At 46.0% G+C, this 102190-nt stretch overlaps 4 protein-coding genes across 7 annotated transcripts; 2 read left to right on the top strand and 2 right to left on the bottom strand.

Annotated features, from left to right (window-relative positions):
* Positions 1-16410: 16410 nt before the first annotated feature.
* LOC119389601 (uncharacterized protein DKFZp434B061) lies at positions 16411-18064 on the bottom strand. The gene has a single exon (XM_037656947.2). It carries the CDS (start codon positions 17912-17914, stop codon positions 16487-16489), a length of 1428 nt encoding a protein of 475 aa, XP_037512875.1. The 5' UTR covers positions 17915-18064; the 3' UTR covers positions 16411-16486.
* Positions 18065-20471: 2407 nt separating this feature from the next.
* LOC119389602 (cleavage stimulation factor subunit 1-like) lies at positions 20472-43435 on the top strand. Its single transcript, XM_037656948.2, is given in 13 exon segments — positions 20472-20601; positions 21171-21248; positions 22418-22510; positions 22650-22690; positions 24083-24106; positions 24108-24206; positions 26026-26148; positions 28794-28869; positions 29906-29985; positions 35346-35501; positions 36506-36650; positions 39015-39095; positions 43183-43435. Coding segments are annotated over 13 exon segments (1191 nt in total). The 5' UTR covers positions 20472-20522; the 3' UTR covers positions 43299-43435.
* A 1736-nt stretch (positions 43436-45171) lies between these two features.
* LOC119389600 (transmembrane emp24 domain-containing protein 6) lies at positions 45172-62069 on the bottom strand. 4 transcript variants are annotated; one of them, XM_037656946.2, is made up of 4 exons: positions 61843-62069; positions 60785-60902; positions 59667-59812; positions 45172-48846 (listed from the first exon to the last, which is right to left on the bottom strand). In XM_037656946.2, exons 1-4 carry the CDS (start codon positions 62032-62034, stop codon positions 48613-48615), a joined length of 690 nt encoding a protein of 229 aa, XP_037512874.1. In that variant the 5' UTR covers positions 62035-62069; the 3' UTR covers positions 45172-48612. The 4 variants fall into 4 exon arrangements, with proteins under 4 accessions (XP_037512874.1, XP_049270446.1, XP_049270447.1 ...); XM_049414489.1 differs by lacking the exon at positions 59667-59812 and adding an exon at positions 50809-50954; XM_049414490.1 differs by lacking the exons at positions 59667-59812; positions 60785-60902 and adding exons at positions 50809-50954; positions 51932-52049 and having other exon boundaries at positions 61843-62068.
* Positions 62070-70249: 8180 nt separating this feature from the next.
* LOC119389599 (zinc finger protein 708) lies at positions 70250-84862 on the top strand. Its single transcript, XM_037656944.2, has 4 exons — positions 70250-70490; positions 78328-78579; positions 83231-83804; positions 84211-84862. The coding sequence occupies exons 1-4, from the start codon at positions 70314-70316 to the stop codon at positions 84816-84818; spliced, it is 1611 nt and encodes a 536-aa protein (XP_037512872.1). The 5' UTR covers positions 70250-70313; the 3' UTR covers positions 84819-84862.
* Positions 84863-102190: the final 17328 nt, after the last annotated feature.

Here is a 102190-nt window from a genome sequence, read left to right as displayed (position 1 = left end):
GTTAATGTTAAGGTCGATAGCTTGGCTGACAAGTTCAACGCTCTGGGCTCTAAGGTCACTGCGTTGGATGTTAACTTCTGTACACTGGACGCTAAGATCAACACGCTCGAAACCAAGTGCGCGTCTTTCGAGCCTAGCCATGGCGGGTCAGCCTAAAGAGTTCAGGATTTGGCAGTGGAACTGCTGGGGGTTCCACCGCAAGAGGGCGGTCCTTCAGCAGTTCATTCGTTCTCACTCTGAGAAGCCACACGTCATTTTGCTTCAGGAGACGCTTTCGGATTCGGTTGTTCTACCGGGTTACAAATCGCACGCTGTTTATGGAGACGGACGGAGAGGCATTTGCACGCTCGTCTCTAAGGGATGCACCTTCGTCACGCATGATCTTTCTATGGACACCAGTAAGGTGGAACACTCGCTCGTCGAAATTATTCCGGGGGGTCAGTTAAAGTGTAGCGTTTTCATCCTTCACATTTATGGTTCGCCAAGGGACTCGAGACATAGGTTCGCGACGCTTTTGAGTAGGGCTGCCGGCAGGGCTGGTGTCTCCCCGCTTGTGGTTGCTGGTGACTTCAACGCTCCTCATCAAGCGTGGGGTTATCTGCGGTCCTCCCGTAAAGGCGACGACTTTTGGCAAGTAACGGCTAACCTGAACCTCACCCTCGCCACGGACCCAGCCTTCCCAACCAGGATGGGTAACTCTTGCGCGAGGGACACCACGCCAGATCTTACCTTTGTTAAAAATGTTGAATCTGCTGCTTGGCACAACTTGCACGTGGATCTGGGGAGCGATCATAATATCCTAGCTACTCACATCATCGTAAAGGGTAAACCCCTAAAAGAATTTGTTGTCACGGATTGGGATCACTTCCGGAATATTAGAAAAGAACGGGCACAAGCTCAAGACTCACCCCCCAGCCTGGAACAATGGGCCGCACAGCTCAAGGGAGACGTGAATGAGGCGACAAAAAAGGTCCACACGGATTTGAAAACTGACAGGATGGACAGCCGCCTCGCGCACCTCCTAGAGGCCAAGAAATCGTTACTCAATAGGTGGAAGGCGCAGAGGCTGAACCGCAAGAAGACTGCAGAACTTAACCGTTCCATCGAGGACTACTGCCAGACCCTCGCCAGACAGCAGTGGGATTCTGTCGATGGCCAAATGCGAATATATAGGTGGCAAGTGGAATTTGCTTAAACATCTTTTGAACGAGTCGAATTCCAAGACCAATCAACGGCAAGCCATTGCTAAAGTTCTCCATGCGGCCAGACAGTCTGAATCTGAAGACGCCATACTGGACGGATTGGCTCGCAGATACCTACCTGTTGGCTCCTCGAGCTGTTCTGACTATCCGTCCTACACAGGGCTCCCTTGCCCTGAGCTCGGTGAGCCCTTTAACGCCAATGAGGTCTGGGAGGTTCTTCAAAACCTTAATGGAAGATCGGCTCCAGGGCAGGATGGCATCTCTAACAGAGCCCTCAGGAATCTGGAAGACGAATCCATCAAGTTCCTTACTGATGAAATAAATCGGATATGGGAGCAGGGTTCTGTTCCAGACTCCTGGAAAATGGCCTCGGTCGTCTTAATCCCCAAACCGGGGCGCCTTCTGGGTCTAGCCAATCTTAGGCCCATATCCCTCACGTCCTGCGTCGGCAAGGTGGCGGAACACGTCATTCACAACCGCATCTCTAAGTACATCGAGAAGAAGGGTCTTTTCCCCTACAACATGGTTGGGTTTCGTCCGTCCTTGTCGACGCAGGACATCTAATCAAACATCAGATCATAAACGTGAACACGAGAGACGTTAGGGGCATCCTAGGTCTTGATTTGGAAAAGGCATTTGATAACATCTCTCACGCGCACATCCTAAACTCCATTTCAGAGCTTGGGCTGGGAGAAACTTTTCACAGATACGTCAGCTCCTTTCTCGAATCCAGGAAGGCCACGCTCAATATCGGGGACCTCAAGTCCGCTCCCTTCGCACTGGGCCCCAAAGGCACGCCGCAAGGGGCGGTGATATCACCGCTCCTCTTTAACATTGCCACGTGAAAGTTGTCCAAACTACTATGTCAAGTCAAGGGCACCAGCCACACGCTTTACGCTGATGACATTACCATCTGGTGTCCCGGAGGCAGCGAAGGAGAGGTCGAGACTGCCCTCCAAGAAGCAATCGATCAGACGGAGCTCTTTCGCGCCGGCACAGGGCTGAGATGCTCTTCGAATAAATCGGAACTGCTTTTATACAGGCCCAACAGAAAGGGAGCTAAGCCGAAGGACTGGAAGCCTTTATCAGAGGTGGACATGGTACTTCACACTGGCATTGGCGCCCCCATTCCCAGGGTGCATGCTATTAGAGTGCTGGGCATGGTAATTGAGTCCAACGGGTACAATGGGCGGACCATTGCCAAGATTTCCACCAAGACCGAGAACATGATGAGGTTGATTAATAGGGTTTCGAACAGAAGGGGGGGGGGGACTCAGAGAGGACAATCTCCTGAGGCTCTTTCACGCATTCCTGATGACTCATATTACGTATGTTGCTGCCATGCACGCATGGTACGGATTCGAAAAGAAGAAGCTGGAAACGTTGATCAGGAAGAGCATAAAGAGGGTGCTGGGCATCCCCGAGCGGACCAGCACTGAACGGCTCATGCAGCTGGGTGTCCACAACACCCTAGAGGAGATCATTGAAGCCCAACAAACTGCACAGCTGGTGCGTCTGTCATCTACGCCGGCTGGTAGGCAGATTCTGTCCGTCCTAGGTATCAGTCCTGCGCTTGTAGAGGAGCGCCGTCTTCAGCTTCCGGATGAACAGCGTACTGCCATTCATGTTTCTCCCTTCCCACGGAACGTCCATCCACAGCACAACGTAGGCAGGCGCAGGGCGAGAGCCATCACGCTTCTTAAGAACATCAGGAACGATTCTAGTTCAGTGTGTTTTGTCGACGCCGCTCAGTACGGTCACTCAGCTAGGTTTTCTGTTGTCTCCGTCAATCACATGGGTTCTACTATAAATGCTGCATCGCTTAGGGACTCTACTCCCTCGAGAGCCGAGCAGGTGGCAATAGCCCTTGCCCTTTTGGACGACAATAGGTCGCAAATCTTCACCGACTCCAGGTCGGCGGTCAGGGCTTTTGCCTCGGGTTCAATCTCTGCCGAAGCATTCAAAATACTTGAAAATAGGACACTTTCCCCACATACCATTACTTGGTTTCCTGCACATCTCGAACCCCGACTGGACTCCCTCGCAAACCTCAACGACACTGCTCACTCCCGGGCGCGCGCACTAACCCTCCGCGGTGGGGTGGACGTAGGTCCGCAGGTTGACTGTGGGGTGTTTAAAACACTACCAGTTGAGTAGGCGGTCTTTTCCTCCTCCACACCGCAAGTTGTCTAGACCTCAGGCCATCACGTTTAGAATGCTACAGACTAGGTCTTATCCTAGTCTATCTTTCCTCAGCATCGTCTCTTCAGAGGCTTTCGAGTCTAGCTGCCCTGACTGCGGGGAGATCAGTAACGTTGAACATATGCTCTGGCGGTGCCCCTCGTTACGGGGCCTAAGTCGGCTCACAGAACAGGATTGGGACTCTCCCTTACGAAGTTCAGAGTTTTTACCACAACTACGGGCTGTCAGAGAGCCCATGATGCGGCGGTGAGGCTAGGCCTCCCCGTCCCCACGTGGGAGCGGCCCGCGGCGTTGCTCTAAGAGTAGCGTTTCTCAGGACCCAATAAAGTTCTATGTCTGTATGTCTGTTATGGAGGGGGGGGGGTGTCTCCAGTTTTGGTGTGTGTTTTCTTTTAACTCTTGATGTGCAGAGATGTCAATCACACTCGCTCGTTAGAAACGGTATAGTAGCAAATCATCATCACCATCATAACTTGAAATCCTTTCATGTTACGAAACTTCAAGAATTTGTATTCATTACAAAGTTAGTAGTTTGTGTGTACGGGCTGTCCTCTAAGGGACATCGGTTGGGACGAGAGGAGATGAATATAGTTCAATATTCACTGTTCAATACTGGCATGTCATATAGCACGTGAGCCTAATGTTGTGCTCAGGAACTAATATACATCCCCCCCCCCCCACGCCAAGATGGTGCCCACAATCCCCCAAATTATTCCAGGTCAACACATACCCCCTCCCCTCGTACAAACAGACACTCAACTAGAGCACTGCACGGGCCCGGGCCGGCCCGGACCGCGGGCCGGGTAAGGGATTGTTTGATAGGGCCCGGGCCGGGCTCGGGTCTGAGCCAGGCCCGTATTAGGCCCGGGTCTCGTACGTATCTGTATAATTGCGTGTGTACGTTGTTTGGCTTTGTTTTTGTTGTTTTTTGGAGTTTAACTTCTCGAAGCGACCCAGGCTATATGAGATGCCATCGTTGAGGGCTCCGGGTAATTTAAACCACCTGGAGTGCATTGGCGTGCACAGAAATTGCACAGTACAAGACGTCTACAATTTTGCTCCATCGGTATGCTACACGTAATTTCAAGAAACGCCTAATATAAGTTTCCACCATTATAGTGAGTGAAAGACTTTCTCGGGTACCGTGTAAGGAAAGCAACGGTAAACTGCCTAGATTAGTAGATATAAGATGTGCGCGTTTGTATTAGGGAAACATTTCGAGTATGAAGTTTGCAGGAGGCTTGCTACATTTACTCAACAGCCCTAGTTCGTATGTAATTGATGTAGACTCAAACGAAAAATGTCTGTCATGTTTTTTTTTTTTCCACTTTATGGAGGTATTATATTTTGTAGTCGTTCTTTGAAATGCAAAAACAAGCCTGCGTGGTTAGCACTGCGTGCGTACATGAAACAGCCATATATGACTCCAATTATATTTTATATGGCCCTGCAAATATTCCGCAAGAGTTTTACGGGCGTAATTAACCGAAAGTATACACAGTACCAGTGAAAGTCGTGACACTGAAAGAAGTTCCTCTCTAGAAATTATCTTGTGTGCGGCAGGTATCTTCACAATAACCGAAATTTGGACAGTGCCTCCTTTACGCTCAAGGCATAACTAGCTGAAACGGGCCGGGCCGGGCCGGGCCCAAGCCTTTCGGGCCCGGGCCGGGTACGGGCCACATTTAAGAACACCGGGCGGGGCTCGGGCGGGCCGGAGCATGGCGTTTTCGGGCCGGGCCGGGCCCGGGCCGGAAAAATGGGCCCGTGCAGTGCTCTACACTCAACCACAACCGCATCCAGGTAACATCCCCCAAAATTGAAATTCTGGATAAATCCCTGGTCGTGCTTGCTTGCACGTGTTTCAACCTTGCACTCTTCCTAGTTAGAACGCTTTAGACATAAAGGAAAGGTAAGGAGGTGAACCACAATAACTATCTGGTTAGCTACCCTATACAGGGGGTAGATGGAGTGGTTTAGAAAGATAGCTCTCTCTCTCTCTCTCTCTTTAGACAGAAGTCAGCATTAGACAAAACAATGAAGTGGCGGCGTGCGGATAGGTGTCTGTGGGAGGGGCCGTCAACCGCCGTGGCCGCGGGTGATGCGGCAGGCAGCAGCGCAACGACCCTCGCTCGCGCGGACGCAGGGGCGCGTGCGTCCGCCGTCCGCCGTTTGTCTCTCGCCCAGCAGCCGCGAAAAATAAAAGGGGCGGTCACCGCTGGACACCACCGCTGCCGCACCCTCAATCGCACGCATGAACCGTCGGTGTGGTGGCCCCGTCTCTTTCGGCCCCCGGCAGCGGAACCACACGTGCCGCACACGTTGTGCGTCGTCCGCCAGGGGGCGCGGTGACGCCTGCCCGACGCTGAAAATAAAAGGCCCAGCGGCGGCGCTTTGTGCGCTGTCGCGCGCTTAGTAAGCGCATCCTGCGGGCCGAAGGGCGTGCCTGCACAAAACACACACAGGAGATACGCTGCTGCACGCGCCGCAAGCGCGCTGCCAGATATGTAGGCGAGCTCAGCGGCAATGCCGCGCGTAGCAGACGACACGGAGCTCCGCACTCTGAACAGACGACACCCTGTGGTGGAGGTGCATGTGAACGGACGCGTGCAAAACCACGCCCTTCTTCCACGCGTGCGACTGACTTCCTCATCACTACAGCTTGCACTTGGGGTCGTTAGGATCGTCACAACACCAGGGGCAGCGCCATGCACCCCCCCCCCCCACCCCAGGTCGCCCCCCCCCCCCAACTACTTTTCGCTGCCCCCTTTATGCGCCCCCAACAGCAACCATAGAACAAAAAGGGTGTCTTTCCAATACTGTGCACTTTCTTCTGACAAAACACAACACAGAATTCGAACAAATTCAACTGAACGGTCACTGGATATCCGACTGCTGTGCTACCCCTTGCAAGTCCGTTGATGTCCAGGGATGTTCGAAGTTGTTTCGGATGTCCGACGGATATTGTGTTTTCACTGGGGAAGTTCCCCACCTACCTGTCCCACCTACCTGCGGCTGACGAGCGAGCTAATTGTGCAATATTTGATCTTCACGTGCACCTTTTTCAAAGTACGCCGATCTTGTGCGATCTTCATCGCACAAGATCGTCGTACTTTGATGTACCCCTAGTGATCCATTCAATCAATCATTTCACTCCCCGAACATTTCAATCATCTGCAGTGACAGCATTTGGGGGGGGGGGGGGGGGGAGGGCAGAGCAGTTTTGAGCTGAGCACGCACGCACTCTCATGCACTCACTGACTCAAGGCGTCACGGTCTGGCATAGTCTGTCGCTTCTTGGTTACCTTGGTTGCTCCATTGATCGTCCCTGAATTTTCTGACGCGGCACTCGTAGAAAATCTCGCAAACAGCAGGTTAAAACGAGGTTAAACAATCTGAAACTAGGACACGTCGCGCCATCTGTGGTCGAATGATGAACTTATATGCGCCGGCCACGGCCGGGCTAGACCGCACGCGCGCGCGTGCGGTCTAGCCCGGCCGTGCGCCGGCCTGGCGCGTATGCGAGTACCGTAGTTATCGGGCATTCAACATCAAAGATTGGTGTATAGATCGGCTCTTTTAACAGTGAAGATGTTTAAGCTAGCCGTAATTTGCGCGGCCTATCAGAAAACTATCATCATCATGAACGGCCATGTGCCACAGAAATTTGGCAAATCCCACTACTCACCACTGGTTCACGAAGAGAGAGAGAGAGATAAAGAAAGAAAGAAAGAAAGAAAGAAAGAAAGGGAGAAATAATGGGAATAAAGACATAAACAGATAGAAAAACAGAGAAAGATATAGAAAGGGAGAGAAACACAGAAAGAGAGAGAAATAAATAGAAAAAAAAACAAGAGAGAAATAAGGAGAAAGGAAGAGAAAAAAAAAGCAAAGATAAACAAAGGGTCCTTCTATGAAAGGTGCGAACGCTCGGTTCTGGAGTTTGGTCATCCGTGTCGTGACTAACGAAAGCCTAGCAGCAACATTGAAGCAACCAGATTAGACTTCAGAATCGTACAGTTTGCCTTGCGCGACTTAGTGCAAGCTTCGCCAATACTTTGCGTGTTATCCAAGGCCATAAATAGAAACACGAATTCATGTAATAGTATCATATTAACCATCCAAAATACCAGGAACACCTGTATCAACGCGGGAAGCCAGAAAAAGAGGAAACCGGGTGGCGACACCGCTTTGAAATTCCCGCACCATTTCGACGTGACGTCATAGATTTTGACGGCGGCTTCCAGGGCCCGTATAATCAATTATCGCTAAAAATCGATTACATCGTGTTGTGAACTGGAGAGAGACTTCGTGGGGCAACTTTCTAGAAGCTTTTTTTTTTGTCAACGCGAACAAAATACGAAAAGAAAAAACGCGTTAAAATTCGTGACGTCACTGTGACGTACCCCTGGTTGGTGTTACGGTGCGAAATAGAGAAAAATGAAACTCCGAGCTAAATTTTTTCTTCCAATACAGAATCCATTGTCGCGAAATTAACGATCGATATAGCTCTCAAAGAAATAGATCAGCGTAAACTGATTTCGTTAAACCCCACACAAAGCCGCATTGGTGGTTCAGTGGTTACGGCGATCCACTGCTGAACCGACAGACGCGGGTTCGACCCCGGCGGTCGCATTTCGATGGAGACAAAATTCCAAAGGCCCGTGTGCTGTGCGATGTCAATGTGGTCTAAATTATCTGTAGCCCTCCACTATAGAGCTTTTCACAGAAGGCTCCCTGGGCGCCACCATAATCCCCTTTATATAGGCATGACACCCCAAAAAATGCATTGCCGAGGCTTTGACGTCAGCCTATTTTATACTCCAGTGGCACAGTCCAGAAAGGAGGGGTTTCTTCCTTCTTGTCTCTCAGCCTGACTCACTTTGGCACGTTAAAGGGACACTAAAAAGAAAAACGATTTTTCTCGTATTAGTAAATTACAATTTCACAATACCGAAAGCACCACTCTTTAGCGAGAAAACGCGCGAAAAGAAACTACAGGTGGTGACGCCTCCTTGAAGCTCTCGCACCAGATCTCCGTGACGTCACAGACATTGACGGCGTCTGCTATAGAGACTACGTAACCGCTTATCGGTAAACATTGTTTACACTGTGTTCTGAGGGACACAAAGTCTTAACATAACAAGTTACAGAAAGTATTATGGAACCAACGTGGCCCAGAATACGTAAAAAGGCTTTAAAACTCGTGACGTCACTGACGTTGACGTGCTGAAGTTCTGGCGCGAAATTCAAAAATGAAACATCGACTTTCATGACCACCTTTAATAATTATCCTATATTGGCGAAATTAATAAGAATGGAATTCTAAAAGAATGACTTATCTTTCTAAACTGATTTAAAGTTTCGCTTTAGTGTCCCATTAAACTTAATAAACCCACCTTAAACTCCACGGCAGGCCCGTAGCCAGGAATTTTTTTCGAGGGGGGGGGGGGGCACTTGCTGAAAGCCTTGACTATTTGAGAAAAACGCCTATTTTCATTATTTATTTTCGGTAAAACACCGTGTATCATGAAAATTTCGGGGGGGGGGGGGCTGGCTACGGGCCTGCCCCACGGTTTTCGCGTGGTCAAAGTCGTCTGCGTATATACGACGGCGGACTGTGCAGCTGGGCGGCAAGCTGGTGAAACGTTGTGTGCGAAAAAAAGCGATACGAATAAAAGGGGCAGTTTCACTCACAATGGAGCTCATTTGAAAAACAGTCTCACCTGTGCACTTCCCCAAAAGCGCACGCTAGAGAGAGATCGTTTTTTCCTCGTTGCGAAGACTCCCGTCACCACTTAAACGCCGCTGTAATCGCCTAACCATCTCCTTTGTCCCCGCTTCCGACTCGGCTCCACACAATGTAATAGCGCGTCACTTGCGAGGCGCGCATGCATATATACATATTTGTCTCGTTTTCTCGTCTCTGTGCTTGCAGAGCATACGCGCGCTTGCGTTTGTTCACGTGGCGCATGCCTAAGTGGTTTACAAGTTATGCGTGACAATTCTAGCGTTTTCCTTCAGTGCGTATGTTGACACGCTAGGAGGATAACATGGGAATGCAATGGCGGGCACCAGCTCGCGTCACTGTAGCCGCTGCATTGGGACGGGAAACCAGGACTGGCAAAGAGACGCCAGGGGCGTAGCCAGAAAATTTTTAGGGGCGTAGCTCCTCTTAGTCTAACTGTTGGGGTCGAACTTCGTACGTTCGCCGAATACCTCCATATTGTTACCCGCCCCGCGGCCGGCGTGCCTGCGCCAACACGGAGGCGGTGGTACCGGATGGTGGAACGACGACTGTCTGCTGGTCACAAAGGACGCGAAGACCCACGTCTCCCGAAGGGGTCAATTATGGTGCCTTACGGGAGACTGTGGCCTAGCCGGGCTACAGGGACGGAAGGTACACTTGCGCCTTCGCTGTGACAGCCAAAGGCGACGGCAATGATGCACGGCCTATTGTATTGACGACCCGTCAACGCCTGAGGCCGAACATTCTGGAAACCGGGGTGTAATGGAGCTGAGCGGCGGCGGCTAACCGACGAGCGGGCGAGAGGCGGTGATTCCTGCGAGGAGGTGGCGAGAAGGAATCCGGGCCTGGTGTTCTCAGCGGCAGCCGACCGGGAGACAAGGAGAGAGTTACTCCTGCTTTCCGATTGGACTGTAGGAGTGTTTGAATGGGGAGACAGGGAATAAAAGCAGGGGTAGCAGGGGTGCAGTGACAGGACGTAGTGTTCTAGAAGTTTGTAGTGTGCTCACTGAGCGGCGGAGCGTGACGCACTTCATGTCGCCGCCGACAGGCGGCGCGGCTCCCAGCGTCACCTGAAACTTTCCGGCGGATTGCTGTGCGCGGGTAGCGCGCGTTGCTGTTTTGCGCGCAAGTCAAAGTTACGGTGCGCAATGCACGGAGCTTCTTTTGATGCAACTTTTCTGTGAGTTGTGAAATAAATTACTGTCGCTGTGACTGTTTTACGAAGGGTGGGCAATGTTTTAAGCGGCTATTGCATAGATGAATGCTCCTCCACGTAGCCGCTGCAGTAACAGATAGGGCGTGTAATTGGGGAGTTGAAGTTTTTTTTTTTTTTGTCCTGCTGATCGATACGATTTCAATGCCCTTTCGCCACTGTAATGTTCATAGCGACTTCACTGTCGCCTTTCGAACCCCACAACGCCTCAATTTTTTTTTATTTTTCTTTATTCGCATATGTGAGCTGAGGAGAATCTGTTGCTGGGCCTGTTGGTATACATACTTGAAGAAACGAAAAAATCAGCTTATGGACGCCTTACACAAGAAGAGAAGACACTCGCTGGAACTAGCAACAGGTTTAATGGAACCACATAACGGGATAGTCCAAGCGCGCATGCGTCGTACATAAAACACGTGTGATTCACAATAAGAGAGAATGACATCAGTAACCACATTTTTAAAAAATAAGCAATCTCTTTCTTTGATAATGACAGATACAGTAATTCATTCAATCACTTCCCGTTCGTATTAATTGCGTGGTTCCCTTACCAATAATTTGCGTGCCTTTCAGATCAGGAGAACAGCCGCACACCCGGCAATGAGCAGGCAGATTCGCTCCTCCTCCTGGCCTGATAGACGTCTGAACTGATTTTATTCACACAAACCCCTGCCTATGTATGCGCAAATGCTTGCCATGATTAACAATGCAAAAATGGTCACGACCAATAAACAGCCGACGACGACGTTGATCTAACAGGCACTGGAGCATCCCAAAAGGAGCCCAATCCCTACGGGTCTCCCGCTTCCTAATGACAGCTACTTCAGTCTCCCCTCTACATCTCCTTTTTCTACGAGTATGCATGGTTTTGCTGTCACCACCCTCCTGTTTTGTTTTTTGTTTTTTTTGCTTTTATTGTTACCGCACTTGACTACGCGGTCACTCCTAGCTTCTTTGGGTCCAGCTGTTTTTGTTGTCAAACGCTGCCCCAGCAATTTCTCTGCACGTACGCTGCATGCCCTATGTGCACGACCGCCGGAGGCTGTAGCGCGTCCCTCCCGTCCAGATGCAGCGGCGGACCGTCTTTGAGACAGTGGCAGTTTGCGGACAGACACAAATGCCGATCCTTCAGAAAAACAAGCATGTGCAGCAAAGCGGCACGCGCGGTGCCGATCGACAAAGGTCCTTCAAACGAATGAATGGCGTGAACATGCGCTGCAGGGGAATCAGCTTAAAAGAATAAAATGCTCGACCCCCTCCTCCCTCCGTTCTTTTTTTTTTTTTTGTGGTCTCTTTTATGAGTCATTGGGGTGGCCCTCTTACCGCCTTCAACTCCGCGTTTGTTGATCCCTCCGGAACTACATCGTAACGAGTGTAACCCCGACCAGGGGACGCGCTTCGCACCACTCAAGAGAAGTTTTCAGGAGAAACTGGCGGCAGCGCCCCTGGCGGGCGCCCAGGCTGTCGACGCGGAGAGGGCCATGTCGGCGCGGCGCAGGGATACGGCAGTGAGCCCACTGCCCCAGGACGGGAGAGAAGAGAAACGAATAAACGTCTCTATCCAGATGATGTCGGAGCGGTCGTTTCCTCAAGGTGCCAGCAGATGAAAAGTTCTCGTCTTCGGCTCCCTTGGCGGCAGCAGCAAATGTCGCGCAACCAGCGGGGCGAGTGGAACAAACAAGAAGGAACCTAACTCTAACCTTGTCACGTCTCCGTTGTCCTGCGTAAGCGGCAGTATCTCTGTCCGGCGTAAACGGCAGATGGCGCTGTCTCATAGAAGTACATACAAACTGCAGTTCAGGTACGATATTCTAGATGACGCTGTACACAATCTGTGTCGTCATCACCATTTCTCGTCTCATTTCCTAGATGGCGTTGGTCCAATAGAATTGTGTGCAATATGGCGCTTGTGTGAATCGACACTAGATGGCGCTAGAAGTACCGCTGCTCTCCGATTGGCTGCTGCGCGGGCTGCGCGAGGAGCGAGCGCCTCTCTCATTCTCCTGGATCGTCGCCGTACGTGTCGGATCGTTGGAGGAGCATGGACGATGCGCAGCGGCGGGCGCTCGCTTGGCGGCAGCCAGGCGGATCCCGCGACGATGCGCGCCAAGGACGCCGCTGCGAAACGGGCTCAACGAGAAGCCGATCTCGAGACCATAATTGCTTCAGGAGCTTCGCCCAAGCTCTTCATCATTCACCCGTGGATATGCTATAATTTTTTTTTTCGCGGGGAAGGGGCGGTCAATCATGGGCGTCGGCAGGGGTGTGCAAAATGAGCACTTTCCACTTCTTCTATACTTAATTATCACTACTCTTACACTATCAAAAACCTCCTCACCCCGCGACAATTAGGCCCCTCCCCAGTTCCAATTTCTGGGGAAACCTCTGACCTGGCTTCCTGGGGTTTACTGAAACATCGGCATTCCGACCTATCAAGAACACTGTGCCTCGATGTTTGTGGTCTGGAAACATCGCGGGCGCGCGACGTTGATACAAGAAAAGGCACACATAGATGGCACACATAGCGCTTATGGTTATGGGGCTAAAAAGACGCCACAAATGGCGCAAGTGCTTTTAGAGTGTATATCATACAGGCCTCCTCCCCCCCCCGGTCTTCCAGACACGAACCCACAATTTTCCGTATTTATGAACGGCAAATGGCTCATGCCGGCTAGTGTTGAAGAGTTAGTCTAAATTTTGGATACTGTTGGGTAACGTTGGCTGCCGACTATTATAAAAGCAACACTGTTTTCATTTCATCTCAAACCAATGACCAGGGGCGTAGCCAGAAATTTTTTTCGGGGGGGGGGGGGGGGGGTTCAACCATACTTTATGTATGTTCGTGCGTGCGTTTGTATGTGTATGTGTATATACGCAAGCAAAATTGAAAAATTTCGGGGGGGGGGTGAATCCCCCCCCTGGCTACGCCCCTGCCAATGACGAATGACTGAATTGTTGCTCTCTTCACACATATCCAAAAAACAACCTCAGACTGAATTTCTTTTCTTTTTCCGTAGTTTCTTATCCCAAATTTATTGTTTGCACGCCCAGTTGCATACGCGCATGGCACGCCTCTTACTTAGTTGTAACGCTAATGACGCGCACGAGAATAATTGCGGCTCGAGTGAAATATGAAAAAAAAAAAGGACTGAAAGACGGGCTCGTGCCAAACGACACGTTCCATATTCTGCAGTCGTTCCTTCTTTTTTTTTTGTAAATATTTCCAGAGCTGCCGCGAACGTTTGCATACTAACCAACCCCAAAGGGCAGTAGCAAAGAACGAGACAATGGGTTGAACGCATAAGAAGGACGGCAGCGCGGATTTGGATAAGAGATAAGCGCTGGCTCTCGCTTCAACGCAGAAGCGCGCAGCTCTTATGCTAAATGTGTCGAACCCCCCCCCCCCCCCCCCCCCCCCTCCCCCCCCCCCCGGACTCCCCTTACAGAGAAAAAGAAGGCGCCACCATAGGCGTGCGCAGGGTTCTCGAATGGATGGGGCCCAAGTTCGACCGCAGCCCCCCACCTCCCCTTCCCGTTGGTTGAGTGCAGTATCAGATGTCCTTCAAAAACGATGCGTATAACCATAACCCAGTGCATTGAAATGTGACGTGAAAGGTCCGACTGCTTAAAGGTACGGTGCAGAATTATTGCCCCCCCCCCCCCCTCATGCGCACGACCCTGGGAGCCACTGCAAGCTGGCAACAACACGCACGCGAAGCGTGCGTCGCGGAGAAGCCGACCTTGCCACCGCGGCTCTCAACTAAAGAACAATGGAAGGTCCACGAGGCGAGGATCTGCGCCGCTGGACAAGGACGGCTGGTCTATAGAAGCTCGCCAGTAAGCTGAGATGAGGGCGCACGGCCGCGTTCCCCTTGAACATGGTTTGCAAATTAACGTCGTGTAACAATTTACGAGACGAGCGCGAAAAGAAAAAAAAATGAAAAGAATTGCGGCATCGTCGTCGTCTCCGCCGCCACGTGTCGTTTCACTTGAGAGAATGAAACGGGAAAAAAAAATGCGCAGAGAAATTTTGTGCCCTGGGAACCACGTGTGCATGTACGCACGCGACAAATCATCGCGCGGTTTACCATGCGCGCGCGTGAATTATAATGCCGAGCGCGCGCTGACGTCAAAGGCGGACAAAGGCAGCGCGCAAGACTGCAGTGTCGTCGCTTAACTTTTCCTCATACTCTAAACTATAAAGGCGCGAGCGGTATAACGTAAAGGGATGTGTGAACAGCGGCAACGTCGGCAAAGAACTATGCGACGGATGCGCTTAAGTGCCGCCATCTTACCCGCCACGGTGGTCTATAGTGGTTACGGTGCTCGGCTGCTGACCCGATGGTCGCGGGATCGAATCTCGGCCGTGGCGGCGACCGCATTTCGATGAAGGCGAAATGCTCGAGGTCCGTGTACTTATATTTAGGTGCACCTTAAAGAACACCAGATGGTAAAACTTTCCGGAGCCCTCCACTGCAGCGTCCCTTATAAACATATCGTGGTTTTGGGGCGTAAAACCGAAATTTTAACACTGCTTTGGGCAGCGGAACTTAAGACGAAGGACGAAAGGAAGACACACAAGGAGATCCTTGTCTGTATTCCTTTCGTGCCTCGTTTTTAGTTCCGCTGCTGAAATCACTGTTAGCTATGAACGAACTATAGCTCCGGTGAATATACCGTTTTGACGAAATTTTAAATTTGGAATGTGTATATAATGCCCGTACACATACAAACACACGCTCGAACATACCTAAAGAGTAGATGAACTACATTAAGCCCCCCCCCCCCCTAAGAAAAAAAAGAAAAAGATTTCTCACTACATTCCTGAAGGGAACGACACGGACAAGCGCTGACTTTCAGTTGATGAAGCTCGTCAAGCAGTCCGTAGCCAGGAATTTTTTTCAGGGGGGGGGGGGGGCACTTGCTGAAAACCTTGACTATTTGAGAACAACACCCATTTTCATTATTTATTTTCGGTAAAAACACCTACTTCACCAAACTTTTGGGGAGCCCCCCCCCCCCTCCACCGCTGGCTACGGGCCTGTCGTCAGGTATCAGTAAACATGCATCTGTCTGTCACAGAAGGAACTCACTTCTAGAGGGCCGGAGCCAGATAGAGGAGGCGCTGCCGGAGCACGTGCAATGATGCCAGCAATTGAAAGTCCCGCTTCGCTTTTTTTTCCTGTGATAATCTTTTTTTTTTTCTTTTTTTCCGCGACATATGTACTTTTCGTGCGCGATAAAATATCATCATTTGAAAGTCATGTTTCACTTTTTGAGCGCACAAACGAACAAGGACGAAAAGCGACGTGGACACAGCGCTCTTCGTCCTTGTTCGTTTGTGCGCGCGAAAAGTGAAACATACCAGCATGCCCAAGCATACGCTCTCTGAAAGTCACCCATTGTTCTTGTCGCTCCCTTTGGTTTTGTCCCCTTCTGAAGAAGTCGGGCTCTTCTCTTATTACTATGCATAACCAACTAGTGCAAAGTTTGACATTACTCAGAGATTGCTACAGCGTACGCTGCGGTGCTCTGCAAGCTGACGTGGTGAAGCCGACACAGTGGCAAACCCCAGCCCATCCTACGTTTACCTAAATGTGGATACACATGCAGGAGGTGGATGTGTGGAAGTTTATGTCTCAAACATAGGTGTGCGCAAAGTTCTCCAAGTTTAACCCCCCCCCCCCCCTCGTTGGTCGTCGAGTCCAGAAGAAAACAAATGGATGCAAAAACTGAAATTGAAGCGATGACGTACTTCTGACAACGGCCTGCCGTTGGTCCCGGCCTACCGGGAGTAAAGTGCGAGGTAAACAGTTCTTTGAATGTAACATGAGGGGTCCTCCGCCGCCATTATTGTCAGAAAACATGCGTGGCGATAACCGTGCACATTAAAAAAATGACGTGAACGGTTCGACTGTATAAAGGTATGGGGCAGAATTGCACCCCCTCCCCCTCCTTTATATGAGAAAGGGGGTGGAGGGGGAGGGGGGCGGCGCGGCCAGCCTCTCTGCGCACGCCCGTGGTTCCAAATATTTCTGGTCCAACGTCTAAAAATCTACGCACCCCGAAATAAACTAATATTTATTCGCATTACAACACATCAAGCGTCATTGCAATGAATCATGATACAGACAGCTGCAGGTTTCCATAATTTCTAATGACTAGGAGCAATGATGCCATGTCCCTTGGCATGATGGTTACGCGGCGCGCGTTGCGTGCCATAATGTTCGAGCCCCCTAGGACGTGCAAGAGAACCGTTTCACTGGCTTCCTGAAGGGCTTCGAGCGCCAGACTCTGCATGTTCAGATCGCGACCGCCGTGGCGCTGCATCATCTCGCGAACCACTTTGGCGAAAGCCCGCCGCGGTATGAGATTTCGCGTTCCTGCCTGCAGCCGCTTGATTTCTCGGAGCACTCTGTTGACCACCGGTATTCTCGCCTTCTTTATCGCACCCTGCTGCGGCGCCAGTTGGTCCGATGGCCGAGAAGCGGACGCCTGTCCCAGTTGCTCCGAGGTCCCACCGACATACGCAGCGGGCTCTGCCTCAGTACCGTTGTCAATCCTGCCCGTCGAAGTGGACGCACTTTTATCAAGGGGTTCTTCGGGGCGAAAAGACGTGCTCGCTGCATATCGTGTCGATCGGCTTGCGGTAGACCGCTGCGGACTAGCTTCTGCCTGTCTTGCGCCGTTGTGCTCGTTGCCTGAAGGTTTCGCTTTGGGTGCACTTTTCTTGGCACTGTGAGCGACGCTCTGTCGCGAAGAGAACGTCAAGGCGATTCGCTGCGGACTAGCTTCTGCCTGTCTTGCGCCGTTGTGCTTGTTGCCTGAAGGTTTCGCTTTGGGCGCACTTTTCTGGGCACTGTAAGCGACGCGCTGTCGCGATGAGGACGTCGAAGGCCCCAGGGACCGACGCCATGGGCTGTCCTCACGAAGATAAGGCGCGGCCTGGAAGGACTGGCGTCCTGATGGACCTGGACTGTCCATGGGCCCGGAGTGCCGCGAACTGTCATCGCGAGTCCGGAAAGACTGGCCTCCCATTGATGCAGGACTAGAGACGCGACCGAGAGGCCTCGTACTGTGCTCACCACGAAGGTACGGACGACTCCAGAAAGAACCTTGCACCACTGGTCCTCGCGGATCGCCGGTGGGTGTGGCAGGTGAAGGTGGCGGTGGTTCGGGTGCTTGCCCGTGCTCGTGACGAGGCGTCTTTGGTGGCGGAGTTACTGACGACGAGCTCTCTTCTCTCCGTTGATTCACTTCCGCACTTTCGCGGCGCCGCAGGCTGGAGCTCGTGTCGTCGCCTTTGCTCGGCCTTCTTGTCTGTGATATTTGCCGGCGGCTCGATTCCGGCTCTGAAGGGACGCTACGCGTTACATCGGAGTCTTCGGCGCTCGTTTTCAATATGGTCGAACTGAGCGACGCTTCCGTGGTGGCCGACGATCTATTCGCGGCCCATTGAGCAAGGGTGTACCACTGGGCCTTCTTAGGTTGCCCAAATGAAGTCGAACTTCTGCTCGTTTGGTTGTCCGGAGGTCGCCGAGATGCCATTCCGAAACTGAGCAGTATCCTTTAGGCCAGTGTCGAAGTTTCGGGGGAACAAACAGCCGCCAAAACACTTTCCGCTTCGAACGCAGTGAAACGCCCGGTTTCACGCCTGTGGAGTGCGTAAAACTATGGCACGCTATGGCTACGAACACCAATAAAGTGAGGAAACGCTACTGATGCTACCCACACGCTCTCAGCGTTGGCGCGTGCGCCACGCCAGCCACGCGCGCGTCTGGAACATTGTTGACAGGCGGTGACCCGATCAACGCGTCGCAGCAACGGACGGAACCAGACGCAACGTCGTTTACGTGGTTTGCACGTCATATACATCTCGCAGGCAGAGGCCGTGACGCTTCCCGAAGGCCGCGCGATCTACGGTCACTGTCAGTTTTGTTTGATATAAGATATCACGAGAGCAGCCACTCGACACCACTGATCGACACTTCCCAGCTGCACGATGGAAGCGGACCGAATGTATGGCTTTCCATTTAAAATGTGTGGCTAGCTGCGTTCCTCATTACGTATACCGAGAAAATACCGAGAAATCCGTAAAAGCGCTGCGATCTTTTTTGTTTTTGTTCTTCCTAAATTTTTAAAAATCATTGCTAGATTTTCCAGTCACGAAATCGCGCCAAGGACTGAGTGAGAGGCGCATATGATTGGTTTTCTATGGATACGCTGGCATATGCATTAAAACCGAACTCCTACGCACAAATCACAGCGATGGCTCCTTCGGTACAGTTCAACAAAGAATGAGCTACAAAGCAGGCAAAAAAAAAAAAAAAATCTGCTCGCAAGCGATAACTGTTTCAATCGCAGTTTCAATCGCGGCATTTGTGCTATCAACAACTCACGTTGTAGAGTGGAAATCGCACTTCCGCCGTCGTCGCGGACCGTCTCGATGAGCGGTGCCCAACGACTGAAATAGGAAAGTACGTTTAGATTGCTGCGTGCACATGTGTTATTAAATGCATTCCAACTTTTTCCCAGTCAGAACTGCGCTCCAAACGCAGTTCCGTGGTGCAAGCTTTGTTACTCCCTCTTGCATAATTTTTCTTTTTTCACCAAATCTCTGACGTAAAGAAGCTTGAAATCAAAGAACATTATGAGTGCATAGCAGTCGCTACGTTTAACGCTCCCCTGTTACATACTGCGCTTAGCAGGTAGAAGTAATTTAAGACGCGACCGTCTCGCTGAACCGAAGCGACCGAAGCAGAAGATGGGCAGAGACTACACAGACATATCGCTACCGACGCCAGCGCCAATCTAGCGCTTTCTTTATTGCTAAACTTGACAACACTAATCTACAAACGTTAAGATATAGCTCTGAGTTTGTTTTATATTGACTCTAAAAATAATTATAGTGCTAAATATTTTGAAGTAAAACGAGATTATATTTGGCAGCCAGCGCCACGGTGACGAAAAAAGCAACCAACGACTGGTCCTGCACAGGCTAGGTGTTTTGAACGTGGTTTTGGCTGTTGCCGGCGTTACCGGCGTAGTGTGTGTAGCGTGGCTGTTCAATCGTCGTAGCCGCAGTTACATCGAATCGCACCTTTCGGCAAGTGTGTACTTGACACACTTTCGCCGTCGTGTTACGTTTCGTTGCTTCGAGCTTCACACGCTCAAGATGCTGAATAATACAGCCAGCATCAAGGACCGGGAGACGCTCTACAGACTCATTATTAGGCAAGCACCTTGTTTAACTTTGCGAGTTATCGCAAAAGCTTTTGCCGGAACATGTGCGGAACGCGCTATTGCTGTTGCTTTACCCTGATAACTGCAGAGTTGCGCGTGCAGTTTGCTCCCTGCACAAGTAGCGAGCTCACAGTTTGCCGAGACGTAGCCTACACGGACGCAATAAACGAAGAGACCACGTATTTTCATGACTCCGCCTGAAATACAGACGCTCTGAAAACGTACTGGAAATGTTAAAGTGTACGCGTGTGCTGGTATACAGGAGTAGTGAAGAGCACAGAAGCGAAACTCATTAGACTTGCTCTTAGCAGGTAATTCACCATAAAGAGGATCACCAAGGCGCTCAAATTTTATTAATCAGAACAATTTCAAGTCAACTGGTTCTGGTCCGACACGAAAGTTGCTGTCCCCATCGAAACCGTATCTACTGTGGTTTCAGCGTTAACGTAACATGTCAGCTCCAGTGCATGGTTAGATGTCCATATGTAACTAATTGTATGAATGTCACCATTAAACGGTTGCAAGTACTAACTATATTGCCTTGCGCACAGCTGAGGTTGTACCGGTGGCTTCATCACTTTTTTTTTTTTACAAATAAACGGAGTTGCGATTGCTAGCACACGAATAACATGTCTGCTTCACAGGTAAAGCAGCGCAAAAGGAACACGGACAAGTAGACACAGGATTACTGCTGTCCTGTGTAGTCCTGTATCAGCGCTAGTCCAGTGTCTACATGTCTCCGTTTCCTTTTGTGCTGTTTTACCTATGAATATGTACCGACTGGCTTGGCCTGCATTTCAGAAGCTATTAAGTTAAACGCCTGCTTCAATATTTATTTGCTTCTCTTTTTTTTATTGTCCACAGCCAGTTGTTCTACGATGGGCATCAGACACTGGCAGTCAGCCTGTCCAACATGGTGAAAGCGCACCCTGCGTGCCCCCCGTCCGACAGATTGCTGAACATAGTCAGTGCTGGCCTACGAGTTGAACAAGGTGCGCACCGTCTTCAACGATCGGGAAGGTCTCTTCGACGGGGCTAAACATTGTGAACCTGTTCTTGAGAGTGTCGTGCATGGTGGCAAACGAGTTCATTCCATTGTGTTCTAAAGGAAATAAGGACACAACCTTGCAGTACCATACCATATGGGCAAAGTAGTGTACTTTGACAAAAATTAAGGGGACAAGGAAGACACGACACTCGCTGCTACTTTCTTGTCCCTTTTGTCCTCGTCAGAGTGCACTACTTCACCTATATGGTATTATGATCAGTCACCAATTAGCCCAAACCCTATTGAACCTTGCAACATCATTTTGAGAGCTATTCCTGGACCAAATAGTGTGAAAATGTTTTGAAATGCATGACATTGCTCTGACGTGCTACTGCTGAGGCTTGGGTTTCATAGGGGATAATAAATTTAAGCCGTTTTTTTTCTCTACTGACAAGCATTCTTTTTTCTTTATCTGATTAAGCGATGCTGAAATGTTGAAACAGTACTTTAGCACTGTAAATGAATTTAGGGTTACTATTCTTCAATGCCGTGGATATTCTCTTCGTTTTACAGAGTCAAAGGGCAGCAAGGTCTCAAATGCAGACCAGCCCTACATGGGACCTGGAATTGACTTGGAGTACGAAACAGAAGGTACAGTTAACATTTTCACGATTATGCAGCTGTGAATCCTTGAGAATAAGCCTACAGTGTTGACTGCTTTGCTTACTAAACAAGTTAAGTTGCTCCAGGCAAAGCAGCAGCTAGATGAGTCATGGTTATCAGCAACGAAAACAAGTCATCATCATTATCTTGGCATGTTTTGGGTCCCTATGGAGGAAGTGGCACTTGAAACGTTTATTACATACAGCTTAACTTTGTGGTCTTTTACAGACCACAGGAAGCTTGTGTCCTTGGTCCTGTGCCTGATACTTTCATGCAATCGCGTAGTCCTCTCAGGTATTTTTGCTTATATTTCCTTCCCTAGGACACCTGTTCTGTAGTCCATAAGAGCAACTGTGGGGAATTTAGAGAAGGCAAGAGAAAGACGACTTGCTTTCCTCTCAAACTGGAGGGATTTAAGGGCCGTTTAATCTTGGTTGCAAATCAGCCACGTGAATAGGAAGAGGAGCCAGAAAGCCCACTTTTTGCTGGTGGCCACCTAATGAAGCCACGTTATTATCGACCGGCTTGAATAAGTTATGTGTTTTGTCATATTCATGCTGCTCTCATTTTCTCCTTGAATGCATGCCTAACATTTTCTACTCCTATCACTTGTTGCATGGTCTTGAGTTTGGTGCTTATGTAAGGGATATTTCATGTGCAGTGGTTGTTCCTGTATGGCAGTGGCTGCAGTCTTTATGCCATGTAGGCATCACACAAGACCATTGAGACGTAATGATCACTACAAGTGTAGTGTCAATGACACTGTTGCGTTCAACTCTATTTTTGCAGTGTGGCAGAGTAACATGAAGCATCTCAGAATTGAAAGTTGTAATTGATTATGGATTATCGATAGAGAGCACACAAACACTTTTAAACTATCAAGCCTGATCTGCGTGTGGTAGTTGTACCGATATTTGAAAGAGAAATCACATTCTTTGATCACACATATATTTTCTTCTTTGCTCCACTGTAATCAGTTTGGATTGTCATTTAATAAACAAAAAGACGGGTCGAAAATGTGACATCAGCACTCTTTTAAATGTCTTATGGACGTTTGTAGGGACAATGAAATGGAGTTGTCTTTGTTTGTTGTATATTTCCCTTTTTTTTGTCAACCGTATAGACACTGTTAGTGCAACAAGACATCCTTATTACAGCTGCCTCCCTCGCACCTGAGCCCGCGTTGTACGAAACCTGTTACGTCACATCCCACAAGGCGCAGTGCAGAGCGGGAACGTTCAGCCGTGATGGTATGTGATACTTTCTCTTTTTTTTCGTGATCATCTGTCGGTCCAGAGTCAAGCAACACCCTGCTGATAAACTACTTTCAAGAGCTGCTTTACCTTGGAGTATTTTGTAATCTATTTGTGGTCTCTTTTTCTCGTACAGGACAGCTCGTTGCAACCGGCTCGGCCGATGCTTCGATTAAGGTGAGCCTTGTTTACTTTCTTATTTTCAAAGGTTAGGCAAGAGAATGTGAGTACAAGAGCGATGAGAAAGTCACGCGTCGACGTTTCATATATACTAGTTATCTAATTACGAATCCTTAATTAACTGTTTAGCATTTTGTTGTTCAGAGTTTCGTTACTTCATTTTGTCAGTGTACTTGTTGTATTATTGTATTTTGTCTTTTACCTTATTTCGTCCTGCCACAGCCATGGGTACTCTTCTGTGTTTTTCAAAATTGGCCCTAACACACAAAAGTGCTGTGCATTCGATGTCATGAGACTAACAGAAAGAGTGCAGTTCTTTAGCTGTGAAATCCATAATGGAAAGTGTTGTTTTCGTTCTCTGCACCAACAAGCCTATTCTTCCAAAGAATGGCAAACGTAGTGCTTCACGAATAAGCTGTGTCTCAGCACTTGTTGTAGCGTTTCTCTTAAGGATCCACTAAAATGCCTCTCACCAGGTTTCTACATTGGAAACTCACACTGCTTTCAGCATAAAAAAAAACAATGGCATGTGAGTTCAGTGGATCCTGCAATGGTGAAACACTGCACTGCTGCCACATGGAAATCGACTGTGATGCAAAGTACCATACAGGCGCACAAGTTATTTCACTGAAGTCTCTAAGACACAACCTACCTTCATTGTTAAATAAATTGGGGAGGGAAAGATTTAGGTCTAAGTACTTTGACTCGCAAACAAATTCGAGAGTATTTTTGTAAACCTAAATGAACATATATTGCATAAATGAAAACTTTCTTACATTTCACATTATTTATTGCAATATCTATTTTGCACTCAGTGTTCCATTGTACAGTGCACCATCATATTGTGCATCATAGCATGTTTATTGTAGTGCTTTTCTTGAATACCAGTTATGCCAAAAATGGTATAAATGCCATTTTGTATTTGTATACCATTGTATCATGTATAACAATGTATTTTGACATTGTCTCTCACTAAATCTAATAGATTTCATTTTTGTTTATAAATGTTGTGTGTTTATGTGAAAAGACAAATGTTTTTTTTTACATGTTCCAGTTTTTTTAGTTGCATCTGAAGTAGCTTGTTATAATGGATTAATGTTGAATATATGTATGTATGCTGATTGTAGATTTACTGCTGCCATGTGAGGGCCTTCAGGTACGCTCAAGCTGTATAGCGCAGCTTTTTGCCTGAAGGACCCCCACAATTTTCTTGGAAAATAAAACATATCCGATTCTGATTGTAAGAGAAGAAAGAAACAGAAGAGAGGCTTGTTCACATAAACGTTTATGTGTGCTTCCAATGCATAACAAAACTTGTAATGGAGCTGAGAGGGTTTTTAAACCTTGCAAATCAGTCAATCCTTTACCGTTTCCATGCATCTCTGACAGATCCTCGACGTGGACCGTATGCTTCGCGAAGAGTGCCATGCCCCCCGAAGTGGCAGCACAGGAGTCGGCCCAGCAGAACATGGAGACGCACCCAGTCATTCGCACCCTCTATGACCACATTGAGGTGAGTCTGCCCGGTGCGAGAACTTCATCGCTTGATAGAATGGTAGCTTGGGCTAGTTGGTGATTCAGTATTGGCATGTTAACCCAGCGCTAACTGAATGAAGACAGAGGAGAGGACACAACAACGTGCCTGTGTTTTGTCCTCTCATCTGTCCTCGATCAATTTGTGCTGTGATAACATGTCGCACTTCATCACATTGCCTAAACATTTTGTTGCCATGAAAGTCACGCTGCAAACAGCTAAAGTCAGGATTTACATTAAGACTCCCTGCTAGCTGTGTCTGCTCGCTGGCCTTAAACATATTTATCAGTGAGTTTCGTACTCCTCGTCCCTTCCACATGCACACTTCTGTGTAAGGTGACATGTATACTGGGTTTTTAAATGCAAAAGTTTGCTTCTAAAACCAGATATTCAATAAGTATGATAACAACCAAAAGCATATCTTGAGCTACTACCTCCCTTATTGCTTTAGTGGTCGTGCGTAGTATACTAATAATATTAAGGTCACACGTTTATTTCTCGCAAGCTGTGAAGACTGCGAAAATGCTCGTGTAATATGCTTCGCATGCACATTTGAAAGACCTGCAGGAGGTGAAAATTCATATAGGGTTGTCTACTATGACATGTCGCATTGGGATTGGGGTGTTAAACAGAGCAAGTCAATCAGCAACTGCACTTTCTTGCTTTCTGTAGTTCACTTCAGTGAATGAATGTGGTAGAGAGTCTTATACAAACTGTGCCAATGAAAATGGCTTTCCAGGCTTATCACACTCCCTGCTTTTAATAGACAGCTTGTCAATCATGCATGTCTGGAACAGTATTCGTACCGACCACTTCGAGCTCTCATGAAGACCGTGGCAGTGTGCAGATCATAGCATTAGCCGCGTTTACATGAATGTGACAGTAGCGTTTCGCATTTCCTAGCACACCACGGTTGTACTTTGCGACAGCCTTTACGTGTGACACTGCTCTATCAGTCTGAGGCAAGCCGGAAGCCGTTACCAGCGGGTGCGTTTCATTATTTAGTGGAAGAGAGCACACGCCAGTATCCGTTGCTTTCAAGCAAAGCTTGCATTGCCTCACAAATCGGCGTTGTAGGTGTGAGCACAAAAAAAAAACAGCACCCGCAAGTGTACAGAAATGCAGGTGTCCACAAATAAAGCCGTCGAAGGTGCACCGGTCACATGCATATTTGTGTGCATCAGTTTCCAATACTTGATGCTTTCTCGATCATGGGCTTGTCGGTGATCAGCCATTTCAGATATGGCAGTCTGATCTCTTGTCGAGGTGACTGTCATTTCACGTTGCCACATTTCACTGTTGCCTGGATATGAACGCATGACCGTTGTTGCCTGTAGCAACTGAAGTGTCCCGCTGCTAAACAAATGGATGAAAGTTCAATTCCCAGCACGGGGGAAGGAAACAGTTGGGAGGGAGCATTGCACAATGTGATAAAAAAGAAAGAAAGAAAAGTTGTACGTCAGGCATGTACATGCAAGACTTCGTTTGTTCCCATTTTCCCAATAAGGCAAGGACTCCTGAATTTTTTTCACTCTCACCTCTCTAACCTCTCCAAGCATGTTTATGATATTCACCTTCCTAGCACATTACAGCCTTATGCATGGATGCAATGTTTCACAAAGCAACGCCCCACTTATCATATTCATGCAAACCACGTCCATTGATGCATGCAGTGTTTATTGATGCGGTACGAGGAAAAAACTCTTCTCGTGTCTTTCAGCACTCTCTATACGCAGCACGATTCACATATATAAAACTCAAGCTTTGCTGCAGTTGTGAATCCCGTGCTCTATTTCAGGAGGTGACATGCCTCGAGTTTCACCCACGGGAGCAAATCCTGGCATCTGGTAGCAGGGACTACACCGTCAAATTCTTTGACTACTCAAAGCCATCTGTGAAGCGAGCCTTCAAGACAGTTCATGTGAGTTACCCACGTGACCACTACGAATCATCGTCGTACTGGTGAACTTCTCCTGAATAATGCGCAAAGCATACAAACTTTTACTCGTGCTACAATGTCACGAGAGTTGCGTGAAGTTTAACATGAACTCTGTTCACAAACGTGTTGTAAAATACTTGAAAGTTGGAAGAGTCGAAAAATTCTTGAACTGGGATGTCGCTGAAGCCAACATTTCGACAAGTGGTCTTGTCTTCGTCAAGGCTGCCTTGAAGAAGACAAGACCGCTTGTCGAAAGGTTGGCACTCCAGCGCCAGCGACCCCCCCCCCCGTGTTCAAGGATTTTTCATATCTTCAAGCCTTCACCTTCTCCTAAACTTCTGCCTTGTTTAAATGGTGGAAGGTTGCAGAACTGCTTGGTATAACTTAGTTGAGATGTCACCTGTGCTGTCCTTGCAATAGTGGCGCAAAGCATCCTGTATTAGAGGGGCACTTGCTTCGAGCAAGTTTATACGCGTAAGTTTCCGAAAGAGCTTACTGGCAGCAGCAAAAACGCTGAAGCAACTCGCCATGATCTAAAAACAGCGTTGTCAGTCTTTTATTAACAAAATTTTGCTGCGGCTGATCTGCTGGGTCTAAAGATAAATAATTGTTAGTGACATGTGCACGGTCAATTTTTAACTTTTCTACTTCCCCACGAAGTCTCTAAAAAAAAAACTGAACGCAGGCCTTTTACTGCCTCAAGTGCTCAAGTAACCACAGCCATGTCTGAAATAGCTCGGAAGGTTCACCAATACCCTTCTTATATGCGTCGGTGATCTTACTGTGACAGTAGGCGGTGAATTTGTGTGTATATTGCATATGCTTGACCATGTAACACTTTTGCATTGTGGTAAAGCTGACTTGGGAACCGTTGTGGCTGCGAGTATAATCAACATGGTGGCAGCGGTGCCTTTGATGGATGCCATTTCAGACATGACTGATATCACAGTGCAGTGTCCGGAAAATTACACTGCAAAGAGTTTCTGTGCCCAAAATCGCAGACGTCCTTGTGAATGTGCTCTATGGCGTGTGTGGAGGGGCTATGAAAGTGCCCAAATGATCGAGCACGTCTAAAAATCGAGCATCTGATGAATTAGTCGTTGAATGTACTTATACAACAACTGCGGGTGCTTTGGGCAAACCTAATAAGTAATGACTTCTATTCCCTTTCTCTAATGTGACATTTTGTGTTCACCGAATTTTGCAAATTTTAAAGTTGAAAGGGTGCCATGGATTATGAATGTGACTTTTTTTACTGTAATTTATAGCGTTGTGTCTGGTAATGCCGAAATTGAATTGTAAATGCTCTAATGTATTGTATAATTAATTCTAGCGTCGTTATTGTGACCAGTTTTAGTCTCACTTCAAAATGCCCACCTAAAATCTTAAAGGACCCCTGACACCGAATTTGGAAACTCGAGATGCTTGTGTTGTTTGATAGTCCTGCATGCGGGGGCACTTCTGACCGATTATGAGTGACGAGCGTTGCCTTTAAGATATTTTAATTTGGTTTTAAAGTAAGCCTGAGTGCTCATCTGAATTTTGAACTCCTATCAACATAACCACTAGTATGACGTAGACGTAGGCCCCTTGTGACGTTGCAGAGGTAAAGCAAGTGTTGTCGACGTCACAGACAGAAATATGCGCGGTGCATGCACTGTGGTATATTGCGAAGCATGTTCGCTCTCCCACCTTCTCCTTCTTCGGTACGTGTCGGCAGGCAGCGTGAGCTCTCCGTGTGTGTGTTCTCCAACTGGCAGTTCAACAAGCGCGTGGCTGACGTCACTCAATACTGAGCGCATGTCATCACGCGTGCCCCGAGGCGCGACCGCCGCGGCGCGGCGCTAGTTTCTTATCCTCTTTCGGCGCGCGTTTTGAACCTACACTAAAAATGACCATAATTAACGCTGCTAGGATTAATTAGACATCACGTTGGAGGACTTACGGTGTCATTCCGTGATTACAAGACATAGACCTACTTATTACAACATAAATGTCACAAACAAGAAATCGGCTGTCAGGGGCCCTTTAAGAAACTAGCGCCCCACAGCGGGGGAGCACCTGAGACCACATGCGCTCAAGCTTTGGTGACGCTGAATGTGCAGTTTTCATATGGGGGGACTCGCACGCAGTGAAGAATGAAACGATGTGGGTGCTTTTGAGCGTGTCCCCCTCAGGAAAATGAAAAGCATTCCTGGTGTAATCAGCCAAAACCACCTTGAGAGCAGCCCGACAACAGAGCAAGGGGCGAGGAACAATAGTCCTCGTTGGGTGCCACTCGTGGTTTCAAGTGCCCCCCCCCCCCCCCTCGAATGTTCTGCGACGTCAAGAATACTCGCTTTTTTTGTGGAATGTCACAAAGGGCCTCTGTCTACATCATATTAGTGGCGATGTCACGAGGTGCTGAAAACTCGGATGAGCACTGGTGCTTACTTTAAAACCAAATTGAAATATCTTAAAGGCAATGTTCGTTAGTCATAATCGGACAGAAGTGCCCAAGCATGCTGGACCATAAAACAACACAAGCATCTAGAGTTTCCAAATGTGATGTCAGGGGTCCTTTAAACAGTAATGGTTTAGGTTCAACCATTTTTCTGCTTGTTTCTATCTCTGTTTTAAATATGCAGGAGGCGGAGATGGTGCGATCCCTAGCGTTCCACCCGTCCGGTGACTTCATATTGGTGGGAACCCAGCATCCCACCCGTAAGTTTATTCCCTGTATAAAGAAACCTACAGAGAAGCACTAAATCAGTCTAGATTGGTAAGGTATTACAACAGAACTCCTTTGTTTTTGTTAATTTAAGGGAAAGTGGTCTATTACTGACGAGAATCTGAGCCTGAAGTTTCACATTGGGCTAAAATGTCAGTGCTGTACATTGTGAGACCACTTATTTGAAATATATTCTCCTGTTTGGGTTGTTTGGGCATGGCGGAAATTCTCAAACATGGTAATTTAAGTAAGAGCACTAATAAGGTGGGCTAGTTGATACTGAAATTCATATTTACATTTCATTTAACTTCATTTTTTATATATATTTTTAAACTAAATGTATTTCATGTTGCATTCCAAGAAATTTTACTGAACCCAAGTAGGCATCAAAGTCTGTAATGTTACGGCATGCTGGTTTGAATACTTCGAGGTGGTGTTGCCACCTTTTTTTTTTTTTGCGTTTTTTTTTTCTTATCAAGCCTACTCTTACTGTAAAGGTGGCTTTAATTGGTGTGTATTGAATAAGGGTAATTTACTGATGCCGCTAGACATGTTTTTTCCGTCAGTGTTTCTTGCACGAGAAACGTTTTCCAATTATCATGCAAGAACACACACATGGGGTTCTTGTTCTTGAAGAGACGCTGCATTTATCAAAAGGCCATGTTCCGAAATTTGACGTATCCCTAAACCACTGGGCGCCTGCGTCATCTGCCAAGATTTTAGTTAAAATTTGTTAACTAACTAGTTAAAAAATTACCAGCACTGCAGCTCTGGCACAACTGCTTAGACATTGAATGCTAGTGATTCGTAACCATTTTAGGAAAAGTAAAATTCTGTTGTGGTACGCCTTTAACACTGGACTGCTCAGTTTTGTGCTATGGAAGCAGCCCACATTTATTTGCAACTACAGAGTGAATCGTCATGTGAGTGAATTACTCGTAACACTTGTACATTTACCATACTAAACAAATGAGTGAACCATTGATATTAAAATGCTTACCTTTGCTTTTTTTACAATTCGCGATTTAGTACGGCTCTATGACGTCAACACAGCCCAGTGTTTCGTGTCAAGCATTCCTTCGGATCAGCACAAGGGTCCCATAAATGCGGTAAGCTCGCTCCACTAATCCTAATACAATGTGAAGCGTTTTTTAATCTGCATTCACAATGGGGCACATTTTGAAAGAAATGCCCAACTGGTCATACTACAAACACAAATGTTCATTGACTGCCACATTTATGTCATCCTTTTTGGTTAGAAGTGGAAGATATGATTTTTTAAGAACATGTCTGATGAAAAAAGGATATAGCTTTGAAGACATTCAAAGCTCAGCTGTACTTATGTTCACCTCAGCTGTACCTCAGCTGACCTCAGCTGACCTTAGCTGACCTTAGCTGTAGGGGTCTCAGTAGGGGTCTCAACCCCCCCCCCCCAAAAAAAAAATTCTTGAATTTTGCATGTAGATATAAAGTCGATCCCGGATATACCGAACTCGCAGGGGACTGCGAAATAGTTCGATATATTGAGAATTAAAGACACAAAATATGCGTATTTAAGGCTTAAATTAAAGCACTGCAGGGCTCGACACAGTTTTCGGAAGTCGTAAAAAGCGCGAACATGATGATTCGCTCACATGTGCTAAAGAACAAGGTGACAACTTCTTCTTTTGCAAGTGACCGCACTTTATTTCGCATGAAAATAGTCCGCAAACTTATCTTGCTTCTCGTGCGCCGTGAATTCATCAAGTCATCGTCAGGATCATCGAAGCTTTCCAAATAAGCAAATTCAGCACCTTCGGCCACAATAGCGGTGATCGACGCTGAACGCCGATGCAAGCTCGGTAGCGTGGTAAAGGGTTTAGCGGTGGCAGCGGCAGCATGGCATCTTCAAACCGCACGGGTTGATTTCTGCAGCTCCGGCAACATCAGCTGTGATCTTGGCATCTATACAGTCAGAAACAGCTACGTCGTTATCTGCACCGATGAAGTCGCTCGCTGTGTTCCCATCCGATATGTCGCAAAATTCACTGACGCACCGTACGCCGTAGTCAGCGGTCATGACGCACCCAAAGTCGTCGCCTGGCACCAAGGCCCGCAAGGAAACGGTGCACGACTGTGCTGTACTTGATGCCGCTCCAAGCACCGGTCATCATTTTTATCGCTACGAGCGGGACAATGTTTAGTTCAACTCCCGAATGACGATTTATCAAGAACGAAGCGAGAAGTACACGAGTCCTCAAGCCGCAAGAGACAACGCTGCCCACAAACAACGAAGGAAAAGTCCCCACTACAGTGTACTAGAATAGAGGTAGTGGGCTCAGACACATGCGCCGCCTGAGGCACCTCATGTTGCCTCCGAGTGATGGCGCCACTAGTATTTCCTCTTGAAAGATTATGCGGTTTTACAAGTATCGCGGCTAGGCTAGGCGGGTGTTGCGGGTTATTTTAGCGGACTGTGTAATTATAAACAAGTGCTTGCTATCCATACAATCAGAATTCTGTCCACACGCATTCGCTTCTCTCGTTAAGAAATACAAAAGAAACACGCTGCCGCTATGATTGCAGCGCTGGCTGGAGAGATGTCGGCTGCCTCCCCGAGAGCCACTATTAAGTGATGGCTTGTCAACAAATTAGCGCGATGTTTGCACCTGTTTACGCATAGCTCTATCAGGCATTTTTGAACGTTGCATGCGCCTTGAATGCATGCTCGACGCCTGCCAAGCGTTGGCGGTGACCGAAGTTGACGGAACTCGCCAGTCAAGTTACGAAAGACGGTGTGCTTTTCGCATAAGAAAACGCATCACATGCGCGGGAAAGTGCATGTTGTTAGAAAGATAATAAAAGGCATCCACAAGATCCGTTTTATTTGTGGAAAATTACTACCTTTAAATTTCAAACAAGCGCAATTCCAGCTGTTAAAGTAAAAATGGATACATTCGAGCAAAAACTTTCTTGTGAGAGCGCATTTCTAAATGACTTTATTTTCAAATCTGATTTTTACTTTCTGCAATTTAAATTCTTTATGAACAGCATTGGCGTAAAGATTATGCACATGACATCCACCAAACGCAAGAACACTCTAAGAACTGTTTAGATTCCAGAAGTATTACAAATTTGTGCTCTAAATGTTCTAAAATGGTGTGGCAGTACATAACGTCAACTTTTCATTCAACAACAACATTTACATAACAAGAACGTATCTGCTGCGAAGGCATCTGTAATCTTTTGAGCAGGCTTTCTGCTTCTTCCTGGCAACTCAAACAATGTTGTTCAGCAAATCTCCACGTGATACTATACACCTTGGAGTGGGCATAAAATACATGCCAACTTTTTTCCGACACCACAGTCGTTTCTTCGCATAATGTCGAAGTGCAGTAAAGTACCGGAAAACAATTGAAAACAAAATTAATGCTTCGTCTAGCACTAGGCAGGTGTTGAGGTGGAAAAAAAGTTCAAATAGTTCCGTACCTCATCTGAGCAGGCCGCTTTTTATGCTTCTTCGCTAGCGCAAAATGTATATGCTTTATTTGATGGCGACTGGTCGTTCGGGTCATTTTTGGCGGACGGCGCGTATGCTGCGGTTCGACTTTTGTTGCTGCTGGTCGTTTGGTCACCTTCTTGTCTCTTCCTTTGCTCCAGAGTTTGGGAGTCCTTTTGTTAAAGGGGCCCTGCAACACCTTTCTTAGTTATATTGGAATAGTCTCATTATTGACGTATGACTCTTCACGAGTCATATGCCGCAAAAATTTTTCGAATCCGTCACGTCTAAGTGGTGTTACCAAATTATAGAGATCACGTTCCGCAGCTTTCTCCGCCGCGAGCGCGCGGAAAGCTAGGCAGCGAGTCGAGGGAGGGAGCGCAGAGGAGCGTGGCTCCGCCCAAGAGCGCCGGCGGAGTTTTTTTCTTCATTTTTTTCTCCCTGACGTCTGGGCGCAACCACATGGTCTGTGCAGCCACTTCCGGTCGGCTTGCGTCGTTCTTGTCGAGCGGAGCCGATCGCACTGTGTATCGCGCGTGCTTGAAAACTGCGCGTCGGTTTGGTAATTTTGGGTGTGCACCTCGAATGCCATAGTGTTTTCATCGCTCTGCCAACCATGGAAGCAAACCTGCGCGCTCGTTTGGAACGAATGACAGCTGAGATCGGTTTCGGCCCATACTCCGATACACCGCCTCGTAAGATGGCACTGGCAGACGACCCCGAAGCACCGCCATTACCGGACGCCAGCATTGTTATTGGAGACATGCTGCGCACCTGCCTCGGTTGATCATGAGAACGTGCCAACGATGCAGTTCTCAGCTGACGAGGCAACACTCGAACGGCTGCCACTCTCAACGGCAATCGGCGATGGTCAAAAGCACAGAAATATTCACGTTTTCGGCACTGCGCATGGCGAAGAAAACGGAACCGCGCAACTACGAGCAGACGAGCTGTCGGTGAGACCGGAAGTGCTAATATTAACGTTTGTTCGGTGTTTTTAACGCGATAACAGAATATAAACATACATATTATCTACTTATTCAACTCAAAATTAACAACGAAAGTAATAATGAGGGTGTTATCGTGATTATAACATCAGCCAATGGTGGAACTGCCGACAATTGCGTCATATTTTGCGGACTAATACATCATTTGTCGAGAGAAGAGCGAGTGATTTTCAGCTGACTTTGAGAATTTATTGTAAATTCCAGGCCGTGTGCATCGCTATAATATTTGGCTCGCAAGTTCTCGGGAGCCTCGACTACCGATCGGCAGCGCTTTTTGAGCATGCTCGAAAAGTGTTGCAGGGCCCCTTTAAGGTACGCGAGGTGATTCGGAAGGATTGTCGGAACAGTGTCTGCCGACAGCATTGGTCTGCCACGAGGAATGCAATCTCTTTGCTCTCAATTGTATGAATGTAGTCCCTGATTACTTATGCAGCTCAAAATGCAATTTGCACACTGCACACATTTCGTCAAGCTTCTTATCCTCGCGGTGCAGGTTCATCACCGCTGTATTCTTCTTTCTTAGCCTTGAGGGACATTGAAAAGAGACGCCTTCGGCGCGCCCTTAACATGGCTGTAACCAGTTTGGCACCCAGGCACGATACAGTAATTGTGCCGCTAGTAGGCATACTTTAGCATGAACATGTCAGCGGAAAACTAATACTGCAGTTGTTGTTGATGCAAACCACTGAACCTCTCAATAGCAGCAAAAAACAATCAACGTGCCGCCTCATTTAGCACGTGTGCAGCAAGAGAGCGGCAGCGGCAGAAGGATAGGAGAGCGAGAAACTTCAAGAGGAAACTGCTGCAGCACCCCTAGCAGCTCCCAGTACCGGCAACATGAGCGGCTTCAGAACGCCACCTGCGTAGCATAGTGCAGAGAGCACACTACCCCTTCTTGTACACTGTAGTCCCCACCACTGTCGACATCTTGGCGATGGCGATGGCACTTGTGGCTTTGTAGAAGGCAGCTGCTGCTTTGGCGAGAAATGCAAAAAAAAGCATAGCCTCTGAGATGTGCGTTTTGAAACCGAAAACACCAAAAATACGTCACGAGATTACACATCTCGAAGGCCATGTTTTTCGGGCCTGCATGCCATTGTGCGCGAACAAACAAGGAAGGGAATGCAAACATTACTATGGGGCTGCTGAGTCACTTCGCATTCTCATTTTGAAAAACACTATGCCTGCGTGTTAAAACCTGCGGATCGCACATCAAATATACCGGTGCACTGACAAGCGCTGTGCAACGAACTAGATCAACGCAGTGGAATAATACCGCCTTTTCGTCACCTGCGCGCAATGAGAGATTGGAACATGTTAAAACGTGGCCGAAAAATGATCAATATTTGTTAGGAAAAATGCACTTTCTGGGCTTTGGTGCGGCGCAGCGTTCGATATAGCGGATGTATCGCTGTGCGGGAGTTAGATATACGTGCGCACCAGCCCCATACTTTTGCATGGGAAATTCAAGGGGATTTCTCAACTGTTCGATATAGCCAATAATTCGATATATCCGAGTTCAATATATCCAGGATCGACTGTACGTATACACGTGCACATACAAACACTCACACAAACGTGCATAAAGGGTGGTTAACCCCCCCCCCCTCACCTTCTTGAAGAATATTTCTGGCTTCGGCCCTGGACAGAATACTGTTTTCGTTACAAAAATGGGCTTCTTTCGAAACTCCTGTAGTTTGAGTACAGCTGTGCTGACACAGCTTCACCGACAGTCGGTGGCACACCGGGCCCGTGGCCCCTACCCCTCTCCCACCCGCAATTTTTTTCTCCCATGGGATACAGAGCACAAAATGACACTCGATTGACCACACTTACCTGCCGGGACCCCATGTCGGATCAAGAGCGTGCCCCCCCTCCCCCCCTCCCCCGAAAAAAATGTCTGCTACGCCACTGTTGACAGGGGACACTAAAGGTTGTGCGTGCATGTAACAGTATCACCTTTGACTTTTTCACGTGGTGACAGCTTCGTTACAACAACTCCGGCAAGCTGTACGTGTCAGCTTCCAAGGACGGCGACCTGAAGCTCTGGGACGGTGTGAGCAACAAGTGCGTCTGCACATTTCCCCAGGCCCACGACGGCAACGAGGTCTGCTCCGTGGTCTTCTCTCGCAACGGGAAAGTGAGTGAAGAAGCTCGCTTCACTGCTCGGGGAAAACTGCTGCTTCCTTTGAACACTCCCGTGTCTTTGCAATATTGACGTGTAGCTGTGACGGTGAAGAACATAAGACATCACCCTTACCTAGAAATTTCAGGCTTGATTTATTCCTTATCTATATTCGCATGACAAAGATGGGGTGATGTACGAAACAAGAACGGTGCCCTGTCTTTTTAACCCTTTGAAACGCTTTGTACGCATTTGTGCACACAACTTGTTTTTGCCAGTTGTGTTGACTTGGAGTGAAGAAAGAGCAAGATACATTGAGGCTTAGATGAATTGAACCACCTGCGAAAAATAAATGTGTCTTCACTTAAATTTTGCAGTGTACTACTCTTGCATATGATCACTTTGCTTAGGGAGCTACGATGTTCAGTGAGTCGTTCAACTTGCCACCTTCCACGAGCCATGTCAAAAGTGTAATCTTTCTTTGTTCGAAATGAGCATAACCAAAAATGAAATTGCACTATATTTCTAGCCTGATATTTGATTCTATTTATGCAGAAACATAGCATGACTTCTGGATAAGTAGATATTGAATTACTCTTTAATTAAGGTGAGTTGCTATAAAACACATAAATCAACATATTATGACATTATTTTTGTTGCAATAGAATATCGAGTGCCTTGAAATAATGTTGTGTAAATTTGATGCACTTACAGACAGTTCTTCATAGGTCACGTCTGAAAGGGTAAAGTCAGGAAAATGGTGCAATTGGTGCCGTTATAAAACTCGAGGGAGCGCCCTGCCGAGAGCTTGTGTTATAGCTAATCCTGGGCACCATGGTTCAGTGCTCATTCATAGTGCTTGCTACTGCAGCTGTGAGTGAGTTTTGAGTTAGAGGAACAGCCATAGTCTGCTGATCTAAAAAAAAAAAGAATTTTTCATTTTTGTTCATCACAGTTATATAGACACACTATACCTCCCGTTTGTCATGTTGCTAACAACGCCAACCTCCTCTTTGCAGTACGTCCTGTCGAGTGGAAAAGATTCCATCGTTAAGCTGTGGGAGCTGTCTATGTCCCGGTGCCTCATTGCTTACACAGGAGCAGGAGCTACGGGAAAGCAAGCTCACAGGGCTCAGGGTATCTTCAACCACACGGAGGACTATGGTGAGCAACAAATGCTCTTGACATCGGAAACGGGGGAGGGTGTGCCTCATGGGACAGCATAGTGCACAGGCACAACTCATCAACGTAAAGCTGTGGCAACTCCAACCAGGATTTATAGAGAACCGGACATTTCAGAGCTGACCTACCCTTAAAGGGGCCCTGCAACACTTCTTCGGCATGGTCAGAAAACGCTGCCGATCGGTAATCGAGACTCCTAAGAACACGTGAGCCAAGCATTACAGCGCAGCATGTGGCCTGGAATTTACAATGAATTCTCAAAGTCAGCTAGAAATCACTCCCTCTTCTCTCGCCAAATTAGGCCATAAACCCAGAGTCCATGGCCATGGCTCATGATGCTTTGAGCATCGTGAGCTGCATAGTTACCATGGCCGCCGCAGGATGCCCCCACTCGCGATCACACTGAGAGTAAGCTACTCATTCGAAGAAAAAAAGAGAAAAGAATGTGCTGAAGGTCATGACGTGTGCTGACAAACAGGCATATCTTCTTACCCCCTTGTCACCCCCCCCCCTCCATGTAGCTTTCAGTGTGCTCGCTGGTTTGAAAGAGAGAGAAAGCGCTTAAAGCGTGCGACAAATCCCTCTAACTCCACACGTACTTGACGGATTCTAAAAATATTTTACAGCAGTCTATTCGTGAGGCAATGAACTCCTTTAACCCTTTGAAGGTTTAGGCCGTACATGTACAGCATCACCTAATAGGCACCAAAGGGTTTACTCGGTACATGTACATCATTGCCTGTATGTTTAAAACGTGTGGCTTTTTTGATCATTTCTCTTGCTTTGCATGTGCTGCCACACTTCGTGAATATGTGGAATTTTTTTTAGCGCCGATGTGTCTTCGTTTCTTTTTTATACTCTACTGCAGCGGTGTGCCGGCTAGTTTCGGTTTCATCCTTCGATTGCACCCGCAAAACTGATGGCTTTCTGGTTTAGAATGTTTCAAAAGGTGGACTGATTTGTTACTATCTTGTTGATTGCTCCCCAGTAAGCAATCCTGTTTCCGTGCTGGCGCTGACGGACACAAACGATGCCGCTGTGATTGCGTTTGCTGTTTTGGGGACTTGCAAAAACCACTTTCGTTTCGTTGGCGATGAATGATTATTATAGGTTTCGGACTTGTTTTTGCTTTCCGGATGCGCTTACAACTACACAGTTTTATTCAGTGCGCTCACCCGCGCAGTTTGCTTGTGCTATGGAAGTGCGCGCCGGTTTCTCGGCTGCAAAAATGAGTCTAGCGGTGATTCCTCCGAATCGCCGCTCGAATGGCGAATCAGAACCTTATTCAGTAAATGTCAGCCCGTCATATGAGGCGTAAATTACAAGTTAAGATTCAGACGTTGATGAGCGAGCAACATCTCAAAAGTATGCGCGTCGAGACGATGCTGACTGGCTAAAAAGTGGCTTTTCTCCCTCCCTGTTTCCACTTGACGCCACTTCATGCACTTATTTTTGTATGTCTATGAACTACACAGACATTTATTGCAACGCATAATTCTTTAACAGTCGTATAGGTCTTTTCTTTTTTCATAATTTATCGTGCTGTTACTCATGAAAAAACCATGTGCATGTAACAACACAAAAGACTTTTTTTGTCACTTTACGGTCACCCCAAAAAATTTTAGACAATTTTTTGCTTAAATAGATTCGTCTGAATAATTTAATTCAGCAATAAAAAAAATACACATTTTTGAGACACATTTCGCGAAAAAAATTGACCCTCAAAGTGTTAATGAAGCCATTCGATGATTACTTAGAAAAGTATTGCAGGGCCCCTTGAAGGGAAGACCCTCCTTTAGATACACATTTCTTTATTTTTTAGCAGATCTTTATGAAACTTTTGCAGCTTATGTATTTTTATGTCCTGATTTCATAGATGCAATTATTTTCCTAGTACTATTTGTAGTTTTCTTAAATTTCATACCTTTCATGTACCTTGTTAGGAGTCAGATTTATTTCTAAACTGTGAGGGTTATAAAGCAATTTGGTATATACCAATAACTTGGAATGAATACTGTATGCAGTAACACAAGAATGGATGCTCTAGGCCCATTTGAACAAAAGTTATGGTATGTTGAAACTTTCATGAGCAAAATTCCAGCTTGACATCGACTTTCTAGCAAATGTTCAACGTACCACAACTTTTGTTCATGTGGGTTTAGAACATTCATTCTTGTTTCACTGCATACAGTATTCATTCCAGGCTATTGTAGTATGCTGGTCTGCTTTATAACTCTCTTGTGCTGAAGAGATGCAGAATCGAAACGAGAAGCATTACCTGGCGTTGTGCTTTGCGTGTTCCTTGTCCTTGTTCCTGCAAAGATGCTTGTTTTACGCCACTTGCAGTTCTCTTCCCCGACGAGAAGACTACCAGCTTGTGCAGCTGGGACTCGAGAAATGCTGAACGGCAGCGTTTGCTCTCCTTGGGTAAGCACTCGCACGTTAATATCACAGACCTATTCTGCCGGCGCTGCTTTGACTGGCTGTATGTGTGAGCTAGTTCTCTTATGGTATGTTGAACTTTCATGAGCAAAATTCCAGCTTGAAATCGACTCACTCGCAAATGTGCCTTGAAGAAACTCTCATGTAAGTTGCAGTATTTCAAATGCTGTTATGCTTTCACTGCTTCAAATGTTGAATGCAGTCAATGACCGATTTTTCGGACATGGCCGTCTATTCAGACGCCTTCACGGCACCATTGCACACCTCATAGACGTCTGAAATTTCAGATGCTGAAACTGTTTGCCGCCTGATATTTCAGGATTTCTACTATGATTGCAGGTCCAAAACAGCATTAATCAACACTGCCATGTCGACTATCTCGCAGCCTTGAACCATCACCCTCGAGTGCCAATCTAGTTGGAGCTAACGGTTTCCAAAAGTCAGGGGTATTACGCGGTAAAGCACACGCTATGTATTTCAGTGAAGAATACGACAATGGAAAGGGACGAGCTTGTCGGCTAGTTGGTTGAACATATCGTAGGGGAGCAGCACGAAAGACAAGGACAGAAAGGGCACACATACAACCACATGTAGCGCTGCAACCACACAAAGCGCTGTTACTGTGCTACGTGTGGCTGTATGCGTGCCTTTTCTGTACTTGTCTTTCGCACTACTCCTCTACGATATGGAAGGGGCCACTGTCAGGGGGCATGGTACACACTCCGTAGTTATGCACGTGTGCGCCCGTATCCTGTTATTCTAAGAGTGCTGAGGCACCTGATAAGTACACTGGATGGCCTCCAGAGCTACTTTGGATGTGGGTGAAGGGATTCGAGCCCTTGAGGGCAGCAAAGAGACAAGCATTCATTTTTCCTGACCACACGATTTTTCAGTCCCCAGGAAATCCAAGGAATCGGGTGTTCACTGTAGTACTCCCTCAATGTCAACTTACTGCTTGCTTTTTGGTATTTTTAAAACAATGCCTTCCTCTGTCTATTCCACCCACTTTCTGTGATGGGGTATGAGGACGTATGTTGTTGACAGATGATAATTTATGACCAATTTCAATTGGTATCAAGTAGACACCTTCCTTAGCTAGGCACATTACGCAGCTCATTTGCATGCCTATCATATTTACTCGGATACAACCAGTGTTGATTAATATTGGCCATCTGCTGTTGCATCTATGTAAAGACTAAAAATTCAACGTTGTTTTCATTCAGACTTAAGCCAACAATTCGGTTGTCCACAAATGTTTTTTTTTTATTAGTATTACCTGGCAGGCATTAGTTCACAAAGGGTTGCCAGAACCTTGGATTCTGACCACATGCGGTATCTCTGCCATTATCGCCCGACGTACAGTTGCACCTCGATGTGTAACAGCCGTGGACATAACAAAAGTACAGTTGAATCCTGTTAAGTGGAACCTGAAAGGTCCAGAAAGACATGTTTCATTCAATGGGAGTTTTGTTTGCTGAGAAAAATATATGTAAAGGTGCAGCAGCCAAGTACAAAACCAACCAAACCAGAGCCAGTTATACCATTTAAGCAGCCATTTCATTTTAAGCTAGTATTTCCATTTATGAAGACTGTTCTGTAAATAAAAAATTGGTTAGCTGCGTTATATTGCAGTGGCCTATACTCTCCTGTGATGAAAAATATCCTCTGGTATCCTCTGTGATGATATCCTCTGGTAGAAAAATGTAAAATGCAGTCACTGACAACATCTTTAATGGTACTGTATTTTCACGCATATAACCCACACCAAAAAACTGAAAAATGTGCTTAAAATGTGGTGGTGCGGGTTATATACAGGAATTATATGCATCTTTTTTTCTTTTTGTAGAGTTAGTTACGGGTGCGGGTTATATGCAGGGGCAGGTTATAAGCAAGAAAATATGGCACTTCCTTGTCATGGCAGCTTAGTGGCTAAGGTGTTGCAAAGCCAAATTCGAGAACGCAGGTTCGATTCCTGGCAATCACAGCAGCCACACTTCAATAGCAGTGAAATGTAAGAAAAGCACCCACGTTTATATTATAGACTTAAGGGCATGCTAAGAAGCACCAGGTGGTCAACATTAAAGGGAGACTAAAGCAAAACAATGGATCGGTCTAGATTGATAAATTTTACTCTGAGAACCCTAATCTCATTAATTTAACCATCATAGGTTTACAAAGGAAGGAGAAAATCAATGTCAAAGTTTCATTTTTAAATTTCGTGCTGGAATCTGCACACGTGACGTCACGGATTTCAAAGCGTATTTTTCAGAAATTTCCTGAAACTTGGTATGTTGAGTCTATGGTAGAGCTGTGCAAATAGCAAAATTTTGGGTGCAAAGCGAATTCGAATAATAAACATTGAGTGCGAATCGAATCGAATAATTTTCGAATAATTTTCGAATATTTCTCAAACATTTTTCGAATACTTCGAAGCGAAATTGCAGAAAAAATGTTGCCATTCCTAAGCATATTCTTATGAGATAGCAACATGAAAGTGTTTCTTTTTGCTGGGTTGATGAAGCGCTGGCAGGGTGGTGTTTCATAGTTGTCTTATCAAGAATGAGGCAATCTAGAGGCCGAATCGCATTTATGTACATGATTTGGTGCAACCAAAGTGTTGCTGACAACACTTTACACGTGATAGGCAAAGATGCCATTTTCTCAGCCTCTCCTCTTCTTTCAACTTCTGTGGAAGCCCAACTGATGTGGCGGACAAGGGTGTGCTCCCTTCAAGTCCGGAGTTCCAAATCTGCCTACAACGTCGATATAAAGAACATCTGAAATTTTGGATGCTAAAAGCTTCGGCGTCCGATTTTTCGGACTTCCTGCCCAAACTTCAGGTCCAAAACAGCATTAATTGAGCCCCCACCTCTGCCACATCTTTCATCTCCATGTTGGAACCAGCGTTTTCTTGAGTTAGTACATTTGCGACCATAGCGGAGCTTGAAAGGCAGCTTTGCCGCTATACGGGGGTGTGATGAGGTGAAGCATATTGAAAATCTAGGGACCACTTCTAATCGGACGTTCTCTTGGCCAAGTTCGACCGTAACAGAGCTTTAAAAGCAGCTTTGCCGCAATACGGGGGTGTAATGAGGTGAAGCATATTAAAAAATCTAGGGACCACTTTCAATCGGACGTTGACTGTCTCTTGGCCAAGTTCGACCGTAACGGAGCTTGAAAGGCAGCTTTGCCACAATACGGGGGTGTGATGAGGTGAAGCATATTGAAAATCTCGAGACCACTTTCAATCGGACGTAGTCTTGACAAAGTTCGACCGTAACGGAGCTTGAAAGGCAGCTTTGCCGCAATACGAGGGTGTACTGAGGTGAAGCATATTAAAAATTTGTAGGCGTCACTTTCAATCGGACGTTGACTGTATTTGACTTTGGGAAGTTCGAATAGTTCGAATAGTAAAATTCCAGTGCGAATCGAATCGAATAGCAAACACTATTCGAAAAATATTCGAAATTTCGAATATTCGCACACTCCTAGTCTATGGCCCTCTCAGAGGACAGTGTACACCCACACACAAAAGTTTTCGGATTGTGGGCTCCACGAAAAATGCGAATTTCTACTCTGTTAGTGCACAGCACTTCTAACTTCGCGGGTAGCTGTATGGGTCGCAGGCACTACTACAGGCTGGAAGAATTATTTGGAGGCTATGTTCTCAGACAAAGCGGGAATATAGCTTTCTCGGAAATTTCGCGTTCCGCAAACTTTTGGGGGCAGGAGTACTTCGTTTTTACTGTTTAGGTACTGCGTAGGACCTAGTAGACACCGTCAAAATCTATGACGCGATAGCATATGATGGGGGAAATTCAAGGTGGCATTTTCTTTTCGACCGTTTTATCGCTTACCAAGAGTCTTCTCGTGGCAAATGTGGTGATTTTGGAATTGCAAAAGAGTAATTTACTAATATGAGAAAAATCGTTTTTCTCTTTAGTGTCCCTTTTAATCCCGAATCCGCTGCTGTGGCGTGCCTTATTATCATATTGTGCTTTTGGCATGCAGAACCCTTCAAATTCATGTTAAACATATTTACTTGTGTGTGCATCCTTTCTTCTTTATTCAGGCCACAACAACACAGTCCGTCATTTGGTCCACTCTCCAACCGGCCCGGCTTTTCTGACGTGCAGCGATGATTTCAGGGCTCGTTTCTGGTATCGCCGTGTGGAGGCTGTGGACTGAACACACTGTGCTGATGTGCCTAACTGGACAATGTACACCGCACAAATCATGCTTTGTCAGATAACTTTGCCTCCACAGTCATCCATTTTTGAGACGGAAAACAGCATACCAAATGCGAAATAAAGTGCTTCTTCTTATGCTTGATTTCTTCTTTTGTCGTTGACAAAAGTTCCTGTATTGTGATAAACTGTGAAATTCAAAACACTAATTTAGAAGCCTGCGTTGTATTTTGAGTAGCTTTTTCTACATTGGTATTATATGGTCCTTTTTAAGTTTTTTCGAAGTTGTGTACCTTTCAAAGGTTCACATTTACACTTTTACTTGTCGCACAATTGTGTAATTGTACACAATTACAAAGTTTTACTTGTTGCGCAGTTACACAGTTGTGCAATGTAGCAATTACACAGTGGTAAACAATTAGTTTTACTCAATGAACAATTACACAATTTTGTGTGATTTAGAAATTACACAATTGTGCAATCGTACAAAATTATACACCCTTTTACTTGTTGCATAATCACACAATTTTACCTGCCTTTCACTCTAACCACAGTGAAAGACAATGAGTAAAACCTCGAATGCTTTTTCTCCTTCCACGCTGCACTGGTGCCATAAACTAACCAACTGACAGGTGGCAATGTCCTTCAAGATCATTATCGCTTCCGATTTTACTTGCGATCTTTGTGACTGCAATGTGCAATATTTCTACCATCGCTGTATTCACATCCTTCATTGCATCGGAGAAGCGCGTGATGCAGTGTTTCGAACGTCTACTCCATGCTGTCTGTGTCCCGTGTGGTTTTGCAGTTACCTTTGCTAATCAGTGAAGTGGACTTGCGGGCTAGTGCATGGCAGCCGGAGCACGGCAGCACGGAGGTCATGGCAGCCACTCAATATGAGGAATATTTTCTCTCTTAAAACACCCCCAACACCATACATAATTGGAAACTCGAGATGTTTGTTTTGTTCGATTGTCCTGCATACGCGAGCACTTCCGACCGATTATTAGTTGCAAAAATTCCTTTGAGATACTTTAATTTGGTTTTAAAGTAATCATGAGTGCTCATCTGAGTTGGCAGCAAGTCGCAACATCACCACTGGTATGACGGGGTATGTTTCTGCGCGGGCCATCTTCAATGTTTTACCCGTTCCGCAAGTGTTGTCGACGTAGCAGACAAAAGTTTGCGGAGTGCACACAGTAGCACGATGGGGCTATTGTTCCTCTTCCTCACTCTGTTGTCAGGCGGTTCTCTTGGTGGTTCTGGCTGCTTATGCCAGTGGCATTTTGAGTACGGCAGCAAGGAATCGCTTTTATTTCTGAGGGGGCACACCCTTGACAGTAAAGTGGATGCTTGGAAGGCAGGTGTGGCATTAGTGTCGTGTGTCGTTTTATAGTAGACAGAAATTTTAGCAGGAGAATGTGCTCGGTGCATCGCACCCTAGGTGATACCGCAGCATCCACAATATGTCATTCTTTCTCGCACGCGGGGCCCCCGATTCAGACAGCACATTCTCAATGTCTCCAAAGCTTGAGTGCACATGATCTTATGGTGCTCCACCACAGTGGGGCGCTAGCTTCATATAGTTACTGGCAAGCGTTCTGAAGTGATCACAAAATTGATCATAATGAACAATGCTGGCATTAATCATATGATACATTAGACCATTTACAATTCAATTTTAGGATTGCCATATACAAAACCACCAATTGAGTGTAAGAGGTACAAACAAAAATTCAGCTATCGGGGGTTGTTTGAAACAAAACTGATTCTTTGATTACCACAGTCATAATTTCCTGCAACTAGAACAAACGATAGACTTAGAGTAATGCTAAACACAACGAGGAATCTGCACGATAATGTAAGAAGGCACCAAAAAAAATCACATTTATTGCGCATTCATACCTCAAACATGTCTCACATTTTTCGACACGCTAGTCCATGCAGTTTGGTGCACTCATTTACACAACTCTGGCATAGGAACAAACGTAAGAGCCCCTTGGAATGAGTTGCATTCAACGCAGCTGGGATGTACAACCTCAAAAACAATCGTTTCCAAAAAGAAAATGTCTTCCTTCAAGTCTTACAAAAAAAGTAAAATTTGCGGACAGGCAGCGTCGCACAGCATCTACGTCGAACAGCGTAACAGTGACGATATCTGTGTTGCGAAAGCATCGCGCACATCGTCGTCGGTGTAGTCTCAGAATTGGCCCTGTTTCGTTACCACAATCATTTCCAAAGTTCCAAAGCAGACACACGCACACACTAAACAGGTATATATATATATATAATATAGTAAAATTGTTCAGTAGACAGATAACTCCTGCATATTGTCAAAAATTCTCAAGAAATAAAGTAAAGAGGTAACAATAACATGAGCAACAAAGACACGCCTGCACCAGTGCATTTGAGACTCAAATGCAGCTTATAAAACGCGAGTTTCACGTGAATTGGCTGTTGCCAGCTCACAGTACAATCATGGACAAAGAAAACGCGAACAGGGAAATTCGAAGATCCACATAAAAAATTTCCTCGATGGCCTTCGTACAATGGTAGAATGCCCTCTCCATTAAATTACATGTAATACTCTATCACACGCACAAGTTCACATACAACTTGCCAATCTCTGCCCTGCCTGTAATGTTATTTTCGAATATTCCCGTTCAGGCTTTGCTCGTCCACGATAGTAGACAGTGCGCTCTCAGACAGCTATAGACAGACCTTTGAAATCTTTGTAATTCACGACAGCTTAAGTGCGCCGGATTTACAATCGTGCAGTGAAAATCTGTAACGCGTCTTATTTCTAATCACAGAATCCAGCTTAATAAACTTTGTCTTTTCGCTCGCTTCGGCGAAATCACAAGGTGGCTGCGGCAATAAATGCCATGATGTTAACAGCTCGCAATCGCTAAACGTACTTGACGCGCGTTGCCACACGTGACCACATGAATTAGGTGTGAGATCAAGTCTAGCAAGAACAGCACGATCTCAGAAAGCTATCACCATCAGTACAGAATTCAAACAAACGTATAGTGCAACATCTATGAGGTATCCATCACCATAAAAAGTAAAAAAATAAAGCACAAAAAACTGGAAACAGCAAGGATGAGGAGGAATGTAGAAAAGCGCGTTTAACAAGATGATGGAATCAAAGTATAGTTGGCATGTCTACCAGTTTGAAGCATCAGTTCGTATCGCATTTTTTTTTAAATATAAGCATTTTCGCAGGAATGCTAGCATGCCCCAAAAAGCTTCATGTAAAGACGTTAAAATTTTTCTTTGAGCTTCAGTAAGCTATTTGAAAAAAGCAAAGATGGGTCTGTAAACTCTTGCCAGATGTCCATCCTGCTCAAAGATAAAATAGACATTCCTAAAAATGCATACCTTTGGCACTGATTGAGTAGGCCTTTGTGTTTCAAATGTTTTGTGCATTTGCTGAGATGTGCAAACGTTGAACTGTGAGACATTCAACATGCTTCCTTTAAAGTCTTTCTGTTTGAGTCTACGCTATACCTTGGGCCTAGTTTCGATTGCCTTACTCAAGTACTACGTATTCCATGTAAAACAAAGTAAGTGCTGTCTCGAGATAATTTCTGGATCGATTTCAATGAAATTTCTTGCATATGAGAGTGAAAGTTAAATTCCAGCAACTGTAGCGAATGAAACTTGGACCACAAACCTCAAGTGCCCAAATATCAGAAACTATCGGGAGTTGAAGCATCAAGTTTAAAAATCCGTAACTTTTCACTAAAAAGAGATATCGTAGTTCATCAAACTGTATTTGTCGGAGCATGCCAGTTCCAAGAGTTAACTTTTAAGACATTTTGGTACTGTTCAAGAAGAGCAATGCATCTGTAGGACAAGGCTGATATACAGACATATTGGAGAGCTGGGAAAGGCAGCACCACTGTTTAGCCCAGCATCTCTCTCAGCAAAGTGAACATCAACTTCAGCAGTGAGCAACTCCTGTTTTCTCAACTTCTAGTCCATTTTCTCGCGGATATTTTTTGGCTGTTGCTTCGGCAGGTATAGAGCGAACACAACTTCAATAACGTGCATGGGTGACACTGAGCACTTAGAAAAATACCATGGACATCTTTACGTCTTCCCTGGTAAGAAGCGTTCTAGAAGCTCACTGTTGCGTACTTTTTGCTCTTTTCAAGGGTAAATCTACACCGTGCATCAGTTATGAAATATCACTCCGCAATAAACCAGACAACACAGTGAAGTCACGTCATGGCATATTAAAAACCATTCACCATGCTTAGATAGAGAGTACTAGTTGTATATAACTCGCAAGATTGCACAAGCGTCCTCGGTTTCTGTTGTTTTCTAAATCAATGTGGCAGAAATCGCACGTTGCGTACGCTTGCCAATATGTGATCTAAAAGCAAAGTGCAAATGGCCTGGCCTTACAGGCCTTGCAATATGCACCCATGTGCTAAAACCTCACCCCTCCCCTCCAGTTTCATGCCGCCATGCCTCAATTTCAAAGTGTCCAGGACAGAGAGTCTGCACATTGCTAACAATTCTCGGAACTTTCGCGGCTACATATTTGTTGCAAGTCACTTTCAGTGCCTACTCAAAGGCACTTGACTGACGGAGTCTTTCACCAAATGGCACACGTTGCTGCTGGAATCACTTTGGTGAGTTTAACAAGCAATCAGAGCGGCAATCAGTTGAAAACTAGGGCAGTCTTCAAGTCTCGGAAGTCAAGCGCACGTCCATTGGTCGAATGGAGCAACACACGAGTGCAGAGTAAAGGGTAGACTGTCACTCCTCATCATACATGTGCGAAAGGAAGAAAAAAGATGCACACATAAGCATGACGTGGCCCATAAATTCTTCACTGATGTTGCTCACTTTATGGAACTTGGCATAAATTAACGACAACTGTGCAGGCTGTTCGAAATGGGACAGGACTAAAAACGAGGCAGAAACATGACAAGCCAACTCCGCACACACGTGGGCAGACTGTTCCCTTTTTGGTTTAGTTGAGTGTGAGGTTGTGCGATGTTTCGTACAAAAATGACGGGCAGAAGTGAGAAGATGATACGCTCCGCTCCATTCTCCCCTGAAAGGTCCCTTTGCTTGGTACATTTCGAGATGCATGCAACTGCAATGTTTTAGCCAAGGTAGACGAGTAAGCTCCCTCCGAGCAAAAAAAGAAACGAAAGCTTCCTTGTCTGTACAATGCCAGCAATGGAAACAAACGCATGGAACTACCCGCTGGCCCAATTGTGATGGGGGGGGGGGGGTTGATGTCACATCACAAACCGTGTGCACGCACAACGAGAGGGTCAACAGTTGCGGGCTCATGCCCGTGGCTTGAGCGTCGGTGTGACATTCTTCACTTCGAACAGCTTCCGCACAAAGTACACCTGTAGTGCGGAAGTGGCCACGATGACAATGCACTGGGCAAGGGACCAGTACTGGACGTAGCGGTTGTTGCCATCCACAATGTACCAGTCGCGCGAGAGGTGCCTCCTGTTCTGGTCCTGGTACTTCAGCATCTCACCCACCTGGCCGTCTACCTTCTGCAGCGTTTCCTGCGGAGAACAGTAAGTGGTCTTTTCAGACAAGCGTGCAACCTCTGAACTGCAAATAGCTGCACCCTGCAAAAAGTGGCATTGGTGAAGAGCCAAGGCCACCTCATTCAAGGGCATTCGTTAGGCTTAAATAGTCAACTTGTATCTGCATTTCACATTTTGGCTTCTGAACATGTTGACTGAGATTATATTAGTGAACTACTACCTTCTATTAATGCCACTTAGACTTATGTATGCGTGTTCATATAGTACCTGTCCTGGTCACATATCTGTTCAAACATGACCAGTCACATATGTGTAGTACAGCTGTTCATGCAATAAGCCACAATTTTTTGTTGGCACAAACTTCGCACGTGAAACTTCCGATAGGTCAAAGAAATCTCTTGTACTTGGAAGGCTGCATTAACACAAGCCGACTTTAGGCTACCTATACAACAGGGTTTCTGTATCACAAGCAGATGTGTTATATACAGGGTGTCTTTTGTTAGACAATACAGATTTTTTATAAATATTCTATGACAGTCAGGCTTCTGCCATTTTCACACTTGAACTCTATGCCAAGGTGGAAATACTTTTCTGCAGTTAAAATGACAATGCAACTAATTAACAAGAACTCATTGATTAACTTTTTAATTATTGCCTTGAGTGCAGTTGCTTACATTAGAAAGTTGTAGTGCATGATAATTAATGGCATACCCAGTTTTTAGAAATCACAAAAGTTGCATGTAGTTCGAGAGCTTCATCATCGAATTTCAAGGGCGAAATCAAAACTGATCGTGCCCAGCACACACTAAGCGTGACCATTCTATTATATCAGACCGGAACTACCCATGACAGGGAAGTGACAAAATTTGAATCAAGGCGTGCCGAAGCAGAATCTGGTCAGAAAAATGAGCAGGCATCCTGAAATACACAAATAGACAGCTTATTGTTCGTGTGTGATGTGTTGTGCTTTTCTGTTTCTTTCTCAATCTATCAAGAGGCACAAAAAACTATTTCGTCTACTTGCAAGAAAAAGCGCCGCAGTGGCTGCCCCCGAGTTTTATGCTTCCCAGACAAAGAAAAGATTGATATTGCAGTTTTCTTGTGCACAACTCGAAAGAAACAGATAAGCACCGAACACTACACACAAAATAAGGTGATGCACTGGCACAAGTGAGATGACTTGCAACTTTTTACAAAGCCGCGGCACAGCTTCATTCAAATTTCGTCACTTCCTTGTCACGGGTAGTTCCGGTCTGACATAAGAGAACGGTCGCGCTTCGTGCGTGCTGGGCGCGATCAGTTTCGATATCGCGCTTAAAATTCAATGATGAATATCTCGAACTACGTGCAACTTTTGTGATTTCTAACAAATGTGTACGTCATAAATTGGCACGCTTTAGAACTTTGTAATATAAACACCTGCCCTCGAGTCAATGATTAAAAAGTTAATTAACGGGTTTTTGTTAATTAGTTGCAAAAGTGTCATTTCAGCTGCCCAAAGTATTCCCCTTTCAACGTGGAGTTCATGTGCGAAAACGACAGCAGCCTTACTGTCATAGGATTTTTATAAAAAATCTGTATTGTCTCAAAAAACACCCTGTATATTTTTCGGTTAGTCTGTATTTAGCAAATACGGCTTGTTCAGTTTAGTTATTAACAGTTTTCAGCATAATTTTACTTCAATGTGGCACATTTGTATGCATGTTTATGCTTTTTTTTTTCTAAGCGAAACAAGGATGGTGGAGAAACTCGCTTTTCATCTTTCCGTATCATCTTTTGCCTTCCTAGCCCTCAAGTTCCATCTTTGCAAAACTGGAAAATCCTTTATGTTGTGTTCCCACTAGCCCGCATTTGGCTTCTGGTGACTGCCATTTAGTTCCAAATGATATAGCCAAGTTTTCGGTAGTGTTATGTGTACATCAAGCAAATAATCTGTGTCGCGTCGATTACAGACAAGATGTAGAAGTGCAAGCTTACAGTGAAGTTGGACACCGTGACTCCGAGTGACTCAAGTTCCTGCACATATGATTCCCACTTGTCCCTCTTGAAGGAATTGAAATACAGGCTGACGAGCTTGGCCGCAAAGTGGGACATGGAGTTGTCTATGCACAGCTCGTAGTATCCTGCAAAGCAACAAAGTGGAATCACAACACAGGCAACCCAATAAAAAAATTACAGCCAAGCAAAGCTTTGTTGCTGGGAACAACTGCTCTGTTCACATGCGCTTACTTAAGAGCACCGGAGGTAAAGATTGCTCTTGAAGTCCTGCTATGATTCTTATGAGCTAGAGCTACGGTAAGAGGCCTGCGAAGCGAAGCACCTTTTCGTCGCGGATGCAGTTTCCTTGGGCAGAAATCTGGTACCACACATGTATCCCCCTTACAAACACTGCTGTGTCTTTCAGTGATGCACTTCACTATCTTGCGCACCTAAGCTGGAAAGTAAGGAACCCCAGCTAACGTGTAACACCAAGGAGCTTGCGTCAGCCAGCAAAGCTGTGACACTAGCGAGATGCTCAATCGCTGCGCTTTCACACCGATAAGTAATACACTGATGCACACAAGTGCTGGAAGTGGCGAGGTAAAAGCTCCATAACTGTAGCTTGACTAGTCACAGTTTTCTTGATGTGTCGCAAGCTTGCCTAGCCAGTCAAATCGAATTTACTAAACGTTAGGGCCAAGGCATTACCAGGAGAACTAGCTCGCAAAAATAAATTTGGTTTTCAGCATACTGTCCATATTACTTTGCCGAAGAAAAATTTGCATGCCCTTAAATTTCGCGACACTTTCCAATGGCAGGATTGGCATGATTTAAGTGCAGGTGAAAGTAAATGGTTTACAGCTGTTCCCTGTCACTTATGTCAGATGCAGTCTTGGTAAAGCTGAGACGTGGTTGTTACTGTCCATACAACCATGAAATGCTGACATTTATTACAGTGACCTTTTATCGACACTATCACCAGATTCAATTGCAGTTCAAGAAAGGCAATGTATATCATGTGTGCAGCACACAAAGAAATGAAGACATGCGCAGTTTTACTAAACAGTACTTTCCATTCACATAGTTTCCACCAAAAAAAAAAAAAAAATTAAATGGCTACCTCCAGTTGAAGTTGTTTCTTCGTATTCAGCCGAAGGCCTCCACTGATACGGTAAGACATGATTGCCATTGGGATGCCTTACTGCGAATCCGGCTTGACCATCACCACCCCTTAAAACCTGCAATACAAGAAAATTTGGTTTAGTATAACTGTGTACACAATTCATTTTGTAATTTGTTGGAATGGTGATGCCTTGCGAAATCGATTTGTTGATACGACCCTGCCTTTTTTTTCGGTTTGTTATCTTCACTTCTCAATAACCCAAAGTGGCGAGACATCACTAAAGGTGTGAAAGATGTCACTAATTGCTTTTGTTTATTCGTTCTTGTTTATATCACATGTAAGGTAGATACTGTGATTGCTGTGAGTGACAAGTTCACCGCGATACGTTCTCTCTCACATTTTTGCCCCCTTTTCTTCACTCGATCGTCTACGTGGACCTACGGTTAAAAGCGGTAAAACTGGCAACGCGTTAACCAGCCCAAAGCAGGGACACAGCAAACAACCCGAGCCGCAGCGGGGGGGAAAAAAAAGAGAGAGAGAGAAAATAAAAAACAAGCGAGAACCACCACCGCGACAACGTTTAGCCGAAGAAGCCAGTCAGCGAAAAGTAAAACCGCTAAAAGCTGTCCGGAGCGTGATCAGTGAACCGTAGTAGACGCTTTCTGACGCGGCGCGTGTTTTTCGCTGCGCCTCGGCTACGGTAAACATACGGTACGCTCACAAACATCGAAATCCCTACACATGCAGTACGAAATCGACGCTACGGAGTCGTACGAACTTAAAGCCACGTGTTTTATCGAACGAAGCCGCACAAAGTCACGCACATGGTTCAGCGCACAGAATTACGGCAAATCCGGTTTCGCCGTTTCACTGGCTCCCACTCGAGCGAACTGTTCCTTCGACGCTTCTCAAGACAACACAACGCATGCAACTCGGCAAGCGATCGAGTATATACAACTGTCCTCGTACTACATACATGCAAGCAGGTCTTCGCATCTGGGGCGCACGCTTTCACAGCAATAGACGGACAACTGTCAACAACAACAAAAAAAAAACCGGGCCAGTGGTCGGAACTTACCTGGTAGGCCACGTAGACCGACGATCCGGCCTCAACGTTCTGATAAAAACACTCCTCTTTGCCGGCGTCCACATGTAGCTTGAACTCGAACGAGACGCCCAGGGAAGGCTCTGACACGTACGAATCGGCCGATATTTCGATCGCGACGCACGTAAACAACAACACGGCCGCCCACAGCCGTTCCGTGCCCATTTCGTTGAACTTTGCCGCTTAGCCGCAAAGCACACGCTAGAACCACCGGACAACCGGACTCCGCGACGTGATAGAGCGCGCGTGATCTCCGACAGATGGTAGCACCGGTAGCACGACCGGCACGACTACATCAGGGCCGCGTGGCTTTTTTGTGTTTTTAGCGGTTTCGCTTTCGTTTTGCGTATCGATCGGCGACTTTGTACTGCAACATCTCGTTTGTGGCACTCCATATACACAATATCTTGCTTGAAATTTCTGTGAGACGCGTGCTGTTTGTTAAAGGGACACTAAAGAGACAAACGATTCTTTTTTGCCCGGCCACCTAAACCTGCTGGTTTCTGCTAATAAAGTTTATTCCTCCTCCTCTTATTCGTAAATTACTCTTTCACAATACCAAATAAATCACGCTTGCCGCGAGGATTAAGCGAGGAAACGCGCAAAAAGAAAATGTGCGGGCCGACGCCGCCTTGAAGTTCCCGCACCACTCGCCGTGATGTCATAGATTTTGACGGCGACTACCAGTGCCTACGTAGTATTTAGTCGGTAAGTATAATTCACATTGTCCACTGAGGGTGCCTGAGACTTCGCATACCAAGTTTCAGAAAAGTTCGCTGAGCCAATGTGGCCGATATACGAACAAAACATTTTGAAATCCGTGACGTCACGTGCGGCAATTTCGGCGCGAAGTTTAAAAATAAAACTCTGATCTTGAATTTCTCGTCTGTTAATGAGCCTGTGATTTTGAAATTCACGACAATAGAGTAGTAAGAGTATAATTTATCAGTCTAAACTGATTAATTGTTTCACTTTAGCGTCCCTTTAAGCATAAATATGTGTAAACACGAAATTCTCGTGAGGTGATGGCACTGATTGTCATCAACCTCCATGCTTTTGTCTGCAGAACACTTCGTTCAGCTCACAAATCCGGATTGAGTGGCTACGCTGCAGTGCGGTTTAAAGTGGGTGTCACACGGTGCAGTTTCGATCACGATGGAGCCTGCTCGTGTGAATGATCAAAACTACATGCTCCAAAAAGATGGATCCTGCGCGTTGCTTGTTTTATATAGAGTTGAAAATCTGGTCAAAATGTCAAACCCAATTCATAACACCTACATGACTAGGACAAACACGTCCTCCGATTTATTTTGTCTTCATTTACACTTCACTTACAAACAGACCTTTTCTTCGGGGCCGTCAGCGCCGATGATATTTCGTCATATGGCAATTTCCTAAAGTACTTGAGGATTTAGAAATTGTTCGGATGTGACTCTCAAACGGGGCGTGACCTTGAAGATAATTTGTGACTGAATTCAACAATCGTATTTACTCGCGTACTACCAGCACTGGCTAACGTTGGCTTAGTGAGGGCTTATGTTGCCAATCTGCTATTATAACAGCAACGTTTTTGGTAACAACAACACCGCCTTTCTGCAGACAATTTAATGATTGAATTGTGTATCAAATCATTTCCTCTTTCCTACCTTCGCTGCTACAAACGCAAGGTACGTTACACCCAGTGACGTAGCCAGTATTCTTTTTTTCGGGGGAGAGACGGGGGGGGGGGGTGTTCAAACATCCATTATGTATGTTCGTACGTGTGTGTTTGTATGTGTGCGTGTATATACACACGTGCAAAACTAAGAAAATTCGGGGAAATTTGAACCCCACCCCCTCTACTGGCGTAGCCAGTGGTTACCCCCCATTACTACGACGCCCTGTGCCTCATTGTTCATGTCACGTGACAAATGAGGTCACGCATAAAGCAGCATTTCCTTTTTGTTCTCCCTTTCCTTGCCTTCTTCTTATAAAGTGTACTTCTTCTGCAGCCAAAATGTACATAACGCTTTCTGCAAGTATTTTAATGAATCAGCACCCAGCCGTTGCAACGAGCAAGCCGACCGCAGAGGCTCCAAAACTGACGTGCACGATTTTGTCGATATATATGTACATATGGCTTTGATGCGTGCGATATAAACGGTATACTACCTCTGATACTACAAACGCATTCGAACGACTTGTGAATATTCTTTCGCGATAAAGTCGACAAGTTATTTGAGGTTAATTTCCAACGCACGTGGTTAAGACGAAGACACTGAAGAGGTGTGCGCGCTATCTAGCACGACACGCGCATTTATTCCTTCTCCTCCTGATCCATCCGGGGACCGAGAGCACCATCGTCAGCACAGGCTTGCGCATCCCGTAAGCAGACGGTAAGCAACATCACCATTACGACGTTCACCGTCTCCCTCGCAGTTTCACGGCGCGCTGCCGACCACCATCGCTGCAAACGGCACCGTCGCGTACTTCCGGTCTACTAGTCTCGCCAATTTTGTTCATGCCGCGAATTTTTAATCTTCTTTCGTCGTACTACTGCGCCGTGAATAGGTTATCTTACACTTGGCTTCAGATTAGACTGATCGATTTGTTTGATATCACCTGGTTTCGTTTCGTCACTTCGTCTGTGTCACATATTCGAGCTGTTCCAGACGAGCCCAGTCGTGACCTCACAAGCGGAAATACCCATGTTCTTTTGGATCATGCGAGATTTTTCTTTTTTGGACAGTTGACAACGCCTATCGGTGCAGCTTTCCTTTGTTCTCAATTCGAGGAAGACAGGAGGACAGCGTTATACGCCGCTTTACTGTTACATAAAATACCATTCCAAGTCTAACGTGATAGACATGAACGTTTTGATCACAGAACACACGTTCTACATTCAAAATAATGAACAAGCGCGTCGCTCACTCCCCTTATAGCATTCAACACCTCAGAAAAAGTCGAGTATTCGGGGAGTATTTCTGCCACACAACCTTCATCTGGCTTGCTCGCGTTTCCTTTCTTGAAAAACCGGCTCTCGCCACTTTCCTATCAAGAATGCTATGTCACGCTGATAACGCGCGCGCCGTTCGTGTCCGGGAAGTGCCGGAACCGCGATGATAACCCAAGGAAATTAGGCGAGGTAGATTGGAGGGTAGTTGTGTGGCAGAAATACTCCCCGAATACTCGATTTTTTCTTAGAGTACAGTGAAGTACGAATTGTGGAGTACGGACGAAGCCCTTTGTACTCTGAAAAGGGCATATTCGGGGCATCTTTCGTTCTCACAACAATAACCGTCATATCTCTCTCTTATGCCTTGCGTCATTTGGGTGGGTGGGGGGGGGGGGGGGGGGGGACTAGTATATTGTGCGTGGAGGGTGGCACGCAAATTAAATCCGTCGTTCTTATGATCAAAATTGGGAAGTTTACGTAAGCAAGGTTCATATTCCAAAGGTTTCCAATACTATTCCATATGGGCCGTATTCTAAGATGATCATTACCGGCGACAGTGTCTGCTTGTAAAATCTCTCGTGTCCAATGACAGAAGCACCTTCTTACCCTCCTTGCCTCAAGCCAATGAGCGCGTACTGAAAGCGATTTTATGACGCTAGCAAAAGTGATCGTCCGAAATCACAGCCCAATGTAAGGCATACCAGAGAACATCTGGCATACTTCTGCTCCTGTAGCTGAAACTCTTGGGATGCTATTCTGGACTATATTCTAAGCACTATATCTGGACGTTGTCGAATTCCGCCATGTTGCAAGTTCCGCCATTGGTCAACTCTGATTGGCCCAGAGCGCTGCTGTGGCCTCTCCGATTGGCTTAAATACCGCCATTACGAAATTCGACAATATGGCGGAATTTTGACAGTGTCCGGAATAGCACCCCTCGCTGATATAGTCTTTCTCTTAGTGTCCCTACAATAAATTATCGAACACGCAGATATGGAGGTGCAACAAGCGAGCCGCGACATGGCTTTCGCGTCTGGTCACTTTCTCAAACTATCAAGAGGCACGAAAAACTATTTCGCCTGCCTGCAAGAAAAAGCGCCGCAGTGGCTGCCCCCGAGTTTCCTCAAACTATCAAGAGGCACGAAAAACTATTTCGCCTGCCTGCAAGAAAAAGCGCCGCAGTGGCTGCCCCCGAGTTTTCTCAAACTATCAAGAGGCACGAAAAACTATTTCGCCTGCCTGCAAGAAAAAGCGCCTCAGTGGCTGCCCCCGAGTTTCTCAAACTATCAAGAGGCACGAAAAACTATTTCGCCTGCCTGCAAGAAAAAGCGCCGCAGTGGCTGCCCCCGAGTTTTCTCAAACTATCAAGAGGCACGAAAAACTATTTCGCCTGCCTGCAAGAAAAAGCGCCTCAGTGGCTGCCCCCGAGTTTTTCTCAAACTATCAAGAGGCACGAAAAACTATTTCGCCTGCCTGCAAGAAAAAGCGCCTCAGTGGCTGCCCCCGAGTTTTCTCAAACTATCAAGAGGCACGAAAAACTATTTCGCCTGCCTGCAAGAAAAAGCGCCTCAGTGGCTGCCCCCGAGTTTTCTCAAACTATCAAGAGGCACGGAAAAACTATTTCGCCTGCCTGCAAGAAAAAGCGCCGCAGTGGCTGCCCCCGCGTTTTCTCAAACTATCAAGAGGCACGAAAAACTATTTCGCCTGCCTGCAAGAAAAGCGCCTCAGTGGCTGCCCCGAGTTTTCTCAAACTATCAAGAGGCACGAAAAACTATTTCGCCTGCCTGCAAGAAAATGCGCCTCAGTGGCTGCCCCCGAGTTTTCTCAAAGTATCAAGAGGCACGAAAAACTATTTCGCCTGCCTGCAAGAAAAAGCGCCTCAGTGGCTTGCCCCCGAGTATTCTCAAACTATCAAGAGGCACGAAAAACTATTTCGCCTGCCTGCAAGAAAAAGCGCCTCAGTGGCTGCCCCCGAGTTTTCTCAAACTATCAAGAGGCACGAAAAACTATTTCGCCTGCCTGCAAGAAAAAGCGCCGCAGTGGCTGCCCCCGAGTTTTCTCAAACTATCAAGAGGCACGAAAAACTATTTCGCCTGCCTGCAAGAAAAAGCGCCTCAGTGGCTGCCCCCGAGTTTTCTCAAACTATCAAGAGGCACGAAAAACTATTTCGCCTGCCTGCAAGAAAAAGCGCCTCAGTGGCTGCCCCCGAGTTTTCTCAAACTATCAAGAGGCACGAAAAACTATTTCGCCTGCCTGCAAGAAAAAGCGCCTCAGTGGCTGCCCCCGAGTTTTCTCAAACTATCAAGAGGCACGAAAAACTATTTCGCCTGCCTGCAAGAAAAAGCGCCTCAGTGGCTGCCCCAGAGTTTTCTCAAACTATCAAGAGGCACGAAAAACTATTTCGCCTGCCTGCAAGAAAAAGCGCCGCAGTGGCTGCCCCCGAGTTTTCTCAAACTATCAAGAGGCACGAAAAACTATTTCGCCTGCCTGCAAGAAAAAGCGCCTCAGTGGCTGCCCCCGAGTTTTCTCAAACTATCAAGAGGCACGAAAAACTATTTCGCCTGCCTGCAAGAAAAAGCGCCTCAGTGGCTGCCCCCGAGTTTTCTCAAACTATCAAGAGGCATGAAAAACTATTTCGCCTGCCTGCAAGAAAAAGCGCCTCAGTGGCTGCCCCCGAGTTTTCTCAAACTATCAAGAGGCACGAAAAACTATTTCGCCTGCCTGCAAGAAAAAGCGCCGCAGTGGCTGCCCCCGAGTTTTATGCTTCCCAGACAACGAAAAGATTGGTATTGCAGCTTTCTTGTGCACAGCTCGAAAGAAACAGATAAGCACCAAACACTACACACCAAATAAGGCGATGCACTGGCACAAGTGAGATGACTTGCAGCTTTTTACAAAGAGATATGGCCGCGACACAGCTTCATTCAAATTTTTTCACTTCCTTGTCACGGGTAGTTCCGGTCTGACAACAGAATGGTCGCGCTTCATGCGTGCTGGGCGCGATCAGTTTCGATATCACGCTTAAAAGTCAATGATGAATATCTCGAACTACGTCCAACTTTTGTGATTTTTAACAAATGTGTATGTCATAAATTGGCATGCACTAGAACTTTGTAATATAAACACCTGCCCTCGAGTCAATAATTAAAAAGTTAATTAAAGGGGTTTTGTTAATTAGTCGCAGAAGTGTCATTTCAGCTGCCCAAAGCATTCCCCTCTCGACGTGGAGTTCATGTGCGAAAATGACAGAAGCCTTACTGTCATAGGATTTTTATAAAAAAATCTGTATTGTCTAAAAAACACCCTGTATATTTTTCAATTTGGTCTGTATATAGCAAATACGGCTTGTTCAGTTTAGTTATTAAGTTTTCGGCATAATTTTACTTCAATGTGGCACATTTCTATGCATATTTTTTTTTTTTTTTTTTCTAAGCGAAACAAGGGTAGTGGAGCAACTCGCTTTTCATCTTTCCGTATCATCTTTTGCCTTCCTAGCCCTCAAGTTCCATCTTTGCAAAACTGGAAAATCCTTTATGTTGTGTTCCAAGTTCCAACTAGCCTGCATTTGGCTTCTCCTGACTGCCATTTAGATCCAAATGATATAGCCAAAGTTTTCAGTAGTGTTGCGTGTACATCAAGCAAATAATCTGTGCCGCGTCGATTACAGACAAGGTGTAGAAGCGCAAGCTTACAGTGAAGTTGGACACCGTGACTCCGAGTGACTCAAGTTCCTGCACGTATGATTCCCACTTGTCCCTCTTGAAGGAATTGAAGTAGAGGCTGACGAGCTTGGCCGCAAAGTGGGACATGGAGTTGTCTATGCACAGCTCGTAGTATCCTGCAAAGCAACAAAGTGGAATGACGACACAGGTAACCCCATCAAAAAAATTACAGCGAAGCAAAGCTTTGTTGCTGGGAACAACTGCTCTGTTCACATGCGCTTACTTAAGAGCACCGGAGGTAAAGATTGCTCTTGAAGTCCTGCTATGGTTCTTATGAGCTACAGATACGGTAAGAGGGCTGCGGAGCAAAGCACCTTTCTGTCTCAGATGCAGATTCCTTGGGCAGAAATCTGGTACCACACATGTATCCCCCTTACACACACTGCTGTGTCTTTCAGTGATGCACTTCACTGTCTTGCGCACCTAAGCTGAAAAGTAAGGAACCCCAGTTAACGTGTAACACCAAGGAGCTTGCGTCGGCCAACAAAGCTGTGACACTAGCGAGAGGCTCAATCGCTGCGCTTTCACACCAATAAGTAATACACTGATGCACATAAGTGCTGGAAGTGGCCTGGTAAAAGCCCCATAACTGTAGCTTGACCAGCCACAGGTTTCTTGATGTGTCGCAAGCTTGCCTAGCCAGTCAAATCCAATTTACTAAACATTAGGGCCAAGGCATTACCAGGAGAACTAGCTTGCAAAAATAAATTATTGGTTTTCAGCGTACTGTCCATACAACTTTGCCAAAAAATTTGCATGCCCTTAAATTTCGCGGCACTTTCCAATGGCAGGATTTGCATGATTTAAGTGCAAGTGACTGTAAATGGTTTACAGCTCTTCCCTGTCACTTATGCCAGATGCAGTCTTGGTAAAGCTGAGAAATGGATGTTACTGTCCGTACAACCATGAAATGCTGACATTTATTACAGTGACCTTTTATCGACACTATCACCAGATTCATTGGCAGTTCAAGAAAGGCAATTTATATCATGCGTGCAGCGCACAAAGAAATGAAGATATGCGCAGTTTCACTAAACAGTACTTTCCATCCACATAGTTTTCCACCGTAAAAAAAATGAAATGGCTACCTCCAGTTGAAGTTGTTTCTTCGTATTCAGCCGAAGGCCTCCACTGATACGGTAAGACATGATTGCCATTGGGATGCCTTACTGCGAATCCGGCTTGACCATCACCACCCCTTAAAACCTGCAAGACAAGAAAATTTGGTTTAGTATAACTGTGTACGCAATTCATTTTGTTTGTTGGAATGGTGATGCCTTGCGAAATCGATTTGTTGATACTACCCTGCCTTTTTTTTCGGTTTGTTATCTACTCAATAACCAAAAGTAGCGAGACATCACTAAAGGTGTGAAAGATGTCACTAATTGTTTTTGTTTATTCGTTCTTGTTGGCAAATGCAAGGTAGATACTGTATACTGATTGCTGTGAGTGACAAGTTCACCGCGATACATTCATTCTCTCCCACATTTTTTCCCCTTTTTCTTCACTCGATCGTCTACGTGGACCTACGGTTAAAAGTGGTAAAACTGGCAACGCGTTTAGCAGCCCAAAGCAGGGACCCCGAGCCCGAGCATCAGCGGGGGGAAAAGAGAGAGAGAGAGAGAGAGAAAAAAAAAAACAACCGAGAACCGCGACGACGTTTAGCCGAAGCCAGTCAGCGAAAAGTAAAACCGCTAAAAGCTGTCCGGAGCGTGATCAGTGAACCGTAGTAGACGCTTTCTGACGCGGCGCGTGCTTTTCGCTGCGCCTCCGCAACGGTAAACATACGGTACGCTCGCAAACATCGAAATCCCTAGACATCCAGTACGAAATCGACGCTACGGAGTCGTGCGAACTTAAAGCCACGTGTTTTATCAAACGAAGCCGCACAAAGTCACGCACATGGTTCAGCGCACAGGATTACGGCAAATCCGGTTTCGCCGTTTCCCTGGCTCCCACTCGAGCGAACTGTTCTTCGACGCTTCTCAAGACAACACAACGCATGTAGCTCGGCAAGCGATCGAGTATATACAACTGTCCTCGTACTGCATACATGTAAGCAGGTCTTTGCATCTGGGGCGCACGCTTTCACAGCAGTAAGCGGACAACTGTCAACAAAAAAACCGGGCCAGTGGTCGGAACTTACCTGGTAGGCCACGTAGACCGACGATCCGGCCTCAACGTTCTGATAAAAACACTCCTCTTTGCCGGCGTCCACATGTAGCTTGAACTCGAACGAGACGCCCAGGGAAGGCTCTGACACGTACGAATCGGCCGATATTTCGATCGCGACGCACGTAAACAACAACACGGCCGCCCACAGCCGTTCCGTGCCCATTTCGTTGAACTTTGCCACTTAGCTGGCTTAGCCGCAAAGCACACGCCAGACCCGCTACACACCACCGGACAACCGGACTCCGCGACGTGATAGAGCGCGCGTGATCTCCGACAGATGGTAGCACGACCGGCACGACTACATCATGGCCGCGTGGCTTTTTGTGTTTTTAGCGGTTTCGCTTTCGGTTTTGCGTATCGATCGGCGACTTTGCACTGCAACATCTCGTTTGTGGCACTTCATATACACAATATCTTGCTTGAAATTTCTGTGAGACGCGTGCTGTTTGTTAAAGGGACACTAAAGAGACAAACGATTCTTTTTTGCCCGGCCACCTAAACCTGCTGGTTTCTGCTAATAAAGTTTATTCCTCCTCCTCTTATTAGTAAATTACTCTTTCACAATACCAAATAAATCACGCTTGCCGCGAGAATTAAGCGAGGAAACGCGCAAAAAGAAAATGCGCGGGCCGACGCCGTTATGACGCCGCCTTGAAGTTCCCGCACCACTCGCCGTGATGTCATAGATTTTGACGGCGACTACCAGTGCCTACGTAGTATTTAGTCGGTAAGTATAATTCACATTGTCCACTGAGGGTGCCTGAGACTTCGCATACCAAGTTTCAGAAAAGTTCGCTGAGCCAATGTGGCCGAAATACGAATAAAACATTTTGAAATCCGTCACGTCACGTGCGGCAATTTCGGCGCGAAGTTTAAAAATAAAACTCTGATCTTGAATTTCTCGTCTATTAATGAGCCTGTGATTTTGAAATTCACGACAATAGAGTAGTAAGAGTATAATTTATCAGTCTAAACTGATTAATTGTTTCACTTTAGCGTCCATTTAAGCATAAATATGTGTAAACACGAAATTCTTGTGAGGTGATGGCACTGATTGTCATCAACCTCCATGCTTTTGTCTGCAGAACACTTCGTTCAGCTCACAAATCCGGATTGAGTGGCTACGCTGCAGTGCGTTTTAAAATGGGTGTCACACGGTGCAGTTTCGATCACGATGGAGCCTGCTCGTGTGAATGATCAAAACTAGTAATGCTCCAAAAAGATGGATCCTGCGCGTTGCTTGTTTTATATAGAGTTTAAAATCTGGTCAAAATGTCAAACCCAATTCATAACACCTACATGACTAGGACAAACACGTACTCCGATTTATTTTATCTTCATTTACACTTCATTTACAAACGGACCTTTTCTTCGGGGCCGTCAGCGCCGATGATATTTCGTCATATGGCAATTTCCTAAAGTACTTTAGGATTTGGAAATTGTTCGGATGTGACTCTCAAACGGTGCGTGACCTTGAAGATAATTTGTGACTGAATTCAACAATCGTATTTACTCGCGTACTACCAGCACTGGCTAATGTTGGCTTAGTGAGGGCTTATGTTGCCAATCTGCTATTATAACAGCAACGTTTTTAGTAACAACAACACCGCCTTTCTGCAGACAATTTAATGATTGAATTGTGTATCAAATCATTTCCTCTTTCCTACCTTCGCTGCTACAAACGTAAGGTACCCAGTGACGTAGCCAGAATTTTTTTTTTTTTCGGGGGAGACACCGGGGGCGGGGGGGGGGGGGGTTCAAACATCCATTATCTATGTTCGTACGTGTGTTTCTATGTGTGCGTGTATATACACACGTGCAAAACTAAGAAAATTCGGGGAAATTGGAACCCCACCCCTATACTGGCGTAGACCCCATTACTACGACGCCATGTGCCTCATTGTTCATGTCACGTGACAAATGACGTCACGCATAAAGCAGCATTTCCTTTTTGTTTTCCCTTTCCTTGCCTTCTTCTTATAAAGTGTACTTCTTCTGCAGCCAAAAATATACATAACGCTTTCTGCAAGTATTTTAATGAATCAACACCCAGCCGCTGCAACGAGCAAGCCGACCGCAGTGGCTCCAAAACTGGCGTGCACGATTTTGTCGATATATATCTACATATGGCTTTGATGCGTGCGATATAAACGGTATACTACCTCTGATACTACAAACGCATTCGAACGACTTGTGAATATTCTTTAGCGATAAAGTGGACAAGTTTTTTTAGCTTAATTTCCAACGCACGTGGTTAAGACGAAGAGACTGAAGAGGTGTGCGCGCTATCTAGCACGACACGCGCATTTATTCCTTCTCCTCCTGATCAATCCGGGGACCGAGAGCACCATCGTCAGCACAGGCTTGCGCATCCCGTAAGCGGACGGTAAGCAACATCACCATTACGACGTTCACCGTCTCCCTCGCAGTTTCACGGCGCGCTGCCGACCGCCATCGCTGCAAACGGCACCGTCGCGTACTTCCGGTCTACTAGTCTCGCCAAATTTGTTCATGCCGCGAATTTTTAATCTTCTTTCGTCGTGCTACTGCGCCGTGAATAGGTTATCTTACACTTGACTTCAGATTAGACTGATCGATTTGTTTGATATATATATCGCCTGGTTTCGTTTCCTCACTTCGTCTGTGTCACATATTCGAGCTGTTCCAGACGAGCCCAGTCGTGACCTCTCAAGCGGAAATATCCATGTTCCTTTGGATCATGCGAGATTTTTCTTGTTTGGACAGTTGACAACGCCTATCGGTGCAGCTTTCCTTTGTTCTCAATTCGAGGAAGACAGGAGGACAGCGTTATACGCCGCTTTACTGTTACATAAAATACCATTCCAAGTCTAACGTGATAGACATGAACGTTTTGATCACAAAACACACGTTCTACATTCAAAATAATGAACAAGCGCGTCGCTCACACCCCTTCTAGCATTCAACACCTCAGAAAATGTCGAGTATTCGGGGAGTATTTCTGCCACACAACTATAACCTTCATCTGGCTTGCTCGCGTTTCCTTTCTTGAAAAACCGGCTCTCGCCACTTTCCTATCAAGAATGCTATGTCACGCTGATAACGCGCGCGCCGTTCGTGTCCGGGAAGTGCCGGAACCGCAGTGATAACCCAAGGAAAGTAGGCGAGGTAGATTGGAGGGTAGTTGTGTGACAGAAATACTCCCCAAATACTCGATTTTTTCTTACAGTGTACCGTGAAGAACGAATTGCGGAGTACGGACGAAGCCCTTTGTACTCTGAAAAGGGCATATTCGGGGCGTCTTTCGTTCTCACAACAATAACCGTCATATCTCTCTCTTATGCCTTGCGTCATTTGGGGGGGAGGGGGGGGAAGGGGACTAGCATATTGTGCGTGGAGGGTGGCACACAAATTAAATCCGTCGTTCTTATGATCAAAATTGGGAAGTTTACGTAAGCAAGGTTCATATTCCAAAAGTTTCCTATACTATTCCATATGGGCCGTATTCTAAGATGATCATTACCGGCGACAGTGTCTCCTTGCTTGACGTAAAATCTCCCGTGTCCAATGACAGAGGTACCTTCTTGCCCTCCTTGCCTCAAGCCAATGAGCGCGCACTGAAAGCGATATTATGACGCTATCAAAAGTGATCGTTCCAAATCACGGCCGACTGTAAGGCATACCAGATAACATCTGGCATACTTCTGCTCGTGTAGCTGAAACCCTTGGGGTGCTATTCTGGACGTTGTCGAAATGTAGTCAAATTCCGCCTTTGGTCAATTCTGATTGGCCCAGAGCGCTGCTACGGCCTCTCCGATTGGCTTAAATACCGCCATTACGAAATTCCACAATGTGGTGGATTTCGACAGTGTCCGCAATAGCACCCCTGTTTCTCTTCAGCGTCCCTCAAAGAAATTGTCAAACACGCAGATATGGAGGTACGACACCCGAGTCGCGACATGGCTTTCGCGTCTGGGGTCACCGGAGCTCCGACACCCTCGCCGCCCTCCGGTCACCCGCATCAGCCGACGCTGAGCGGTAGCCATCTTCCCACAGCCGCATGCTTCGACGGACGCAACGGCAGCACGGCTGCGACTAGGGCGGCAGCTGCTGGTGGCGATGGTGGCCTTGAACCACCACGTTGTCCGGATAAAGAGAAGCCAGAACGCGATCAGCAGCAGCATCACCACCACCTGTTGCCCGCACTATCAACGCATCAGTGCCCCGTCTGCTGTCGGCTGTTCCTCAACCAACTCGAAGCCGAGGAACACATGAAGGCGAGATAATATTTACATTACTACGTGTCCTCTCGGTGAGACCTCCTCTAGCACAACGATCGATGTCCATGAATTTTCATTGAAGCTGTAGGAAAAAAAAAAAAGAAAACGAAAGAAAAAAAGGGCGAATCTCGTGATAATAACATCCGCTGTAGTGGACGCGTTGGCAATATTCGTCGCCTCGACTTTTTTTTTCCCCCTGACCGAACCACGTACGCCCCTCCCCAACTCAACCGCACACATGCTCTATCCATTTTCACCTATTATAGTCACAGAAAGCGTCGGACCACGAATGCTCCAACAAGTGCCTTTCACTCTATCACTTAAAAAGAAAGAAGCAAAGAAAGAAAGAAAGAAAGAAAGAAAGAAGAAAGAAGAAAGAAAGAAAGAAAGAAAGAAAGAAAGAAAGAAAGAAAGAAAGAAAGAAAGCGCGCAAAAAGGATGTCTTTTTGTCGCACAACAATAATCGTCATGTATATCTTGCGTTCCCTTTCTAGTAAACTCGGGGCTCGCCATGTCCTGTCAAGGATGCCTAGTCACGTAAAGGGTGCAACTATTCACTCGTGCGGCATGTATGTTCTACGTACGGGTGTCCTGTAGAAACGTTCAGATCGGGCTAGTCGGTATACATTCATAAAAAGTCACAGTTTCGCCGCAACGGCGAAGCAATGAATGCGATAGCAACAAATTGGAATCTAACGCGAAGAACGGAAAGCAGCTCGAAATTGCCAGCGCGTCGCTCGAGCCCAAAGGACGCACGAAAAGAACGCACACAGGACGGGCGCGAACTATCATGCGTCACAGCTCGATACTTGAAGCGCACTGCTAAAACATAAAGCAGGACGCACGAAACGAACGAACACGTACACACATAATGATTTTAAGGCGCAAAGCAAGACAAACACAAGAGAGGACACGGGACGGAGCGCCACTAACAACTGAAGTTTATTCGCAGAAATTCACATATAAATATATGTCGTCCTCAGCGCGTGCGCAGAAAGTTGCATTGCCATCAATGGGGGCGGGATAAAGCATGTTCAATGAACTTTTTCTCTGATTTGTACAATACTATAGACGTGTCGCTGACGCACATGTCACCTTTTTTATCGATAAAAAATGCTTCCATTAATTCTCTGGCAGTTTGGTCTGAGCTTTTAGCGATAACCCGCACGTCAGTAAATCGCGGTCCACAAGAGCTTAACGGGCACTGCCTAATGTGCTTAGGTAAATTGGGGCCCTGTTTATTTTGCTCTACATTTCGTTCGTGCTCCCTGATTCGCTCATTTAGGCATCTGCCGGTTTGTCCAATATAGGAGCAGCCGCACGCAAGAGGAATCTCGTACACTACCCCTTCAGCACATTTCGTGTAGGATAGCCCATGTCGAGTTCCACAGCCTCTTACATTCTGAAGGTCTTTTTCTTTTTCTTTTCCTATTTGAGAGCAAAGCCCTCCGAGCTTCCTGGGCGCAGAAAAAACGAGCGGAACACCATATCTGCTCGCAACCTTTTTCAGGTTATGGGCCAACTTGTGCACATACGGCACGACCACCGGTCTGACCTCTTCACGAGGGACCTCAGCAGCGGCCCTAGGAGCCCTTTTCTTCAATTTTTGCAAGAGGCTTTCAGCGACTCCGGTGACTAGCGAACCAGGGAACCCAGCTGAAGCCAGCCTGACCAATTGGTTGTCGAAACTAGACTGCATCTTGTGAATACACGACTTTCTGACGGCGGATTCCAAACATAGCGATGCGATTCCCCGTTTAACTAACTTTGAATGACAGGAGTCATATGGCAGAAGCGCCTTCTTTGTACGAGGGGCATACCCCCAACAGACCTGATTGGCACAAAACACAATTTGCAGATCTAAGAACTGCAAGTGATTACCATTAGGCAGTTCACTCGTAAATTCCAAGCCTTTTCCATGTTGTCTGAATAGCGATAAAATCTGGTCCACAGCCTCATCGAAGTTAAAGCTTCCTTCCTTGGTTAAAATGATCAAAAAATCGTCCACGTACCTAAAAACTTTAAGAACAGTGTTAGAAGGTAAAAGCTGCTGCAAGACCCGGTCAATTTGTGAAAGGAAAATATTACATAAAACAGGCGCGACACAGATGCCTAAATGAGCGAATCAGGGAGCACGAACGAAATGTAGAGCAAAATAAACAGGGCCCCAATTTACCTAAGCACATTAGGCAGTGCCCGTTAAGCTCTTGTGGACCGCGATTTACTGACGTGCGGGTTATCGCTAAAAGCTCAGACCAAACTGCCAGAGAATTAATGGAAGCATTTTTTATCGATAAAAAAGGTGACATGTGCGTCAGCGACACGTCTATAGTATTGTACAAATCAGAGAAAAAGTTCATTGAACATGCTTTATCCCGCCCCCATTGATGGCAATGCAACTTTCTGCGCACGCGCTGAGGACGACATATATTTATATGTGAATTTCTGCGAATAAACTTCAGTTGTTAGTGGCGCTCCGTCCCGTGTCCTCTCTTGTGTTTGTCTTGCTTTGCGCCTTAAAATCATTATGAACGTTCACCAACTTGCCCAACAAAAAGTTCTCCTAAACGTACACACAGGACGAGCGCGAACTAAATGTCGCAGTTGTTACTTATTTCTGTTTGAACAGCGCGCTCCTTTCGCAAACGCGGCCGCATCTCGCTGGCAATGAAGAAACGCTTATAAGCGCCTGCCGTCTCTGAGTCCGGCCAGCGCTAAAGGGTCTGCATATAACGCTCGCCGTTAGCTCCCTAGAGGATCGGCGTTTCGTGGAGTATATAGCGCTGCGGAGCGAGAGGTCCCTGGTTCGATTCCGCGCTTCGGAAGAATTTTTCTAAATTGTTTTTCTTTGGGACTTTCATATATATATATATACATACTTATACATATACGGTGAATGACGGCGACTGGGACGGACAAAAATCAGCCGAGACTGTCCATATAATTGCTATCGCAATAATAAAAAAGCGCAAAAAAAAAACAGCGCAAAAACAGAGTGAGAGGAAAAGAAAACGACAGCACGAGCGCTGTCCTGATCAGCGCTCGTCCTTAATACTTTCGTGCTATCAACTTCCTATGGTGAAAATGATGTTTTGCACACGCCACTCAGGGCTAATCTGGTGAACAAGTACCCCAGAAAGTAGACCTGTATGAGAGGGTGGGCACCGCATGTATAACGCCCAGCACGCGTGTTATACATGCTAACCACAGAACACTGATAAATCCATGGAAGTAAGCAGCGCAAAAAGCAAGACGACGCACACAAGGAAGAATGACAAGATCAAGCGCTGACTTTCAACTTGTTCTTGTCATTCTTCCCCGTGTGCGTCGTCTTGGTTTTCGCGCTGCTTACTTCCATGGATCCATACCAACTGGCCCAGCTATCTACAGTGATAAACACTGGCTAATGATTATGAAAACTTTATTTATCGAACTTCTGAAGAACTCAGGGCGGGCCCTCTCCCAGTGACCGTTGAACTTCCCGAAGCTTTGATGGCCCTGTCCGCTAGCCATGGATACCTGACACTCAGGATCGGGGCTGAGCAGGGTGGCTTCACATTGCACTAAGTTTCTGTTCATGTCTGTGAGTCTCTAGTGCGCAGGGTTCTCCATTTGGGGGGGGGGGGGGTTTCACCCCACCCCCGTTAGTCGAGTCCAGCAGAAAACAAGCTCCGCCACGGGTGCAGAAATGAAAATGAAGTGATGCGGTGCTTCTCACAAGGGCTTGCCATTGGTCCCCGGCTTTGTTGGGATACAGGTTGGAAGTAAACAGTTCTTTGAATCCAACATGTCCTCGGTCGCCATTGTCGTCAAAAAGCATGCGCAGCCATAGCCCTGCACATTAAAAAATGGCGTGAATTAAAGGTCCGATTGAGTAAAGGCGTGGGGCAGCTGCCTTACCCCCCCCCCCCCCCCCCCCCTGTGCGCACGCCTATGGTACTGTCTGTGCAGAACCACATGGGGTATAGTAGGTCCTTGTGTTTACAGTGTGGGCAAATAAGGGTAGAATAGAGAACGTTCTAAAAATTTGTGCTGGAGAGACGTAACTATCAGCCGTTTTAAGCGCACCCTGCGCAGCGTGACGCCCTGGTTAAACTCTTTAAAACGATACATACTGTTTGGTTTGCGCGCCCAGATCCACGCTGCCGCGGTCAACGCCGCCGGTTTGCCGAACGGTCAACGGATGGTGCCACCGGCGGTTCCTGCGCACCCATTGCATCACCAGCGCGCAGCCGTCGTCGCCGCTTCTTCATCGACCGGGATGCACTACTGCTACTTCTGCTCCAAGTCCTTCGCCTCCGCCAGCAACCTGCGCACGCACATGCTTTTACACATGGGCAAGAAACCGCACATCTGCCAGGTGCTTCTTGCCTTTACCTCGCATATTATGCATATGATGTTAAACAGCGCAGATGACAAGGGACAGGTTTAAAACAAAACAGGACAGGCGCTGACTCGCAACTTTTAAGGCGAAAGCCTTAGATGTCTCATCAAACGCGAATATTGACCGGCGTCCTGATGCAAAAGATCATCATCACGTGATGACGTCACCACATGACGTCACAGATCGCCAAATTTTGTGACGTAATATCACATCACATCATCGCTTGATTAAAGCTGTGCCGATCCCGGAGGCGGTGCAAAACGAGGTGATGCGCAGAAAGCTTACAATGCCTCCGATCCTGGAGGCATTGCAAAACCACGTTAGTTGCAGGAATTTTTTTTTCTTTCAGGGGGCGCGGGAGGTTCAATACATTGACTTAGAATAAAAAGAAGGAGGCTTCCGCCTTCGAGCCGGCTGAGGCGGATGCGTAAGGGACCCTGTGAGTTTTCTTTTCAACCTCTGTCCCTTTCATTTGCGCTGTTCAAAATCACGAGTCCGTGTTACCTTGCCCAACTTTCCACTTCTGCGCATTTATACGTATATAGTCTGCCGCGGTATAGCAACAAGGTAAAAACAACTCAGCCCAAATATCGTCCCGCGCACACACTACAGAGGTGGCAAATTTAGCAGCTCTGGATAAACCTCGACGATGTGCCAACTTCTTGGACCCTCTGAGCATGTTCGTATCATCCCAAAATTGTATTATCCAAAATTAAGAACCGCAATCACAACATCGAAGTTAAAGTGGGACTTTTCGCTCGCATTTTGTTTTGTTTTTTTCTAACGTAAGAACATCGTCATCTGCTTAAGCGCTTGGTCTTGTAGGGAGGAGGGGGAGCTTCGCTCAATTAATACCCACCAATTATACTTGTATGCCTGTATGTGTGTGAGGGCGCTGTTTTTGCGCGTGTCAACAGGCCCATTGGGTGGTGGGAGGGATCTTGTCAGAGAAAATAGAATATACTATTCTTATTGCATAAAAAAAAAAAAACCACATTATCTGACTGGAGCGAGAACACATAGAGTAGAAACTATCAACTATTAAATTATTTTTCAGAAACAACAAAAAGAGAAGAAAAAAAAAGACGACAAGCTTGAGATATACGTAGCCAAATCGTATGCGCAAAGCAGCTTTCTCAACTCTTTCGGCACCAGTGCCTGTCTGTGACTGGTAATAAATATATTTCTTCTGAGAACTACAAAAGAAAGAAAGAAAGAAAGAAAGAAAGAAAGAAAGAAAGAAAGAAAGAAAGAAAGAAAGAAAGAAAGAAAGAAAGAAAGAAAGAAAGAAAGAAAGACGGTGCAATGATCGAATGATCGCACACGTGTCGAGGGGTTTTCTTTTTGGCTGCTGGACTCACGCAGTACCGCCGTAGATTGGTTTACACTTGCATCTGTAGCGCAGTGCGTGGCAAGATGTCCCTGCGCTTGCATCAGACAAAATGATACTTGCGAGCCACTCGAAGAACGAGACGGACGCAAGCGCGAACTTCGCGGCAGTCATCGATGAGACGACAATAGCATCTTAAATTTGACACCGTATGCTATGCACGCACTGCGTAACATCGTTAAATTCAGCTTTTCTCCTCGTTTCATGAACGACTGAAATTATTTACCTGTTTCTATACGCTCGTGGTGCCCCCTGCTGAAGTTTTGTATCCGCCATACAAAAAGACGTATGGTCATACACACCTTCTTCCGGCGGTCAATTGTATTTGCTTATTTATTTCTCTTTATCGCGATATATATTTTGCTGTGTATATTTACTTCTGTTAAGCCACTCGGTCCTGCTAAAGCACTGATAGCATCGCGGTATGTAGAAACAAATAAATGAATAAACAACAACGAAAAAAAAAAAAACTCACCAGGTCTCTTTATCTATCGGCAATACGACGACGTAAAGGCGAAAGCCATCTTCTTCTTCTTTTGCTTCTCTTTCGTCTTCACAGTCGATCGTATTGATCGTCCCTCCCCCCACGAAGCTTTCTGCACTTATAACGTGGCTTTGCAGTGCCTCCAGCATCGCAGCTTTCTGCACCTCATGTAGTTTTGAAGAACTGCCTCCGAGATCGGCCCACGTTTGACCAAGCGATAATGTAGTGCGATGACGTCATTGTGTGACGTCACGAATTTTGACATTCTGTGACGTCATCTGACGCATGGTGATGACGCCACGTGATGACGTCACCTGATCAGATGAGTTAATCGTCCGTGTTGACGGCGACGGTCACTTTTCGCGTTTCGTGGTAACTCACGTTAGCCAAGCATTATCCCCGAGTCAGTAAGTGCTGGTTAGCAATACGCGAGTAGACACGGTAGTCAAATTAGGCCAGAAATATTAATTATATACCGCGTTACAGAAAGCGGGTGCCAAGAAGCGCTGAAAGACATTCTATTCACAAATGCGTTGAGTGATTGTGAATGAGTATTCACTCATCTCAGTGACATGTCAGATATGTACCCCACCCCAGGAGAGCTCTCTGCGGTCGCATAAAAAAAAAAGGCGATACGACACCCTATGCGCTTCGATGCCCTGCGCAGCATCCTGATAATCTCAGCGCAGCGCGTGCGCCAGCTTATATGCACTATACACTCGTGGAGAGTGCGCGAATACTGCGCAAGCGAGATGGCCGTCCTTCACGCATGCTTAGACTCGATTATATGTACCGTGGTATACTGGGTGCTGCAGTTCATTAGAATAGCACTGGCAAGAACAAACAAACTTAAACATGCTTTTTGGAAAAATTTGTATGCTTTTTAGTAGGCTACATGTCATCGGTGATTTTATAGTAAGGGGAAAACATACGAACGAAAACTCGCCCTAAAAATGATTTCTTTTTTTTTTAAGTGGGCTGTAGTTTTTAATTGCCTATCATCGATGATTATGCAGTACGGCCAATCTCGAGATGTGTGCGAGAGAGAGAGAAATGATAGGGGTCTATCTGAAATTTAGACATATTATATTTATGCCGCGTTCCTGCAGTGACACGGACTCAGAAAGAGAAAGCAACATAAAGAAACAATAAGAAAGTGTTATTGGTGGAGGGGGAGGGGGAGTTGAAAGTTTCGTTCGCATCCGTGTAGAATTGCAAAAAAGAATACACTGGCGATGTATGCGACCTTTTTTGAGACGTGTCACGCTACAGGATTGTGTAACTACGGCGTCACGTCGCTTCTGGCGTTTGGTTTAATGTTATCCCGCTCCCTATAACGCGTATGGCTCACGAAACCTGCGAAGTTAAAAAAAAAGAAGAACAAGCCGTAAGAAAAATAAAAATAAAAGAAAGAGAGAAAGTCTTCATATGGTCATGCATTAGCGCAAAATGATATAAAGGTAAACATCTTTGACAGATCCCCTGTCTGGCTGAGTAAAATCACAAGAAGAATTCTCCAGCCAAGTTTTTTTTAAAATAAAAGCTAAGAACTATATACACTCGGCTCAAGGATGTTTCTTCTTCTTGTAAAATGGTATCAATACTACATAAACGCAATACTAACTTCCCGTCCCTCTTTATGCTATTTATTAGTCCACCGCGCGATTCTATGATATACGTACCACACAATAAACTGCCAAACTTGCAGCGTTTGTAACGCGTTAGTTGCTACCGGTGTACCCTTGCCTTATGCCGTTGCGTCTCGCCCACCTGACATCTGTTAATAAAAAAGTTAGAAAAAACAATGCCGCGGAATTTCCCGAGGGGTACTATGACTACTGTCGCAGTGCGCGAAGCAATTATTGGACAGAGATATGCATCATTGGTTACCTGGAAACTGACGATCCATCCAGGTATGGAAAACACCAAGCCAGGCGATATTGCCAGGGACGCCTAATCTCTGTAATACACCACGCAGACCCAGTTTTCATTCAGGATATAAAAGCACAGATTAGGTTAGGTTGCATACTTATTACAAACTTACAAGAGCGAATTACCAGCATCAGTGCTGGAATTATTCGAGTATAGTACACTATACTTAACGCAAACCGTGCTTTCTTTTTCTTTTTCTTTTTGTTTTTTTTTTAATTAGACCATGTCGTAATTATATTTCGTGTTAATCATAGTTTAATGTGGTAGTCTGCATGTCCCCCTTTGCATGACTGTACGTAGATATTTTATGCCCAATTTTAGCTCGGAAAATGGTTGCTTTCGGTGCTGACTTATAAAGCTGCTTCTGGAACAGCAACTTGCGTCTGGGAGAATGCTTCCGATTTAATACGCCCATACCAGTATTGGAAAACCTTACGTGCGACAGTCGTGCCGAATACGCAGTCAGTGACTCACATTATGCGCTGCGCTTTAGCAGGCATCGCGCTCATTTTCTGGGGGGCTTCGCCGAGCACAGCGAAAACTGTCCTCTGCGAAGTGTAGAGGAGGAAGGAAAGGAGCAGGAGGGAAGATGAGAAGCGGACAGGAGGAGAATAACGAACAAATAAAATGATATAAATTTCTTAGCGAGGCGGGATTCGAACCCCGGGTACCTATCGTACGAAGGCGAGCGTCGTAACCATTCGGCTATCCAGGCACGGTGGCAGAACAGGCATATGAGAACCGTATATGATTACTTGGAAATGGGCGAGAGAACTAGGAAAACATAGAGAAAAAGAGAGTTAGAAAGAATGAACGACAGAAAAAAAGGGAAACAGAGAGAGGGGAAGAAAGAGAGAGAGAAAGAAATAGAGATAGAAAGAAAAGGAGAGAAAGCGTACCGTAGGGTGTAGTATAACAAGGGTTTGCGAAAGGGAAGTGAGGGCGATGAGAAGGGAAAGGAGGAGGGTAGAGGGTAAAGCATAGCATAGCCATGCTACAGTATAACAAGGGGGTGGGAAAGGGAGATGAGGGTGAGGAGGAGGGGAAGGCCACCAGCTCCGCTGTTTCCACACTCCGCACCACTAGTGCGTATATAGTTGCCATAATTTCTTTTATTATTATTATTATTTCCGATTAAAGATCAAACCAAGAGGCCTAGTAGAGCATTCAACTACCTCCCCCCCGCCTTTTTTTTTTTTTCTTGTTAAGCTGCTCATGGTAGCAGCTATCCTTTCGTGCATGCTCGCTTTATTTGAACGAAATAGAGATTATGCCACTATTATTCTTACGAATTATCGTTTCGACCTCTCATGAGATCAGTGTCAACCTTTTCAAGTGCATATGATGCGCCCGGGAACCGATGTATATCTGCCACGGACACAGGCAGGCGACTGTTTATAGAGAGATTCGATTAGGACTAACGCACGCACACACACGCTGCTAGCGTACTATCTGGTACACACACACACACACACACACACACACACACACACACACACACACACACACACACACACACACACACACACACACACACACACACAAAAAAAAAAAAAAAAAAAAAAACGCGCGCGCGATAAAGAGCTATCAAACGCACAAACACGCAGAAAACAGCGGCATATATATACAAATGCACAGGCTAGAGGAGGTGGTATTGAGGAAGGGAGAGAGAGAGAGAGAGAGAGAGGAGGGGGAGTTGATGACGAGGTCACGTGCTCCCGGGGGAGCGCGGGCGGGCTCCACGTTAGAAACGCTAATGGAAGCTGCCGATAATCTGCAGCCGCGCGGAAAACCGGCTTTGACCGGCGAAACGTGGCTTAACGGCGCGTGGTGCAGCGACGTGTATACTGCAGTTTGGGGGCCGAAGTGGGTCGAAGGCGCACACGACGACGTATAGCTCATATATACACCGTGGTTGTAGGAGATGAAAAAGTAATAAAGAACAAGAAAACAAGACAAGACGAAAGGAACACGTCCTGTGCTACGGGTTAAGAAAAAGGAGAAAAAGTAGAAGCCGTCTTTAGAGGGACTACACGGGTGAAGGGCGCGAACAGAAGCCTTCCTGCACGGCTATGAGCCATGATTTCCGTATTGCACGTGCTTATGAGTGATATACGATTGTGCATCGCCTTGCGTGTTGTTTACTCCCTCTGCTTCATCATTACACTTCATGATTGGCTGAATGAGTGACTGCTTAGCTGACAAACGAACGATCAATCTAGCTGGCTTATTGTCTCATTAATTTACTATATATATGTGAATGTTTGACAAACTGCATAGTTGACGAACGACCGAAGATATTAGCTCGCTGACCGGTTTGTGAATTGACTACCTCAAGTCATTAACTACAGTCAGGCACGTAGGCAAGGGGAGGGGGGGGGCGAAATTCGTCCAGCCTTTTATATTCCCGGGCAACTTTTTTTTTCTTTTTGCCATGAAAATACTTTCTTTCGAACAAATAGGCCTCCCCCCCCCCCCCCCCCCCCCGAAAAAAATCCTGGCTACGTGCCTGACTACGGTCAACAAACTAATGGACATTGCTAGCTGAATGACCGCCTCAGGAAGCGATTACAGCTCAATAATGCATTGGCTATATGCAGTTAACAAGCTAGCGAAAGTGAGCTGACTGACCAGTTCGTTAAGCGACTGCCTCACTATCTGACTATAAGAAACAAATTAAGCACAAACTGATCGACTAGCTAACTATAGCTAAGAGCGCGGTGAAAGATATACCTTCCACCGTGGCTAAGAGCTAAGTGCCATAAAATCCCGAGGGATGCCCCCCCCCCCCCCCCCCCCAAAGATAACCCACCCATGTTTTTGGCTTTTTCAATAACACCGATATATAACCACCCCTGACAACAGCATCGCATCGTCCCTCTCGGTGATAACCTCTTTCAAGCGGCGCGATATATCAACCGCCATATAGGCGTGCGCAGGGTGGGGGTGTTGGGGTAGGGGCAAGTTTTAACCCCTCCACCCCTGGTCGAGTCGCAATGGATGCCAAAATGAAAATGAAGCGATGAAGTGCTTCTCACGAAGGCCGGCCATTGTTCTCCGCCTCTTCGAGGTAAACGTGGGAAATAAACAGTTGTTTGAATGCAACATCAGGGGTCCTTGGTCGCAATTATAGTAAAAAATGTGCGTAGCCATAAGCCCGCGCATTAAAAATGACGTGTAAGGTCCGACTGTGTAAAGGTATGGGAGCAGATTGGCGCCCCCCTTTAGACGATTAGGCGGGGGGGGGGGGGAGGGGTCGTCCGCTCCCCCGGCCCCCCTCCCGTGCGCACGCTTATGTCAACCACCCTCGGTGGATCAGAACACGGAGCTTTACGAGCGGCTTGCCTCGGCCGTTCCATCTGCCCCTCACACAGCCGTACCAACCACGTCGAATACCGTGCGTGGGCAGGTTGTCGACCTTTTTTTTGACAGTGAGAGCGATTGTTCATTCGACACATTTAACGACGAATTGCTGCTATACATTTTTCAGCTTTTCTCAACTATAAAGAAAAAGAAGAAAGACCTCACGCAGGGTCCCTATGCATCCGCCTAAGACGACTCGAAGGCGAAAGCCACGTTTTTCGTCTTTTCAGTCGAATGATCCTCCCCCCCCCCCCCCCCCCACCCCGAAAGCTTTCTGCTCCTAACGTGGTTTTGAAGTGCCTCTAGGATCAGAGCCGTTGGACGTTTTCTGCACCTCACCTGGTTTTGAACTGCCTCCGTGATCGGCCCACCTTTGACCTAACGACGATATCGCGCGATGACGTAATCATATGTGACGTCATAAATTTGGTGACATGTGACGTCATGATGACGTCATCACGTGATGATTTTTTTATCACCAGTGTTGACGACGTCGACGGTATATTTTCTCGCTTTATGAGGCATCTAAGGTTTTCGCCTTAATAAATAAAGGTCTCGTGGCTTGTCTGCACTTTCCGCCAACCCGGGCACTCTTTATTGATCCCTCCCGACAGCGTAGTAAACAGCTACGGCTCCTGCTGCAGGTGTGCGGCAAGCAGTTCAGCGCCTCTTCGAACCTGAAGGCGCACGCGGTGGTGCACACGGGCGAGCGGCGTTTCCGGTGCGCCGAGTGCGGCAAGGCGTTCGCCACCTCGAGCCACCTGAAGACGCACACCATCGTGCACAGCGGCCGGCGGCCCTACCAGTGCGAGATCTGCCTGCGCGAGTTCTCCGTCTCGTCGAACCTGCGATCGCACATGTTCGTCCACACCGGCGAGAGACGACACGAGTGCCAGGTATTAACTTCATTCTCTGTTGGTTTTATTAGGTTGTATATACACTCGGTTACAACCTAAGAAAAAATGTCGGCTCCACCCACAGAAGCACAGCGCGCCTGTCATTCACATGTGAAAGACAGTCGTGCTAGCTGGTTTCCGCTAAACCGTAGGTGCTTTTTCTAAGCTAATGTAAATACTAAGCATATTAGAGGTTAAAAATTCGTCATTACTACCTAAAACATTGTTTGACTGAGCAGCGATGTCGAATGCCTGACAAAATTTACTGTGTCTGTATAGGAAAGCCAACGATCTGAAGCAACTCGAGAAGTGCTTGACGACGTCACGAAAATGAGCAAGCGCTATTGGATGGAGCTTTTATGCAAATTTTTTGTGGGAGGTACAGCGGTGGCTGCGGGCGCAGCTGACATGCTTTCTTAGGTTGTAACCGATTATAACAAAAGAGACGCTCATTCATAGCGAGGGTCTCGTTCCGGCAGACTTGATGCCTTAGGTTGTATATACGAGGGTTTATTGTTCAGCTTCCAACTCGTAATAATGATCACATGCCATAGCCGTGACGCCAACTGGCAACAAAAGAGTGTTCCGCACTCTACCACACTCGCCGTCATGGCTGCGAGAGGCGTTGGCTAACACTCCCAGGGTTACACAAACATAAATACGCAATAGAGAGGATGGGAAAGCGACCGCCGCTGTAGCTCAAGTGGTAGAGCATCGGACGCGTTATCCGAAGGTTGTAGGTTCGGTCCCTGCCTGCGGCAAGTTGATTTTTCATCCACTCCAATTCCTTTCCATTTATGGCATAATTAGTATACCTTACAGTTAAAGGTTACGAATAATTTGCCCTATATTTTCCTGGGCTTCGTAGTCTGTTTGTTTCGTTAGGATGCGTCTAACAAAAGAAACGATCCCTCGATCAATCCCCCCTCTCTCGCGTGACGCACAGTTGTTTCGCGACGCGCCAAGAACGCGTCAGTCGCAGGGCGGAGCTATCGCATATGCGTATAGTACTATACACACGCTTTTGCGCGCCACATGTGCGAGTGTGTCAGTCCACCGCGTACGTAGGAGCGAAGCGTGACATCACGAAGGTGCGGCGCTGCTGCCGCTACGCCCGAATTTCCATTTCAAAGAGAACGACGTTTTGACAGGCTCTGTCTGTACATTTATAATATGGCACGAATTTCTTTTGAAGCATACGCAGTCGGCCGTGTTGTGCGGATCAAGGGGAGATGCCCGAACGTACTGACTCCCATTTTGAAGTTTGTGTGACGCAGACAGGGGCATAGCCAGAATTGTTTTTTTTTTTTTGGGGGGGGGGTCATAGAGTGTATATTCGTGCGTGTGTTTGGACGTGTGCGCGCATATGTGTACACATACACATACAAAATGTTCAATTACCAGAGGGTTGGGGAGGTGGGGGTTGCACTCTCCAAACAACCACCCTGGCTACGCCACTGAACACCGGCCCTTCAGCCAGTTTATTGTTCACAAGAACTGACTGTACGTATCATAAAACATGCGTAGTCTTTTGCTGTAACAGCTTATGAAAAGGTTGGCATTCTAAAATGCATTCTTTTGAGAATCATCTGCCGTCAATATATAAGGGCTGCCTCGACTGGTCGCGAACATTTTACGACAAGCAGGGCTTAAAGTCTCCCTTCATTGGAGGGGGGGCCGGGCCCCCCTCGAGCCCCCCCCCCCCCCCCCCCCCCCTGACTTTAAAGGCCAACTCCGGCGATCTTTTGGCCATGTCAAAGTAATGGTGCTTTTATGTTCCTGAGACGCTCCTGTTACGGGCCCGATAGCAGAAATACTCGGCAAATTGGAGAATAATTTTAAATAAGCAAAAAAGCGCAATACCGAAACCGAAACCCAACCGAGTGTACTGTCTACGTAGACGTAGACGTTGTTACGAACGAACCGGAAGTCGTGCAAGGCATGCCGGTCACGCCGGCGCTGAGTATGAAAACTGTGACAACCGGGACGAGCAGGCGCACAGTGGAGAGGTGAGCACGCCGCGCCAGCACAGCAGACGCTCGCTGTAGCGGCCGAAGTTAGCGGTGCCCTCGGCTGCGTCACCTCCGTCGCCTTCCCAGTACTGACGTCACAGACGCAATGTTGCCAATAATTGTGGGAAGCCAGGAGGGCGTTTGCAGACAATCTTTAAAATTCATTTGCAAACAATCTGCGCATGTCTCAAGCCTGTAATGTGGCATATATGACGGAAACGTGCAAAGGAACGTACCCAGCGAATGTATACGTTATATTAAGGTCCGCGCACCCACAAAACTGCGGTTCGCCTGTCTTTTGAAGTAGTACCAGCTGGTTTTCACTCAAAACACAAGTACTTTCTCTCTGCTAATGTAAATACTAGGCACATCGGAAAATAAACGTTCGTCGTTTCTGATTAAATTATTTTCTTTCGCTGAGTGCTAATATTATTGTTTAGTCAAAATGGGTAGGGACGCTCATGTTTTTTGTGTAAAACCAGAGATAAAGACTTGTACCTGTATGGAAAAATTGAAGTATCTTAGATCTGCTTTACGTGTGTAACAATGACGCAGTTTTAGTCCAGGGTTGGGTCGCATATTGCACTCATCTTGTAGAGTATAATCGGTGCTTTAATGCTTGAAATCGTTCACCTGTTGTTCTAAACACAGCTAGTTTAGTAGAGCCGCGGCCGCTACATAAGAAAAGAAAACCATTTTTTTACGTATCGGCCGTGGTAGGGCAAATGGTGCTCTAAATGGTCTTCATCTTTTCGAAACACACGACGTCCTGAAGTCTGTTTTGTGATTCTCGTAAACGCAAGTCCAGCAAGAAAATGTTGTGTTCAATTGTGATCGATGTTAATCGTCTATGGGTCATTCCACGCCAACTGTCCCAGCCTTGGCGCTCGACCATCTGCGATTTGAATGAAAAAAATCGAGGACTATCTATCCAAAGCCAGAAGATTTCCGCCGAAATATTCTTGGCCCCGTTGCCCCGCACAGATATAACGTGGGAAGAACACAGATATAACGTGGGAAGAAACGCCCCGTTGCCTGCGCACAGATATAAAAGTGGGAAGAACACTACCATCAGGGAAAAATTTTGTTGCTGTAATATGAAACGCATGTTGTACTTTTGCACCAATTCACGGTCACTGGTCAAACATCATCACTTACATATACGATTCATTTTATAAATATACTCATCACTTATATACGATTGTGTTCGTTCACAAGTGCAACTGATCTGCTTTGTTAAAGCAACCAGTCTGTTCCTTTTGCCACTTTTAAACATTTACGCAGGCAACAGGTTGTTACACGCATCGGTGTCACTTCCCGCTGTTGCGTAAGCACACTATGCCGGCCTTCAATGGACAAGTGCATGTGGTTAAATTCACTCTAGCGGAGTTCGTATTTCTCGTTGACTCAGGCCAATACTCGCTAGTAAAACATTCAAATAAGCACGAGCAAAGATCATTATGTTGTCTAGCTCTTCCGTGGCGAACCTCGCGGCCATGTAGGTTGTACTAACCACTGGATGCGTTTCGGCGAAGAGAAAATACGAGAAAGAAAAAAGACATCGGCAGAACACAACTTCAAAAATTTTTTTCTTCCTTAAAACAAAATGTAATTTGATAAAACTTTCTCAGTCAGTAGACAACTAACGTTGCTAGTAAATGCGCTATTTAGCATAATTTTACTAGGACCACCTCAATGTTAAATTTACGACTAAACATGTGCAAAAATGAACTTTCTTGCAACTTTGTCGCCAGCTCTGCACACCATTTCACGCCATATACGTCTCAAACTATTTTTGGGCTACAGTAAAACTTCCTGTCAATCAGTTCAAATAAAATATTACATTTCACTGAATGTCGCCTTTCTATGAAAAAATCCCCAATATAGGTCATATTGTCAATATTTAAGGCCGCATGAAAAACCTAAGAAAGCGTAAACGTTCGTGAAACTTATTTTAAGTGAGAAGCCTACGATCGCTATGTAGGGAAAAATTTGTCCTAGCCTAATATATGAAGAAGAGATTTTTTGAAAACGCATTTTCCGAGCCATAGTTTCGAGCTTTCCGAAAAACTTCACATAGGGTTCGCGGCCCTGAAAAATTTTTTTCGCCAAGAATATTTTGGCGGAAATCTTCTGGCTTTGGACAGATAGCCCTCGATTTTTTTCATTCAAATCGCAGATGGTCGAGCGCCAAGGCTGGGACAGTTGGCGTGGAATGACCCCTATTATATAACAAAAATTTTCTAAACACACAAAGTCCTTGTGCTTCTGGCACAGAATAAGTAAGCGCAGCAAGAAGTCGGGGTGGCTAATTGATCTCTCATAACCGAGTACATATTATACTAAATATCATCGGTTGTCCGCCTCGGTGGTGCAGCGATTACGGTGCTCGGCTGCTGATCCGATGGTCGCAGGTTCAATCCCGGCCGCGGCGGTCGCATTTCGATGGAGGCGAAATGCTGGAGTATGCAATGTTGAGCTGGTGCTGGTCGTTTGGGCATTTTAAAGCGCTTTGGAATAACGCGGACTTTGGGGAACAAAGGGGAAATCGACAATCGGGGCGTGTTATAATTACCCGTCCGCGATCAAATTCACTAAATGCGCGGCGCGCGCCTCTGCTGCGCCGATGACCCGCGCAGGTGTGCGGCAAGCAGTTCTCCTCGTCAAGCCACGTCAAGACGCACATGCTCACGCACTCCGGCGAGCGTCCGCACAAGTGCGACATGTGCCCAAAGTCCTTCGCCGTCGTCAGCAACCTGAAGGCGCACCGCAAGATCCACCTGGGACAGAAGGACCACGCCTGCGACGTGTGCGGCAAGCTCTTCTACACGTCGAGCGACATGAAGTCGCACCGCACGATGCACACGGGCGAGCGGCCGCACCAGTGCGACGTGTGCCACGAGAGGTTCGGCAAGCGCTCCAACATGAAGGCGCACATGCTCACTCACACAGGAGAGCGACCCTTCCAGTGCGAGCGATGCCCCAAGCGTTTCGCCAAGGCCTCCACTCTGCGGGCGCACGCCGCCAAGTGGCATCCGCAGCCGGAGTCGGCCGAAGCCCTAGCGGCGACGCCGTCCGCTTCGACGTCGCAGGCAGAGACGTCGTCGAAAGATGAAGTCAGCGCTGAACAGACGTCGTCATCTTGCAGCGAACCGCCGCCGTCAACCGTTAAAAGCTTCCATCACTACACTACGACCACGACCAAATCTTCCGGTACCGGAGGCTCAACATTCTAATCTATCTTTACATTGTCGAGAGTGTAAAATGCACGCCAAAATTCGATGAGTGCGCAGTTTTATACAGGCACAGGAACGAGTGGTATTAGCGCATGCGTGAGCCAGCCGTCGGTTAACTTGCGTAAAGAACAAAATGAAATGCCTGAACAGTTATCTCTCACGTAGACCCCCACGGATGCCGGATTGATAGCTGTCGCCTCTTGCCTGTGCATGTGCAGATAAGTGTTTGTGCCTCTTCTCCGCCGCCGTGCGCCTTTTGAGTTGTTAGTGGGCTTTTGAGTTGTTTGTGTTGACCCGACTTCTCTCTTGCGTCCTTGTTTGCGCGCCTTCCGTCTTTTATCATCATTTTTCAGTTACAGTTCTTGCTCCTGCGCGCGTTGCAGGTGCTACCAAATCTCCACCGTGCATAACTTCAGCCATTGCTGCTACTGCTGATGCTAGCCATGATGACGATGCTGGTGACGGTGACGCACCTTCGACCGAGGAAGCAGGCACCCGTTCTGAGAACACGGCCCCAGAACCATCACATCCGAAAGCAAATGGTTCCAGCGCTGACACCAAGGACTTGGCCGGTAATCATCGAAAAGGACTGCGCGGCCCGCAGGTCTGCGATGCTGAGTCTGCGAACCGCCGTCATACGGACACTGAGACCCCCGTTGCGGCCAACGGCTGCCGTACCACTGGCAGGAGTGGAAGTGCGGCGGTCGCTTCTTCGAATCAGCATCAATCTTCGCCGCGGGCAGCCGGTCGGTTCATCCTAGCCTCAGCGGGAAGCAACAGCGTCCGTACAAAGGAAGACGACGACGTGTCGTCGACAAAGGTTGCTGCAGTAAAGAAAGGCCAAGCTTTCGGGGCCGCAGCTCCGCTGTCCGTGCAGGCAGGTGCGAGCCCGGACGGACTCACGCTCGAAAGAGAGTCTCGCGGGGGTCTGAAGGCTTTTATCGTCAAGATCGAAAGCGCCGATGCGGAGACTGTTCGCACGACCAGATAAAATAGACGACCGCGCGTTTTTGGCGGAGTCGAAAGCTCGTGCAAACTTCCATTCTCGTTGCTTCAAAACTTCACCCCGCGTATACATTCTAAGAAAAAAATCGAGTATTTGGAGAGTATTTCTGCCACACAAATATAACCGTCATCCGCCTCGCGTACTTTCCTTGCGTTATCAGCGCGGTCCCGGCACTTCCCGGTCACGAACGGCGCGAGCGTTATCAGCGTGACATAGCATTCTTGATAGGAAAGTGACGAGAGCCGGGTTTTCGAGAAAGGAAACGCGATCAAGCTGACGATTATTGTTGTGTAGTAAAAATACTCCCCAAATACTCGCTTTTTTCTTAGATTGTAGAGTGTAGCAGGCCCGTATAGCCAGGAATTCTTTCGGGGGTGGGGGGGGGGCACTTGCTGAAAACCTTCACTTTTTGAGAAAAACACCTATTTTTATTATTTATTTTGCTAAAAACACATACCTCACATATTTCACCCTCCCCCCCCCCCCCCCCCCCCGGCTACGGGCCTGGAGTGCAGGACAGCAGGATGCACATTTAGGCGATTTGGGTGTTTAATCATGTTGCCAAGAACAGCGTGGAATTTTAAACGTGGACACAACTTGTAGGCGCTCTTGTGTTTTTCCGCTTTGTTTTGTCCACTTTTAAAGTTCTGCACGATTCGTGACAACATAGCGGAGGAGAGGTTGACAGGCCACCACTGGGGGTCAAGCTGAAGCCACGTCCACCTCTTCCATTCCTGCTCACCTGCCCTCATTTTTTTTCCTTTTTTTCTTGGCTTTGTTCTATATTCGCAAACTTTGATGAAGAATGCTCATTGTTGGCCGTGGGAAACTTTATTGTGTACTGTGTCAGACGCTGTTTATTTTCATGTCTACTTTTCTCTAATTTGTACGAACGGTTTGGTGCGAGAGACCACGAGGCTTCCGAATATCAAGGGAACTTGAACTAATTATCTTTGTACGTCAGAGCATTCGGTTATGTCAGCGCCTAGCTGAAGAAGAGTGACAGAAAAAAAGAAGCCGATTTTGTTTGCGTTACCATCGCCATTTGCGCTCCACATTTTGGTCATATTGCTCACTGTCAGTAATTTAGACTAACGTTCATTTAGACAAGCCTTTGAGATGTATGAGGTAATTGTGCATCTGGAACAGCAAAACGACCACAGGAAAAATTAGGAGAGAGAACCGTTCCACCCAAATTAAAAAAAAAAAAAAACAACAAAAAAAAAGCGAGTCTGGTTACAGCATGTAATCACCACATAGAATGCACGTGCAGTACAAGCGAAGCTACGCAGACTCGCAAACATACTCGGCCAAGGCGCTGCGGTCGCGGAGGTCGCGTGTCCAGACAATACCGCTAAGAAAAGCCTTCACGGAGCGTTCGCTTGCCAACACAGGCTACCTGACGTAATGCTGTCTCCTAATATTCGATAACAACATAAGAAAAAATCTCAGCTCCGTTCACAGAACCGCGCAGCGCCTGGCCTTCACTTGTGAAAGACTGCTCGTGCTAGCTGGTTTCCACTCGAACCGTAAGTATTTTTTCTCGGCTAATGCCAACACTACGCATAGAGTTAAAGGTTTGTCAATACGTTTGGACATTACGTTTGGCCTAAGCATAGGCGTGCGCAGGGTTCCCCATTAGGGGGGGCAAAGGGTCGTCGCAGCGCCCCCCCCCCTTCAAAGTCAATGTATGGGGCAGATTTTGCGCCCCCCCCCCCTCCTGCCCCCCCTGTGCGCACGCCTATGGGCCTAAGACATTACGTTTGGCTGAACAGCGATGTCACAATTCCTAACGAAGTTTGACAGGACATTCAAGTTTCCGACCTAAAACCAGCGACGCAAACGTGTGTCTGTATGAGAAAGTCAAGCATCTGAAACACTTGAGAAGCGCTTGACGTCACCAAAATTAGTAAACGCCATTGGATGGAGAATTTATGCAAATTCTCCGTTGAGAGGGACAACGATGGTTGTGGGTGGAGCTGGCATTTTGTCTTAGGTTGTAACCGAGTGCAGTTCATACACAATACACATCTTCACGCGAACTAGCCTGGCTTGACGTCACTGATTTAAGTGATTTAGCTATACTTATTCAATGGTATAAGTGAGGACTGTGCATTTCAGCACTCCGTGATTTGCCGTCCTACTGAAGTCCATTGATTAGGGCACATGCCGACCCCAATCAAGCTAGCAATTAAGCTTCGAGAAGATTTTTCCATTCCAAAATCAACTTAACATACAAGACAGTACTTAGAAATTCGAGACTCCACGCCAAGGTGCGCCAACCCTGATGTATAGGCTAGAAATTGCGGTAGAGTTTCTCTACGGTTATAAACGGTAATTTCATGCCAGACGAATGAAAAACAGATGCTTTTAATGTACGTTGCAGCCGTCATAGGCGCGCGCACAGGGGGGGGGGGCGCCCCCCCCCCCTATTCACCTAAGAGGGGGGCGCAAAACCTGCCCCATACATTGACTTAGTAGGGTGGGGGCCACTGCGATGAACCTTTGCCCCCCCCCCCTGATGGGGACCCCTGCGCACGCCTATGGCAGCCGTCGAAGTCTTTTGTTATTTATTTACTTAGACAGGAAAGCATGAGAGGACAGTGAAGGTAGGCTACATGAGAGCCCCCCATACCAATATTATGAATTCTTTACTCAACTCAGAAAGAGACAAAATGAAAGAAAAAAATAGTCAAAAGGCCTCACACGCGGACAAAGAATGTCTCTACGCGCAATATTACCACTTCTAAGTAGTCGTTAGTGCAGGTAAATTGAAATAGAAAGTAAACTTGAATCTTGACGATGACGACGGCAACAACAACGTGTCTCTATTATTGACGTTGTTTTTAAATATTGATTGCTAATGACTCTGCCACATCAACCCTTTATGTGACACGAGGGAAAGAAAAGATGCTCGCAAACCGAATTTAGTCATACAACCCAAACGTACGTAGCTGCCCTTTTGAACGCAGGTGCAGCGACCGACATATATATGTCTATACACATATATGTCCGTGGTCACACTGTGACGTCACAGATCTCGTTTTACGCACGGTCGTAAACGCTATACAGGTGCAACCGTTTCAAACGGCAGCTGCATGCAGAGCACCACTTGTTCTCAGTGTGTGAATGTGCTTTTCACAAAACCGTAGTGTGAGGAGATGGAGTTTGCTGATTAGATAAATCGGCGAAGATTCGTACGTGCGTGCAGAGATACTGCGCATCGCCATCATTTTTTTTTGTTTTTTTAAATTTTGATTTAGATAGGCAACCACGCATACTTCGCTTCACGAATTTTGCACGTCCGGTCCATCGAAGATTGAAAGTATCAAAGGACTTCGGTATAAGCAACACAAAAACATTCTTGTTGAAATAGTTACCCTGTAGTGATCCTGGTTATATACAATAAGCGACAAAAGCTTGCGGTACATCAGATGTCTAAAAAATGAAAAGAAAGGAAAAGGTTAATTGTCGCTCAGCAAGGGAACGTATCCTCTAATTAAAAGTTTCACCCAGTTAATTTATTTACAAACACTGCCATATTGAATAGCAAGATATTGCAGGAGTGAGCACATACATGTTGCCAGTCAAATGAATGCATACTAGATGAAAAAAAAAAACAGGCAAAAAAACAAACAAAAACAATATCAGGGTGCCATAGTTTGTTAATGAACACAATTAGGCAAATGGTCCACAAATTCGTGATTTGATAACTCCCGCTATGATGCCTCAAGGCCTTTCGAAATCGCAATGTTATGTAGAAAAGGAATAAGTAATAACAAAATCTGTCGATGAACAATGTTACGATTTCTTCTGGCGGGCCAGGAAGAAAGGCTTTTGGAAACAGTAGGTGCATCGACGGTGACTTCCCATCAACAATTTCATGCAGGCGGGTTCACGCTAGCCAACAACGTTTAATCACTTTTGTAACATCTAACGAGCTGTTGTCTATAGCATTTCTCTATGTCTATAGCTTCAGATAGTTGACTTTATCATACAGAAACATGTGTGTGTCGTTGGTTTTCGGTTGAAAAACTGAACGTCCTAGAGAATTTCCTCGGGGAGTCTGACGTCGCTGCCCAGCCAAACATATTGTTTCAGGTAGCAACGACGAACCTTTAACCCCTGATAAGCTCAGCGCTTACACTAACAGTGAAAAAGCACTGACGGTTCAAACGGAGACCAGCTTTCACAGGTGACGAGCAGGCGCGCCGCGGTTCTATGGGCGGAGCTAACATTTTTTTCTTAGGTTGCAACCACTGACCTCCATTAGTGGAGATCAGTGGTTGCAACCACCGCGTGTAGCTTGTTAGCATGTTTTCGCGACCGACGTAGTTATTTGCTTAATTATAAGCGTTATGCAGTAAGAGATGCACATTCAGGCGCGCTCGCAGCTCCGAAAAACATTTTGCGGATTACCTCACCACCTTCCCTCGCTCACGGAATAGCGTGCTTCATATTCCAATTTCAGTTTCGTTTTCGCCTCAGGCTCTCTGTCAATGTCATCGTACAACACATTCTTAGTTCTTACTCTGTTTTACGCAGGTCACGTAAAATAGAGGGTGATAAATTTCATAGCGCGAAAATGACAAAAACTGGCCATTTTGTTCACTTGCGCACCGCAAAAGCCGTAGAAGACATTTTATTTTTGCAATCATGTGAGGTAAATACACAGTGAAGTGTCATTGTCAATTAGACACACGGGTAAATGAAGAAGAAATTCAAAGTTTTGTGAAAGCCAAGCAGTCGCAACGAGGCTTTTTGCGCTTCGCAGCGACGAAATTCCCGCGCTTCGTCCGGCAACGCTGTGCTGTTGTCCTGGGAAACCGGAACGCGTTGGTTTCTTTTCGAACGTCACGCGCTTCTCCCCCGCCGCGCATGCTCGGTACGGCGGCGCAGGGCGGCCATTTTGAGCTTACGACAGAGGTGTAGGAGGATGTTTACAAGTTTTGTGTAGTGCGAAGATTTGTGACAAAAAATAATGACGGCGAACCCGTGCGGAATAACCCAAGATGTGTCATAAGTCCCGTGGGATGTTCATCTTGTGGGATTGAACAGTTACGGCTTCCGATGGGAACGCTCTTGTCGTAAAACCTGATCTCAATCAGGTAAGACAACCGACTTTTTCCTCGGCGGAGTCCAATATGGCGGACGCCCAGTCTTTGTTCGTTCTGCTGCCTGTTCGAATTGCGTTGCGGCGTGCCATGTGACAGGCAACTACCGTTCGCACCCTGTAATGTCCAGACCGGTGCCGTAAATAAAAGTGCTGATCATTTTTAACGCTCGGATCGTGTGCATCTGTTTATTTCTCGAGTAGGAGTGCCTTTTTCTAAGCTCCCGAGCTAGCAAAGTGCCGGCGACTCGCCGTGTAAACGCCGCTTTTCGGCCGATTCGCTCCATTCTGATTGTTGTCGTCTACCAAATTCAATACAGGTGAGCCGGATTAATCTCTCGAACGACATCGGAGCCGCTCACGAGCGAGTCCGATCGACTTACTCGGTCGTTGTTGCCTATGAATGGAGCGCGTACTCGAGAAAAAGTTTTTCAACTGCACGCAACTCTCCGATACATCGAAATTCGTCGATCGCTCGCTTTTGCAGCGCAATAACGTTTAGCCGGCTTGTGTAACGCTGCGCTGTATTAAGCCGGTACTGTTCGAATAGACGTAACTTGGAAAAAAGAAGTGCAACGATGTAAATCGCGGCGTCAGACCTGGGGCGATCTTCTGCTAGCGCCCGCAGTGAGCGCGTGGTGCCGGGAATTCGACGGCGGTTATCGGCGATCGCTTCGCACAGTCGGCTTCCTGCGAATAGTTATCTTGTTTGTTTGATTGATTACTTCTTTTTTTTTTTATCGGGCACCCTAGAATTATACCTAGCCTTGTGCGCCGCTGTCGCGACCTGCGCGATAGCGGACGACGTGAAAGGACGTTTGCGGCGCGTAGCTTTTTTTTTTTTTTTTTCTAGGGCTCGCCTTCGGAACTGTGATCCTTAGTTGTGGTCGTGCGCTAGCGCACTCTCTGTATTGTACTACTTGCGCATGCCGAATAATCTCACTGTCACGCCACGTATTACGAGAAAAGAAGGAACCGCCGCGAACTTTGGGGGGTAGACGGAACACGAGTGACGTAGTTCGGCGAGCAATCGCCGGGCGTGATTCTTCGCCGATTGCTTTCTAGCGAGACTTTCCCCTCGTGCTGGTTTACGTCATGCTAGCAGATAGGCTCCGCAGAAACGTACCGACTTGATGGGGGTGGGCTAAATGCGCCGGTACTTCAGCTAGGAGTCGTACTTAGGTAGGGGCGATCGTCGGCCCGGCGAAGCGGGAACCGTCGGCGGCGGGGGTTGCATTCACGCTCCTTTCCTAGGCGTGGTCGCGACGTGGCTAGGCTTTCTGGACTTCGGCCGGCCTTCGCCAGCGCTGGGGGTATTTCTGTTCGCAAACAGCTACGTTCCCCTCCCACAGTCGCACTTGCTTTTCTTTGTTTTTCCTCCTGTTTGACTGAGTGACCGATCGCGAAAGCGACGCTTCGGAGGGATCGAAAACGCGATGCTTCGTTTTTGCCCGCCTAGATCGCGTTTTGATCAACAGCGGCGCGGGGCCACATGGATTGGAGTTAGCCGGAAGGAACTATGCACGCCGAAGCATTTTGCCGGCACCCCATTGCCTCATTCATTCGTTGCGCGTAACCCGTGGGGGAGACTGTGCGAGTGCGCACGGCTGCCGTGCTCTCTCTCTCTCCATGAGATTCCGCCGAATGCGATGAAGAAAAGCTCGGTCCACGGGAAAGAACAAAAAGCCCAGTCTCGACGTCTACCCCGTCTGGCAATTCCGCGTTCTTTTTCCCGCTGGAAAGTTGGCAAACTTCCACCGTTGCGTTGCAGAGCATGGCCAATTAGATTGGAAAGCATGTAACACGCTTTTCTTTCTCAGAGACGACGTGCTAAACGTCTCAGGGGCGATTTTTAAGAGGGAATTAAGACATACGAGATTGGTGGCCATTTCTAATATGCTGGGCTTGAGCTTGGTGTTTGCTACTCCATCGTGCAATCAAGCACTGTATGATGAAAACAGTTTTGCATATTATGTTTGTACAGTGAATCGCCTGTCACGTATACACTAGTTTAAGAAGCCTGAAACTGTATGTGGGTACAGGAACTGAAATCAGTGACCCCTTGAGATATGTATCACTTGTGGCGAGGCTACTCCTGATATTTTTACTTGTTAACTGCGTAAAAGATGTTCTTTCCACTCCTGTCATCTCTCCATGCCTTGCTTACACACTTCATAACAGTTATGGGCTCTTTGAAGGCCTTAAACTTTTTCATCTCCAGCCCTGAGACCTAATCCATTCATTTGAAAACTTAGGTCATCTATTACTTTCATCCGTAAGAAACTAATGCAATGGTGATTTCAAGAGCTGAATAACCAGACGTTCCTAAAGCTAGAATTAGATGCTGTGAGTGCTCAGACTCCGGGGGGGGGGGGGGGGGAACATTTTATTAAGAAACAATGTTCACTGTAAAGGAACAATTGATGGCCTTCAGAGCTTGCGACATGTACTTCAGAGCAGTCTCATCTCTGCAAAGTATTGCAATCTCCACTGAAGAAATGTGGCCATCAATTGTTCCTTACAGTGAACATTGTTTCTTAATAGGGTTGCTCAGTTGTATTTAGATTCCTCTGTTGGAATGCACAGCAATAAGAGAGCAGGTAGTTCATTGTGCAGTTTCAATACATATCGTTGGTCAAATGAATTGGGTGCATATATTGTGTGTAGGACACGTAAATGATCCAGTATTGTGTATAAATGTTTATTGCTAGGTTGCATCATTTTCTTAAATGGTTAATATCTTTACAGACATGGTTTGCTTGTTCTACGAGGATGGTGAAAGTTTATCGAAGCAGTAGTGAGGGATAGTGTTATCGTGTGATAGAATGCTTGCAGAAGTACTTATTATATATGTTCAGAGATAAGAGATAATATAAGCGATTTCTATATCCCAGTAATAGTAGGCTGAAAGTGCTAGTCGACTCCTAGAACAGGATCCACTACAGTCACAAAATTGAGTGCTAGAAGTGTGTAGTTCAGTTCTATTCTATGTATTGTAACTGCAGAATCTGGTTTGAGGAGTCCATTAGCTCTTATTTTCTTTTTAGTGGCTATGCTGGTTTTATGTACTGGCTAGATCGGTTAAGGAGTAACGGAAACCACACTTGTGGCAGTGGTTCCTTGACCATTACCACCCAACACGAAAGTTAGGCTGGAGCCACATAGTCATGAAAAAAAAAAGTGCTGTAAGCTTTATAGAATGGGATGTCAGTAACATTTTCTGAGTAGGTGCTATTCGTTGGGAAGGAAAATTGAATCCAAACCTTTATAACATGCTGGTATACTTAAATAATGGTCTTAATGGAAAGGCTACTTAATGTGGTATCAGGGTAGTTAACCACTTTGGTCATTTTCATCATGGTGTTGATTTTGTAAAAAATATAGCTGTCTATATCATTGTGTGTACTTCCCAGTCTCCAACAGAATAAAAACATCTTATCTCATTCAGCCTCAGTGCCCTTTGTGTGAAATGTTTATCATTCACTGAAGATGATCTGACATAAGGAGTCTATTTTAATGAAGAATGATGTGTTCATTAAGGGTGCATTCACCTCCATTGAGCATGTGTGTTTAGGTATTGGCAATAAAAGACCACTGCTGCATGGAACAAAAGTCTCAGGCAGCTTGAGTGAGCCTGGTGTTTAGAAATGTTTACATAGTGTGTTTAAAAGTTTCTTTAGCATGAGAATGCATCTGATTTTTCTTGCTAAATACAAAATTTTAAACCGTAGGACAGCTACAGTGCTGTCCAGTGGTCTTTTCTTCCTCCTGTGTTTGCACACTTCTTAATTCTGCCATCTAACAAGATGACTAGTCAGCCCAAAACAAACACTCTTTTGCAAGGTTCTGAGTCTTAGCAGTACAGTGTTCTTGTTCCACGTTCTTCCCCGATGCGTTTTTTTTAGGCTATTCCTTGTAATACTAATAATGGTACATTGCGTAAACACAGCATACCACGTTGTATCGTAATCTAAATGCATAATTCTTGTTTGGTTTTGCCAGATTTATGTGTAAACGGCCTCTGCCCAAATTTCTTTCATACGAATGTTATCTTACACTGGTTTTAGTATAAGGAATCTTAGTTGTAGTAATTATATGTAAATTTGAAGAAAAAAAGGTGGATGAAAAGATCTTTTTGTCCACTTTACTTCCTTCACATTTACATAATAAGTACTACAAAATAACATCCCCTATACTTTCCTTGGGTTTCTTGTCTGTTAGTCCTAATTAATGTCGTGTCTGGCAAAGAAAAACGAGCCCTTAAAATTTCCCTTCCTCTGGTTTTAGTATTATAGCATGTCATGTCCAATTAACTTGCATAACCATCATCATTTTATGCATTTGACTGGGAAATTCATGCGCTGCCAGGATATGTCGACACCATCCAAATTGCTTATATTACATTAGGACGACTCTAATTACAACATGTCATGCTGGTTGGAGCTGGTTAGGCCCTGATGTCTAGCCGTTGTACAGTTTTGTGGAGGAATGCCAGGTGCTGGGTACCTTGTCTATGCCTGGAAAATCCCCCTCCGCTGTCTGCGTTCACTTCCTCCTTTGTCCGCTAGCCACTCGTCGGGCTCTTCTTTTGCAGTCCTTCACGTTTCATTGCGAAGCTACTGACAGTTTTAGCTTCACCTTCGCCCTTGTAGTAGTAATGAGAAGTGCTTTTACTTAGTATTTTGTTTGCACGGCAGAGTACAATTCGTTTGACTTCTTAGTTCTGCAGTCTTAATGAAAGGTTATGAATAACGTGGTTGTGCGTAGCAGCTTAGTGGAAAAAAAAATAAAATGAAGGAGGACATATGAGAAGAAGTAATGCAGCAGGGAACATTTAACACATCTTTGCAGTGTCAGTGAAGATGCGTCATGCAGGCATTTGTGAAAGAGTCAGCCAATGTGTGTGATAAGGAATGCTGCATATATAAAAAAATGGCAGGAGATACTCAGCCATTCAAAATAAAAACGACGCAAACAAAATATGTCTTACAAGCCTGCATAGCAACTCCTAAAGGTGTCTGAGGCTTATGGGTTGCAAGAATTGTCACGGCACTTCCATTCACAATAGGAGGGAATATTAAAGAGGATGGCTCCATCTGGTGGCATATGTAGTGTGCAATCTGTCAGTGTTACAGGTTTCTAAATTTCTGGGTTACAATCTTTAGTAGTAACTTGCCTAGTAATAGCTTGACTTTAAAAGAATGGCACGATGGGTGCATTGGTAATCCATACTTGAAATCACAGTGCAAAACAACACAAATGTTGTCTTCTCTTCTTTTGCATTTGTTTAGTTTTTTGCTGTAGTTTCAAGTATTTTTGTCTAGGGGCAGACTGTTGATCTAGTTGGTCTGGCATTGTAGCAGTCAGATTAGTGCAAATGAAGATGGACACAGAAAGACGAGGCAGATGCCTGGCCTTGCCCCTCTTCATTTTCACGAATTTGACTTTGTTATAATACAAGTATACTTGTCTTTATTCACCTCAGTGTTTTTGTGAACGGAAATTTATTGTGAAATAACCACACAAAGAAAGAGCAGTAATGGTTGGTTGTTGCTTGGTTTAACCCTTTGAGACGCTATGTACACAATTGTGTACACCACTTGTTTTTGCTATTTGTATCGACTAGGGGCTACAAAAGAGCAAGATACATTGAGCTTTGGATGAATTGAACTTCCTGCATAGTAAATTTGTTTTCATTTAACTTCATTTTCCAGCGTACTATTGTATATGATAACTTTGCTGAAGGCACTACCATATTTGACGAGTCGTTCGACGTGCCGGTTCTCGCGACCCACGTCAAAAGTATAAGTTTTCTTTGCTCAATATGGACATAAGCAAAAATGAGTTTGCACTATATTTCTAGCCTGAGATTTCATTCTATTTATGCAGAAATAGAGCATGAATGGCTTCAGAATAAATAGATATTTAATTATATAACAATTAGGAATCATTACCATAACACACATAAATTAGCGTTTTACGACATTATTTTTGTTGCAATATATTATCGAGTGCCTCGAAATAACGTATCGATTTGACGCATTTACACACATTCCTTCATAGGTGGCGTCTGAAAGAGTTAAGAGTGAGCCTTCAGCTTTTCTGAAATGCTTTTTTTTTCATACTTTTTCTGCCAAAGCATAACCAGCAGCAATGTTCCCTGACGGTGTATTTTCTTGGTTAACACTGTATTACAACACAGTTCATTTTATAAGATCCTCCGTGATTCATTATGAATTTAACTTGAATTGCAAAAAAAAAAGGTATTTGATTGCAGGTAAACATGATAAAAAGGAGGAAAAATTTAATGTGTTGATCACTTTGGCAGCAAGTGGGACTGCTGAAAGGCATTTATTTAGAGACAGCATTTTATTGTAGGCATGGAAGAGATGCCAGACTTTCCTCCAACACTACTTGTTGTAGCCTGATGAAAAAAACTAAGAAATATAAAAAAAATCCAGTAAAAACACCTATGGGGCTGGCCCTCTATGAAAGACTACATGTTCACAGCATGCATCGGTGATCTCATGGTAAATTTGGCGCTGTTTATTTTCTCAGAACCCAAGAATTACTTTTTGGCCAAGGTTGGAGTGGCTGTGAATATGTATGACACAGTGTCCTCACTGTAAATAGGAAAGGAAAAGTAGCATCAAAGTTGTGATCAGGAATGGAATGTTTGTATGAGTTGTGAAAGATTGCCCTGGGTAATTTGACAAGCTTTACTGTGTGCCCACGTGCATTTTCAGCATTCTGAGGTAGTCTAGCGAGAAACCAAGAAAAGTCTGGCTGTTTAATTATGTTGTGTGGCACAAGTTGGCTTTATGCTAATCATGCAGTGGACTAGTATTTGATTGTACGTCCTTTGTGAATTCTGATGGCACTTATATCCGAAGTGCATTGCAATATGTTTTAACTGAACATTTTGGAATTCGCTTTCATGATTTAATGAAATGATATGGTCTTCGATGGGACTAAAAACACAACTTAAAACTTTTAAGGTTGTGTATATCCACAAGTAAACTTGAAAATTGGTTTATAAACTCCCGTGCTAACACCAATGCCTGTTCTGCAGAGTTAAAAACGATGCTTTAGTACCAATTTTAAGCATCACGTTTTGGGGTCTGAGGAGTGATTGCCGCTCTCGGAACACACTGAGACTGTAGACGCCGTCGGGCAAACCAACACTTATACATTTATTACACACTTCTTTTACGTACGGCGAGCTCGCCTGCCGAATCTAATACACACTAGTAACTTGCTAAATAACCTTATACAATGCGTGTAGAAATCTGACGAATGAAACTGTGAGGCCTCAACATGATTTACAAACTAACCACTTCAAAGTGACTGAGTTGGTCTGTGTGTTTGTATATGTACCATATCACATTCTGGCTCCAAGCGACTTTCAGGTTCAGAAAATGACTGAATGACAATTTCACGCTACACAATGGAACAAACATGTCTGTGGAAGCAGTCCTGCCAAATATCTTTTTTCTTGTCATATTTAATTGTATTTCAGTGGTACTTATCAGGTTGTTAAATTTATACAGTTGTAGCTCTGAGAAATCGGGTTCAGATCTTAAAAAAAGATGAGGCAGAAACTGCAGAGATGCTTGTCTTCCTGGACCCTGTATGCCTTCAAGCCATTGTGTTACGGACAGATGTCAAAGCTTGTTGCTAGTGAAAAATAGAAGGCAGAGGCAGCAGGAAACTGCACATGTGTAGGTCACTGTGCATCCTGGCATTTATATATGTGGAGGACGTCACATGTGCCAGATCCTTTTTTTTATTATTGTGCTGCTGAAGCTTCAGCGTTGCTTTCGAACCTTTCAAATGCAGTGGCTTTAAAAAAAAGTTTTTTCTATCTTTAGCTTCACAGCACTCAGTGGGAACTGTGGTTTCCAACTGTGTCGTAAAGCACAGTAGCTGGGATAATAAAAAGCAAGCTCCCTGCATGTATGTAGAAGCAGTCTAGTGAAATAACAAAAACAAGGCAAAACAGAGGTAGTGCTTACTGCCAAGTAAAATTTTTTTACTGTATAAATGATAGCTGCTTTTTTAAATTAAATTTACTCAGCAGTCAGTGAAGTTCTGTAGCTATAAAAGGCTGGTGCTGCTTATGAATCGTCGTGCTGTTGAAAAACCAGCCCGAAAAAATAGTGTTCTAAGCTCACTGTGGTTGAGAGCTCTGCTTCCAGTTTTGCTGCATGTAAAAATTTAACGGTTGCTGCATAAGTAGCTTTTAAAAGGCTTTATGAATGAGTGGTGCAGGCGTCAATGTTGTTCGTTCTCATTGTTTCTGCTTAGACTGGCGAAATTAGACATAGCGAAGCATACGGTTCAGGGGGTTAGTGGAGTAAGGTTGGTTCCTTGCAGGGTTATTTCCTGTGGTGTATTAATATTTAAAGCACCAGTTTATGAATTTAGAAAATGTTTAGTACTTTGAGGTTGTCAAAGTAAACAGCCACTGTTTGCTCATTCGAATATTTTTCAAATAGTTTTCAAGCACCTCATACAAACTGTATGCAGCTGGACATAGAACTGAAGTAAATGTGATCAGCTTCATTGTTATGTCTGTAGTAAATATTTAGCTTGTGACATATCATATATCGCTTGATGAGATCGACTTTTCCGGCTAGACTTTCATCTTTCACTCGTGTATCTTGTTCGGGTGTAGCGTGTGGCAGTAGGTGTAATATTCTGTAGTGTTTTAACTTTGGGTATGAACTTCGAAAGCACTTCATTGCAACATTATGAGATATAAGTAGCATTATCATCGACTGTGAACATTAAAAGACTATAGCAAAGTACTTTCTTGCACTGCTTTTTTTGCAAGCAATGTTTCTTTATGTATGCTTAAAAAGCACGGAGTAGACCCGGATGAAAAAGGCACAGCACACACACAGGCGCTACTTCCAACATATTTGTTTTTGAGATCCTGTTGCCACGAATGAGTGCATGAAACTGAAAACCTGTTACAGCAGGTTTTTGATGTTGTGTTTCAGGCAGCACACGATTATGTTGCCTATAGGGTGGCAACGGGATCTAAAAAATTGTTGGATGCAGTGCCTGTGTGCATGTGCTATGTGCCTCTTTTGCCTATGTTTGGTTCATGCTTTTTAAACGTACTTGAGGATTATCAGCATGCCTGAGCATTTGTTTTGGTGTTTTTTTAGGATTTGTATAGCTTTGAGATCCTATGTGGCCCACAATGCTGCATTTTAAACTTAAAATTAAGTATAAAATGCGCGGCTATTTGCTCTGCCGAGAGTTGTCCAGTAGGGCTGCATTACTTGCTCTTAATGTTTCATTTATGCTTGACGCCAACTACGCCTTGTAGTATGCTGCATAATTACATAAGTTTTAACATAGCAAATGCTGGGATGTGAGTGCAGTTTTACATTGAAGATGAAAAAGCCTGTTCAATATTAAATTAATTTGCAAGCCTGCTTTTGGGGCGATATGCCAATTTGAAGAACTATGTTCCAGCATTTATGTGACAGTGTAGTCTTGCAACAGGTAGGCATTTGTGGTGCTCTTTTTGTTCCTCTTGTGAACTCTTTCTTTTGGGGGGGGGGGGGGTCGCGTGGTATGGGTTTAAAAAAGAAGTCACATAATTGTTTTATTTCCAGGTGATTCATTTTTGCACTTTCTAGGTAGGCTGAATGGTGGATTGCTTGCTTGTGAGCAGCAGATATGATAGGCATTGAATTGAGTAGCAGGAATTGTTTAACTTGCATTGGGGGGTCAAATCCAGGATAATGTATTCTGTCCAAAAGATTCCAAGAACTTATCAGAGCAGCTAAAGCAAAGTAGAAAATGTGAGGAACGTTTATGTGGGAGGGAAAGTTGTGGTTGGTTTACCTAAGAAGTGTAGGCATAACAGAAATGTCTCATTGAAGTTATTGTGGGAAAATGGAATCCTCGTACAGGTATTCTGTGTTGGCAGCAAGGTCAAAGTTCACTGAAAATATCGCAACAGCTGCAGAAGCAACCCAATGTATAAATCCTTTTATTCGTGCTTTGGTCGCAGTAGATATGTGGCCCCTCCCAGAGAGAACATTTTGCATTTTAGCTGTATTAGCAAAGGAAAAGTCAGTGTCTTCCCCTGTGGTTTACTACGCATACTTCTTGACGTGTTTCTTTAAATTCCTAAGCTGTTAAATTAAAAAGCATGTCCTTACATGGTTTATTACTGTGTTATCCAAGGCAGGGTTGGAAAGTTGAACTGCATGTTTTTACAGTACCAGTACGAGGGAGCTGTAGTAAATTAATGAATACGGGAATGTTACACGTTTTAGAGTATAGAAATATTTAGTAATGTCATGGTACAAGTGTTTCTGATGTTGCACCGACATTGTAAAAATTGTCATTGTTGAGCTTGTTGGGCCGGCATTTTAGTCGGGAGAGTGTAGGAATTCTACTACAATTTATTACAATTCTGTTACTACTGCTGGTTAGTAAACCAATCTCAAGTTTTCACAGACTTTATTATTTTGTACCCTCAACTGAGGGCCTTTAAGGGTAGAGGGAATAAATTGTTTTTCCTTTCTGCACTTTGTCAACGACCCAGGCAGCAGCTCGATGTTACCATAATCATGTGTGGTGGATAAGATAGAGCGAAAAAAATCATTAAATTTTGCCAACCCTGGGCTCACGTGTCTGTCAGCCGATATCTGTGCACGTACTTCACTGCAAGACAAAGCAGTCAGACGCGGAGTTACTGATAGTTGATAGTTTTGAAGATTGTGTAACAATAGGAAAACCGGGATGCCTTGTTGGCTTATCTAATCAGAGGTGATGAAGAGGGGTCACCACTACACTGAAAGCCATTCCTCTTGGTCTTTCTGCCAGAAAAATTTTCCACTGTGCTCACGCAACCCTCCCTCCATTCCCAAAATGGCATCTGTGTTCAGCACAAGCCTCAGGGCTGTTGATGTTAGCCCCTGCCTGTACCGTTGCAGATTTAAGCCTGACGCGCTGCTTTCTTTCGTTCACTGCGAATGAGTGCTCTTCCAAGTGGAGCATTGTCCATTGAGACAGTTGAGCTTGGAAAGCCAGGTGTAGACACCTTGGAGGTGTGAACAATAACAACACGCATGCTTGGCGGGGCTGCAAGTTCTCAGAGATGTGTGCTTGTGTACAGGGCTTTGACAGCGTGCTGTAATAGTTCAAAGGCTCTTGAGCACATTGTTTTCATTGCTTACCTATGTCGTGGCATCATCAATTTATTTAGTTGGCAGCCACAATGGGTAGCAGTCAAGAAATTCCTTATGTGGTTTTTAGTTTCTGTGTTGCTGTTTAATTAATAACCACTGGTACAGAGCGCATAACCTTTGCTATGGCCCTGTACCCTTTCCTGCATATGTGCGCACGATGGGAAGATATCGGGGAGCTTTGGAGATTGCACACTTCGGCATCCCTGTGCACCAAAAGCACCATACCCTTGTATTGTTTTGTACTCTTTTTGCATTCTCCTGTGCACCCAGCACCTTGCATTTCCTAATTTTGTATTCACAAAACTCTCTACCTATGTGGTTACAAGTGCGGACTGATGAAGAAAATAGTTGTACTTGTCATTCAGTGTTGATCTTGACATAAGTAAAAAATATAAATTGATAGAGGCATGCAGAAAGACACATAGGCGACAGTGTTTTTAAAGCAGTACTCTAATCTTTGTGCACTATTGGATAAGTAGCAGAATTGCACAACAATAAGCTGATGCTGTTCATTGCTTTGTGTAGGGTAGTGGAATACGTAGAGTTTCCTACAATACTTACTAGAGGGAACTCTGGCGCTAGTGTCTATGGGAGCTGCAATGCATCGCGCTTCAGCCAGCATGGGAATCATGGGTAGTACACAGATTTGTCTAAACTTCGTTCTTTCGGCTCCGTTTGGCTCCGTGTCGCCTGCATCCGCTTTGTCGCAAAACGAAGTTCAGCAAAAATCAGCAGTTTCACTTCACCACTTTAACTTCTTTAGGCTCATCGATTCAAATCTGGTCATGAAGTTCACAACGATCCATTCTTTCATCCGAAAGAAAACCAAACATAGCAATAAACAAAGCCACAAGTGCGTTCGAAGCCCACAAGCACGAAGACTAGGCAAATCCGTGTACTACCCATCATTCCCATGGTGGCTGAACGATCGCAGGGCCAGAGTTCCCTCTAGGTCATTTTAGGGAACTCTATGGTGGAATATTCTTGTTTTGTGGAATCTGCTGCACTGCGCTTGTCCCTCTGGC

The sequence above is a fragment of the Rhipicephalus sanguineus genome, chromosome 4, assembly GCF_013339695.2.
Source record: "Rhipicephalus sanguineus isolate Rsan-2018 chromosome 4, BIME_Rsan_1.4, whole genome shotgun sequence".
NCBI classification, from domain to species: domain Eukaryota; kingdom Metazoa; phylum Arthropoda; class Arachnida; order Ixodida; family Ixodidae; genus Rhipicephalus; species Rhipicephalus sanguineus.
This window is presented reverse-complemented; position numbering and strand designations above follow the sequence as displayed.

Coding starts and splice junctions, on each gene's coding strand:
- LOC119389600 (XM_037656946.2), bottom strand. CDS start 62,034: ATGGGCACGGAACGGCTGTGGGCGGCCGTGTTGTTGTTTACGTGCGTC. Junction 60,903..61,842: donor CGGTCTACGTGGCCTACCAG/GTAAGTTCCGAC, acceptor CTTGTCTTGCAG/GTTTTAAGGGGTGGTGATGG. Junction 48,847..59,666: donor TCACGGTGTCCAACTTCACT/GTAAGCTTGCGC, acceptor TGTTCTCCGCAG/GAAACGCTGCAGAAGGTAGA.
- LOC119389599 (XM_037656944.2), top strand. CDS start 70,314: ATGGTGCCACCGGCGGTTCCTGCGCACCCATTGCATCACCAGCGCGCA. Junction 70,491..78,327: donor AGAAACCGCACATCTGCCAG/GTGCTTCTTGCC, acceptor CTCCTGCTGCAG/GTGTGCGGCAAGCAGTTCAG. Junction 83,805..84,210: donor GACCACGACCAAATCTTCCG/GTACCGGAGGCT, acceptor CGCGCGTTGCAG/GTGCTACCAAATCTCCACCG.
- LOC119389601 (XM_037656947.2), bottom strand. CDS start 17,914: ATGGCATCTCGGCGACCTCCGGACAACCAAACGAGCAGAAGTTCGACT.